The 129,487-nt window shown below is 44.2% G+C and overlaps 11 protein-coding genes and 1 long non-coding RNA gene across 20 annotated transcripts; 9 read left to right on the top strand and 3 right to left on the bottom strand.

The window, feature by feature from the left end:
• Positions 1-6,412: 6,412 nt before the first annotated feature.
• LOC119209836 (E3 ubiquitin-protein ligase COP1-like) lies at positions 6,413-17,077 on the bottom strand. The gene is made up of 20 exons (XM_037459437.2): positions 16,380-17,077; positions 16,140-16,199; positions 15,456-15,553; positions 15,093-15,157; positions 14,838-14,957; positions 14,566-14,634; positions 14,422-14,481; positions 14,233-14,312; positions 13,892-13,955; positions 13,464-13,578; positions 12,791-12,926; positions 12,540-12,683; positions 11,263-11,371; positions 10,464-10,545; positions 10,261-10,377; positions 8,894-9,011; positions 7,954-8,078; positions 7,642-7,802; positions 7,508-7,552; positions 6,413-7,301 (listed from the first exon to the last, which is right to left on the bottom strand). The coding sequence occupies exons 1-20, from the start codon at positions 16,721-16,723 to the stop codon at positions 7,284-7,286; spliced, it is 2,130 nt and encodes a 709-aa protein (XP_037315334.2). The 5' UTR covers positions 16,724-17,077; the 3' UTR covers positions 6,413-7,283.
• Positions 17,078-20,188: 3,111 nt separating this feature from the next.
• On the top strand, positions 20,189-26,788 carry LOC119209842 (hydrocephalus-inducing protein-like). The gene is made up of 7 exons (XM_062557876.1): positions 20,189-20,682; positions 21,852-22,051; positions 22,337-22,461; positions 23,887-24,088; positions 24,354-24,537; positions 25,358-25,457; positions 26,706-26,788. The coding sequence occupies exons 3-7, from the start codon at positions 22,413-22,415 to the stop codon at positions 26,786-26,788; spliced, it is 618 nt and encodes a 205-aa protein (XP_062413860.1). The 5' UTR covers positions 20,189-20,682; positions 21,852-22,051; positions 22,337-22,412.
• Positions 26,789-26,949: 161 nt separating this feature from the next.
• LOC134105290 (hydrocephalus-inducing protein-like) lies at positions 26,950-29,313 on the top strand. Its single transcript, XM_062557877.1, has 4 exons — positions 26,950-26,976; positions 27,087-27,310; positions 28,045-28,180; positions 29,101-29,313. The coding sequence occupies exons 1-4, from the start codon at positions 26,950-26,952 to the stop codon at positions 29,311-29,313; spliced, it is 600 nt and encodes a 199-aa protein (XP_062413861.1).
• A 916-nt stretch (positions 29,314-30,229) lies between these two features.
• On the top strand, positions 30,230-41,261 carry LOC119209573 (hydrocephalus-inducing protein-like). 7 transcript variants are annotated; one of them, XM_062557926.1, is made up of 18 exons: positions 30,230-30,434; positions 30,515-31,036; positions 31,253-31,345; positions 31,975-32,196; positions 34,336-34,545; positions 35,007-35,208; positions 35,301-35,475; positions 36,039-36,157; positions 37,782-37,918; positions 38,590-38,717; positions 38,811-38,924; positions 39,110-39,190; positions 39,329-39,430; positions 39,527-39,766; positions 39,969-40,098; positions 40,202-40,315; positions 40,389-40,559; positions 40,872-41,261. In XM_062557926.1, exons 8-18 carry the CDS (start codon positions 36,105-36,107, stop codon positions 41,018-41,020), a joined length of 1,419 nt encoding a protein of 472 aa, XP_062413910.1. In that variant the 5' UTR covers positions 30,230-30,434; positions 30,515-31,036; positions 31,253-31,345; positions 31,975-32,196; positions 34,336-34,545; positions 35,007-35,208; positions 35,301-35,475; positions 36,039-36,104; the 3' UTR covers positions 41,021-41,261. The 7 variants fall into 7 exon arrangements, with proteins under 7 accessions (XP_062413910.1, XP_062413911.1, XP_062413909.1 ...); XM_062557927.1 differs by having other exon boundaries at positions 30,515-30,579; positions 30,893-31,036; positions 35,007-35,475; XM_062557925.1 differs by having other exon boundaries at positions 35,007-35,475.
• LOC119209846 (hydrocephalus-inducing protein homolog) lies at positions 41,020-44,432 on the top strand. The gene is made up of 7 exons (XM_062557878.1): positions 41,020-41,062; positions 41,312-41,379; positions 41,533-41,716; positions 41,844-41,964; positions 42,367-42,502; positions 43,357-43,462; positions 43,772-44,432. Exons 1-7 carry the CDS (start codon positions 41,020-41,022, stop codon positions 43,861-43,863), a joined length of 750 nt encoding a protein of 249 aa, XP_062413862.1. The 3' UTR covers positions 43,864-44,432.
• A 2,646-nt stretch (positions 44,433-47,078) lies between these two features.
• On the top strand, positions 47,079-49,073 carry LOC134105291 (BICD family-like cargo adapter 1). Its single transcript, XM_062557879.1, has one exon. It carries the CDS (start codon positions 47,079-47,081, stop codon positions 48,411-48,413), a length of 1,335 nt encoding a protein of 444 aa, XP_062413863.1. The 3' UTR covers positions 48,414-49,073.
• A 2,625-nt stretch (positions 49,074-51,698) lies between these two features.
• On the top strand, positions 51,699-53,656 carry LOC134105292 (BICD family-like cargo adapter 1). Its single transcript, XM_062557880.1, has one exon. It carries the CDS (start codon positions 51,699-51,701, stop codon positions 53,031-53,033), a length of 1,335 nt encoding a protein of 444 aa, XP_062413864.1. The 3' UTR covers positions 53,034-53,656.
• A 97-nt stretch (positions 53,657-53,753) lies between these two features.
• On the top strand, positions 53,754-55,593 carry LOC134105294 (hydrocephalus-inducing protein homolog). The gene is made up of 5 exons (XM_062557881.1): positions 53,754-53,771; positions 53,914-54,087; positions 54,593-54,781; positions 54,927-55,133; positions 55,322-55,593. The coding sequence occupies exons 1-5, from the start codon at positions 53,754-53,756 to the stop codon at positions 55,352-55,354; spliced, it is 621 nt and encodes a 206-aa protein (XP_062413865.1). The 3' UTR covers positions 55,355-55,593.
• A 1,852-nt stretch (positions 55,594-57,445) lies between these two features.
• On the top strand, positions 57,446-60,121 carry LOC134105334 (uncharacterized). The gene is made up of 8 exons (XR_009942491.1): positions 57,446-58,025; positions 58,108-58,267; positions 58,390-58,562; positions 58,789-58,982; positions 59,142-59,235; positions 59,392-59,484; positions 59,872-59,954; positions 60,087-60,121. It is a non-coding gene; the product is annotated as an uncharacterized LOC134105334 (long non-coding RNA).
• A 1,143-nt stretch (positions 60,122-61,264) lies between these two features.
• On the top strand, positions 61,265-69,947 carry LOC119209848 (hydrocephalus-inducing protein homolog). 3 transcript variants are annotated; one of them, XM_062557931.1, is made up of 6 exons: positions 61,265-61,730; positions 61,818-61,966; positions 62,116-62,305; positions 62,441-62,549; positions 63,191-63,352; positions 63,874-69,947. In XM_062557931.1, the coding sequence occupies exon 6, from the start codon at positions 64,085-64,087 to the stop codon at positions 65,453-65,455; it is 1,371 nt and encodes a 456-aa protein (XP_062413915.1). In that variant the 5' UTR covers positions 61,265-61,730; positions 61,818-61,966; positions 62,116-62,305; positions 62,441-62,549; positions 63,191-63,352; positions 63,874-64,084; the 3' UTR covers positions 65,456-69,947. The 3 variants fall into 3 exon arrangements, 2 of the variants coding, with proteins under 2 accessions (XP_062413915.1, XP_062413916.1); XR_009942490.1 differs by lacking the exon at positions 63,874-69,947 and having other exon boundaries at positions 63,191-63,817; XM_062557932.1 differs by lacking the exon at positions 63,874-69,947 and having other exon boundaries at positions 62,487-62,549; positions 63,191-63,822.
• Positions 69,948-71,570: 1,623 nt separating this feature from the next.
• LOC119209732 (hydrocephalus-inducing protein-like) lies at positions 71,571-119,896 on the bottom strand (the record flags this gene model as incomplete). Its single annotated transcript, XM_062557882.1, is given in 61 exon segments — positions 71,571-73,211; positions 73,293-73,514; positions 73,587-73,702; positions 73,931-74,017; positions 76,922-77,083; positions 77,607-77,691; positions 77,839-78,034; positions 78,184-78,332; positions 78,420-78,597; positions 78,924-79,055; positions 79,883-80,038; positions 80,641-80,704; positions 80,707-80,733; positions 80,890-80,983; positions 81,143-81,341; positions 81,568-81,740; positions 81,863-82,022; positions 82,105-82,146; positions 82,148-82,222; positions 84,627-84,809; positions 84,904-85,121; positions 85,288-85,494; positions 85,640-85,828; positions 86,334-86,507; positions 87,000-87,073; positions 87,383-87,488; positions 88,343-88,481; positions 88,841-88,961; positions 89,089-89,272; positions 89,425-89,493; positions 89,583-89,716; positions 89,786-89,932; positions 90,245-90,415; positions 90,489-90,602; positions 90,706-90,835; positions 91,038-91,277; positions 91,374-91,475; positions 91,614-91,694; positions 91,873-91,986; positions 92,080-92,207; positions 92,879-93,015; positions 93,287-93,414; positions 94,919-95,037; positions 95,601-95,746; positions 95,840-96,072; positions 105,162-105,371; positions 106,332-106,463; positions 110,163-110,255; positions 110,472-110,615; positions 111,006-111,149; positions 111,230-111,362; positions 111,364-111,608; positions 112,435-112,649; positions 112,817-112,833; positions 112,896-113,119; positions 114,036-114,154; positions 115,403-115,502; positions 116,326-116,509; positions 116,775-116,976; positions 118,416-118,540; positions 119,871-119,896. Coding segments are annotated over 61 exon segments (8,535 nt in total), but the record flags the coding sequence as incomplete, so codon positions are not given.
• Positions 78,041-78,884, bottom strand: LOC134105332 (hydrocephalus-inducing protein-like). Its single transcript, XM_062557935.1, has 2 exons — positions 78,420-78,884; positions 78,041-78,332 (listed from the first exon to the last, which is right to left on the bottom strand). The coding sequence occupies exons 1-2, from the start codon at positions 78,636-78,638 to the stop codon at positions 78,162-78,164; spliced, it is 390 nt and encodes a 129-aa protein (XP_062413919.1). The 5' UTR covers positions 78,639-78,884; the 3' UTR covers positions 78,041-78,161.
• Positions 119,897-129,487: the final 9,591 nt, after the last annotated feature.

A 129,487-nucleotide genomic window follows, 5' to 3' on the forward strand; every position in this document is an offset into this window, starting at 1 on the left:
TGGATGATTGTGGGAGGAGAGAGTGAGAGTGTGAGAGTGAAAGAGGGGCTCGGTGTGTCCTAAGAAGTCCCCCGGCAGTCTAAGCCTAAAGCAGCTTAACTAATGGCTGGTCCAGGCTAACCTGAGCCAGCCCTAACTATAAGCAATATCAAAGAGGAACGTTTTAAGCTTTATCTTAAATGAACTGACCGAGTCTGCCCCCCGGACTGAAAGTGGAAGCTGGTTCCACAAAAGAGGAGCTTGATAACTGAAGGCTCTGGCCCCCATCCTACTTTTTAAAACTCTAGGAACCACAAGTAGCCCAGCATCTACGGAGCGTAGATGCCTTGTAGGGCTATACGGTGTAACAAGCTCTTTAAGATAGGACGGTGCCTCACCAGCAAGTGCCTTGTAGGTGAGGAGAAGTACCTTAAATTCTATTCTTGATTTAACAGGAAGCCGGTGCAGAGAAGTTAATACAGGAGTTATATGATCCCATTTCTTAGTTCTTGTTAATACACGTGCTGCAGCATTCTGAATCAGTTGGAGAGGTTTAAGCGATTTACAAGAGCAGCCTGATAACAAAGAATTACAGTAATCCAGTCTAGAAGTAACAAATGCATGAACTAGTTTTTCTGCATCACTTTGAGACAGGAAGTTCCTGATTTTCGATATATTCCGTAGATGAAAAAAGGCAGTCCTTGAAGTCTTCTTTATATGAGAGTTGAAGGACATATCCTGGTCGAAGAGAACTCCAAGATTTCTGACGGTGCTGTTGGATACCAGAGCAATTCCATCCATAGAGACTGTATCACGTGACAGCTGACTTCGAAGGCGCTCTGGGCCTATCATGATAACTTCTGTTTTTTCCGAGTTTAACATCAGGAAGTTGCAGGTCATCCAAGTTTTGATGTCTCCAAGACAATCCTGAAGTCTAACAAGCTGGTTGGTGTCTTCTGGCTTGATCGATAGATACAGTGTAGTATCGTCTGCATAACAATGGAAGTTTATGCAGTGTTTTCTGATAACGTCGCCCAAAGGAAGCATGTACAGGGTAAATAGAATCGGTCCAAGCACAGAACCTTGTGGGACTCCGTGACCAACATTGGTGGTCCTCGATGATTCACCGTTCACAAACACAAACTGGGATCAATCCGATAAATAAGATTTAAACCAGCTGAGTGCAGTTCCTTTGATGCCAATCAAGTGTTCCAGTCTCTGCAGCAGGATACGGTGATCGATGGTGTCAAATGCAGCACTGAGGTCCAGCAATACAAGAAAAGATACAAGTCCTTGGTCCGATGCAAGTAGAAGATCATTTGTAATTTTCACCAGTGCCGTTTCTGTGCTATGATGCACTCGAAATCCTGACTGGAAATCCTCGAACAAAGCATTGTTTTGTAGAAAGTCACATAATTGAGTCGTGACAGATTTCTCCAGGATCTTAGCGAGGAAGGGAAGATTAGAGATGGGTCTGTAGTTAGCCAACACTTCTGGAGCTAGAGTAGGTTTCTTCAGAAGAGGTTTAATTACAGCTACCTTGAAGGACTGTGGTACATGTCCTGTCAACAAAGACAGATTCATGATATCCAGTAGGTGTCAGGGATCGCAGCTGGAGCAGGATGCAGGGAGGACTCAAACGCAGGGTTTCCGATGACAAAGTGCTCTTTATTCCCAAATCAAGACGTGCACAAACGACGGGTGACGTTAGACAATGACGCGACAAAGGACAACTGGCACACAGGGCTTAAATACACAAGGGAGGTGCAGGTGATTAGACACAGGTGGAATCAATCAGGCAATCACAGGACAAGGCAGGAAGTGTAGTCACCCAGGAACACAAGAGACATGAAAACTACAAAATAAGACATAGAGCAGACCCAAACCGTGACAGAACCCCCCCCTCAAGGACCAAATTCCAGACGGTCCTAAAGGGGGGCAGAACCATGAAAATCAGACAAGGGGCGGGAGGGTGGGGACCCGACAGCTATGGTCCGGCGGCCTGCCGGGGCGGCGGCCGGGCGTGGGGTGCTCTGGGGGTCTGCCGGGTCGGCGGCCGGGCCTCAGGGTCTCGGGGGGTCTGCCGGGTCGGCGGCCGGGCCTCAGGGTCTCGGGGGGCGCCCTGGGCGGTGCGGCTCCGGCGTCGTCGTGGCGGGGGGCGCCGAGCTGTGCGGCTGCGGCGTTGTCGTGGCGGGGGGCGCCGAGCTGTGCGGCTGCGGCGTTGTCGTGGCGGGGGGCGCCGAGCTGTGCGGGGGGCGCCGAGCTGTGCGGCTGCGGCGTCGTCGTGGCGGGGGGCGCCGAGCAGTGCGGCTGCGGCGGCGTCGTTGTGGAACGGGCGGAGGCGAGACTCTGGGGGCCGGAACGGGCGGAGGCGAGACTCTGGGGGCCGGAACGGGCGGAGGCGAGACTCTGGGGGCCGGAACGGGCGGAGGCGAGACTTTGGGGGCCGGAACGGGCGGAGGAGAGACTCTGGGGGCCGGAACGGGCGGAGGAGAGACTCTGGGGGCCGGAACGGGCGGAGGAGAGACTCTGGGGGACCGTGTTGCCTTGCTGTAGGCAGCCTGCAGCCTGGCAGCCAAGGTCAGCACCCGGTCGACATGAGGGTCGACCCGAGGGAAGGGCCGCCAGACTAAGGGGGTTCCTGGTGCCGGAAAATGCCCGCTGGTGACCTCCCCTGAGGTCAGCGTAGGGCGGCGGGGGCGGCGAGGGCGGTGACCGGAACGCTGCCCGGCGCCTGCTGGCGAGCCGGGGTTGGCGTTGCGCCGGGCAGCCTGCTGAACGCTGCGGGGCCCACCAAAGGCCAGACGGGTTCCCAAAAACGGGTTCTTCAGCTCAAACCCTGCTGAGTCCTTAGGTGGTCGCACGCACGCACGCACGCACGCACGCACGCACACACGCGTTCAGCCGTCACACCCTCCACCCCTTGTCGTCCTCGCGTCCTCCAATAGTCGCAGGTGCGCGCCGCGCCTCCGTCGTCGCCGCCGTCGCCGCCGTCGCCGTCGTCGCCGCCGTCGCCGTCGTCGTCTCCGCGCCCGCCTCCGCGCCCGCCTCCGCGCCCCCCGCCTCCGTCGCTTGAGACACGCCGGTCGGCGCAGGCGGGGAAGAACGCGCGCGAGCAGCCCCGGCAGATGTACCTCCTGCACGCGCAGCAGACGGTGTGCGTCTTGCTGTCCTTCTTCGACGGGCAAATCTGACACCTCTTCTTCTTGCTCGCCACCCTGGACAGAGCCGAGGCAACGGCCGCCGCCCGCGTTTCCGGCTCCCGTTCCGCCTCCGGAATCCCTCTCTCTCGCTCTCTCTGTGTGTGTGTGTGCGTGTGTGTGAGGTTCGGAACACATTCACCCATTGCAATCGTGACATGCAGGAAAACGTCATCTCTCGCCGAAGCCCCCACCCCCTCGGTGGCGGAGCGAGCCGATTAGACCCGAGCGATGAGTTCTCGCGAGTTCTCGCGAGATGACGGCTCGCTACGAGCCGGGTCGTTTTGACCCGAATGACGGTGCCGAGGCGAGGGTCAGTGTGACCCGACGCCGTCGTCTGGGCTGAGGCGCTCGCCGGAGCGAGCCGATTAGACCCGAGCGATGAGTTCTCGCGAGTTCTCGCGAGATGACGGCTCGCTACGAGCCGGGTCGTTCTGACCCGAATGACGTTGCCGAGGCGAGGGTCAGTGTGACCCGACGCCGTCGTCTGGGCTGAGGCGCTCGCCGGAGCGAGCCGATTAGACCCGAGCGATGAGTTCTCGCGAGTTCTCGCGAGATGACGGCTCGCTACGAGTCGGGTCGTTCTGACCCGAATGATGGAGACGAGACGACGGTCCCGGCCCTTCTGATGGTGACGCGTAGCTAGCCGTCATCTCGCGAGACCTCGTCGGGTCGTTTTGACCCGAACAGCGCAGGCCTCTCTTGTGTGAATGTTGCCGAGTGTCAGAGAGACCCGAGGACAACGTGAGGGTTAAGTTCCGGGTTTGAGAGTTATACCAAGGGGCGGACTTCCTTCTTGTTGCCATTCTTTTGAGGGGAGCAATACCGTCCAGTGCCATTCTCAAAGAGCCTGTAGCAGTATCGACAAGATGGTCGATTTGTGATGGACTGAAGAAGATGAAGAAGTGTTGGCGAAGACTCTCCGCACGAAGACAATCAGGACAAAGACAAAGGAGTCTTTTGTGGGAGTCACCACAATCAGGACAAAGACAAAGGAGTCTTTTGTGGGAGTCACCACAATCAGGACAAAGACAAAGGAGTCTTTCGTGAGAGTCAAGACAATCAGGACAAAGACAAAGGAGTCTTCCGTGAGGGTCAAGACAATCAGGACAAAGACAAAGGAGTCTATTGTGAGAGTCAAGACAATCAGGACAAAGACAAAGGAGTCTTCCGTGAGAGTCACCACAATCGGGAGAAGACAAAGGAGTCGCTTGACTTCCTCGCCCTCACTGAGACATGGATAACACCGGACAACACATCCACCCCAGCTGCTCTCTCCTCTGCCTTCTCCTTCAGCCACACACCCAGACCCTCTGGTAGGGGTGGTGGCACAGGTTTACTCATTTCACCCAGATGGATCGTTTCTCCTTGCCCTCTTTCATCCTTCCACCCCACTGTCTTTTGAATTCCATGCTGTGACGGTTACTCACCAGGTACAATTAAACAACTCTCCCTGACTGCCAACATCACAGCGACAACACAATCCTGTAGATACACGCTCTACAACATCAGGAGAATACGACCCCTTCTCGGCGGCACTGGTACTGATCCAGATTTAGTCATCTCCTTGACTGCTGTAACTCTCTCCTGGCAGGTCTCCCTGCAACCGCCATTCCACCACTGCAGCTCATCCAGAATGCAGCAGCTCAACTGGTCTTCAACGTTCCGAAATACTCCCACACCACACCCCTTCTCCGTTCTCTTCACTGGTTACCAGTGGCTGCCCGCATCCAGTTCAAAGCATTGGTTCTCATGTACCATGCTGTGAATGGATTGGGTCCAGTTTACATCCAGGACATGTGTTAACCCTACATCCCAACCCGCACACTCCGATTTGCATCTGCCAAGCTGCTTGTTCGTCCCTCACTGAGAGCAAAACACTCAGCGAGATCGCGACTCTTTGCTGTACTGGCTCCCAGATGGTGGAATGAGCTCTCCGATGACATCAGGACTGCAGAGAGCCTCTACATCTTCCATCGAAAACTCAAGACACACATTTTTAGACTCGACCTTGACTAAAACACTAGCAAACCGTAGCACTAACAAATGGTAGCACTTAAAATGTATTTATAATGGCACTTTATCTATGACATGTTTTGAAACTGCTTATTTGATTAAAATTGTACTTTCTTGATACTCTGAGTTTGTATCTCGATGTGGAAATGCACTTATTGTAAGTCGCTTTGGATAAAAGCATCAGCTAAATGACATGTAAACAGTTCCATATCGTTAAGTTCAGTCACTATCTTCATCCATATTTCTATTGTTGGTGGTTCTCTCTTGTGCCACCTCTTTGTAATTGCTTTTTTTCTATATAGCTGCTAGCAAGATTTTCAACAGAACACATCATCCCCTGTCACATTACCAAGGTAGAGAATCATATGACTTAGGTACGTCATAGCCTCGGATTCTGACAATGGTGGTATGAACATTTTCCCAGAATTCTATAATTTCTGGACAAAGCCAAAATACAATAAATTCTTAAAAAATCAGACAATATGATCTTCTGGATTTTTTCTCCTCATTTTGTCTCTCATAGTTGAGGTTTACTTATGATGAAAATGACAGGCATCTGTCATCTTTTTAAGTGGGAGAACTTGCACAATTGGTGGCTGACTAAATACATTTTTGCCCCACTGTACATGAGCATGGTTTACATTTCACCCACAAGTCCACAAGTGGGAGCTGAACATCAGCTCCATCACCAAAAAGGCTCAGCAGAGGATGTTCTTCCTGAGGCAGCTGAAGAAATTCAACCTGCCAAAGACGATGATGGTGCACTTCTACACGGCCATCATGGAGTCCATCCTCTGCTCCTCCATCACCGTGTGGTACGCTGCAGCCACAGCCAAGGACAAGGGCAGGTTGCAGCGTGTCATCCTCTCTGCAGAGGGTGATCGGCTGCAATCGGCTGTTTCTCCAGGACTTGTTCGCTTCCAGGACTGTGAAGCGGGCCAGAAAGATTGTTCCCGACCCCTTTCACCCCCTTCCAGATGGTCCATTCCTTGTATGTCAGGAAACATTTATTGCCATAATATGTCGGATTCGTGCCCCACAATTCCTCCAACATGGTTGAGCAAGACAGACACTTGTTTTTTCAACATGACATGTGTTCCAGTAGAATGAAAACTTATAGGATTACTAATTCACATTAGCTGAACACAAACACACAACTCAGTCATTCAAATTCATTTTAAAAAAAAAATATTAAACAAAAGAACAAAACGGGAGAAAACAGTTTATAAATAATTTATTCAGTTATACAAATACAAAACACTTCCCACTCAGTTATCATAAAATAAGAGGGTCTTGGTGTTTACTAGAATCCTCTCCATGGCAATGTTGACAACATGGATCACTTGTCAAGATCTGAATGCAGACGTTTTAACAGAGTATGTGGATTGGTGAGCTTGTTATTTTTGTTTGGCGTCATTGCAGATGAATGCCTTAAGCTAAATGAGAGTTGTCCATGATCCATTGGTGGTCCCGAAGCCAGAAAAGGAAGCAACGATACACTCAACAAAATGAAATTCAAGTCTTATTTATTAAAACCGGTTTTTTCCAATCTGAAAAACACAAAGAACGACAGAAAAGCAGTTGGTTGACAAGGTGTGTAGCTGTGTATGTGGATGGGGAGAGGTGGGGGGGGGGGTTCAAATTCATGATTTCTGCGTGGGATTTTGTCCTTGTGCTTTGGCCTTTAAAAAGCAAAACAAATGCATCACACTGGTAGCATTTGGATGGACGTTTCCTTGAGAGCAACAGCTTGATTTAAAAAAAAAGAAAAAAGATCCAAGTTCAGATTTGACCTAAATTCATAAAGAGGCGTTTCTATCATAGCTGATATAATTTTACCGTAAAAACAGTCTCTTGTTCCATTGTGTGCTCAAGCTCGGTCTGGTTTATCTTGCTGTAAACCGGCGGCACATCTTCTCCTGCTGTAATGATAAACTGGTCCACAGTCTGTTCCGCTGCAGCTCATTAAAAATAAGACGGCTATCCTGGTTGAGCGGGCAGCTCGGGTTCCTCCCTTCATTGGCCTGATCCTCCATCAGACAAAGAGAAGCAGATGGTTCTAAAGCATACTGACACATGGTCGGGCCTTCAGACGAGTTCAAGAACCTGCGCAGAGAGAGGGGACTTTGAGGCGTTCTGTCACTCTGGGGATAAAGGGTTAAAACAAGACGAGTGCACTCATTGCTCCAATTGTATGAAACCTGCAGTGATTGGTTGATTGGCAGATAATTAATTAGCAACTAACTTTTCTGGGGAAATGCCAAACACTGTCGTTATTGGTATGTTTTATGTGCGACTTCCAAAATCCAAACCTTGATTGTTCCTTGACTGTTTGCAGCAATCAAGACATTTGACTCCTGAAAAACAAAGCATCATTGATCAAACACAACGAATCGGTGCTCCATCTTGTGGACCAGCATTAGCAGCATCCGTGAGCTGAACTCACTCCGTCGGGCAGCGCTCTCCAGCAGACCGCGCTGACAAACTCATTGGTGTCGTCCTCCTTCTTGTCTTTGTCCAGGACGCTCTTCACTGTGTCGAACTTGAATGTTAACAATGTCTTGGACAGCCCTTTGTAGTATAAGTACAGGGAGTTGTTTTCACTGCCTGCACAAACACACGTAAGACCAAAAAGGTGTGGGGAGAGTTGGGGGGTTAGTCTTTAATCTACTTTTGGGCCCTCCGTGCGCAAATATCAAGGAGATCCTGCTTTTCGGATTAATTCGTAACACAGCCCATTTTAAATATCAATGCTTACCACAGGCCACATAGTCTCCATTGGAGGCCAGGCCCACAAAGTTCTTCTCATTGATGTGACCCTTGAAAGAGCGCAAGCAGTGCGGTTTGTTGACATTCCAAAGCTTCAGCTGACTGTCCGTGGAACTGAAAGGGCGTAAATAGACAAAAAGGAGTCACAACATGGTTACAAGCCTTTGACCAGATGGCGGTCTCTGCTAATCATCAACCGCCAGCCAGGCCCTCAGAGTGTCTCTTTGTAAAATGAGTAAAGATTGTATACAGACAATATAATAAGTACGGATGTACCGTTTGGTTAATTAAAATTACTGTTATTGGTTCTCTTTGATTATTTTGGGGAAAAGGAAGACTACTATAAAGGAAAGTTATTGCTTTCTAATTCTTATGTGTAATTACATTTTCCTTCTTAAGCATCAACAAGTTAGAAAATCTCAAATACACTTGCAGCTGAACAATTAGCGAAGTGACTAGCTTTCTCTTATTAGAAAACAGCATATGGCATCACGGACACTGGCTGCAGGGGACGAGGACTGACAAATAATCCAAATTACTGCTTTTCTGCAGATTCATGCTTGTTGTGGTAAACTGCAGACATTTCGTCCCTTTCTCGTGATACCTTTATTGCATTCTCAAAAAAGTGAGTTCTCAGAATCTACTGGAGGGAAAACGACACGTTTTATCTTTTACTTCTCTTTGCTGCGAGTGCCGTGTGTTCACGAAAAGCAGGACTCCTCATGTAAAGACACAGACGAAGAGAGGAGGTTTGAGAAGCTCACTTTGTAATTTGTGAAGTACCAATAGCAGAACCGGGAACTCAGCACTATATCCATACTCCTGGTTGGATTTCTATGAAAAACTGGCTAAGAACCGGGTTTTGTTGCAATCTATAGAGCAGTATTGATTGCAAGAATAAAACTTTAGCACAGCTAAAAATAACTTACGCAGAAACTATCTCCTCTCCGTTGACAAACTTGGCGTAGGACACAGCCTTCCTGTGGCCTTTGAACACCATGATGGGCTGCTTAGTGTTGCGGAGATCATAGTAGTGGACACAGTGGTCTGCAAGGAGAACAAAAAGAAAGGATATGCATTCATTCACTGTCAATCTTACACCAGTCACCACTAACCCAGGCCGCCATGGAGGAATGACGGTGCAACACAGTGGCTGCTGGCTGTCACTCCAATACCCAAGCTTCACTACGGACAACAACTTCAGCAATGGAGGGGGTGCTTTTTGGCCTGTGGACACACAGCGGTCGGCCCAAACAAGCCAGTGCAGGTTCACCGCTGGATTACATCTGACATCTGACAGTCTCTGGTTTGTGCAACGTTAGTGACTTGAAGGATCGTTTCTGTGTACATGGGAGTATTTTAAATTCTCCCTTCTCCCCCAAAAGAGGTACAAAAAGGTTTCTAGCAGCTTGTCAGGACGCTGGGAGTCTAAGAAAGCACAACGGAAACATTGTTGTCTACGATGACAAGCCGCAGAAGTGTGAGGTGTGTAAGAATGCTAATACATCCCAATGAGGGGAACACCAAGTTCTTTTGCCTGAGACATTTTTGGACTTTTAACATCTGAAATAAATGAACTGGTTGTAAGGCCTCAGTCTGTGGAGACCCGTTGTTGCCAATTGGATGAAAAAAGAAGGAACACATCCTGCAAGTCTTATGAGAATCCATGGCCAAATAATGACTAATAATGATGATGAGAAACATGCATTACTTATTTTCAGCTTCTCATTATGATCAATAATGATCATTGGTTATTTTCAGCTTCTCATTGTAGATAAATCTTGATTTGTTTATAAAAGACTTTGCGAACGTATATAATTTTGGGTTAATTAATAATAAAGCAGAACGAGTGTCTAGTTATTAATAAAGTTTCCCGTTACTTAAACTTACATTGTTTTGAGGAGTTTAATTTAAGATTTAAATTAAGGTCGTTTTATTGGTGGAAATGGGCTTCCACATGTGTCCGATCATGCACGAACAAGAGAGCGACAAAGATCTTATACAGAAACACATTGCATGCAATCATCCAAAGGCTTTCCATGAACCTTTCCCCCTCTCAAAAACACAGCGGTCCATAACTGTCGGATAAGCCTGTGACGGGACGACCGAGCAGCAATCTAACATTGCATTGATGTTACTACAACCCAAAAACATACGTCCCATTGTATAAGGTGAGGACATGAAAAAAGATGATAGACATTTGGAGCTTCATTTAAGAAGCGGAAACAAAGCTTGGAATGTGTCTAATTCTGTCCTCCAGCAAAAGTAACTTTAAATGACAAAGTCCCGATCTCACCTGCACAGCCAAAGGCCAGATGGTACCTGGAGGTCGGGCTGAATTTCACACAGCAGACATTGGCTTTGGCCTCGATGCTGGCCACCGAGTTATCAAGATTAGTCGACCACAGCTTCACTGAAACACAACAAACAGACGTGAACATTCTTCTATGAACCAAAAGGATGAAACTTGTCGGACTAAAGGATTACTGGTCCAGTTACCTTTCGCATCATCAGAACCGGAGGCCAACAGCTTTGGGTCCATTAGATTGAAGTCGACACTCCAACACCTTTTTTCATGCTCCTGAAAAGGAAACCGAAGAAACCGTAACAATAAAGTGCACCATGTCCCTTGTTCACTCCACAACGTGACTGCATTGCAGTCATAATTTAGTGTCGTTGTAAGAGAGGGTTACTCGACACCCAGAAACTCCACTCATAATCACATCCTCTGTGAATGCTGACAGCAGCCAGTCCTCTAGAGGCAGGGCAGACTTTACCCACTTCCTTGTCACCTTACAGAAGGGCAATTTTTAAGAGCCTTCTCTGGACACTGCCCTCACAGCCTCAATGATCGAGACTGTCTGGTTGAGAAAAGATCGTATTTTCTTTGTGATCAGCACATCAGACACATTATGTCTACGTTGACGAATGTCCTTGAAGATTTGAAATTGGCAATATTTGGTGGAGCCAGACAAAATATCCTTTTAAAGGCTGCAGTGCCTGTCAGCAACCGTTGACATGGCAACTTAGGAGCTCCTTCGGGCCTTATGGGGGCTTTTTTTATATGAGCGTTGCATTCGAGTTCCCACTGATGTGCCCGCCAGCGCCCAGAGGGAGATGGTGTCCTCCAGCAAGAAACAAAGGAAGAAGGGGTGCTTGTTTTCTACCCGTTTCTTATTTGTGTTCAATATATATCTAAAGTCAGCCATGTGTATATAGGTTACCTGCATATTAGACTTGCAGCATTGTTATGTTGGGAAGGCATGCTGTTCTGAACATCTCACACAAAGCATCGTACCTGGTAGACTTTGGACCTCTGGCCGGTGAACCCGTCCCACAGGATGACCGTACCCTCGTAATCACTGCTGGCCAGAAGGTTCTTGTGGTAGCTGCTCCAGCTGATACAGCTACAACAAACACGGGATCACTGTAAGACTCAAGTGCACAGTTTGTTAACTTGTGAAAAACTGCTTCATTTTCCATGTCTTAAGATTTTACTGATCCGATGCATGAGTGTGATCTATGCAAGCCTGCAGTGCTAATACTCCTGCCCCATCAATGATGATGCTTGCTGTCCCATGATGGGCTGATGCGTGTACCGTATTTTCGCGACTATAAGGCGCACTTAAAATCCTTTTTTTCCTAAAAAAACGGCGCGTGCGCCTTGTAATCCGGAGCGCCGTATATATGGATCAATTGGTTGATCCATACTGGTTAACGAGGATCCATTGGAGGGAAAGTCTGGTGCCAGCAGCCGCGGTAATTCCAGCTCCAACAGCGTATTGTAACGGACTGTGTTTTCATGTTCTGGAGCGGCGTTGCACTTTACAGAGTTTTGGGATGGTCAGTGAAGGGCGCACAATGTGACGTCACTCATCTTAGTGCCACCTATGGGGACGCGGGAATTGTTGTTGTTTTGGAGAGCGATGGTGTGTTTTTGTTCGGCGTAGGCTACGGCCGACAGTAGCCTGTTTCTCGACAATAAAACCAGAAGATAAGCACATTGTCCAGAGATTCATTAGCGAGAGTCGCTACAGTATATTAAAGCTCGTAGTTGGATGTCGGGATCGCGCTGACGGTCCGCCGCGAGGCGCCACCGTCTGTTCCAGCGCTGCCTCTCGGTGAAAGATGCACCAAAGCATTATTGGTTAAGAATGTTTTCATTAACCAATAACGAAAGAGATATTGTTAATATCCACATTAACGTTTGAACAACGTTACCATGGGAGTGAAGAGTTTTCAGAACACTTAATAACGTTTGATTTAGCACAGCCCGATCTAGTGGATGCATAACGCAGCCCCAGTCAAACGTTTTACTGCAGTTACTTCTATGCGCCTTGTGATCCGGTGCGCTCTATATATGAAAACAGTTCTAAAATTGGCGATTTATTGAAGGTGCGCCTTGTAATTCAGTGCGCCGTATAGTCGCGAAAATACGGTACTTGATTTAATACATTTAAAAACCAGCATTGTAGCGTGTTAGTGGATTTCTCGAGCATCATTGTCTTTATTGAATGTGAAAAACAACATTTCTCCTATTGGGTCTTGAGTTGATCAGAACGAGTTTTCTCCTACCTGATTTTGGAATTGCATGTCATTTCATTCACGGGGTAGTGGATGTCCACCGCGTCCTGGATCACTGTGCCGTACTCAAACACCTTGATCTTCTTGGTCACACCAGCAATGGCAAAGTAGTCGCAGTCACGGTCAAACTCAATACTGGAACAGAGGGGACATTGCAGTCATTGAGTAAAGGTTACACTTTACCTATCAGGGCAACCGAAGGATTGAGACAATGATGAAAAGGGACTTCCTCCTTTCGCTACCTGGAGACGATGCTGGAGCCGTTGTAGAGGTCACTGGCGTACGAGAGGGTGGCAAGTGGCCGCACAGAGTTGTAGCGGGTAAACTTAGACAGACACTCCATGAAATCATCCAGCTGGTTCAAGTTCCTGCCTTCATCTGGACACAACAGATACACACCAAGAAACGATTGTTCGCAAGGAGAAATGGGGGCATGAAAGGCTTGCTGAGTTATTATCGTCATGAGTCATAATTGTAGATTGGTTAAATAGTTGTATTTATGCTTAAATAAACTATTTTTGGCATTACTTTCAATGTTATAAGATGCCTAGAACTAGGGATAGTTTGCTATCTAATATCTATTTTATATTGATGTCAAAAAGGTCTTCTTCAAACAACATTAATTCAAGTTTCTTGCCTAAATCAACATGTTCCAGGTTTATGTTTAGGGGATGAATCAAAGCATTGTAATTTATGTTTAACCAACACTTACTGAATAGCGCTTGAATGTAAGAGCAATTCATTATGATTACAGGTGCATGTCAGGTGCCCGTTTTTTCTCATTCTTCCCTTTTGACTTTTCCTCAGGAAGTCCTATTCAAGTCCTTCCTCCATGTGTCTGCCTACAGACGTTTTCAGACAAGCTGCTTTTGTGCTGTGAGAAAGTGATGCTCCCATTCCCTGTGGGGTTAGCACCTGTTATGCGGGACATTTTGTTGGAGAAGTAGCACTGCTCCAGATCCTCAAAATGAGCCGTGAGCCTCTTCCTCCTCGACGCCAGGGTGCTGTTGTACCAGGTCTGTCTTTTGAGCTGGAAAAACATGTGTGCAGTCAAGTCACTGCTAAACTCAGAGAACGTTTACTCTTTTAAAACTCATAGTTTTACTGAGAATGTGTTTTTTCTGTTAAAGTCCACTCTGATCACTACAGAAAACTGAACAACTTCTGTACATTTATAGTTTTATAAACTTATGGCCTGCAAACTTATTATAAAAATGTGTTGATGAGAAGTACGCAAACAAAGCAGTTTACAGATCAATTTGAATCCAAACAGATAATGAAACTAACAGACAAACATTTTGAAGACATGGCTAATCCACAGGGTGTGCGTTTCTCCGAGTTACCTGGGTTGTTCCACCAAAACCTGGAGGCTGGCTGTAGTCTGGCGTCTCCATAATACTGCTGCAGCTACACAACAAGCAAACAACACACATACAGTGAAGGAGTCAGTGGACAGAAGCAGAAACATCCTCATCATATGCTTGTGCTTTGCTATTAAAAAAGTAGTTCCTTCTGATTCTACCCAGCTGGTACTGTTCCACATAGATCTGGACCTGTTTTACGGCCATCCGACACTATCCTACTTAGATTTCCGTACTAATTATCACAAAGGCATAGACAATTGACTAGTAGATAGAACTTATATACTTTATCAAAGTATAACTATACAGGCGGTCAGCTTTACCTGGGTGCTGGTGAGGGAGCCTCAACATTAGGCACCGTACACTCAGCCTCCATCATGGAAGAGTAAAGCCCGCTCATCTCCTGTACAACGCAGAAATAAAAGGTTTCTCTCCAATTGTTCCCCATTTCATGTCGTCGTAGGAGTTTACACACAACACACTCGCAACACGCTGAGATTCTTTCGTTTTACCTCCACGCGCTTAATGTCCTCTTCAAGAAAGCTGAGCTCTTTCTGCAGTTGCTCCAGTTGCTGTAGACGGAGCCAGAGACACGGATCATTATGGGTTGCCAGGCAGCAGCACAGCCTTAACATGAATATCAAAAACACCGGTACCTCTCTCTTGTTTCTCCTGGCTTCTTTCAGGAACTCCATGAGTATCTGTCTCTGAGCTGCTTGGGACTCCTAGGGGAGACACGTTCATTTTTACTTAAGAAATTTCACTTCTTTTAGGTAAAAATATTTTTACTGGAGTAAAGGGGTTCCAGTGAGCATTCCATCCCTGATACGGAGTTCGCAATGGCTTCGCAGAAGGAAAGCAGTCTGTTTAACAGTGCAAAATGGTAGCAACGGTGGCCATCTGTGACCACCAGGAGACCCTTACTTACCGCCTCCAGCTGCTTCTTCTTCTGGACCAGCAGCTCCAGCATCAGATTGACATTAGCTAGGTCCAAGTTCTCCTGGTCGGGACTCAACACGTCCTGGAACACCTGCCACCTTGACCCATTCTGTGGGGTCAGAGGAACAGGTCGGCTACAAGCAACAGAATTTTCATAATAAAACGTATATTGACAGATTGCGAGAGTGAAAATGTGTGGGCAAGTAGAAATAGAGCAGCTCCTGGGAGCTTGTGTAGTACTTACAGGATGATCCAGTTTGAGCCTTTTCTCTTCGGACCGTTGCTTCTGTTTGAGGATCAGTTCATTTACTGTGTGAGAAAGTTGGAAATGCCACTTAAGTATACGAAAGGAACACACCTTTAACAGGAAAGTTGTGGTCCTTTGGGCAAATTGGTTCAGTTGTGGTAAAAACAACAGTTAGGAACGATCCACAATGTGTATTAGAGCTAATATTTCTCACAGACAGCCACAAAACTATAAATATGCAATGGCTTTATTCTGCTATAAATAGTAAGGGGATGTGTAAACCGTGTTTTCACTCCCAAACTTTTCTATGACGTATGAAAGGAGAAAAGGGCTTTCGACCCGCCGACGCTAGACACCCACCAAGAAAGTTGGGGTAGAGCTGATCCACGTTGTCGACAATGTAGTTACACTTCGGGCATCGGTTGCTGTCCTCCAGACTCTGGCGGATACACTTGAAACTGCGGAAGGGAGAGACAACTGAATACTGTGGAAATGCGTGAATCGTTTCACTAACATGAGCGCAATGTTACAGTGGCACTTATCAGTGCTTAGTTAATTAAGCCGTACCTCACTGTGCTAACGGGTGGACTTCCTCATTCTCACAATGCCTCTCTACATGTTTTGAGTCAACGTTTTATCCTTTTCTTGCACTATTTCTGATCAAACAAAAAAGAAAGTACCAGGACTTTGTAACTTTTCCCTGTAATGCAAAGACTGGATTAGATTGTTTTTTACCTTGTTACCTGGGGAAACTTTGTTTATAGTGTAGAATGCTTATTTAGGGGTTACAGGTGGAAGAAAGGAGCAGTAGGCATCACTAACATTGCACATTGTCTTTGGAAAAGTCTTGACCAATAAACATATTCTTATATATTATATTATGTATTCTTATCTTGACTAATAAATATATTCCTCTATTGGTACTTTGGTGATGAGCTCACTGTCTTCAATACACGTGGCTCTAATAGGAGTTTCCACAAGGTGGGACATTAATGTCCATCTACCTGCAAACCCTTTGCCTTCGCTGGCCCAGCCATCACTTACCAAAAACTGTGTCCACACTTTGTCATGTGGGCCTCTTCTATCATTTCGAAGCAAATGGGACTGGAAAAGTACACACACACACACACACACACACACACACACACACACACACACACACACACACACACACACACACACACACACAAAACATGTTAAGTGCGTGTCAACGTTTTGACACACTTGCAGTTGGAAGCCACAGTGTGCAGACATAACTGTTTCGTCACTCCGGAGAATACTAACCAGACAAAGTCGTTGCTTTTATCTTCGTAGGAGTTCAGGAGGCCGTTGTAAAGGGGTGCTTGGTGGAGGGATTTCTTCCTGCTGCCCGAGGACGCCGTGGGTCGGCTGAGAGACGCGAAGCCGCCCCGCGACGCCGGCACGGCGGCCAACGACGGCACCGACAAGCCCCCCTCGCTGGTCCCTGTCGGGGTCCGAGAGGGCACAACATTTCCAGAGTTGTTACCGTTGGTCCCGCCGCCACCGTTTGTGCTCCCGGTGCCTCCTGCGCTGCCGCTGACGTTACTTGTGCTGGGCACCGGACTCGCCCCCCCGGCGCTTTGCTGTGGCCGGTTGTTTGACATCATTCGAGGCCGACTCGAACATTCGCTGAAATCCGCTGTCTTTTTTGCTGTTCAAAGCATCCGGAGAATGCTGCTATTTGGCTGTATTAGCAGGTCTGCTAGCTAGTTGGTACTCCTGTGAGAAAGTCACCGGACATCCAGCGTATTTAAACGTGCTCGTCGGTGTCCGCCTCACTTTTGCCACACATTAGGAAATCCCCGAGGCGCGAACAGACGCGGACATTGAAACCGCCAAAGAAACAACCACAACTGCGTTGTCCAGGAGATTAGTAGCCGGCTAACTATAAGAGCCACGGGCAGGAATCTCCTGAGTGTCCTCGATTACCCAGGTGTCAGTGCGCCCCCGCTAACGCGCTACTTCCCCCTAGCGAGTAGGAGTGCAACTGCGCAGAAGGAAATACGCACCACGAGCAACAAGTTGGCTGTTATCATGCGATTCGTATGTATATCGAAACGCATCTACAATAACACTAATAACAACAAGTGATTATTTGAGACTACAAACAAAGCGAGGTCCACGTGCATGTGAAGTAACCCATCTCACTACACTGAAATTATCTTTTTAAAGGGTCAAACGGGTCTGCAACAAACACAGCAAGCGGCACTGCAGGTAAATCGGATCAAGTTTTTTTAACACTGCTTTTCTGTCCATTCTGTTGTGTACACTCAATGAGAGCATCACAACGGTTCATTAGAAATACTGGAAAGCCACTTTACAGAGACAATATGAAAATATTGTAATTGAAACAAATAACAAATAAAGGGACTGAAAATGAAAGCCTCTTTAATTTTTCAATGTTTGTTTTGAAAAAGCATATAGGCCTATCTCAGGAGACAACTCCTTTCTATAATGTGCTTGAAATATTATAAGGATTCCTGTAAACCACAGAGACACAGTGTCCACATTATTTTTTTACAGGGAGCCCACCCCTCCAAATAAATTACAGGGTGAGCCAAGAAAAACCGCTTGCAGTCCTTCAATCATCCACCTGCAGCTTTGCAAATAAAACCCGTGGAGCATTAACGTATTCACGGTCACACTTGAGCCACTACTTGCTTTTCCTTTCCTTCCTCTCCACATGGACAAACAAGGGATCCTCCGCGTAGGCACGCGCAAATATGGATTTTCCCATGTTTTTGTTTGCGGAAGAAAGTGTAGCTCTACACGTGTCAGTTGGGACCACCGAGTGCTGTACAGGGTATCTGAGTCTCCATATGCGGGTCAAACATGTGAAACAACGTGCTAATAGCAGGAATATTTAATTAAAGGAAAAATATGAAATATACACAGATAAAAGCTGTTCTTTTTGTTTTTTTTCACTATGGCTTTACATATTCTTTGGGGTCGTCTCCCTGTTGCATGGGGTCACCAGGTTGCTTGTGTGTGGAAGAGTGGGTGACACTCTTTTAATGAGGATGTGTGGAGGAATGAGTGCATGAGTGGTGGAAAAAGTGTGTATGAAAGAGAGAGAGAGGAAGAGAGAGGGGGGGGTGCAGGGCCTTCACGGTCGACGGGGTCGAAACCGACAAACTCAGACGAAGGATAATCTGTGGAGGTTCCACCCGCGGGGGGTGAGGCCCTCAGTGGAGCGCACTCATTCAGATTCTCTCTCTCTCTCTCACACACACACACACACACACACAGTATCGCTCTTTTCCTCTTCATCTTCACCATCCCTTTTTTTCTTTTCTTTTTTTTTAAGTTGCACCTCCAAAAACCCACCCCTCCTGTTTCTCTTTTTTCTTTTTCCCCAACACAGTTGCAGCTGGATTTCAAAGAGCACTTGGCCAGCAAAACAAGCTGAATGTTTAGCGGGCAGATCCCTCAGTCAGGCAGGCTGGGATTGTGGAATTCCTGCCTCCCACTCTTTAGGAACCGTTTTCTTACCCCTTCGGAGGGCCCCTGCCATAACGGCCAGCAGCCTCCCCCTCCTCCCCTTCCTCCTCTCTATCTCCATCTCCTGCCTCAGAGCCCGGGCTCTGTTTGCAAATTGAGTCTGACAAAAAATGCAAAGGGGAGAAGAAGGCAGCGTTTACAGTTTAAGGTGTGGAACGGCGACAGACACCCGTTCACACACACCCAGAGTGTGCATCGGGACTAAATACAATATTTAAAGAGCCTTGGTGTACACCTGTCTTGTGAGTTTGGAGAGTCGTGGCACAAGTCACCTAAAAGCTTCTCATTTTTAGTTTGTTTTTTCATTTGCAAAGAGTCAAAGTATAATTCCAAACATTAGCGACAGCAACACACAGTTTGCCCCTGAACAGATAAACTTGCATGAAACGAAACAACCAGAGTTGTGGCCCCCTGTCCAGGTTGTCCCACTGAGGAGACGTGGAGCATGAAGGGGCGAGATGGGTTAGATGGGGAACGGTGGGCAAGGAGTGAGAGGAAGAGAGAGACACTGTTGAAAAAGGAGGAAGGAGCGTCATTCGAACCTCACCGCTTCCCCTCAAGGAGTGTGTGTGTGCGTGCGTGTTTGTCTGTGTGCTGGTTTGTGTGTGAGGAAGAAAGACTGGAGCACCAAAGGAGAGATCTGATTAAATGTCTGCAGCCCCCCTTCTCAGCCACCTTCACCTATATTCATCTGTTACCCGGTTCATTCTTGGGGCCTCCCATCAAGAAGACAAGGACAATTGGAAGGGGGGTTGGACAGTAACTTCAAGCGCCATTCTTATGTCTGATTGTTATATCTTTCACTCGTGAGCTGTAAGACATTTAACCACCATTCGGGTGCAATGAAGCGGCAACATGACCGCTCAACACCAATATAAATAAAGTATTAAAAACAGTAACCTGCACACACCTTTTTTGTGTACTTTTGATACTCACATTATATTTGCATCATGATAGTACTCCATTAAAGTAAAAGAAAATGCTTTGATTAAGTAAAAGTATATCAATATAATAATCTGTGTTACTGATGACAAGGGCATTTCTTAAAGGTGGAGGGAGAACTAATTGTGTTGCCCGAGGACAATGAAATGGGATTATGTATATTCCACCACTGTGTTCCTTAAGGGGGGAATAGCCGCCATTTGTTTGTGTTTCGCCCATTTTCTTCAGCAAAAAGGCTCTGAACTCTTCCTTCACTGAGGATGGATAGATGAGAGGATCAGAGAAGGAAGAAAAGCTTTTTCCAGTTCGCCCCCCCTCATCCCCTCCTGCCGCCCCGCCCCCCTCCGCAGAGGAGAGGGTTTCCCTTGTAACACAACTGTGAGGTAAAGAGAGGGACGTCCAACCTCGACCCCCCACACCCCCCTTCACCATCTACACCACACTGCCCCCGGTGATGTCAGAGCAGGGGCAGGGGCTCCTGATAGATAAAAAAACCCCATTTTGACTACATAGAATGAGAGAGAGAGAGAGAGAGGGGGGGGGGGAGGGCATCACTGCTCGTGCATGGACCGGTGCAGAGAAGAGAAAGTCACTCTTTTGAGGCACGCGCACACGAACGCACACTTGACACAAAAAAGAGAAAAACCAAAAAAGGGAGCTGACGGGCAGCGGACGCAGAAAGCGGGATTTTCGTTTTTTATTGTTTATTTAACGGACTTGTACTTCTTGGTGTCCTCTCTCAGATATTATTGACCGCAGTGCTCCTCTATAGGACGTGTGGCACCTTGCGCACTCCAGTTCGATTCCGGAGTGACTTTTAATTGATTGCTTTATATATACATATACATATGCACCTGCGCGCACACTGCTCTGATGCGCCACAACTTCACAACAACCGGGAGTTTTTCGCGCGTCATTAACTTAGCAGGCTGTGATTGGAAATCGGTACTGGAGCTGTCCCGGCCGGGACAAATCAAAATTGCCCATAATTCTGGATGTCCCGGGTAATACGGGACGGTTGGCAAACCTAGCTCGCAGGCAGCAGAGGAGAAGGTGCAGCAGGTGTCAGTGTGACAGTGAAGTCCAGGAGGGGCAGAGTGAGCAGGAGAGTGTCATTGAAACGGTAAGCAAGCAGGTAGCTACATGAACAGGGAGGGAGTGTTAATCAGGGCGGGTGCATGAGGATAGTGTGTGTGGCTGGGCTGGGCCACAACGAAGATGATGACGATTTAACAGTTACCTCAATTAATGAATATTATAATAAGGCAACAAACATTATCGTTGTCGGTTGTTGCTATTATAAAGTCTGAGTGTCAGGTTGTCATTTGTCAAATTGTCACTTAAAAGTGACTGCAATGGCCACTCAGTTAGCTAAAGTCAAATAACACAGCATAAGCTATTTAGCACTGTTATTGTAGCTAGCAGAGTTGAGAGTTCACTTATTCAATTGCAACTTCGGATATTCTAATGTAACCATTTAAAAATCATAACGGTTGTCGACGGCCCTTCTTCTCTAGAAAAAAACTTAAATGATGCCATTTGATTATTTTAATTATTACTCACCAACGAGTTACACGTTAGAAGAGGTAGCTAACGTATGTTATATGGGGGTTAAAAACCCACTTTGCATTTTGAAAGCTGTATATTCAACTAACTAGATATTTTATAATGTTTCATCTGAATTTCCAATATCATCAATATGCAATATTACGGCAAGTGAATACTCTAAATTGTATATACATATTATCAGGACGTTTTGTGTGAGTAATTTGTTTGTATAGGTTTTTTATGGGATGTGTCTCAACAATTAGAGGTAAATGTTGTTTGGTGTCATATTAAAGAGGGGGAAATGAAAATTGTGTCATCATTTACTCACCCCCAAGTTGTTTCAAACCTGTATGAATTTCTTTATTCTGATAAACAAACATATATATTTTGAAGAATGTCGGTAATCAGACAGTTGATGCACCCCATTGACTTCCATAGTATTTTTTTTTCTACTATGGAAGTCAATGGGGTGCATCAACTGTCTGATTACCGACATTACTGTCCATGGCACTTACAGTAGTTCTCAACCTTGTATGGGTTTTTGGGAACGGAACAGTAGATATGCATATCTACAGGGAAAGCTAGGATAGTGTACTGGTTGGTGGTTGTGTCCGACCGATTGTGGGGGGCCGGTCTGAGCAGAAATGCCAGGGCCCTTTTTTTGTCCCAGTCCAGCCCTGTGTGCTGGTGGTTCAGCATCACCTGACCAATTTAAAATTAAATTATTCATTTCTATCCTCCTAGGACTACCAACATAGAGTGGTGTTTGTGACAGAGAGGGAGCGGTTTGAGGTCCCAGTCCGTGCCATTGGGCCACGTGCCATTCTTGATTTCCGCGACAAACTCCTCTTCCCCGTCTGTCCTGTGAAATCCTCCACAGAGAAGACTCAGCATGTCCGCAACATAGGAAATGGCAAGGCCAAGTTCAAGCTGGACACGCAGAGGTGGGAGTCAGTCCACACTCATGTGTTCCACCTGTATTTCATGTTTATACTAACCATGGATCACAACAAAACTTGAAATTCAAACATTTTGCCAACTGTTCAAGAAGTGTATTGCTGTACTTTGTGCTAGGCAAACAATTCATTAACAGTTAGTGTAATTACTGTTAATTAAAATTCAATTTGGCTTTTTTCTACTAGTTTCTAAAACAACATTGAATCCCAGCTGTTAAAAAAAGACGCCAGGCCTTAACTTCCGTTTCTAAATTCTATTCCATCTTTTTCCAGCCCGTTCTCTGTGACGCCATCCAGTGGGACTGTTGACGTCGGCGGGAGCGTCCAGGTGACTGTGGATTTCCACCCTATGACAGTAGGGGTCCACAGCCAGCCGCTGGTCCTGCACTACCACACCGGTGAGAAAACAAATGAGGCTATGACCACAGCATCTGGTAAAGCCAGTGTCAGTAGTACAGTGCATCATATCCGGATTCTCCACAGCTGTAGTGAAATATTCTGTTTTGATTAGAAGTTTATTTTTACTTACCTTGTTGCAGTGTATTTCCTACCAGCTGGGTTATTTTTCCACAGAAGCAATTTTCAGAGAGATGTCCTTTTAGTGCAATCATAGATGTGAATCTCTTTCTGGTCACATTGAGTCTGTCACTACACTTGTTAACCCAAATGGACCTCATGAGTATCTGACAATAGTACACACAACATGAACCTGCACTGTGAAACCTCAAACTAACCGCCTCAACACTCAAACCGACCGTTTACCTGAGTTCAGGGAATGCTAAACAAACATTTTGAATTACTTTGCACTCATTTGATGTTCAAAGAGGTTTCAATGCTGAACCTCAGCTTGGTGTAACTCGGCAAACCCAATTTTACTGCATAGTCCGGGAGGAAATAGGCCCATACTTTTTATTGACTTCCTGCCAAACATCGGTGGCCAAAAATTGCAAACATGACACACTAGGGACGCTTCAATCAGAACCAAATCAGCTTTACTCCTGACCCAGGCTGGACACATCAAAGTCTCCTCTAAAGCTTCTTCCAGCTGCACAGCTCCACAGAAGTGGTGTTGGTAGAATAATCCCATGGTGCTAAACAAATTGGTCTGATGGACCATGGAAAATGATGGAAATTGATCATTACATCGCTGGAGGCAAACATAAGCACGGCATGAACAGAGTGCATTTTTACTTTAGCGCTCGTCTGCAATGAGAGTCTACATGCTTCACAGTCAGTTTATTTATTCTTTTCCCTCAGTCGGCACTGGAGTCGATTCGTTGTAGATGCACGTTACTCAGAAAGGAAGATATATTCGTTTTACTTCTCTTGGTGGGTGTTTGATAGGGTGAAGGTTCTAAAATAGTATATCTTTAAAATGTGGTCGTTTTGGCCCTTAATCGTGTGTTTGAATTTTCCTTTTCTGTTGATATCCGTGATGCAAGAGTGAAAAGCAAGAGTCATTAGTTGTGTGTGCGAAGCTAGTGTGTCACTAACCCAACAGCATGTAAACAGACACACATTCATAATGAATAACTGCAAGTTTTCTTGTCATCATGTTGATGATGTAAAGGCAGTTGCAGGCAGGCAATGGGTTCGACACATTATCACATATAAAACCAAGCTCCATTTGAATGGCTGATCCATTTGATGAAAGCAGTCTCCTTACTCACCTCACTTAATCAGAAAAGTAGTTTGAACAGGATACATAACACGCTGAGTTGTAGAAATCTTCCTTGGTTGACCTTGATCTTTAAACTCCTGAGACCCAATTAGATGATCTCAATCAGAAGTATTAAAAACCCTCTTCTGTGTCTCCTAACCAGGTGAAGATGTGCACATCAGCTTGCAAGGTGTTAGTGAAGAACTGGACATCCACCTTGAGGCAGACTCTGTCCTTTTGACAAAGACCTACATGTCCTTGGCCAGCCATCGCACAGTGTCCCTCACCTACAGGAGTGAGATCCCTCTGAAGTACTTCTGGACCACGTGGCCCAGCCTGCAAGAGGAGGCCCTGAGCTTATTGAGGTACGCGTGCACACAAATGCTTCAACAAGGACAACAAAAATATGGGGTTTTGATACAATGACTTCTAGTAGAGAGGGCAGTATATTTCCCCTCCTTTTCTACATGTAGAAAGTAGAATGACCTGCTGCGTTCTTTCTTCTCCATCCTCTATTTGTTGCCAGAAATAGCTCAAGTGCCCTTTGCTTTCTTTCTGCCACTTTGTTCTTCTCCCCAACCCGACTTGTTTTCTCGATGTCACGATGTTCGCCTCCTTTTGTGTCTCCAGCGAGAGCTCGGGCCTGGCACAGGAGGAGTTTGAGAGGAAGCGGCTGCTCGCTCAATGCAAAGCACATCCCACAGTGATACATCGCCTTCCGCTGCTGTCCAGAGCCCTGCAGGAGCGCAGAAGCCAGACAGTGAGGGACCACCGGCTGGTCCTCTCACACAGCTGTATTACCATGGAACCAGCGGTGTGTTTTTGTGTGCCTCTGTTTTCTGTGTCCCTCTGTTTCCCTCTTGACTATTCTCTCTCATTAGCTACTGGTGCACGCCCTACCCATAGATGTGCACCTTAGTTTCCCTCTTCTGCAAACTGCACTGGATAATAACTTCTCATGACGTATCGGAGTGATCTAATACTATATAACTACATATCGACGCAAAGCAGGTTATTGTACTTCACTAAAGCCATATCTGAGCTTGCAGGGTTTCAGTAACTTATCCAAGAGCAGGTTGGCTGTTTGAAACAGCCTCTAATCAATTCAAAGTACACTATTAAATTCATGCCAAGAGCTCGGTTTTGCAAAGAGTTATTTTTCGGACTCGCTGCTCAAACATAAATCCAATCTCCCCAGCAGCGGGCCACTGAGCTGGGCTCTTTTTGTCAGTGTCTCCTCCACTCGTCAGCCAGGTTCCCTTGGCTGAGGGAGGGAGGACAGTGCGGGGGAAGGAGATTAAACCGTTTACAGGCCAGTCCCAACAATAACCTTGGAAGGGAATTTGAGCGTCCGCAGATTCATATACCCACCTTTTCATTTTACGCGTGAAGAATAAACAGTCAACTTCCACACTGCTTGCCACACTGGAATCAATGAAGTTGGAGTTGCATTAAAAAATATCGTACCTGCACACTACGAGGCTCTCACTAACATTAATCATGAATGGTTTCAAAACCTAAACCTAATCTATTTTCTTCCCCTCTGTGACTGTATACGCATTTACAGTGTGTGCATGCAGGCCTGCTTTATGGGTAGATTCACTCATTCTTCTTCTTGTCTTACTGTGTCTCAGGAGGGTGAGATATGGCCCAGGACTCCAGCCCAGTTTCACATTGTCTTCAAGCCTGAGGAGGCCAAACTGTACCAACAAACCATATATTGTGATATCACAGGTAAGTGGAAAACGCATATTTAGCTGACACATTCCAGAGCACAGTACTGCACGTATCTTTATGGGACAGTAACAACCAAACAGCGCCAGATTTTTAGACATGGTAGCTTCATGTTTCCAGGGCCACCAACATTTTTGCTTTATTTTGTGGAAAGTCTCAACATTATTATATTGATTAACATGACGTCTGATGCAGACATTCATGTTGGCCTCAGGACGAATTGTAAATGCATTTGGATTGCTGACTGGTTCCTCTAGCACCGTCATTGGGTCAATCTTCAAATGTATGAAGTAATTTGGTAATGATCCAAATACATAATGACCTGACAATGCAAATCAGCAAATGAGAGCATGTTTACACACTAGATATGAGCTGTGCTTAAGGTAAGTAACGTGTTCAGTGTAACTGGAGCAACCGTGTTGGAGGGTTACAGCGATGGCTCTGGAGATGAAGGGATGGTGGACGCTAAGGCTCTTCGGTTGCTTTGCCCGTCTACAGTCCATTAACCTGACTTTTTAGGTCAGCAAAGTTTCAGCAAATTCAACTGTCCTTGTGCCTTGCCCCATTAATATGAATACTAGCAATAAGAAAACTTCTATTAAAATCCCATTGACCTTTAGAAATTACGCTTATGACTAAAAATCCAGTCTTCAAACAGGATGTGAGTCTCTTGAGGAAGGGAAAAGGTCAGCCAATTTAACTACTGAATACATTACCAAACCTGGGAGATCAGAACCTGGAATTCCATTTTTGGTATCTAATGTACAGACATGCAAGTATAATCAGTGTCTCAATTTACATTGGGCGTCACTTAATCAAACCTTCCGAAGTCCCAGAGACCTTCAGAATGCATTTTGATATAAATTTGACAACATTTTGATTATCCAAGATCAAGTAGCCAATTGTAGTGCAAAATTGTGGTTTTCTCTAGTTTGTGTCCTTAAACTCGGAGTAAGAAGGCAAGTGGTAATTACAAGCAGTCATTTACGATCCATTTCATTGCAAGATGTAAAGGCATCTCACCTGGATCCAGGTACACCATCTGATAAAGTATGAATCAGAATTCATATCAGACCATGCAGTCATGAGCCCCCAATATCTCAACCCAAAGGTTGTTAAAGGTTTTGGGGAAATTTGGATGTGGCCGCTGAGTGTGTCTTCTAAGCCGCATTGATCTCCATTTTGGGGGCTTCTCTGTCTTTAACTGTGTTCTGAATCTCTCTCTGACTCTCCTCTGTCTCCACTCAGGCCGTGAAGCTCGGTTGACTCTCACAATAATGGCCGAGGGCATTGGACCCAATGTCCAGTTCAACTACGACCTGATCATTTGATAATCAGCGTCCAATAACTATGAAAAATCTAAATTATGTTCATCTGAATTAACATTAGGTGTTAACACCAGCCTCATTGGCTGTTTACTCTTTTAAATGAGCTTAACTCTCAATCCAAATTAACTGAAGGGTCAATAACACTTCCAACACAAAAACAACTCATGAACAATCTCTTCTACTGTAATCGAGTCACCAATTGTTTCCTGCTAAATGCAGCACAGGTTTATTACTTTAGTGGGGCTCCTAAGAAAAAAAAGATGATTGAGCATCTAATCAGTGGATTGTCTTTTTTGTCCAGGTGAAGGTTCGCAACAAAGGACGGATTGATGCTCCTTTCAGGCTGTCGAGCCGTGACACCACTATTGGCCGCTGTTTCTCCTTCTGTCCTGAGGAAGGCGTCCTTCCCTCGGGGGCCTGCCAGAATGTGGAAGTCATCTTCTGCAGTCACACATTGGGAACTTTCACAGAGGACCTGCTGCTAACTGTCACAGGACGGCCGCAACCACTTACAGTGACTTTCAGGTGAAGTTAGCTAGGACGGAACATTGAGACGTCTCCAAGCAATTTTCATTCTGATTCTTACACAGTGATTCTGTTCATTGTACAAAACACTAATATTGACAATTTATTTATTAATTTATTATGATTCTTTAGTTATTTTGTTGCCATAAAAGAGCAGAGGTTTACAGTGCCTTATCCAAACTCTCCTGACATCCTTTCTCTTGAAGTACAGTGCCTTCTCTCTGGCAGTAACCGCTGTGCTGTTTCTGCCTTCACATGTTGTGAGTGTGTTCTAATGAACCTCCATACAGGTGTCAACAAATCAGTGGAGGACGTGTTTAACATTCTGAACCTCATTTGCATCATAAAATATCCCAACGTCACCTCCACTATTCTGGGCAATGTTGGAGGTGTTGTTGGGATATTTTATGATGCAAATGCAATGTATGGCATTATAATATATATACATATATATACTGTACGTGCCTGTGTAGTTGACCTCCTGCTTGCAAGCAATAAATGGACTTTCTGCAACTTTGATCATTCATCAAGACTCCGTTTTATTAGACAAATCATTCTCTTCTACCGAGCTTATTGAAATATTCCACAACAATAGTGACTTTTTTTCCGTTGAGGCGACGGAATTGCTCTTCTTTCAATAATGCAAATACTGTTATGAATGAACTACAGTTATGAATAAGACACAGATTGCTCCATCTCTTACTCTCTCCCTGTGTATCTATCTTTGTTGATAGGTGTGTTGTTCCTGCTATTGTGGTGGAGACCCCGGTGTTGAACTTTCAGAGGTGTTTTCTCGATCACCGATACGAACAGAAAGTGCAACTGACTAACACCGGCCCTCTACCTGCCTGCTATGGAGTGCTTGACCAGGTTGGGTGGATCATTGCAATAAATAGTTCATTCTGCTGGAAGGGTACTCCTGTCCTGAGGACGCATGTATATTCAAGACAATGTCTCATCAAAGAAAACAAATTCTAAACAAATCACATTGAATCTTTATTGTCCTTTAAAAGCAGTAACATTCAACAGTGTCCACATGATAAAACAAGGGCAAAATCCTAAACATTGACGGTGTATTGGGAAGGGTTCTTCTTAATGGGAGTAGGAACACGAGGAATAATTATGGCAAGATAAATTACTAGTGTTCTAAAGCACATCCGGCTATTCTTGCTACAGATGCTTTCGTTCAAAATGAGATTTCTATGGATGTCCATTTTATATCCACAACAAAGGCAAAATTTGCGGCAGACATGAAGCAGTTGTTGATTACTTGGGGCCCTACCAGACAGTTGAGGAGTTTAGCCCTTCATCCCAGTATAATAGAATCAATAAATTAGTTTCAAGAGGTCCTCGAGCATACAGTCATCGAGAAAAGCAACAAGACAAAAATCCATTAATTTTTCAAAAAAAGAATGCAAAGATTTTTTTTTATGTGTTTGTATATATATATATACAAATTTCTCAACTGGGAGCAGTATACTTAGCTGTCTCCTGGCTCCAGCCTCATGTTCAACCCACTAACATGGGAGTTGTGTCGATCTTCTCCCTCAACTCTCAAGAAAGCAAGTGGACACATTTCCTTACTATTACTATTGCTTTGATAAACACAATTTAAGGTAATATTCACTGCAGATTAAGACTAAATGGAATTTAGATTGTATTTTGTCAAAATAAATGATCTGATCATGACTTAGACAACTGCAACGTGGAAAAATGTCTTTCTGCTTCCGATAAACAATGGATGTTGACGTCAGTATGCATGCATTAAAAAAGTAAATTCACCTTTTCAGGAATACGAGGAGAGTCCGTCACTGCTCATTGGCAGTTCCACTCCCACCGGAATGATTCGCCCTCACAGTTCAGAGGAGTTTCCTGTGTTCCTGCTTGCCAAGGCCGTTGGACTCTACGCATCGCTGTGTTTGGCAGCGTCCAGCCACCCCAGATCCTGGGAAGTTTGTGCGCTTTGGAGTGTGAATCACTGTTTCTGCCCTATGGGGGTGTAATTGTGAGTGTCTTTCCGTGAATTGCTCGGTTAATTCTGTTCTCTTATCCGCCTGTGTTTGGTTCTGTTCTGTTCTAGGAGGTGGTCCTGTCATGTATTGGACAGGGACCAATAGTTCATGTTCACAGCAAACAGCTGGACTTTGGCGCAGTTCCGGTTCTAACGGACATCACCAGATCCCTGCGCCTGTCAAACCAGTCTCCTAGTCCAGCTTACTTCAGTGCTTGCATGGTACAAACATCGCAGCACAGACACACCTCTGAGCATGCATACCACCACTATTAAAAATCGTTAAACACTTACGACATACATTCAAATAGATGTAATGAGACACGATTATGTAGCTATGGATTTTTACGCATCTATCTTTTCCCGTCCTTGTGTGGCACAGGCCACAGTGACATTGCCCCTCACTCTGGGAAAATATTTTCATCCCTCACATTCGCTCAGAGCAGAGGCTTCAGCTCACCGCGTACACGCCGTAAAGAAACTGTGATTGTGTCTCAGTTTCCTCAGAGCCACGGAGGGACATTTGGCCGGGTCGAGCCCAGTGAGGGGGAGGTGCCACCTGAGAGCCAGCTGGAGCTGAAAGTAGTGGCTCACCTGAAGGACACACTTCTCTTCCGGGCCAGGATGGAAGTATCTATCCAGAACAGCCACGTGCACACTGTGCTTCTGTCCGCCACCGGCACTGGCCCCAAAATTGTCAGTGACAGACCTTGATCTAGGCACATATTTAAGGTAGAATGAGCTCAATGATATTGATACGGTGAATTTACAACTGAAAATGTAGCGCTGACAGGATGCCTCACTTCTTTGCTGTCTCCTGATCGTCCCACAAGCCATGCATCATGCTAGTACCCCTTCAAGCTGACAAACCAGGGTAAGCGAACGCACCGGTTGTACTGGCGGACTGACAGCTTTCTGTCAAAATCTCCAAAAGGCAGCCGGACCGCCCTGCCCCCCATCCGTGCTCCGAGCAAGAAGAAAGGCTTTATCGGTAAGCCTTTGCCCTCCTCTGGCAAAGAGAGGCCTGTGTTCAGCCTCAGCCCTTCTCATGTGGAGCTCGCGCCAGGCGGCTCAGTCGACATGGTGCTGACAGGATCTTCAGACTCCCCCAAGGTGAGACAGTTAGCTCGCAGGCTCACAGTGTTTTTCTCTGATATTATATGTACAGTTGCTATTTTCTTGTCTTCACCAAGGTTGTTCAGGAGCGCCTGGTGTGCCATGGCTTTGTGGGTCGACAGGGCTGTAGAGAGCTCATCATGTGCGTAGATCTTACCTGTCGATGACGATGACAATAAGCTGGGGATAATCATGTGTGTGTGTGTGTGTGCTCGCCCCTATATAACAGTAAGGCAGGGGCGAGCGAGGGAGAGAGAGAGACCGACCGAGCGAGCGGCGTGTTCTTGTGAACGGAATAAATAAAATATTGAAACTCACCACCCTGGTGTCGAGTGCCTGTGTCCACAGCCGTACCAACCCACACCGTACAATAATCTCTCCAGGAAACCGTTCAAAACTATTTTATTAGTTATTTAATGTTTCTTTAATGTACCCTTTTTTTATATGTCTCACAGGTCCCAGGAGAGAGACTAATGCCGCTATACGAGAAGCTCGTCTTGGAGAATGTGTTGTCTCTGTCTCTTTCTGTTGAGCTCTCTCTGGTTGAGTCCTTCTCTTTGTGTGAGGCCTCGGGAGCCCATAGCCCGGCTACCACTAAGGTACACGTATCTTCCTTTTTGTTAACTTTTTCATTTCATGCTCCAAGAGGAGAAACCTATTGATTTTAGTGGCACACAGACTTTTGGCCTGGCACGAGCACCTCATTTGAATCTTCTGTCGACTGCCAATCGTGTGTTCTATGTGAAAATAACTAGGATATTATTAGGACTATTTTTTTACATTGTTTAACTAAGGCAAGATTTATCTTTTCCCAGTCCATGACTATAGGTGATGGGCAGCAGGCTGAGCTGTGGGTGTGCTTTGACCCAACTTACTGTCAGGATCGGGTGTCACGAGTCGTGAAAGAGGTAACAAATTCCTGTTGTATTGCTTAGTTTTTTCATCCAGGTCACATTTTGACCTTCACAGAAGAGCATATCCCAGGACAGATACCTGTTGTCTGGGAGTTTTTGGACTCAGTATTTAAGAAATAATATAAACCACTGTTTCTTTATATGGGGCTTTTCTCTTTAATAAACACAGTATTTTTACCTCCAAATCAAATAACCCGAGGTGATAGGCTTTGAAAATGGGTATAAATGCTTTATCAAAGAGGTCACAAGCCCAGTGTTGCAATGTGAGTACATTTAGTGGTTCATTTAGATTTTAGCATTTCCCTTTTAATGTATACTACAATTTCCCCAACAATATCATAAAGATGAGATTGTTGTTTTTCTGAAAAGCTGACTTTTTGCATGCAACATTAAAAACAGTTAAGTTACTGTAATGATAAGTGAAATATGACCGTCAACCACTAGGTGGAGGCACCTGTAATTGTTTGCATGAATAGAGCATCTAGGATCTGGTGAAGCTCAAACAATAATCATGCAATGTAGATTGAATGTGATCACCGCCTTTGCTTGAATGAGTATCTAAACGTATAAATAAATAAATAAATAAATATATATATATATATATATATATATATATTTCTTAGGTCCTCGAGATACACTACCGGGGGACACCCAAAGCGACACAAGGTGGAGCTGTACGCTGAGGTCCACTTCCCCAACCTTCACTTCTCCGACACCACGGTGGACTTTGGCTGCGTGCTCAACCTTACGGGGGCTCGCAGGGCGATCGCCATCACCAACTGCTCTCTGCTGCCCGTGTCCTACCACTGGGTCTTCCTGGGTGACTGGGAACACAGGGCCATCAGGTCCGTTTACACATTGAAAGTACACACACAGTTATCAGTTAACATTCATACTGGGACGTCACAGGAGGGCACACCGCTCTCGGCGGAACAGTTCAAGGAATGCTAGGACACCAGGTTTACTGAAAATAACGTTTTTGTTGCTGTTCGGGGGGTTCTAACGTTCTCAGTGTCAAACTTAGGTAGACCCTCTCCTTGAGGTAAAACTAAAACACTGGTTCCTTTCCGGCAGGAAAACACCCTTCTTCAGTCTTACTAGCTCTTGCGCGGCGTGTAGCATCGCATCCGGGCTATTTCCCCCGGGTCTTTTTGTGTTCGGGTCCTTGGTCTGGCGCCCAGTCTGCTGCTTGTTTCTGTCAGCCTCCTTCCCCTCTCCACTCCCTCTTCCTTTTCCTGTCTCTTAAAAACCCTTCAGTTCATTAGGTGTTCATCAGTCTCAGGCGTGCTGGAGGGGTGGGGTTCCCGAGTCCACCAGCAGATGGGGCCATAGCTGTCCCAGGACACAGCCATCTTCTGGGGATGTAGCGTCCCTCCAGGACCCAGCCTCTAGTGACGCCACAATACCTTGAGTCTATTTAACAGTGTGCTACATGCTAATTTCATTGGGTTGTAGAAATAAGTCAAGCACATAGTTTCAGTGACACCTTTTTTTACCGATCAAAGCAATGTTCAAAACTGTAATATACCGAAGGAACAAGTTTTAGGGTAAAGAGCAAAATCCCTTCCATATCGCAAAAATGTCTGCAAAAGACAAATCTACTGATTGTGTAGTCAACGTAACACTGTGCCTCTCGAGCTTTTGCTCCGACTCCTCTTCCTCAAAATGTGACAGTCTCTGTGTTTGTGGCCTCGAACCAACTAGATCTTTTTTTTTCTCCTTCCTAATTGATCTCCTCTCGCTCCAATGTCAAATATGACATTAAGTCATCGATCAGAGTGTGTGTGTGTGTGTGTGTGTGTGTGTGTGTGTGTGTGTGTGTGTGTGTGTGTGTGTGTGTGTGTGTGTGTGTGTGTGTGGTGGTGCTGTTATCAATGTTAGAGACCCTGTGTCAAAGCCATCAGGGCAAACTGAAGGAACATGTTCGAACGCCTGTTCTGCAACATAAACAGAATTCACTGTCCAGTGCGTTGTGTGTCTTTTAGTCATTTTAACCCTTGTTGCGCATACAATTACCAATGTCAAGTTCCTAGCATTCCAATTGTTGGTTACAGGCACCACACATAATCAAAGGCCACCTCGCTGACACCACATATAGACATCTGCATGTCCAAATTAGCTGCAGGTGGGAAGGTCAGTCTGTCTGTATGCTGTGATGCTATGGAGAAAGAAAACATGCAAATGAACTCACACGCACACATTTTTGCATGTATAAACTTCAGTTTGTTCTCAGCGTGCATAATATCTTCCTTGTTTTTGATCTATTGATGTAATTGAATGCTGAAACATTCAGAGAAGCCTTCATTGATGTTTCCTTATTCATAATGTATGCATGAGACTTGTAACACAAGTGTTTATGTCATTTGGAGCCCCAACAACTAATGATTTTCACTGTTGATGAATCTCTTGATTTGTCTTTGAACAATCAAATCCTCTTCTTGTCTACTGTGTAGACAATTTCACTAATGTAAACCTAAATATGCCAATAGTGTCCTTATTTCTCTTACGTGTTGCATGTGGATGATATTAGCTGGCAAGAAGTAAACATTGATCCAAGTGTGAGATGAAACGCAGACTTGAGACGTGATAATGTGAGAGCAAAAAACCAGATGAAGAAAAGAAAAACACCCTTAGTTAGGCCGGAAATAAAAAAATAAAAAGCGTGCGGGGAAGAACAATCTGGCAATGAGTGAACAACAAGGTGGAGAAGATGTTGGTGGGGGGCTTTGATGGGAGGTGTGTAGACCGGGAGGAGGGATGAGCCGGCTGCAGGCAGTTGTGTGAAGTGAGTGGACCAGCAGCCAGGAAGGAGGCCGAAAAGCAACAAACTCGACATGCAATGATGTAGAGACAGACAGACGGTCGAGTACTAAGACGAGAAGAGAAAACCCATTCACCAAAACATCTCTTTAATGTGAATGCACAATAACAATAACGGCAGAATCAATGAGAATTCATCTGTATTTTTCTTTCTGTGCCTCTAGGTGTTTGATATCTTGCCGATATTCGGTCATCTGCAACCTGGTGAGCAGCAACAGGTCATTTTCTGCTTCTACGGCCAAGAGAATGTCAGCAGCGAGGTGGTAGCACAGTGCCGTGTAGAAGAGGGGCCGACCTATGAGATCCGACTCCGAGGAGAGGCATCTTGAATCAGCTACAGCCTGTACTCCACGCATATCGACTTTGGTCTGCAGGTATGTAAGCACAGCTCCTTTACTCAGACTTAAATCTCCTCAGAATGTTAACCCAACAAGCCATACCAATCAAGAAGGTATGTTTCAGTCTGTGTCAAAGACATCATATGTAATGTTCAGGGTGAATGTCACCGAATAGTTTTTCACACAATGGTCTTTTGCACCCACACTCAGAACGATTCTTGAGCTTCTTGTCTGTTCAGCAATATTCTTTTTCTTATTTTTTCTTTCTCGGTGTCTCTCCCTCTGTTGCTCCCTGTGTTGCTTTGTGGAAATGGAAATGTTTTTGAATCACCCCTCATGATGGTGACCCCTCATGAAACTATTACTGTGATGTATCATCGCTACTGAACATCCACTGCACCAAAGAGAGACTGGGTGGAGACAGCCACAAAACCAATTCACTATAAAGTCACTATCCATATAAAAAGCAATATTGCCTCTTGTCTCTTTTTATCCAGCCGTTTGATCAAGAAAGTGAAGCTGAGGTGACGCTAACCAATACTGGCAAGATAGGCTTTAACTTCAGCATCACACATCTTCAAAAGAAGGATGAAGAGGCAGAAGAGGAGGCAGGGGGGTTGAGGAAGGCCCTGGAGGATGAGCAACATGTAGAAAGACATGTCATACCAGGCCGGCCCGTGGTCATCCCCGCTCCTTTAGGTCATCTTTGCACTCTTTTGGATGTGGGAGGGTAACCTATCATGCGTACGGTTGTTGTTGTTTTTTAACCTAGTTCCTTCTCTGTGTGCCAGGGTTACATTGATCCCGGTGCGGAGTGATGTCTGCGTGTGCTCTACCTCCCAGGCACCCCAGAGGTGTTTGAGAGGCAGCTTCAGCTGCAGGTGGCTTTCCTACTGCCGCAGGTCCTCACGCTGACTGGAGAGGGAGTGTTCCCAAGGATCACCCTTAACTTGCCACAAAACCTGCGTATGTTTTGACATTTTCTCCTACATAGAGACATGACCATATCCTCACTCACCAAGCTAATGAAATATGTTTTTCATCTACTATTATGTTACTATATTAGCCATAAAATTGTATACCCCCCTTGTAATTGTATGCACACCCGTAACCCAAAATGCCCAACTGCAATTATGGGGTAATGTCAATAGAAGGTAATTTTCCCCTTGCATTGGGACAGTAATTAATAATCAGCAGTAACAGAGAAGTGGTAATTATATGGTGTCATAGTTTATTGTTTCTTTTAAATAAAATATGCACCTAGTATGTAAAGCCAATAGAATGATGTGGTTAAAGGTCACTGTGGCCTCTCCAAACACATTTTTGCCCATAACTTAAGAATAGATATGAATTTCTAACTAATACTGTTGAATTGGATGAATTATGAAGTAATGACATTCTTAGACCGCGTGCCGGTAATTCTGGTTGTTCTAGCAATCTTTGAGCCTAAATCTTTTGGTCAATAGACGGTTCCATTTGGCAGCAAATACTGGCACAAATGTAACTCTTTAAATGTGATTCCCTTGCAGCAGAGGAGTCTTACAGTGATTTGGTGCTGCAGTCCAGAAGAGTTGTGGAGGGAGTGGAGCTCATGAATGGAACGGCACTTGATGAAAGACAGACAGCCGAAGCCAAACACCACCTTACAGTTTGTGACCAAGATTCTTTTTTAAACATTGATTTTATGTGTCATGTAGGTTTCTATTAAGCCGACTGTACTGTAGATGAGACTATAAGACTATACAACGCTTTGTTTAGTACAGGCAGAATAAGGGGGTCTTTAAGGATAGGACAGATAAGGACTTACCAATTGGCGACATTACCACCTCATCTACACCCTGTCCTCTACACTGCCCTCAGTGACTTTCTATTGCTCTGCCTGGCACAGCTTTTCTTTCTTGGAAATTCCTCATCCAAACACACTCAACATTGTGCTCTCTTGGATTGTGTTGAGTGTGATAATGGATAGTAAGAAACACACGATCACAAACTATCCCACTAACAACAAACGGTTCCACTGGAGTAACACTTGACAGTACAGTGTGAAGTCAATATGCAATACATACAGACAGAGACTTCTTCAATGTTAGTCAGATGGTGTGGAAATAAGATACGAGGAGGACAAATTTAATCCATTATTATATTTAGACAATGAATGCATTTCTAAGTCCGAATTTAAAGGTGGACATTAAGAATGAGAATAAATATGGATTACTATTTGTGGTGGCGGGCGTGGTTTCAGCCCGGCTGCAGGTGGGAGAGAGGGGGAGTGGCTCGGGGAACAGTGCCAGGTGAAAACAATGACAATCAGCTGGGGATAATCGTGGGTGTGTGTGCTCTCCCCTATTTGAACCGTGAGGCGGGGGCGAGCGAGCGAGCGGCGTGTTCTTGTGAGCGGAATAAATAAAATATTGAAACTCACCACCCTGGTGTTGAGTGCCTGTGTCCACAGCCGTACCACCCCACACCGTACACTATTCAATTGTGATGCGTCAAGGGAGACCAGCAATTCAAAGTACATCCAAATTAATGTGTTTTGGTTCAATAAAATACCTCAGATTAAAGAAAGCAGAAGATAAGCAAACTAGTCCTTATTCCCTGCTGCCTTGAAGAAGAGCCTTTTAAAATCTCCAGCTACCATCTCCGGCTCTAGGTATTCATGTTGAAGAGTGAAAGCGAGAAAGAGTTTCTTTTCTAAAGCGGGACGATATCCCTCCTCTTTGTGGACAACAATGAGTAGAAGTCGACCCTTCATCTCATTGAAGGTGTATTGTTGTCACGGGGTTTATGTGTAACCAGCCTTAGGGAGTATAGCGCAGTTAATTACATCTTAAACATTGCATATTGTGTAAGACTCCCACGCAGTGTTTAAGCTGAAGTAGTATTGGCACTGGAGTTACGAGAATGCCCTCGCTGTGACTGACAGTCTGCTTGAGCTCCGAGAATCGCAAAGTTCCTTCATGAAGTGGCACAAACTTAGCCAGTATGTTTGCACACACACACACACACACACACATACAGATTTTAGTTGAACAGATGGCCCACTCACTGGTCTGAAAGAAGAACTGTGTTGGGGTAATCAAAGATTTTGGGTTAATGAATAACAACGGTCTGTTTTTGTTCTGTGGTAAATCAATGTACTGGATGTCATGGCGTGAATCCACTCAATAGTCCCTTGTTTAACATGTTATCATCTTGACAACCTGAACAATTGAATCCAAAAATCACATCGCTTTAGACACATGTCTCAGTACTTCTTTCCTCTGCCCTAGGTTCCTGCTTCCAGAGTATGTTTTGGATTTTGGTTATGTCATTCCAGCCATTCCCCACAGTCACAGTGTAAACGTGACAAACACTGGTACAGTGGCTGTGTCCTTCAAAGCCAGTGTCAAACCTCTAGCTGGAACAGGTATCATCATTCACAAACTATAGACAGAAAAGCAGCACTGAATGAGCTCAAGGACACACAGAAATTACACAGGAAACTAGAGAGAAAACACGTCAATCCGCCCCGGGACTTAGGTCTACTTCAAAATGTATGTCTATTGTCTCAGCGGTCTGTAGGGAGAGAGACAGAGTCAGCCAGCTATTCTTGTTTAGATCTAACAACTAGATTTGAACTATAGTGACTCATTTAAATATTTAATCCAATTGATATTCATATTTCCTCATCTATTTATTTTTCATTCAGTTCATAGGAATAGTAGTTTAGTGTGTATATTTAATAATTAATGGCATTCCATGTTTAATTATGCTTTAGAAATACTGTTGGCGGGTTTTATTTAACACTGGATGGGTCCAAGCTAACCAGTTTACATTACACAAAATAACCCTCTCTTGTATCCAGAGAGACAAGTTTACAGATTTATTATTTTTTTTAAATCATGTAAGATGAGTGAATAATCCTAAAGTGATACAAGATGGATATGAATGAATTAATGTGAATGAAATAGAATTGCTGGGTTTGGAGGGCTGCATCATCAATGGGGCGATACTCTTTTGATATAAATTACTTTTCTTTGGGCTCTCAATATTCTACATGTTTGAAATGAATAAAACTGTTGTGTTGCATCTTCAAAGGATTCAGTACAGACTTTAAAAGAGTAAAAAACCTGCCTTGTGGAGAGACGCAGACTTTTACGGTCAAATTTGACCCACAAACTGCTGACCTGAAGATGGGGGATACAAGTGTTGTCATGCCAATACAGGTAACCATGATTCAGGGTGAAACTTAATTGGCTCGTTGTCTGCCTTGTTGAGCAGTAGCATTGTGTCCGCGTTGTCTCTACTTGGATCTACAGGTCGTAGGCGGCCCGACGGTCCAGGTGCGGCTGTGTGCTTTGGTGACTGAGCCGGCCGTCACTGTTTCAACTGATACCCTGCAGTTCGACACTGTGCAATGTGGCATGTGTCAGGTAATACAGTGTTACAAGAGATACCTTTGTGTAGCCCTGCTGAGGTTGCTTGTTATATTCTAGGATTGAATGAGAGTACAGTGTTGGAAGTTTAGATCCTTTTCTAGTCTCCGACATTGATTTGACTAATGTCTGTTGTAGCCAAATTGACACAAGAATGCCCTCATGTTGTTGTTCCCCATCAGATGAGGACAATACAGTTGTTTAATCACAAGTCTGTGCCGGGCTTCTGGAGTATAGCTGAGAAGGGAAAGCCTATCAAAAAGGTAACAGATCTGTCATTTTTTGGACATCTCATTTAACTTTTCGACCTCTTATTTTCTTAAGGCACCAACTGCTTTGGGAAAAAGTCTTTGTTTAGACATACAAACCTGACTCTATTTGGTTTTCTTGCTCTCTACCAGCATCAAAAGGACTTGCAGATACAACAACCGCCTGCTGTGGTGTTCAAGATGATTCCTGGTGAACAGGTCCATGTCCAGATAAAGTTCAACCCTGCTGAGGGGGTAAAGTGCTTCATTGATTTTAGAGATTGGCATGACATATAGCAGAGGAACTTTTGCTTTACATGGATTGATGACCTACCGCACGTGTCTCTACAGAGTTCTTACAACAGGCAGCTACATGTCTGTGTGGCTGAGAGCAGCCAGCAGCTGTTCATTACAGCCCAGGGGCGGGCGGAGGAGCCACATCTGGAGTTCTGCCCGTCTGTGCTGGAGCTCGGGCCATGCCTGCCTCTCAACACTGACGTCGAGGTCAACGTCACTGTCAGAAACCCCTGCCCTTTCCCTGTTGAGTTCTACTCCCTGGAATTAGACACACAGTATTCCGAAGAAGAAAAGGTACCCCTGCACAATGCATTACACCACAGGAAGTCACATGTTTCTTCCAGATCTTTCCAACCACTCTTTGCCCTGGAGATGTGTTTTCTTTTATCTTGTTCCTTAACTGGCCCACAACATTTCATTTTCTTCTAACTGTTCCATATTATGTTTTCTCTCTGTTACGGTTTCCTTCTCTTTCCCATTTCTTCCTCCCGTGTAGATCCTGCGTCTTGTTAAGGGTTATGGCGAGAATCGCATATTACTGCTGCCCCCCAGAGCCCCTGGAGAAAGTCTTCCCCAGGAACTGCTCGAGTACTACCAGGAGCACGGCTCCCAGCTGAAAGACGATGGTAGCTTAGGGCACACATGATCCTTAAGAACTGAAATCATGTACTCAAAGGTGTCTGCATATAATGTCGGTTCTCTGTTTTTATCCAAACTACCTGTGTACAGCAGGACTGAAACAAGGCCTGGATGAAGATGAAGCTGTGATGGTTGACACATACGAGGAAAGAGACCGCAAAGTGGAAGAAATGCATTCTTTTAGTTTGAAACCAGCTGAATTACGTAAGTACAACATTTGAACATTCACTGTTGTTTCCACAGTCCCTGCGTGTCTAAGTAACACTCGTTCTTTCAGTGGTTTCGGAGATGACCGTAGTGGGAAATTCCCAGGCACTGGGGCAGCTCGAGATGACCCCCGTCTCCAGAGTAATAGCTCGCCACATGCGTGTGGATCTGTCGCCTGAGGGTCTGGCTGCACGCAACCGCAGAGGCATTGCTATTATTGTGTATGGAGCGCCACTGACAGGTGAAGCAACTGATTGACTAATTGATCAATAAAAAGTTGGCTATGCATTTTAAATCAAGCTCAATTTTGTCATCTCATTTGGAGAGCCTCATATATCAATCTAATATATTGAATTAATTTGACCCATGTTTCATCCATCTTTTTTTCACCTGCAATACCTCTCTGGTTTATCTGTTATTAACATAAAATATGTGACTAGATCCAAAAGAGTCACCAAAAATATGTGTTCCTAACTTGCCTCCCAGTTTATATGCTGTATACCCAGAAATGTAGGATTGATAGGTGTGAATTTGTGTGTCTTCCCCACTTTAGATAATGGCAGCTGTGTGGCAGCTCTGGCCCGTCACTACGGAGGGGTAAGCCTGAGTGTTGATGCCGTGGTTACCGAGGTGCTCGTCAATGGAACTTCACCTATCAGCCAGACTGCGACACAACCCTACGACTGTGCTGCCACCCGCTAATGTTGGGAAGAAGCCTGAGGAGGCTGGTAAGAAGCAAACACGGTGCTTCAGCGGAAATGGCTCCAAGGCTCCTCGGGGGACCGAGAACACACACTTTACCCGTTGCCTGGTATATTTTCTTCTCCTCTGCTCATCTGCTGCTGCTGTCAACGCATTGAAGTCCATGTTTGTAAATTGAAAAATTCCTCTACTAATTTGAGGGTATGAACCTACTTAATATCTGTGTATAATTGAAATAATAAAATAATAGTTGACTATAATAAACCAGCTTGAGTGTGGTTTCTCCTCAAGGAGGAGATGTGGACAGTAATCTGTTGCCTGAACAGCTATTGGTTGACATCCTGGCAGAAAGATTTCAGGTAGATTACCCACAGTTTTGTCTTGTGGTTATTCAGTTCAGTCTTTGATGAATCAAACATATATATCAGATATGTATTATGTGTGACACTTTTTTACTTAAGTCTCACTTGTGTCTTCTTTTTTTTGTCGTCTTGTTGTCGTCATGGCGTTAGTTAAGCGACTGTCACCGCGGCATCGTGATTGACGGCCTGGAGTCTGTGTATGCTCAATCGGCAGCAAGCGTGCTGCAAATTATTCTCAAGGCCCTTGATAACCGCAAACGCATCTTTGTAGTCAACCTGAGTGACTCGTACGACGCCCTGAAGGCACGAGAGGAAGCACAGAGAGAAGCCAAGGGTAAGAGAAATGCACTTGATGACGCATTATTATACAAAGGTTACAAATCTTTATTTAGTGTATATGTATGTCTAATCAGTCGGGTTTATGGTTAAGAAATATGTAACTGTCTACTTGTGTACTTCAGAGGCTCTGGAGAAAGAGAAAGCTGAAATGGAGGAGCCGTGGTTGCAGGAGCTGGATGATGAGGAGTACGACGCTCTGCCCGAGGAGAAGAAGGAGCATATTGATCAGCGACTAACAGAGAAGTACAGACAGCAGAATTTATTTTTCTTAGATACGCTAGTGTCAATGTATCTTGTCAGATTATCACTCTCTCTTAACTGAACATCATCAGATTGAAAATGACTATAAATGCAACCATAATGCAGAGGGAAAAAATGAAACTGACAAATAAAGATGAGCCGGGAAACAACAGAGTACAGATATGTAGAAATAAACTATACATTAAGAGTATACAGGAGAGTACAGATATATGTCTAATGTTGAGTGCATGACTGCATTTAATTAAAATCTCCTCTAAAGATGATTTATTTTGTTTTTGTTCACAAAAGTTAACCAAATTAGTTGACTCTGCTTTCATCCAATTATTTCGAACCAAAATTACACAACCATAAAAACGTGTGAATGCATGTGCGCCTCTTTGAAAGGGAGCTCGGGCAGGAAGAAAAGAGGCTTCAGGAGGAGATGACAAGGCTGAAGGAAGAAGAATTGAACAACAAAAAGGGAGGAAAAATGACTCTTAAAGAAGTGTCAAAGGAGAAGAGCACACTGGAGAGGAAGCAGGTCTGTGTATATACTGTTATATTACTGATGTCCTACAACACATAGCATAACTTTCCAATTTACGTTACCACTGCATACCCCTACAGTAGGTACTGATGCTTGTACTGTGTTTGAAAGGCAACAAAACATGGAACGAGGGAATAACGTGGAATTATTTTGTAGGTATTTTATAATTAACTGTTGACTTTCAAATATTACATTGTGTAGGTACATTATGAACTACAGAGCATTACAACTGGAAAATAAGGGGACATACAGATTAATGAGTACTGTAGCACATCATAGACCAGCTGTGAATCCTTTTATAACCAAAACTACTTTATCTGCTGACGCTAACAAATGACAGAAGTCCAGGGAAAATAATATTTTATGCAACTTTCTCTAGAGATTTAGGCCATACTATATTGAGTACTATATTGTACTTGTAGGTGTTAAGAAGCCTCAAGTGTTACAAGTGTATGTGAAACTGTCGATCATTGTTCATAGAGTACAGTACGTTATATTATTGGATACTGTTGGACTGAGAACCAGGAGTCACAATCTAACAGCCAAGGCAGCTGTAGAAGTGTGAGTGTGATAGTGAGTCAAAACTTTAAGAAGAATCTTGCTATGGGCCCATCTACAGAAACAATTAGAGAAATTAGATCCCAGACGTTGCAATCAGAACTGACTTGATGTATAATGGGTCTCAAGACTATAGAAACTGCAGAGATGAAGAGGCTAAGAGTAGAAAAGGTGTTAAAGAAAAGGAAAGAGCTATTGGTGAAGAATCGCCTATCTGGTGCTGGGAAGGAGCACCACGTTCACACATGCATCACTGATTTCAAAATAGATTTGATTTCTTTTTTTTCCAGACAACAGCTGCAGTCAATGTTGTGCCGACGTCTGGCTCTAACAACTCCAAAAAAATACGAGTGGTTGAAAGAAAGCAGCTTCCATTAAACAAAGGTGCCAGCAGATGTAAGGAATCTCTACATGATTCAGTGCAGGATGCAGAAACCTTCAGCATATACAAAAGACCACTTGTTTTACCATGATGGTTGCGGGTTGCACTCACAATTTACTTACACAACTCATAATTTTATTATATTTTTGAAGGTTCTTAAAGTGTTAAGCATTAACAGTTTCAGGTCTTGAAGAAATATATAAATAAATGCAAACTCACACATTAGGCTAAGGAATTAATGTCATTCATAATGTAAAAATGTACTACATATAGCCAAAGATTATTGTGTATGTGCTATTATCAATCCCGCTTTGCTAATACAGCGCATCGGAGGAAAGAAGCCAAGCGATTACAAGCAGAATCTTCTGTGCCTGCAGACAAGCTTCATGTCATGTCAAATTCTTTTTTCAGATAAGGACACAAAAATTCCAGCAAAAATGGAGACAAATGCATTTTGTATTACTCAAAAAGTAGACTTCTTTCCCTTTGTATTTGCACTCTTGCAGCTCTTAAAAGCTAAAATTGTTCTTACTATCAAACGTTGCTCTGAATACTAGAAATATAAACAACCATTCAGTGTCCTATGACAACATCTCGAGTAAGATGCTTACAACCTGTAAGAGCCATTATGCTCTCTTTTTGACTGTTGTAGTTCCACTGGAGAACACTGGGTGGAGTATGGGTTTAAGGTGTATGTAGATAATCAGGGAGCAAGGGAAGCCAGGTGTTGGGTTTAAGGTGTATATAGATAATCAGAGAGCAAGGGAATGGGGGTGTTGGGGAAGCAAACAGTTTTTGACCGTGAGGATCAAGCGTGAGGATCAAGGGTGAGGAGCAAGAGTCATGGTGCATCAGAACTATGGATTGTAACATGTTTGAGCATCAGAACTGAGCAAAAAATAAAGAAGATAAAATGCAGTATTGGACTGGAACTGGAATCATTTGGAACCACGCGTCAGATAGCCCTACAAAACACCTCTACTAGTGACAAGATGGCAAATCGTCGCTACATTTTGTCAAAAACTACTTCTTTGTGGATTATCACGCATCGCTTTGGAACTTTTTTTGAACTAAGCACTGGATTCCGCTGTGGATTTGGATATAATTGGACGTATGAATCAAGGACCAGTCGCGACGAAGCGAGCGAATTAATTCATGGTATGTGTACTGCTACCTATGAATGGCTCTTGTGTGCACACCTTTAATAGCATAAATCCAATGCATTGGTTGCTTAAGTTTACAGTTACTGACAAGTTGAATGAAATCAACACTCTGTGAAAATGAGTGTGAGTAATTGTGGTGAAGACTTTATGGCTGCTGGTAAACCACCAGAGACTAATGTGCCGGTTGAGAGAGTTGAAATGGAGTCGGTGAAAGAAAAACGGGGCATCAAACTTACTCCAAGGGCATTACTGGAAAAATTGGAAACGTTGCAGAAAACAAGAAAGACTAAACTAAATAAAGCAAACAACTTGATGGTTATCATAAGAGATTTTATGTGTAACCGAGAGTATGAAAAGGAAGTGCAATGTTCTTTTGAGAAATTCATAAAGCTGTGTGATGAAGCAAAAGAAATGCACAATTCTGTGATGGTTATTTTGCCCAATGAAGAAAAGGAAAGACAACAAACATGGTTCAATGGAAAGATGTTAATTTATAATGGGTTTAAAGATGATGTTAACAAATGGTTGAGTACTGAAAGTCAAGTTTCATGTTCTGGTGTTGATGACAATGCTTGTCAAGATGACATTGAACCAAATGATAGCGTTTCAAACATTTCCTCACGAGTGTCAACTAAACCATCCAGTAGGAAAAGTTCTAGCAGTGTGCGTACTGGGAGATCTTCTGCTTCGTCAGCACGAATTATAGCAGAGGCAGAAAAGGCTGCATTAATTGCACGTGCAACTGCTTTAAAGGAGAAACATGCCTTGGAGGTACAACAGCATGCCTTGGAGGTACAACAGGAACAACTGAGGCAAAGACAAGAGCAAATGGATATTGATGCAGATATTGCTGCTGCTACTGCTAAAATTGCGGTTTTAAACAATTCTGACGGCCAGCATCGTAAAACCTTTTCTGATGGTATGAATGCATATTATGATAAAGGAACTACAATGGGTGGCAAAGAAGTTATTCTTAACCCTCATGTTGAGGAATATAGGCCAAGGAATTGTTTCCAGCAAGCAAACCAAAGGAATGTGGTTCAGCAAACTCACAGTGCACTGCAATCTGATCTTCATTCTGTGTCACAAATGCAAACATCAAATGTAATGCCGAACAGCAATGGAACATCAACTTCAAACATCTGCAGTATTATGCAAAAACAAAATGAGATTACTGCTCTTCTTGTACAACAACAACAATCCAGCACACTGCCTCAAAGAGATATTCATGTGTTTGATGGTAATCCTTTGCAATATAGAGCTTTCATCAGAGCATTTGAACATGGAATAGAGGACAAAACCAACAATTATCGAGATCGTTTGTACTTTCTGGAACAGTACACACAAGGTCAACCTAAGGAACTTGTGCGCAGTTGTCAGCACATGGATGCACAAAAAGGATATGTGCAAGCTAAAGCATTGTTAAAGGAACATTTTGGCAATGAGTTCAAAATAGCTGCTGCATATATAGAGAAAGTACTTGGATGGCCTTCAGTAAAATCCGAGGAAGTAAGTTCACTGCAGAGTTATGCTCTCTTTTTGCGTGGATGCTGTAATGCAATGGAAGAAATTGAGTACATGGAGGAGCTGGAGATGCCAAGCAATTTGAAAACAGTCATCACGAAGCTGCCTTACAAATTAAGGGAGAACTGGAGAACTGTTGCTTGTGAGCTATCGAAGGGCAAAGTTCAGAGATATCGTAACATTTGTGGAACGTCAAGTTAAAATGTCATCTGATCCACTTTTTGGTGATATCCAGAGTACTCAAATTGTACAACAGAAACCTCAACATAGGAATACAATTAGAAACAGCTTTGCAACAACGGTTGTTACTAACAGCAAGTCAATTCAGTGTTGTATGTCTGATTTCAGATCAAAATCTCAAGTTGTATGTTTGTGTTGCAAACGTGATCACTTATTGGAGCAGTGTACACAAATGCAAAACAAGATGCACAAGGAAAAACTGAACTTTCTAAAGGAGAAAGGTATCTGCTTTGGCTGTCTTTGTGTCGGACACATGAGCAGAGATTGTGAAAAGCGCTTGAATTGCACAGTATGTGGCCAAATGCATCCCAGCATTCTGCACATTCAACAGAAGGAGAGAACATACGCTCAAGAACAAAATCGTCCATCACTAAGTAGTGCGCTTGTTGCCCTTCAAGCATGTGGTCAAACGGGGGACGGTAATGGAGAATGTGCATTATCAATTGTACCAGTTCAAGTCAAATCCTGTAAAGGACAAAAGGTAATTCAAACATATGCATTCTTGGATCCTGGTAGTTCTGCCACATTTTGTTCAGAACACTTAATGCACCGTTTGAAATTAAAAGGAAAGAAAACTAATATTCTTTTGAAAACAATGGGCAATCAAAGGTCTGTTAGTAGTTCTATTCTGACTGGATTGGAAGTGTCTAGCCTTTATAATGACATCTTTTACAGTCTTCCGGAAGTTTTCACTCAGGAGAAAATGCCTGTGTCCAAAGATAACATGGTTACCGAAGAGGATTTGGATAAATGGCCATACCTGAAAGGTGTTAAGATCCCTCATATTCCTGCTGATGTGGATTTGCTAATTGGAGCAAATGCTTCCAAGGTAATGGAGCCCTGGGAAGTTAAAAACAGTGATGGAGAAGGACCTTATGCAGTTAGAACCCTACTGGGATGGGTCGTGAATGGACCATTACAAGGAAGCAAGGACAATGGGAACACAATTGAATGTCCGGATGTTACTGTTAATAGATACGCAGACAAGCTGGAGGAGCTGAAACAGGAGCTCCAACAAAAAGGAAGCCACAACAGGCTGCAGGAGGAGGAGCTTATCAGTGCGATGAGAGAGCAGGTTCTGCGTCTCACCCAGAAGGAGCAGGTGCTGGAGGAGCGTTTGGAGAGTGTGTGTCAAGAAAACACCGAGCTGAGGGCCAGTTTGGCCTCTTTGCACACACGCCTGGCTCTACAAGACCAACTCAACCAGCAGCACAGCCAGCAGCTAGCTGGGGCGCTGCAAGAGGCGGAGGCTGCACAGGGTCGCTCACGGCAGCTGCAGACCCAGGTGGAGGAGCTTCAGGAGGAGGTGTCCCTGCAGGAAGGCAGGAGCCACGGAGACGCACCCCTGCTGTCCGAGCTGGAGAGCAGCATGGAGACGACGAGCCTCGGGGTCAGCAAAGAAGAGATTACACAAGAAATGTGGTCCAGTCTTCAGTTGCTGCTCCCACTGACACCGAAACTGAACAACTCGGGGAGGTCAGAGGTCGTGGATCAAAAGGAAGACCTGCACACAATACTGCGTCAGTTGAAGGGAGTGGCCCAGATTCTGGCACTGACGTGGGGCTCTCAGGAGCTGAATCGAGCTTTTGTCGACAGGACGGGCGATCAGTGTGGGAATCCGAGTGCAGCGCATGAGCTGAGAGATCAGAACGTCCATCTGCAGCAGGAAAACGCTGAGTTGAAACGTAAGCTGCAGGACGTGGAGGAGGAGGCCGACGTCGTCCAACACACCATCAGAGATCGAGATGAAGCCATAGCCAAGAAAACCCTGATGGAGGCAGAGTTGGTGAGAAGTAAAAGTGACATGATATCTCTCAACAACCAGTTAGAAGCCATCCAACGTAAGCTGGAGTTGTCACAGGAACTGGAAGCCTGGCAGGACGATATCCAGATCGTTATCAACCAGCAGCTCAGGTCCCAGCAGACGATGGAGCATCCTCAGAAGAAGTCCACCTCCAACGGCACGTCCTTCTTCCGCAGGGGGGGCAGAGCCGCCTCCACCTCCTCCACCTGGAGTTCAGACGTGGATCCTGGTTGATGGGACGAGTCTTGGAAGTTTTTCCTGATAAAAATGGACTTGTGCGAGTACAAACTAAAACCAATATACTTGAGAGACCTGTGACAAAGCTTTGTCTATTGTATGACAACCTGGAAAATTAAAGGACTGATTGCAAAGACTTATGTTCTAAAAATGGAAGATTGTTTAAATGCAATGTTATACAGTGTCGCTTTGGACTTTAATGGCTCTTTGTATAAATATTGTATTGAATTGTAATGTCTACTTGTCATGTACAATTAGGGGCCGGAGTGTAAGAGCCATTATGCTCTCTTTTTGACTGTTGTAGTTCCACTGGAGAACACTGGGTGGAGTATGGGTTTAAGGTGTATGTAGATAATCAGGGAGCAAGGGAAGCCAGGTGTTGGGTTTAAGGTGTATATAGATAATCAGAGAGCAAGGGAATGGGGGTGTTGGGGAAGCAAACAGTTTTTGACCGTGAGGATCAAGCGTGAGGATCAAGGGTGAGGAGCAAGAGTCATGGTGCATCAGAACTATGGATTGTAACATGTTTGAGCATCAGAACTGAGCAAAAAATAAAGAAGATAAAATGCAGTATTGGACTGGAACTGGAATCATTTGGAACCACGCGTCAGATAGCCCTACAAAACACCTCTACTAGTGACAAGATGGCAAATCGTCGCTACATTTTGTCAAAAACTACTTCTTTGTGGATTATCACGCATCGCTTTGGAACTTTTTTTGAACTAAGCACTGGATTCCGCTGTGGATTTGGATATAATTGGACGTATGAATCAAGGACCAGTCGCGACGAAGCGAGCGAATTAATTCATGGTATGTGTACTGCTACCTATGAATGGCTCTTGTGTGCACACCTTTAATAGCATAAATCCAATGCATTGGTTGCTTAAGTTTACAGTTACTGACAAGTTGAATGAAATCAACACTCTGTGAAAATGAGTGTGAGTAATTGTGGTGAAGACTTTATGGCTGCTGGTAAACCACCAGAGACTAATGTGCCGGTTGAGAGAGTTGAAATGGAGTCGGTGAAAGAAAAACGGGGCATCAAACTTACTCCAAGGGCATTACTGGAAAAATTGGAAACGTTGCAGAAAACAAGAAAGACTAAACTAAATAAAGCAAACAACTTGATGGTTATCATAAGAGATTTTATGTGTAACCGAGAGTATGAAAAGGAAGTGCAATGTTCTTTTGAGAAATTCATAAAGCTGTGTGATGAAGCAAAAGAAATGCACAATTCTGTGATGGTTATTTTGCCCAATGAAGAAAAGGAAAGACAACAAACATGGTTCAATGGAAAGATGTTAATTTATAATGGGTTTAAAGATGATGTTAACAAATGGTTGAGTACTGAAAGTCAAGTTTCATGTTCTGGTGTTGATGACAATGCTTGTCAAGATGACATTGAACCAAATGATAGCGTTTCAAACATTTCCTCACGAGTGTCAACTAAACCATCCAGTAGGAAAAGTTCTAGCAGTGTGCGTACTGGGAGATCTTCTGCTTCGTCAGCACGAATTATAGCAGAGGCAGAAAAGGCTGCATTAATTGCACGTGCAACTGCTTTAAAGGAGAAACATGCCTTGGAGGTACAACAGCATGCCTTGGAGGTACAACAGGAACAACTGAGGCAAAGACAAGAGCAAATGGATATTGATGCAGATATTGCTGCTGCTACTGCTAAAATTGCGGTTTTAAACAATTCTGACGGCCAGCATCGTAAAACCTTTTCTGATGGTATGAATGCATATTATGATAAAGGAACTACAATGGGTGGCAAAGAAGTTATTCTTAACCCTCATGTTGAGGAATATAGGCCAAGGAATTGTTTCCAGCAAGCAAACCAAAGGAATGTGGTTCAGCAAACTCACAGTGCACTGCAATCTGATCTTCATTCTGTGTCACAAATGCAAACATCAAATGTAATGCCGAACAGCAATGGAACATCAACTTCAAACATCTGCAGTATTATGCAAAAACAAAATGAGATTACTGCTCTTCTTGTACAACAACAACAATCCAGCACACTGCCTCAAAGAGATATTCATGTGTTTGATGGTAATCCTTTGCAATATAGAGCTTTCATCAGAGCATTTGAACATGGAATAGAGGACAAAACCAACAATTATCGAGATCGTTTGTACTTTCTGGAACAGTACACACAAGGTCAACCTAAGGAACTTGTGCGCAGTTGTCAGCACATGGATGCACAAAAAGGATATGTGCAAGCTAAAGCATTGTTAAAGGAACATTTTGGCAATGAGTTCAAAATAGCTGCTGCATATATAGAGAAAGTACTTGGATGGCCTTCAGTAAAATCCGAGGAAGTAAGTTCACTGCAGAGTTATGCTCTCTTTTTGCGTGGATGCTGTAATGCAATGGAAGAAATTGAGTACATGGAGGAGCTGGAGATGCCAAGCAATTTGAAAACAGTCATCACGAAGCTGCCTTACAAATTAAGGGAGAACTGGAGAACTGTTGCTTGTGAGCTATCGAAGGGCAAAGTTCAGAGATATCGTAACATTTGTGGAACGTCAAGTTAAAATGTCATCTGATCCACTTTTTGGTGATATCCAGAGTACTCAAATTGTACAACAGAAACCTCAACATAGGAATACAATTAGAAACAGCTTTGCAACAACGGTTGTTACTAACAGCAAGTCAATTCAGTGTTGTATGTCTGATTTCAGATCAAAATCTCAAGTTGTATGTTTGTGTTGCAAACGTGATCACTTATTGGAGCAGTGTACACAAATGCAAAACAAGATGCACAAGGAAAAACTGAACTTTCTAAAGGAGAAAGGTATCTGCTTTGGCTGTCTTTGTGTCGGACACATGAGCAGAGATTGTGAAAAGCGCTTGAATTGCACAGTATGTGGCCAAATGCATCCCAGCATTCTGCACATTCAACAGAAGGAGAGAACATACGCTCAAGAACAAAATCGTCCATCACTAAGTAGTGCGCTTGTTGCCCTTCAAGCATGTGGTCAAACGGGGGACGGTAATGGAGAATGTGCATTATCAATTGTACCAGTTCAAGTCAAATCCTGTAAAGGACAAAAGGTAATTCAAACATATGCATTCTTGGATCCTGGTAGTTCTGCCACATTTTGTTCAGAACACTTAATGCACCGTTTGAAATTAAAAGGAAAGAAAACTAATATTCTTTTGAAAACAATGGGCAATCAAAGGTCTGTTAGTAGTTCTATTCTGACTGGATTGGAAGTGTCTAGCCTTTATAATGACATCTTTTACAGTCTTCCGGAAGTTTTCACTCAGGAGAAAATGCCTGTGTCCAAAGATAACATGGTTACCGAAGAGGATTTGGATAAATGGCCATACCTGAAAGGTGTTAAGATCCCTCATATTCCTGCTGATGTGGATTTGCTAATTGGAGCAAATGCTTCCAAGGTAATGGAGCCCTGGGAAGTTAAAAACAGTGATGGAGAAGGACCTTATGCAGTTAGAACCCTACTGGGATGGGTCGTGAATGGACCATTACAAGGAAGCAAGGACAATGGGAACACAATTGAATGTCCGGATGTTACTGTTAATAGATACGCAGACAAGCTGGAGGAGCTGAAACAGGAGCTCCAACAAAAAGGAAGCCACAACAGGCTGCAGGAGGAGGAGCTTATCAGTGCGATGAGAGAGCAGGTTCTGCGTCTCACCCAGAAGGAGCAGGTGCTGGAGGAGCGTTTGGAGAGTGTGTGTCAAGAAAACACCGAGCTGAGGGCCAGTTTGGCCTCTTTGCACACACGCCTGGCTCTACAAGACCAACTCAACCAGCAGCACAGCCAGCAGCTAGCTGGGGCGCTGCAAGAGGCGGAGGCTGCACAGGGTCGCTCACGGCAGCTGCAGACCCAGGTGGAGGAGCTTCAGGAGGAGGTGTCCCTGCAGGAAGGCAGGAGCCACGGAGACGCACCCCTGCTGTCCGAGCTGGAGAGCAGCATGGAGACGACGAGCCTCGGGGTCAGCAAAGAAGAGATTACACAAGAAATGTGGTCCAGTCTTCAGTTGCTGCTCCCACTGACACCGAAACTGAACAACTCGGGGAGGTCAGAGGTCGTGGATCAAAAGGAAGACCTGCACACAATACTGCGTCAGTTGAAGGGAGTGGCCCAGATTCTGGCACTGACGTGGGGCTCTCAGGAGCTGAATCGAGCTTTTGTCGACAGGACGGGCGATCAGTGTGGGAATCCGAGTGCAGCGCATGAGCTGAGAGATCAGAACGTCCATCTGCAGCAGGAAAACGCTGAGTTGAAACGTAAGCTGCAGGACGTGGAGGAGGAGGCCGACGTCGTCCAACACACCATCAGAGATCGAGATGAAGCCATAGCCAAGAAAACCCTGATGGAGGCAGAGTTGGTGAGAAGTAAAAGTGACATGATATCTCTCAACAACCAGTTAGAAGCCATCCAACGTAAGCTGGAGTTGTCACAGGAACTGGAAGCCTGGCAGGACGATATCCAGATCGTTATCAACCAGCAGCTCAGGTCCCAGCAGACGATGGAGCATCCTCAGAAGAAGTCCACCTCCAACGGCACGTCCTTCTTCCGCAGGGGGGGCAGAGCCGCCTCCACCTCCTCCACCTGGAGTTCAGACGTGGATCCTGGTTGATGGGACGAGTCTTGGAAGTTTTTCCTGATAAAAATGGACTTGTGCGAGTACAAACTAAAACCAATATACTTGAGAGACCTGTGACAAAGCTTTGTCTATTGTATGACAACCTGGAAAATTAAAGGACTGATTGCAAAGACTTATGTTCTAAAAATGGAAGATTGTTTAAATGCAATGTTATACAGTGTCGCTTTGGACTTTAATGGCTCTTTGTATAAATATTGTATTGAATTGTAATGTCTACTTGTCATGTACAATTAGGGGCCGGAGTGTAAGAGCCATTATGCTCTCTTTTTGACTGTTGTAGTTCCACTGGAGAACACTGGGTGGAGTATGGGTTTAAGGTGTATGTAGATAATCAGGGAGCAAGGGAAGCCAGGTGTTGGGTTTAAGGTGTATATAGATAATCAGAGAGCAAGGGAATGGGGGTGTTGGGGAAGCAAACAGTTTTTGACCGTGAGGATCAAGCGTGAGGATCAAGGGTGAGGAGCAAGAGTCATGGTGCATCAGAACTATGGATTGTAACATGTTTGAGCATCAGAACTGAGCAAAAAATAAAGAAGATAAAATGCAGTATTGGACTGGAACTGGAATCATTTGGAACCACGCGTCAGATAGCCCTACAAAACACCTCTACTAGTGACAAGATGGCAAATCGTCGCTACACAACCTATAATTGATATCATAAAATAGGAATTGCATTCACTTTCGCATGTAACAATGGAAAGACAAACTGCTGTATGCACTTACAGTTAATATTTAAGTGATAGTATTAACTAATAATAATGAAATGAGTTGCTTATCCCACACCATGAAAAAATCAATAGCTGTTCAATGCTGATGACCACTTTGTATTACCCTTGATGCTTGGACTATCCAGCCAATCCAGTCCATTGTGGATGAGCTGCAGTGTCAGTTTGCTGTGTATGAGCAGACCCAGCAACAGGTGGATCACATCTTGCAGCACTGGGACCGAGCCCGGGGCTTGTTGCTGGTCCCGTTGCCTGGTGACGAGGCGCCTCCAGTGCCTGAGGATGCCCCAACAGAGAAACAGGTTAGGTGGATGACCGTCAGTCATGCATTCTCTAAATAAAGTTTTCTCTAATTAAGTTAAGACTGCCTGGAAAATTACGACAAAGATGGTATTCTCCTTTACTCTCTCCTAAACGGCTGCCGTAACATTGGAAAACTCTTCTTTTAACCGTTCTGATCAGTTCTTGAAATCCTTGTAGCATCCGCAGGGAGCAGAACACTTATTCTTGGTAAGTCTGCAACAGCGCAGAGCCATCCCTTCACTGTGACACCAGACTCCCACAGGATAACATACAGCGGTTTACACACATTAATGGGATGGACGGAGAGATGCATTCTGACCTGTCGCATGTTCACAACATTGCAACATGGCTTTTCAGTAACGCAGCATTACTCCTGTAGAATAATCCTGTTTTAGACATTGTTATCCCTCCCCATATTTGTTCCCGGTCAAAGTAGTTAAATTGCAGTAATGCGGTACGAGAATCCAACACATCAATTGGATACATCATGGACTGTGTGCACAGACGGCTGTTGGCAAGAAGAACAAGAAACACGGCTCGTCTCCGTTGCCTAGTCAGATGTCAGTGCCAGCTGCAGCGGACGTGGTGCTTCCACAGGACATTATCCCTCACGTTGCCCTGAACGTAACAAGGAAAGACTGTCCGAGTGCTGCGGAGCTGCTAAAAGGCAGCACACTGCCTCCACTGGCCGAGGTATAGCTGGCTTTTCTCTTTTCTGTTGTAGTAATCATGAATTACTCTGTACTTCTTCCATAAATGTTGTCGATCGTTTCTTTCTTTTTGTATCAGTTTGTCACCAGGGAATAATATGTTTCCTTCTCTCCTGTGATCGGGGTAGGTGTTGGATGATTTGGGTTTGGGACCCAGCGGCCCACCCGTCCCACCACCCACAACGTTCTCTGTGGTTCCTTTTCCTGAAAACAGGGAGCAATCAAACGTTCAACTCACCTGTAGCTGTTTCACCTTCCTGGTTCCCTTTGGGCTGGACGAACAGGACGAGGAGAATAAAGATTGGGTGGAAGATATGCGCGCATCAGTTGTAAAGGTGATGGTATAGTTTAAACGTCAATATATGCTTTAACACTGCAAAATTGTGTCAGTCGTTCCAGAAAATGTGTTCGTAGTTTGGAGATTTAATAGTACTGCAAAATAACTGCAAAAACCACAATAGTGTTTTATTCTGTTCTATGTTGTTGTTGTTTGTACTAAGTTTGTGTGTGTGTTTTTGTGCAGTCTGACAACATTTCGCTGGGTTGTACCAGCTAATGGCGAGGTGGTTCTGAGGATCTGGTTCTACTCAGAATTCCCAGGGACGTTTGAGCAGACCTTCAACTTTGAGCTTTTGGGGACTCTGAGAAGCTACCAGCTCCTCTGCAGAGGAATTGGCACCTACCCCTCCATCTGCAAAGACTACATGTCAGTCAACATTGATTAACAATCAATCAATCAACTCTTTATTTCAGACTCAAGGTCCAGGTCTAGTACTTAAATAAACGTGGTGGAAAAAATTACTTATTTAGTGTGAGTGCATAAAATGCTGAGATGAAAAGAGAACAGAATTGACTTTTAAAACTTTATTCTTTGCAAATAAGGTACAACAGTTGTGCAGAGTGCAGGCAGTCTGACAACAACTGAAGCAGTTGAGTTGTCTAATTAACAGAAACACACTCCTGCTACACAGTAAGATAGCAGAGGAAGAAACGGAGACAACCTTTGAAAGGAGTCCAACTGTGAGGTGGCCTCTTGTGATCCCATTTATGGGTGAAAGCAGAGGTTGGAGTCAGGATTTTGAAACTGTGCTAGCATTACGTGTCAACCCTCAAAGAGAGCTGCAGCATCCTGCTGTAAGAATTGAGTTCCGGTATCAGACAAAGCATATAAAGTAACAAACAAAAAATATCAAATCCTAGTACTATTCATGAGACTATAAAAATGTTGATTTTTCCTGTCACACTTCTCCCTCTGATCATTAAATGATCAAACAAAATTCTGAGAAAAATGTTTTAGTTTGTTAGCTTCAAAAATTCTCAAGGATTCAAATTGAACGCATTTGACTTGAGATAATGAGAAAAGATTATAATGCTGCTTTTGTGGGGTAGGTCCTCCTATAACCAGCAAACTCACACACGTTCAAATAAATGTCATTTCTCATGATGTAAACGTTTTATTCAGCATTCTCATATACATCAAATCAGATTTTATATATATATATATATATATATATATCAGACGTATATCGTAGGGACGTGGACCCGTCCTCATTGGGAAGAAGCTGCAGGAGTGCACAGAACCTTTTAACAATTTGCGTTTACCTTTATGAAGGTTTTACTAAATGGGATTTTAGTTGAACTCTAAAGTTACTGTACCGTAAATCCTCAAATAGTGGCCAGGGCTTTTATTTACATAGGCTGCACAGCGCACCGGCCTGAATTTGGGGCAGGCTTGTATTAGGGGCAGACCTTTATTTCTTACTTACCGGTATCTTCTGTTATAGAATTGTATTATTTAAATAAAATAATGGGCAAAATTGCAGTAGGCTAATATCTGTCACAAAGCAGAAGGAGACGAACAGGTGATGTACCAGAGGTTTTATTTCAAAACAGGAAGCTCAGTGATCGAGTTGCCGGCGAGTAGTCCGTTCGGAGTCCGGTGGGTATTTATCGGCGTTACTACGACGAGACCAGACAACTGGCAGAGTGAAGGTGTGTGGTTTATGAAGGGATAGGGTGATGCGGGATGATGACGTGCAGGTGGTGAGAACAGGTGATGGTGATTAGAATTCAGGGGATTGAGAACGAGTGGGCGGAGTGATGACATCTGGTGTTGATGACGGTGTCTCAGTTACAACATCATTCATTGCATATGCGTTCAGCACTTCCTGCAACCATTTACCGATAGGCTACCGGTAGAATGAAACCGGTAGACCTATAGCTAATCAACTTTCTCACTAACCATTTAGAAATGATTCAGTAATAAACCATAGTGCATGTCAGTCTTAAGATACATCCTTAATTGCAGATATTTTCCAATCAAGCAAGTCAAAAATTTCACTCGGCCAAAAAAAAAGTTTATCTCGTATAGCGCTTTATTTGCAGTGTCAACGTAACAATAAATATCTGGTCCTGTGAAAGGACAGCAATCACAGAACGAACAGGAGACAACCAAAATTAAACCAAATGGCCTGGACCTAGACTAGGCCTGTCATATTACGCAACTACCAAATTCATCAGCAACATCGGAAATGGGCATAGCCATTAAGCTACGGTCAAATGGAGCAAACAAACTCCCAACTAAATGGACCTTGCAAAATAGGTCTACATCTAAACATAATATTTAGGTCTACATCCAAAGCTCACCAGTAATGAGGCAACATTTGTACAGCTATTCGGCGTCCCCCTCAACATCCTCTTCCTCATCCTCATCATCAAGAACAACAAGTTCATTATTAAGCAGCTCCTCCTCGTCGTTCTCCTCATCCTGGGCTACTTGCATGCGGTTCTCCTCCCCCCGCTGCCGGAGCGCCAGCGCATCCCTACCAGCGGCGCATGGCTGTCCCGCTTTGAAACAATAACAAATTCGCCTAGTAGGCCTACGTGGTAAAATGTCTTTTTTTTATTGCCAACAGTCCATGAAATTAGCCAATAACATTAAACATAAGGAGAACATGTATTTATGAAATATTACTTTGACTTTTTTTTCTTTTTTTACCCCCGGCCTTTATTTGTCCGTATCGACCACGCCCCCGGCTACTATCTGAAGACTGGCCTCTAATTGAATCCCGTTCTTTATTTGAGGATTTACGGTATATGCTTTTCCCAGGACTCTCTTTGCCTATAGTAAGAAGGTCCCACAAATGGAAGACGGGCTCCAGAATACATACGTGATCAAACCTGGATACTGAGTTTGGACCATTGCTCAGTGGCGAGACCAGAGACAGGTGAGAGGCAGAGCGATAGCTGGGAAGTGTGTAAGTATCAGTCTTTGCATTTAAATTCATACACTCGTGTTTGTTTGTGTAGATACAAAGAAAGGAGACGTCCAGTCAACACAGAGCGACTAGTGATTCATAACATTTCAGGCCTGGAGGCTGAGGTCCAGTTCTATTTCCAGCATGATAGCCAGGCCACCACGTACCTGCTGGACCCGCCGACTATGACCCTCAAACCCGACCAGAAACAGGTATCATACAGATCTAACATCATCATGGGAAATACAACATTTTGAATATATTTGTTGTCCATTATTTGGATGCTTATAATATTACAACATGCATTAGTAAATGTAAATATCTGTCCTGCTAGGAGTTGACAGTGTGGGCGTACCCAACAAAACTGGGACAAATGACGGACAGCATTGTGTGCCATGTCAAGGACAATCCAGAACTTGTCAACGTCAAACTTTCCCGCCGGGGCGTTCGGCCGGAGCTGGAGCTGGAAAGAAACCATTGTCACTTTCAAAGGACATTGCTGAATAGGTACCAAAAACATGGAATAACATTTCAGAGAAAGTAAATTCTAGAGCATTTCTTCTTCAACAGCTTGACAAGGGATTTTCCTCAAACGCTAAGTGAGCCCCCTCTGAAAAAAAGTAGTGCGGTGAAGTCATAATACTGTGGATCAATTACAGTGACAACAGCAATTACCTTTTAAATTCCATTGTATACGTGATTCGGTCTTACCTTCTTCCTTCCTCTTCTGTAGGCGGGAGAGCAGCAGAATGACGCCGCATAACAAGACTGCTCTGCCGGTGTCTTGGAGACTGCGGGGCGTGGAGGATTTAGGTGATGAGTGTGCCACAGGATCAGGGCATTGTTTTACCCAACTCCTCTTACCAACTGAGCTTACACTTCAGGGCCAAGAGGCCACTCCACGTTAAGAAGATCTTATATCTGGAGGTGAAGTAAAACTATACCAAGTACACATGCAGAAATGAATAATACATGTAGCATACAGAATCTATGCAGATGGAGTTTCAGAAATAGGTGTCAAACTGGATATTTCACATACCACTTTGTATGTACAGTATACAGCATGTACTGTGTGTTTTGGTTCAGGTATCTGATGTGGGGATGATTCTAGGCATCGTGCAAAAAGAAAAAATACAGGTCACAGCTGAAGCCTATGTCATTGATTTGGAGATCACACCAAGTAAGAACGGGTCAAATTTACAAACATGTCCTTCGTCATAAGGTTCCTAATTTATTGTGGCACATTTATTAAGACTAATATTTTAATCCAAAATCTGTGAGGTGTCAGTGTTTACTATCGGGATTCACTGATAGTTGAATGATGTTCATGTGGCAGATGGCTGTGTGAACTTTGGAACCATTAAAGTTTTGAAGAGGCCAAACTGTCTCTCAGGATGAAGAACCTAGGGAAGTATGAAATAGCCTATAAGTGAGTTTGACATTCTACTTCTTTACTTTCAATGTATTAGTTTGGGTTTCACCTTACTGCAAGTGAACTACAGAGAAAAAAACAAAGTTGTTTCACTTGCATTCATCTCTTTGCAAAAGGTTCACATTGCAGCGAACCGACCCAAGCCAGCCAAACCTGGAGGCCATTTTCACGGTGTCTCCCCAGAGTGGGACTCTAATGCCCCACGAGAAGCCCACAGCGGTGCAAATACTATGCAGACCCAACAGGGAAATCCTCATTAGAGAGCAACCTGTCCTGCGCTGCCTACAACGGCCTTAATGCTTGCAGTGGAGGTTCAGCTACGTGTTCATTATTTGTTCATTTTATGGCACACTCAAGTTAAATTGTGGGTTTCTTCTCTCGCAGGTGATTGAACCCAGCATTGGGAATGGTGGAGAACTCATAGCCACTATAGCAATTGAGGTTTCAGTCAAGTCGGTCTTCTCCAGGTAAAGACTTAAATTCATACTATCTCTTTTCTGTAATGTGCATTAGTATTTAAGGAACAGTAGTACAATCTATTCCAATTCAGATTGTGAATCTGTGTATCTTTTTTTGACAATTGATGAATTGCTGATCAGGTACAAGATCATACTTGCATGTGACCTCAACTTTGGCCCACTGGTCTATGGCTTCAAGAAAAGCCAGAGCTTCACCATCCAGAACAATGGAGACTTTGAGACACGTTTCATCATCAGCCGCATGGCCCCTAACCCTGCGCCACCGGGGAAGGCAGGGTAGGAGAACAGAACACACACATATACTTAAGCACAAGGGATGATACTCATTCATTAAAAAATTAGAAAATGCTAAAACACAAGTTTTGAAGTTGCACATGTTGAACCATCTTTGCTGCCACAAGTCACAAAATTCCATATTAAAATGTTCCTGATTCATGTGAACAAAAGTTACCGTATATAGCGTGATGGAGGTAGCTTCATAGTAAACGGTATCGGCAAAAACAATGCCCTGCAATACAAACTAATGGGATTGTGTTCAATAACATGTCTCTCATGTCAATGGACACATTGAAGATTTAAATCTGAAAATGAATAAACCTACTTGTGCATAAATCACAATCAAGGTCTCAACTGCTACTTGAAGTGATGTCAAGCTGAAGAAGTTATAACAGTGATATTTCTTCTGAAAACTCACTTTGCTTAAAGATGTTCAACCTAAATGAATATTTGTATCTCTGGGCACTGGTCTCAGGGGACCTGCTAGGAAGATGCCTCCAGAGACCCATTCAGAGAGATCTGCTGGTGCCAGTAGCAAAGTAAGACGTGAGTCCAACCTGAAGGACATGGCTATGACACAGGTGAGACTGCCAGTGCCAACGAGGCTGAGAAGCATGAGGCTGGCAAAACACAACAACACACCCTTTAATAGAAAGAAAAATAGTGGTGGTGCTACTCAACCAAATTCAAAACATAGAAACCTGCCCTTAAAATCCATATTAAAATACCAGGAGAGTTCTTTGTCCACTGTGTGTAATACCTACATTTTAATTTGCACAACGGTATGTCTAATCCCCCCCCCCCCCCTTTTCTCTCCAGAATCGCATCACGGTGGGGGTTTTCTCCGTGCAGTGGGAGCTTGCAGCCAGGCGCTCAGCAGGTGGTGACAGTGGACTGTGTGGCTGAGCAGCTGGGAGACTGGAACCAGTGTTTGCTCATTGACGTCAGTGAGCGTGATCCTTCAGACCGGCCGGACGGCATTCCGTAAAGACTGCTGGCTGAAGTCTGCAAGCCAGGTGAGAGCAGTGTGATCTTGTCCGACGTGATCAACAAACCGGACTAGTTGTGTCTGACTCCCGAACCTCTTGCTTTAATGCTTTTCACTTGGCTCCACATTTGGAACAAACATCTACTCAGACACAAGGATGAACTCAAAAGAATTTATTGTCACAAAAACATTTTTGGCCATCATTGGGGGCTTCAAAAGCCTATTACTGCAATTTCACACAAACATCTAATCAGATCAAATTATTACCTAAAGCATTAGACATGTCAACCATCTTTGAGGAACACCATTTGTGCCACGACAGCAGTCGGCTCTCCTCTGAGCAGTTTTGCAATGCTGAACGCATTTACATCCGGGACAAGAACACGTTCATTTTCAACAAAGTCCTGGTGGGGCAAACAGCCCAGGCCCGCTTCAAAATAACCAACAACAGCAAGGTGCCCTGTGTGCTCAGCTTGGCAATTAAGTACATTGGCTCTAAGGTAAGGCATGTAAAGGGTACACGGATGAATGCGTACAGGACCATTTCCTATCGTGCTACACGCAGCTGATACTGCGATTTCTTACAGACTTCTCGAATTGCGGATGTTTTTAATTTGTCTGCTGCAACGCTGAGCATCCCCAGGCAGTCACACTTATTCGCTGTGGTCACCTTCACACCCCAGACGATGTTGTGCTACAACGCTGTGTTTGAGGCCACAATGGAGGTAACCAGCAGGTACGAGTTGGTGACTGAGTAAGCACTGCTCTCTTTGACGTTGATTGGTCCCATTTATTTCTACTACCAAGTGTAGTAACAGAACAGCATCAGCACTTTATTTTCCTTGCTGACCGCTGTGCATCTCCTCTTCTCTCTGTCTCATCCAGAATGACACCCACATTCAAGAATAAGGTGCTGGAGTTCAACCTCAGGGGCGAGGGCAGTCTGCCCAGTGTATGTGTGGTGCGTCCCGCTCTGAGGAACAGCAGAGGACGCCAAATGCTTCAGTTCAGACGTGTGTTGGTAGGGCGTCGCAAAACACGGCCTCTGGTGCTGCTAAATGACGGCAATGCTCAGGTAGGAAGGGACCTATTTATCCTTGTGTTTATTATAGATCTAGAAGATGCATTTTTCACATAGTAACTCACATCCACTCTAACAAAATACCCAAAACACAATGCTACACAAAAAGGTGCTTTGTGGGTTGTTTAGGTCCAGATAGATATGTTGGATTAACATGGAGTGTTCACCCTCAAAGCGGCACCTGGCAACACAAGCAGCTTCATCCACTCCACGCAGATCGAGGCCTCCAATGACTCAGGTACAAACTGGAGCTGTAAGACTTCACTTAAACAATCAGTAGCTTGTAATTTTCCCCGTGGAATTTGTTATAGAGCCCCCACGTCTGGACAACTCACGACACAGATAAAGGGGTAAATCAATAAATTGTGTTTTTTAAAGATAGGTTAAGCTAAGTTTATTTATGACTCCTAATAGCTTTTATTGCATAAAACAAAAAAAAATCACTTTTTAATTTAAAGCATTCCATTGTGGGCTTGATCCATATACTGCATATCAAAAATGAAGAATAACTTGTTTTAGTCGTCTTTGTTTTTGTACTGTGTTAAACTGGCATCCAAACTCTTGGCAAACAACACAGGTTTTGTTGATTTGTGATAAATTCAGTTATGAGTTACGAGGCTTCTATGCTGCAAACTCCATATTTGCAGCTCCTACACACAAACATAAGAGCTTTAAAGGCTCTTTCTCCACAATTTCAATGAAAATGTATCAACAAATATTTATTCATTCATTCATTCATAAATAAAGATGTACTGTGATACTGTTGTTTTGGACTACAAGTCAATGTTGGTTTGAACTCATCGTCGGCTCTGCTCCTCTGCACAAGACAGCCCTGGCCATATTTCTTTTTGAACACACGACTCTTTCACTCTTCCACAGGGCATCAGCCGGTGCAACGAGTCATGCTGAGCCTGAATGTTCACCAGCAGGTGGAGTTTGAGGTCAGCTTCTGCTCTGACAAGCCTTTGAGTGTCAAGGCTAAGCTCTCACTGCAGGTAGAGGACAACCAGTACGGAAACACCATGGGCCAGTTGTTCAAAGGTAAACTGATCGGATTTTGGTTATCGGATTGGATCAAATCTTGAAAATGAGTTGTTCAAAAGGGAAAGAAGGAATCTGAAATCAGATTAGATCAGGGAATCCAATCCTAGTTTTAATCTGGATCAAACCTTCAGTTTGTGTTGTTCAAAACTTGTCAGTGGGATTTGGATAACTTTGATCCAAAAAAACAGGATCCCAACAAGGGTTAGGATAAATCCTGCTAAAATGGCTGAACTACGCCATCTACTGTTTTAATGTGGTACCTGAACGGACCAACGGACCAACGGGATTGTGGGAAAATCCTCCATTAAATTGAGGATTAAAAAGGAGGTAACGTCTTTTTTTGTATGTCCGTGAACAATGTTTACTTTATGTACTTTAACAATTAATTTATGGTGTAGCTTTATTATTTTGGATGTTTGTTATCTTCGTTTATATTTGCCTTGTGTTTGTTCATTAAATTGAGGATTAAAAAGGAGACACGTGATCCCAAATTCTATTTGTGTCCGCTGTTTTGTCAGGAGCTCCAGAATCGCAAGTAAAGAGATAGAGGACACCTCATAGGAATTACATTGGTGCCGTGACCCGGATGATGACTACGCCGGACCGGGCAGGTGTCTTCTCTCCGCTGCATCAACTTGGAGCTGAGGTCCTTTGGTTTTGAATGTCGGTCTCATTTAGCTAATAACTGCCATATTTCCTTAGGACTGAGTGGGTATTTTGATAGCAGGTATGAGTTTTAATGTCTTTGGTACATCTGGCATGACTCCTCTCAGTTTTGGCAGGGGGAGGGGGCTGCACATCACACCGGTTCCCTTTTCATTAGCTGACCAACAAGTCGGAGATAGGACAGCTTTTGGTGAGGATTTGGTACACAGTCCTTTCAGACGTGGGGGGGTAGTGACACCTCAGAATCAGCCTACAGTTGAGTTACCTCCACCACAGTGCGCTAGTACATCAGTTCCAGACCCTCTCTCGGATAGTGGGAGAGTAGTTGACCAGATGAGCACCATTGTGCAACAGATAGGGCAGCAGCTAGCTGAGAGCATTATGTCACATCTCGACACGTCAAGACCCGCAGCCTCTGTACATTCAAGTCATGAGGAAACGACCCAACCAAAAGACTCCAGCCGCACACTGGATCTTTCCCAAGTGCAGCTTGTAACTCAGAGAGGAGTCAAGGATCCACCTGTATTTCGAGGGGAGACTTCAGATACACTATCTGTCGACGAATGGGAGGATTCAATGAAAAATTACATCAGAAAGAGTGGCATTCGGGTTGAAAATCAGGCTGAGGAAATTCTCATGCACCTAAGAGGCAGAGCCAAGGACGTTGTGAGATTTGGAATAAGAAACGGTGAAGTTGATGTCCAACATAACCCACAGGCCATCTACGGGCTCCTTTGTAGACACTTCAGTACGAGCCATTGCTCTTCTGTGCCATTGGCTGACTTTTACTCCACCATACCGAAACAACAGGAAGATCCATATGAGTATTGGCTTAGACTGAACCGAGCCGCTGATGTTGCTGCAAGTTGTCTTGAGGAGCAGGGAAAGATGTTTGACGGCCCCAGCATTGAAGTCACACGGATGTTCATTAGACACTGCCCCAGTAAAGATCTAGCACTTACTTTTAGGTCCAAGACAATTGATAGATGGTCAGCTCGTGAGGTTCAGGAAGTGTTAGATGAATACCATCTGGAGAAGGGATTTAGGTCTTCTGCAGAGGGGGTTAGCAGAATCGACATAAATAGAGTTGAGGTTGGCAATATTGTAACTTCAGTCCCAGACATTCCTGGACAGAAGACGGCTGTGGATCAAGAGAACTCTACTCTGGAGAGGTTAGTTGGAATGCTAGAGAAGGTGTTGCTCCAGGGCCCGGGTTATACTCAGGTCAACAAAAAGCCACATTCCAGCAACAGACTCCCGAAAGTTGAGGGGTTAAATGAGATACCGTGTTCCATATGTAATGACGCTTCTCACTCTGCCCTCACCCATTGCCGAGAGAACAGGCTCTGTTTCCTGTGTCACTTACCTGGCCATCCAAGACGCACCTGCCTGGAAGGAAGACGTCATTCTGGGAATGGTCAGCAGGGAAACTAAATGATCTGTGTGCAGGGGAGGACAGCGCAGATCGAGTGAGTGAACCTCCCACCTTGGATTTGACAGACATTGATGATTACGAAACATTGTGCCACACCTACCGTAATGTAGTTGCATCTCAAAAAACACTAATTGTGCAACGCTTGCAAAGACTCTCGAAGACTGATAGTCTATTCTACACAGATGTGACAGCTGATGGTGGACATACTCTCAGAGCATTGATAGATAGTGGATCTATGGCATGCACTATAAGCGAGACAGCCGCCGCAAAACTTTCACAGTCCATCCCCGATATGGTAAAGAAGTCAGCTGAGGACTTTGTCATTGTTGGATGTGGGGGCCACCTTGTCACACCTTCTGCCATGTATGACTTTGCTGCATCAGTTTACGGCTATAAAGTAATAATTCCTGTTCTCGTTGTACCAGGACAAACTGATGAGATGATTCTAGGTAGCAATGCCATCAAGTGGCTCATACCCCGGATGGAAGAAACTGTTACTGGCCAAAACATCACATCTCCGGAGAACAATGCTCGAGATGATATGCTGCCCCATTTGACATCCCTGCTGTCTTACTCGGATGGATGGAAAGGTGAAGCTGTGCCAAACAGGATAGGCACGGCCAAACTCAAAAGATGTGTCACTCTAAAGCCGATGTCTGAACATCTTGTGTGGGCTAAACTTCCTGCATCTGACATCTCTGCGGTGGGAAGGGCGGTTGTCATAGAACCCACCCAGTCAAAAGCCAGGCCTGCACAGATTTTAGTGGGAAGAGTTGTTACCTCCTTATGGGGAGATGGCTGGGTTCCAGTCAAGATATTAAATCCCACAGAGAAGCACCTCACCATTAAAAGAAATGCAAAAGTTGCAGATGTGTCCCCCTGTCTCTCTGTACAGGACCTACCTGAACCAGATCGCGTCCAATCCAATGTGCAATGCATACAGAGCTCACCACCTGCACCAAGGTCAGAAGAGGAGATATCACGCATCCTGAGTGGCATGGGGCTGCAGGATGTGGACCTTTCGTCTTGTGAAGTTTCCCTCAAGTGGAAGGATAAGCTCCTGCAGCTCATTGAGCAGTATGAATCCAGCTTTTCAAGGCATAAGATGGACTGTAGTGAGGCGGCAGATTTTGTCCACAGAATCCGTTTGGTGGATGACAAGCCCTTCAGATTCCCATACAGGAGAGTCCCACCGTGCCATTATGACAAGCTTCGGACTGCTCTTAATGAGATGGAGGAGTTGGGGATAATACGTAAGTCTCAGAGCGAGCATTCTTCTCCTCTCGTCCTGGTTGCCAAGCCGTCTGGCGATCTCCGCATATGCAATGACTTCAGGTGGTTGAATGCAAGAACAGTGAAAGATGCACACCCATTACCTCATCAGACGGACTCCCTTGCTGCACTTGGTGGCAATGTGTTCTTCTCCACAATGGACCTCACATCAGGCTTCTACAATGTCAGGCTGCATGAGGACGACAAGAAATACACAGCGTTTTCTTCCCCATTTGGTCTCCATGAATATAACAGGATGCCCCAAGGCCTCACAAACAGTCCTGCCACCTTTATGAGAATGATGATGTCAATCTTTGGCGATGAGAACTTTACAAGCCTGTTATGCTACCTGGATGATCTTATGGTCTTTGCTCCATCTGAACAGGTTGCTCTGGAGCGCCTGCAAATGGTGTTCTCACGCCTGGCTGCAAACAACTTGAAGCTCTCGCCTAAAAAGTGCCATTTTCTTCGCCGATCTGTCAAGTTTTTGGGACACATCATAAGTGGAGATGGTGTTCGGACAGATCCCAGTAAGGTACAGGCTATAAATGATGTGCAGGAAGCTGACCTGATGGAAGCTGATGAGAAAACACCTTGTGCGAAGAAGATCCGATCTTTCTTGGGAATGGTTCTCTACTACCATCATTTTATTGAGGGATGTTCAGCTAAAGCTAAGCCGCTGTTCAACCTTGTGGCTGAACCTGCGACACCACACAAAAGAGGGAGATGTCATAAACCAAAATTCAAAAAAGGCAGAGTTAAACTGTCCCCAACGGACTGGACTGATGAGTGTAGGGAAGCATTCAGAATTCTGAAACACGAGCTTGTGCACAGTGTTGCGTTGGCCCATCCAGATTTTGGTGCACCATTCATCCTCGCTATTGACGCCTCCTTTGATGGCCTAGGAGCTGTACTCTCCCAGTTGCCTCCTGATGGAGAAGTTGCCAGACCTGTGGCGTTTGCAAGCAAGACACTGTCATATTCCCAGCTGAACTATCCAGCACATCTGCTGGAATTTCTTGCTCTTAAATGGGCAGTTTGCGACAAATTTAGCCACTGGCTGAAAGGGCGGTGTTTTACTGTCTGGACAGATAATAATCCATTAACCTACATCTTGACTAAGCCTAGGTTAGATGCATGTGAACAAAGATGGGTTTCCAAACTTGCAGCATACAATTTTGACCTGAACTATGTCCCTGGTACAAAGAATGTGGTTGCCGATGCACTGAGTAGGGAGCCCTTTGTCCGGTCATGCATAAGCCACCGTCTTGTAACCGAACCGTATGCATTGTTATTGAACCATGTGAATGGAATGTTGGATAGGACAGTACAAGATGCATTCAGATGTACTACTAACTGTCAGTTGGTTGTTGACCACTCCGAGGAGCAAGTGGCGGTCACTACACCTTCTCCGCAGGGGTCCCTTTCTTCACGTGATGTCTCAGCTGTGTTGGATGCACACGACTCTGGAGGTGTCAGTCAAATGAGAGGCACTGAACCGGCTATTCTTCAGCTTGCCGATGTTGATCAGATTGATTCTTTACCGAAGAGTGAACTGGTCAATCTGCAAGAGCAAGATGATGTCTTGAGCAGGGTTTTCTTTTACGTTCAGCGTCACAGGAGGCCCTCTAGGCGTGAACGTGCTGGTGAGTCTCGGGCGGTAATGAAACTGTTGAGACAATGGTCTAAGCTTTCCATAAAGAATGGCATGTTGTATAAGGTAAAGAAAGACAGACAAATGAACATGACAATTCACCAGATTGTTGTTCCAGACTCCCTGAAACTCCAAGTCCTCCGTGGCCTCCACGACTCATCAGGTCATCAAGGGCAGGCGCGCACGCTCTCTCTCACCAGGCAGAGGTTCTTTTGGATAGGGATGGAACGTGACATCATCAACCATGTGCGAAACTGCTTTCGCTGTATGGTTGGAAAGACCCCGGAGCCTAACATCCGTGTTCCACTTGAAAGCATTATCACCTCGGAACCAATGGAACTAGTATGTATTGACTTTTGGACAGCTGAGCAGACTGACAAAAAGAGTGTGGATGTTTTGGTTGTCACAGATCACTTCTCCAAACTGTCGCATGCATTTCCTTGCAAAAATCAATCAGCAAAGCAAGTTGCCCGTCGTCTCTGGGATGACTTTTTCTGCATCTATGGTTTCCCTAAACGCATCCATTCAGATCAAGGGGCTAATTTTGAGAGTCACCTCATCAAAGAGCTGATGGAGATGGCTGGCATTCAAAAATCACATACCACCCCGTACCATCCCATGGGGAATGGAGTTGTCGAGCGATACAACAGGACCCTTGGGAACATGATAAGAGCTCTGCCACCTCAGTCCAAAGCCAAGTGGCCTCAAATGCTTCAGATGTTGACATTCTGCTACAACTGCACCGAGCATGAGACAACGGGTTTTGCGCCTTTCTTTCTAATGTTTGGGAGAATTCCACGTCTGCCTGTCGATGTTATGTTCCAGCATGCTCTCCCTAACGGGGCTGTTGTTGGCCACAATGAGTTTGTTGCTCGCTTGAAGCGGGACCTGTCTGAAGCTGCACGCATTGCCCGGCTGAACAGTCGGACAGAACAGGCTCGTCAGGCAAAGAACTACAACCGCAAGGCAAAAGGGTCACCGCTCACTATAGGTGACAGAGTGCTGCTTGCAAATCGCGGTGAGAGAGGCAAGAAGAAAATTGCAGACAAATGGGAGTCTACAGTCTATGAAGTGACGTCTGGGAGGCCTGAAATCAATGTGTACAGCATCAGAGATCCTGTGACAGCAAAGGAAAAAGTTGTTCATAGAAACCTCCTTCTGCCTGTTAGTTTTCTCCCTGTGGGAGATGACGACGCCTTGGAGTCATGCTGCCCTTCAGTGGCTGGAGGTGGACAATGTGCCCCAGTGGTCCCTGATGATGTACAGGACAGTGTGACGAAGACAATTGACTGGCTCCAGCAAATGGATGAGGAGAGTGATGAGGACACTACAGCCAGCCAAACGGATGTTGTGAGTGCTTCACCCTCGGAGACTGGAGTGAGTATTGCCCCACGCGCTGTGTGTGAGGTTTTGGATACCTCGGATCCTCCGCTACAAGCTCTACAGTTGCCTTCCCCTGAAACTTCTAGTGGATGTGTGGTGTCTCAGGATGCCTCCTGCCAGCCCTCTGCGGTGGAAGCTCCTAATTTGGTCTCCCCTGACCGGGCGAATGAGACACTGTTAGATGCAAGCACACAAGAACAGGTGGTTTGTGCACAGCCTCCTCCCCTTTGCACCAGGGCAGGTAGACCTGTAAAACCTCCACCTCGGCTCATTTGTGAAATGAATGAACAGATTGTAGATGGCTCAGTGTCATCGGTTGATTCTTTGTTTTATTTTGTGAAGAACATGTTTTCTGGTTAGAATGCTTTGAGTTGTTTTACATTTAACTGAGGTACCTTACGGTTGTATATGTCATATAGTGTCATACAGTGTTTACAGAAAAAAGGTGTACACGGCATCTTTTGTGTCTATGTTAGTGGTGGGATTGGCCAATCCGTTGCTGACTTAATTCTACGTGAAAAGTTTTCTTAACTGACTGAACTGATTATGCTTTTATGACTAAGCACCTGGACTTTGTTAGATGGTATCTTTGTTATTGTTTTTTTATTCGGTGTGCCCCAATTTAGCAGAATTTAAGGGGGGTGTATGTAACATAGTTAATATGGGTTAGGATAAATCCTGCTAAAATGGCTGAACTACGCCATCTACTGTTTTAATGTGGTACCTGAACGGACCAACGGACCAACGGGATTGTGGGAAAATCCTCCATTAAATGGAGGATTAAAAAGGAGGTAACGTCTTTTTTTGTATTTCCGTGAACAATGTTTACTTTATGTACTTTAACAATTAATTTATGGTGTAGCTTTATTATTTTGGATGTTTGTTATCTTCGTTTATATTTGCCTTGGTCTTTTATTAATTAATGTGATGTTTCGTTCATGTTTTAGTGTTTGTAATAATGTCGGGTTAGCTAGCTAAAACCCGTTTTCTGTCGTCCTCCTAGACACGTGATCCCAAATTCTATTTGTGTCCGCTGTTTTGTCAGGTATGTTAGTTTGTTCAGATTATTATTATATACCACTATACGATCATTGCATAAGTGTTTGTTCATTAAATTGAGGATTAAAAAGGAGACACGTGATCCCAAATTCTATTTGTGTCCGCTGTTTTGTCAGGACCTCCATAATTGCAAGTAAAACGATAGAGGACACCTCATAGGAGTTACATATTCACGGAATTAAATAGTTATTTTCCTGATGACATAATGCGACTGCCTGAGATATTGTCTGCAAATTACCCATTTTAATCATTACAATGTAAATAGAACTTATTGCCTTAATTCTACGTCTACGGCATTGATTCAACAAGGTGCTGAAAATGTTGGCCCATATTGATGGGATAGCATCTTGCAGTTGATGGAGATTTGTGGGATGCACATCCAGGGCACGAAGCTCCCGTTCCACCACATACCCAAAGATGCTCTATTGGGCTGAGATCTGGTGACTGTGGGGGGCATTTTAGTGAACTCATTGGCATGTTCAAAAAAACAATTTGAAATGATTGGAGCTTTGTGACATGGTGCATTCTCCTGCTGGAAGTAGCCATCAGAGGATGGTACATGGTGGCCATAAAGGGATGGACATGGCCAGAAACAATGCTCAGGGAGTCCGTGGCATTTAAACGATGCCCAATTGGCTCTAAAGGGTCCTAAAGTGTGCCAAAAAAACATCCCCCACACCAATACACCACCACCACCAGCCTGCACAGTGCATTGTGGTGCAGGTTTTTTCACAGACAATCGTTAAATAAGAATAAAGGCTCTGGGTCAAATATTTCTTTCTCCGTTTATTTCCTTTCAAGGGAAGAAAGGTCACAGCAGCAACGTGCTCAGTAGATTGCCAAGAACCTTCCCCCTTCACATCAGGGCCAGGCGGTTCTTGTACCTCAGTTCAGTTACAGGTGGCATCAACAGAAAACTTGCTTACATTCAATCAACGTGTTGAGTCTCTGCAGCCAGGACACTGGGGACATCTTATCAGTGGGAAACACTACAAAAACAGTTCTTTTCCCATGGTTACATATATTTTTGCCATTACACCAACCACAGCCTTGCAGGCTGCGTGAGGCTTGCGAAGCTTTTGTCCCTAGTCTAGAAAAATTGACGATGCACGCAAGAAGGGGTGAAACGGCACGCATGAGTGTGCGTGTCCTTGCGTTTTTCTGAAAAGTCAGAAACTGGCCAATAGCAAAATCATTACAGCTGGGTGACCTTAACATGCCCTTGCGCGGTGCGTGTTACACATTTTAACTTCATCATAGTAGGATGTGCACCAGGGACGGACTGGGGAAAAAAAATGTGCCAGTGAGTGACTGTCAAATTCGTTCCACTCAATGCACAGCGCGTTCCCCACTCAATGCATTGCACGTATCGTTATTTTGGATGATTACAAAGAATTTACATAATTTACGCATTTCAAATAACATTTGGATGCACCAATTTGCCCTGATGGAGACATGGAATATGACGCTTTCTGGTTATGGAGCTTAAGCGGTAGTTCAAGGAAGGAAGACTCCCTTTATGCCATGCGTTATTCATGGCATTATGCTATCAGCTGAGATTTCCAGCATCTAGGTGTAGATAACCAACCAGAGGCGGTGCTGTGTCTCTAAACCAATCATATTGTTGCTGTCAAACCTTTAAAGGGCTTCTCTCCGTTGTTGCTGTCAGGTGTCATTTTAGTGCAAAACCAGATGCGACCCTCCTCCCCCCAAGGCACTTCCAGCCAGCTATCATGCATTCTTCACTCATCCTTGGTTTTCATTTTCATCAACTCCCTTCTTCACCACCACCACCAATGTCTGGACTACAGGAGGGGGGGGCACAATCTCCAACGATAAATAATAAAGACAGTGAAATCAGAGGGGAGAATTAGTATGAACATACAGTATATTGTGGAAAGGAACATCAGTTGTATTAGTGGTGTTGCATGTTGCTTGTGTGATTGTGTGCAGGGGCGGTTCTGCATTGAATGGCACCCATGGCGAGACCCCCTTTGAGCGCCACCCACCCTCCAAAAAAAATTCTGCAGTTATATTTTTATTTTTTATTTTAACATGAGTGAGAAAATTACATTAGAAAAACACACTTAACAGAATCTAGTTACTGTTGCAATTAGAACAGGAAACACACATTTTACACATTTGCACAAAATATGTCGTCTAGGCACACACACACACACACACACACACACACACACACAGAAACAAACATGAGGTCTACCTCGTTGCCCTGATTCCTTTCATGAAAAAGCCTATGCAGGGTGGTAGACTTACTGGTGGAGCCTGGTTTGGTAAAGCATGCTGTCTTTGAAGTGGATGGTGTCGTTGCTGCAGCTGAACTTCACATAGTCAACAGAGCAGCAGGGTTCAGGATCCGTCTTCATCACCTGCGTGCAAACGTGTGCTCAACAAAAATCCTGACCTTGTGATTCTCTGTTTAACATCGCTTTCACTGTCGTCATGTTTACCTTCTTCTTGTGCTGCTGTGGTGCTCCTGAGGCCTGTTTGGGAGAACTCTGCCACTGCAATGTCCTCCTCCGGTCGTCCCAGTCGGCCACCTGCTCGAGTGGCTGCTGGAAATTCACCTGACTAAGTTTGCATCTGATCGGCTGGCTGGTAAGAGTCACTGGCTGATTGGAGGCAAAGGTCACAGTCACTTCCTTGGAACAACCGGCATGAAGGTGCCCAACCTGGAAGAAAAGAGAGGTTATTTGGGATTTTTTTAAACTCCCACACCTGTATTCCTTCCTCAAATATTTTACCTGTGGTGAAAAGGAGACATGGGATCCAACAGGAGGCCACTCAAACCTCACTACCTGGCTGCTGCTGTGGTTTGTCATTGTGAAATTCTCTTGATAGGAACAATTTACATGGCAGTCTCCAAAAATTTAGCACCTCGTAATAACCTGTGAGACAGAAATAGACTTGAGTAAAATTCCTGAGTAAGAAACCAGTTGACATATTAATAAATCCCAAAGCTTACAGCATTTGCCTGTTCAGAATCAATAAACAACTGCTACACTGGTTGATTATTGAACCTGCTTCACACATGGCTCTTTCCAGTCTAATCACATGATGGGCTTTCTGCCGCCCTGTATTCTCTTACCTCCATCTCCATTTTCCTGATTTTCTTGATCTATTTCCTGTAATGACCGCCTGATGTTGTCAAGAGAGACAATTTCCCGGTGAGCTTCTCCGGTCCCATGTAATGTGGGGCCAGTTGTTCAAAACATTTAATCTGGATCAAAATTATCCGCATTTGGAAATCCCCTTTTTTCCTATCCAGGATCAGGTAATCCATCTTACTTTTATGCCGGTTTTTCAAAGCAACATTGGACTGGATCACTCTGATCCAGATACACAGTTTTCAAGATTACCAAATCCGGATTACAGTGCTCTAAATGGGACAACATATCACAATGTGGGCTATGTAAAGAACAGGTAGAAGTAAGAGCCAACATAGGGTCACTGTAAGTGTTTATTTTGAGCCAAAACACAAAAATAACATAAACATCCACTTCCATTCATAATTTAACTTTAATTACATTTTTAAATATTAAATAATAATTATATAAAATAATTACTTTTATGACCCCTCATCTGCACCACAAAAAAATAAAAAACAAATATACATTAACAAATACATAGTGGATATTTTGAAAACATCTTTAAAAAATAAAATGGCTAAATATCCAATTGTTAACGAAATAAAGAATGTTCAGGGTTCTTCTTCATCTGAGGAGGAGAGACCAGCATTTCCAAGCCCTGCTTTTAGGAGGCGGATCTGAAGTTTCGCTTTGGTTTGGTCAGCTTGATTTGTTCCTCTGCCAGGAGTATCTGTGCTTCTGCTCTTTCAGTTTCTCGTTTAAGAAGTGATTCATAGGCATCATCATTATTATTCGGCAAAGGATGCTTCAAGCCTCTTTTCTGAGCTCCTGTGACTGCTGGCTCTACCAGTGAGGATCCAGGTTGTTCTTCAACAATAGGGCTGAGATCCAGAATGAATGTTTCCTCTGCATTAGGAAGAACTGGCTCACTTTCCTCTACAATTGTAGGCTCACCATCCCCTACAACACCATGAACCCCATGCAGAGCTTTAGAGTTCTCACCTCCAATAATGTCCAGAACCACATCTGTGTATTCACCTTTCTTAAAGGGTTTGTTGCCTGTTCGGGTGTTTTTTGCCTCAGCAAGGTCCTTCGTTGCTCTGGCCCTCAGATTCTTCCATCTAAATTTCACTTGCTCCAAGGTCCTCTTCTGGCCAGACCCCATTGCATTTACATTCTGGGTGATTTCAACCCAAATGTCTTTCTTCCTTTTGTTAGTCACCATTCCACCTGCAACAGAGCTTCCTACTATTGAGGCATAATGGCACTTAACACCCTCCAGCAGTGCATGGGTTTCTGCAACAGTGAAATTAGGTCCTTTTGAGTCCATGGTTTCACCGCTTCTGTTGTAGTGAACATAGTATTTGTAGGCCTTGGGCATGATTGATTTAATTGAACACAAGCCACAGCACGTCAGCCAATCGGTGTGTGGGTATTTGACAGCCATCTTATATTCAGCCTTTCTCAGAGGACTTAGAGAGAGACACTGACATGGCAGGTATTGTCCATCGCTACCACCGTGTTGGTGGAAGAGGATACCGTCAAAGGGTGTATGTTGAGCGTGCACAACCACTGGAGCAATACACCACTGAAGAAGTGTATGCTCGCTTTCGCTTTGGGAATGCTGATATTAAGTACATTGCAGACCTTGTCAGGCCAAAACTTCAACGGAGAACCCGAAGGAGCCACAGTCTGTCTGTGGAAGAACAGGTCCTCATTGCTCTGCGCTTCTATGCATCTGGGACTTTCTACCAAGTGGTTGGTGACAATATAGGAGTGGACAAATCAACTGGTCAATCAGTTTGTTTCACTTCCAAAGGATGTCCAGATTGCCCAGACCAAGCACAAGTTTTTTCTTTTGGGGAATATGCCCAATACTATTGGGGTTATTGACTGCACTCATGTGCATATCCAAGCACCTCATGAGAGGGATTGGGAGTACATCAACCGAAAGGGGAGGCGCAGCATCAACATCCAACTTGTGGGCGATGCTGACCTCATCATCACAAACTGTGTCGTGAAGTGGCCTGGGTCTGTTCATGATGCACGCATCCTGAGAGAGAGTGCTTTATACAGAGAGCTCCAAACCAACCGACCGGATGGCATAATATTAGGAGACAGTGCCTATCCACTCCTACCATGGCTGATGACTCCTTTTCTTGCAGCAACCACACCTGCGCAGGCACGCTTCAACACTGCTCATTGCAAAACAAGATGTGCAATTGAGCGTTTAAATGGAGTTCTGAAGAGACGCTTTGCATGCCTTAACTACTTGCGAGTGGAACCACAGGGAGCATGCAACATAATACTTGCGTGTATCGTCCTGCACAACATCGCTACCAGGCGCAATGTCCCTCTCTGTGATGATGTTTGTGATGCACCTGAGCCTGTTGAAGAACCAGACCAACCTCTGGTGGTCTGTCAGAATCAGGGACTGACTGGACGTATAGCAAGGGATGCAATTGTTAGACATTATATTTGACAGGCTCATCTCTGATGATTGTTTCTTTGAAATTAATATACGGTGATGAATGACCGAAAAATGAATATATTATTTTTGTTTATTGAAATCTGTTTGGGGGATTATTTCATGGGGACACGATAATTTTTATTTTATTTTTACTTTACTATACTGAATAGCTTAATTGTTAGCCTATGTCTACTTTATCACTGTTACAACGGTTACACAAGTCAAGTGCAAAATATAAATAAAAGTATATACACTAAATGATACAAATGTAAGTTTTACTACATTTTCTTCCTGAAATCCACCTTGAAATCCTACCCCCTGTTGGGATCCTGTTTTTTTGGATCAAAGTTATCCAAATCCCACTGACAAGTTTTGAACAACACAAACTGAAGGTTTGATCCAGATTAAAACTAGGATTGGATTCCCTGATCTAATCTGATTTCAGATTCCTTCTTTCTCTTTTGAACAACTAATTTTCAAGATTTGATCCAATCCGATAACCAAAATCCGATCAGTTTACCTTTGAACAACTGGCCCATGGTGTTTCCGTACTGGTTGTCCTCTACCTGCAGTGAGAGCTTAGCCTTGACACTCAAAGGCTTGTCAGAGCAGAAGCTGACCTCAAACTCCACCTGCTGGTGAACATTCAGGCTCAGCATGACTCGTTGCACCGGCTGATGCCCTGTGGAAGAGTGAAAGAGTCGTGTGTTCAAAAAGAAATATGGCCAAAGCTGTCTTGTGCAGAGGAGCAGAGCCGACGATGAGTTCAAACCAACATTGACTTGTAGTCCAAAACAACAGTATCACAGTACATCTTTATTTATGAATGAATGAATGAATGAATATTTGTTGATACATTTTCATTGAAATTGTGGAGAAAGAGCCTTTAAAGCTCTTATGTTTGTGTGCAGGAGCTGCAAATATGGAGTTTGCAGCATAGAAGCCTCGTAACTCATAACTGAATTAATCAAGCCCACAATGGAATGCTTTAAATTAAAAAGTGATTTTTTTTGTTTTATGCAATAAAAGCTATTAGGAGTCATAAATAAACTTAGCTTAACCTATCTTTAAAAAACACAATTTATTGATTTACCCCTTTATCTGTGTCGTGAGTTGTCCAGACGTGGGGGCTCCATAACAAATTCCACGGGGAAAATTACAAGCTACTGATTGTTTAAGTGAAGTCTTACAGCTCCAGTTTGTACCTGAGTCATTGGAGGCCTCGATCTGCGTGGAGTGGATGGAGCTGCTTGTGTTGCCAGGTGCCGCTTTGAGGGTGAACACTCCATGTTAATCCAACATATCAACAACCCACAAAGCACCTTTTTGTGCAGCATTGTGTTTTGGGTATTTTGTTAGAGTGGATGTGAGTTACTATGTGAAAAATGCATCTTCTAGATCTATAATAAACACAAGGATAAATAGGTCCCTTCCTACCTTAGCAGGAACATTGCCGTCATTTAGCAGCACCAGAGGCCGTGTTTTGCGACGCCCTACCAACACACGTCTGAACTGAAGCATTTGGCGTCCTCTGCTGTTCCTCAGAGCGGGACGCATCACACATACACTGGGCAGACTGCCCTCGCCCCTGAGGTTGAACTCCAGCACCTTATTCTTGAATGTGGGTGTCATTCTGGATGAGACAGAGAGAAGAGGAGATGCACAGCGGTCAGCAAGGAAAATAAAGTGCTGATGCTGTTCTGTTACTACACTTGGTAGTAGAAATAAATGGGACCAATCAACGTCAAAGAGAGCAGTGCTTACTCAGTCACCAACTCGTACCTGCTGGTTACCTCCATTGTGGCCTCAAACACAGCGTTGTAGCACAACATCGTCTGGGGTGTGAAGGTGACCACAGCGAATAAGTGTGACTGCCTGGGGATGCTCAGCGTTGCAGCAGACAAATTAAAAACATCCGCAATTCGAGAAGTCTGTAAGAAATCGCAGGATCAGCTGCGTGTAGCACGATAGGAAATGGTCCTGTACGCATTCATCCGTGTACCCTTTACATGCCTTACCTTAGAGCCAATGTACTTAATTGCCAAGCTGAGCACACAGGGCACCTTGCTGTTGTTGGTTATTTTGAAGGGGGCCTGGGCTGTTTGCCCCACCAGGACTTTGTTGAAAATGAACGTGTTCTCGTCCCGGATGTAAATGCGTTCAGCATTGCAAAACTGCTCAGAGGAGAGCTGACTGCTGTCGTGGCACAAATGGTGTTCCTCAAAGATGGTTGACATGTCTAATGCTTTAGGTAATAATTTGATCTGATTAGATGTTTGTGTGAAATTGCAGTAATAGGCTTTTGAAGCCCCCAATGATGGCCAAAAATGTTTTTGTGACAATAAATTCTTTTGAGTTCATTCTTGTGTCTGAGTAGATGTTTGTTCCAAATGTGGAGCCAAGTGAAAAGCATTAAAGCAAGAGGTTCGGGAGTCAGACACAACTAGTCCGGTTTGTTGATCACGTCGGACAAGATCACAATGCTCTCACCTGGCTTGCAGACTTCAGCCAGCAGTCTTTACGGAATGCCGTCCGGCCGGTCTGAAGGATCACGCTCACTGACGTCAATGAGCAAACACTGGTTCCAGTCTCCCAGCTGCTCAGCCACACAGTCCACTGTCACCACCTGCTGAGCGCCTGGCTGCAAGCTCCCACTGCACGGAGAAAACCCCCACCGTGATGCAATTCTGGAGAGAAAAGGGGGGGGGGGATTAGACGAGAATACCGTTGTGCAAATTAAAATGTAGGTATTACACACCGTGGACAAAGAACTCTCCTGGTATTTTAATATGGATTTTAAGGGCAGGTTTCTATGTTTTGAATTTGGTTATTTTTCTTTCTATTAAAGGGTGTGTTGTTGTGTTTTGCCAGCCTCATGCTTCTCAGCCTCGTTGGCACTGGCAGTCTCACCTGTGTCATACCCATGTCCTTCAGGTTGGACTCACGTCTTACTTTGCTACTGGCACCAGCAGATCTCTCTGAATGGGTCTCTGGAGGCATCTTCCTAGCAGGTCCCCTGAGACCAGTGCCCAGAGATACAAATATTCATTTAGGTTGAACATCTTTAAGCAAAGTGAGTTTTCAGAAGAAATATCACTGTTATAACTTCTTCAGCTTGACATCACTTCAAGTAGCAGTTGAGACCTTGATTGTGAAGTAGGTTTATTCATTTTCAGATTTAGATCTTCAATGTGTCCATTGACATGAGAGACATGTTATTGAACACAATCCCATTAGTTTGTATTGCAGGGCATTGTTTTTGCCGATACCGTTTACTATGAAGCTACCTCCATCACGCTATATACGGTAACTGTTGTTCACATGAATCAGGAACATTTTAATATGGAATTTTGTGACTTGTGGCAGCAAAGATGGTTCAACATGTGCAACTTCAAAACTTGTGTTTTAGCATTTTCTAATTTTTTAATGAATGAGTATCATCCCTTGTGCTTAAGTATATGTGTGTGTTCTGTTCTCCTACCCTGCCTTCCCCGGTGGCGCAGGGTTAGGGGCCATGCGGCTGATGATGAAACGTGTCTCAAAGTCTCCATTGTTCTGGATGGTGAAGCTCTGGCTTTTCTTGAAGCCATAGACCAGTGGGCCAAAGTTGAGGTCACATGCAAGTATGATCTTGTACCTGATCAGCAATTCATCAATGGTCAAAAAAAGATACACAGATTCACAATCTGAATTGGAATAGATTGCACTACTGTTCCTTAAATACTAATGCACATTACAGAAAAGAGATAGTATGAATTTAAGTCTTTACCTGGAGAAGACCGACTTGACTGAAACCTCAATTGCTATAGTGGCTATGAGTTCTCCACCATTCCCAATGCTGGGTTCAATCACCTGCGAGAGAAGAAACCCACATTTTAACTTGAGTGTGCCATAAAATGAACAAATAATGAACACGTAGCTGAACCTCCACTGCAAGCATTAAGGCCGTTGTAGGCAGCGCAGGACAGGTTGCTCTCTAATGAGGATTTCTCTGTTGGGTCTGCATAGTATTTGCACCGCTGTGGGCTTCTCGTGGGGCATTAGAGTCCCACTCTGGGGAGACACCGTGAAAATGGCCTCCAGGTTTGGCAGGCTTGCAAAAGGTTCACATTGCAGCGAACCGACCCAAAGAGAAGAATGCAAGTGAAACAACTTTGTTTTTTTCTCTGTAGTTCACTTGCAGTAAGGTGAAACCCAAACTAATACATTGAAAGTAAATAAGTAGAATGTCAAACTCACTTATAGGCTATTTCATATTTCCCTAGGTTCTTCATCCTGAGAGACAGTTTGGCCTCTTCAAAACTTTAATGGTTCCAAAGTTCACACAGCCATCTGCCACATGAACATCATTCAACTATCAGTGAATCCCGATAGTAACACTGACACCTCACAGATTTTGGATTAAAATATTAGTCTGAAATAAATGTGCCACAATAAATTAGGAACCTTATGACGAAGGACATGTTTGTAAATTTGACCAGTTCTTACTTGGTGTGATCTCCAAATCAATGACATAGGCTTCAGCTGTGACCTGTATTTTTTCTTTTTGCACGATGCCTAGAATCATCCCCACATCAGATACCTGAACCAGAACACACAGTACATGCTGTATACTGTACATACAAAGTGGTATGTGAAATATCCAGTTTGACACCTATTTCTGAAACTCCATCTGCATAGATTCTGTATGCTACATGTATTATTCATTTCTGCATGTGTACTTGGTATAGTTTTACTTCACCTCCAGATATAAGATCTTCTTAACGTGGAGTGGCCTCTTGGCCCTGAAGTGTAAGCTCAGTTGGTAAGAGGAGTTGGGTAAAACAATGCCCTGATCCTGTGGCACACTGAACTCATCACCTAAAGCCTCCACGCCCCGCAGTCTCCAAGACACCGGCAGAGCAGTCTTGTTATGCAGCGTCACTCTGCTGCTCTCCCGCCTACAGAAGAGGAAGGAAGAAGGTAAGACCGAATCACGTATACAATGGAATTTAAAAGGTAATTGCTGTTGTCACTGTAATTGATCCACAGTATTAAGACTTCACCGCACTACTTTTTTTCGGAGGGGGCTCACTTTGCGTTTGAGGAAAATCACTTGTCAAGCTATTGAAGAAGAAATGCTCTAGAATTTATTTTCTCTGAAATGTTATTCCATGTTTTTGGTACCTATTCAGCAATGTCCTTTGAAAGTGACAATGGTTTCTTTCCAGCTCCAGCTCCGGCCGAACGCCCCGGCGGGAAAGTTTGACGTTGACAAGTTCTGGATTGTCCTTGACATGGCACACAATGCTGTCCGTCATTTGTCCCAGTTTTGTTGGGTACGCCCACACTGTCAACTCCTAGCAGGACAGATATTTACATTTACTAATGCATGTTGTAATATTATAAGCATCCAAATAATGGACAACAAATATATTCAAAATGTTGTATTTCCCATGATGATGTTAGATCTGTATGATACCTGTTTCTGGTCAGGTTTGAGGGTCATAGTCTGCGGGTCCAGCAGGTACGTGGTGGCCTGGCTATCATGCTGGAAATAGAACTGGACCTCAGCCTCCAGGCCTGAAATGTTATGAATCACTAGTCGCTCTGTGTTGACTGGACGTCTCCTTTCTTTGTATCTACACAAACAAACACGAGTGTATGAATTTAAATGCAAAGACTGATACTTACACACTTCCCAGCTATCGCTCTGCCTCTCACCTGTCTCTGGTCTCGCCACTGAGCAATGGTCCAAACTCAGTATCCAGGTTTGATCACGTATGTATTCTGGAGCCCGTCTTCCATTTGTGGGACCTTCTTACTATAGGCAAAGAGAGTCCTGGGAAAAGCATATACCGTAAATCCTCAAATAAAGAACGGGATTCAATTAGAGGCCAGTCTTCAGATAGTAGCCGGGGGCGTGGTCGATACGGACAAATAAAGGCCGGGGGTAAAAAAAGAAAAAAAAGTCAAAGTAATATTTCATAAATACATGTTCTCCTTATGTTTAATGTTATTGGCTAATTTCATGGACTGTTGGCAATAAAAAAAAGACATTTTACCACGTAGGCCTACTAGGCGAATTTGTTATTGTTTCAAAGCGGGACAGCCATGCGCCGCTGGTAGGGATGCGCTGGCGCTCCGGCAGCGGGGGGAGGAGAACCGCATGCAAGTAGCCCAGGATGAGGAGAACGACGAGGAGGAGCTGCTTAATAATGAACTTGTTGTTCTTGATGATGAGGATGAGGAAGAGGATGTTGAGGGGGACGCCGAATAGCTGTACAAATGTTGCCTCATTACTGGTGAGCTTCGGATGTAGACCTAAATATTATGTTTAGATGTAGACCTATTTTGCAAGGTCCATTTAGTTGGGAGTTTGTTTGCTCCATTTGACCGTAGCTTAATGGCTATGCCCATTTCCGATGTTGCTGATGAATTTGGTAGTTGCGTAATATGACAGGCCTAGTCTAGGTCCAGGCCATTTGGTTTAATTTTGGTTGTCTCCTGTTCGTTCTGTGATTGCTGTCCTTTCACAGGACCAGATATTTATTGTTACGTTGACACTGCAAATAAAGCGCTATACGCGATAAACTTTTTTTTTGGCCGAGTGAAATTTTTGACTTGCTTGATTGGAAAATATCTGCAATTAAGGATGTATCTTAAGACTGACATGCACTATGGTTTATTACTGAATCATTTCTAAATGGTTAGTGAGAAAGTTGATTAGCTATAGGTCTACCGGTTTCATTCTACCGGTAGCCTATCGGTAAATGGTTGCAGGAAGTGCTGAACGCATATGCAATGAATGATATTGTAACTGAGACACCGTCATCAACACCAGATGTCATCACTCCGCCCACTCGTTCTCAATCCCCTGAATTCTAATCACCATCACCTGTTCTCACCACCTGCACGTCATCATCCCGCATCACCCTATCCCTTCATAAACCACACACCTTCACTCTGCCAGTTGTCTGGTCTCGTCGTAGTAACGCCGATAAATACCCACCGGACTCCGAACGGACTACTCGCCGGCAACTCGATCACTGAGCTTCCTGTTTTGAAATAAAACCTCTGGTACATCACCTGTTCGTCTCCTTCTGCTTTGTGACAGATATTAGCCTACTGCAATTTTGCCCATTATTTTATTTAAATAATACAATTCTATAACAGAAGATACCGGTAAGTAAGAAATAAAGGTCTGCCCCTAATACAAGCCTGCCCCAAATTCAGGCCGGTGCGCTGTGCAGCCTATGTAAATAAAAGCCCTGGCCACTATTTGAGGATTTACGGTACAGTAACTTTAGAGTTCAACTAAAATCCCATTTAGTAAAACCTTCATAAAGGTAAACGCAAATTGTTAAAAGGTTCTGTGCACTCCTGCAGCTTCTTCCCAATGAGGACGGGTCCACGTCCCTACGATATACGTCTGATATATATATATATATATATATATATAAAATCTGATTTGATGTATATGAGAATGCTGAATAAAACGTTTACATCATGAGAAATGACATTTATTTGAACGTGTGTGAGTTTGCTGGTTATAGGAGGACCTACCCCACAAAAGCAGCATTATAATCTTTTCTCATTATCTCAAGTCAAATGCGTTCAATTTGAATCCTTGAGAATTTTTGAAGCTAACAAACTAAAACATTTTTCTCAGAATTTTGTTTGATCATTTAATGATCAGAGGGAGAAGTGTGACAGGAAAAATCAACATTTTTATAGTCTCATGAATAGTACTAGGATTTGATATTTTTTTGTTTGTTACTTTATATGCTTTGTCTGATACCGGAACTCAATTCTTACAGCAGGATGCTGCAGCTCTCTTTGAGGGTTGACACGTATTGCTAGCACAGTTTCAAAATCCTGACTCCAACCTCTGCTTTCACCCATAAATGGGATCACAAGAGGCCACCTCACAGTTGGACTCCTTTCAAAGGTTGTCTCCGTTTCTTCCTCTGCTATCTTACTGTGTAGCAGGAGTGTGTTTCTGTTAATTAGACAACTCAACTGCTTCAGTTGTTGTCAGACTGCCTGCACTCTGCACAACTGTTGTACCTTATTTGCAAAGAATAAAGTTTTAAAAGTCAATTCTGTTCTCTTTTCATCTCAGCATTTTATGCACTCACACTAAATAGGTAATTTTTTCCACCACGTTTATTTAAGTACTAGACCTGGACCTTGAGTCTGAAATAAAGAGTTGATTGATTGATTGTTAATCAATGTTGACTGACATGTAGTCTTTGCAGATGGAGGGGTAGGTGCCAATTCCTCTGCAGAGGAGCTGGTAGCTTCTCAGAGTCCCCAAAAGCTCAAAGTTGAAGGTCTGCTCAAACGTCCCTGGGAATTCTGAGTAGAACCAGATCCTCAGAACCACCTCGCCATTAGCTGGTACAACCCAGCGAAATGTTGTCAGACTGCACAAAAACACACACACAAACTTAGTACAAACAACAACAACATAGAACAGAATAAAACACTATTGTGTTGTCTGTGTGGGTTTTTCCTTGCCTCTGGCTACGTTTCAGCTTTACGTTGTCTTTGTGTTGGTCCTGTTCAGCGCAGTCAGGTGTGGAGGAGAGGGGTAACCGAGGGGAGGAAGACCGGTCAGAGCCCTTTGCCTTTGTCTTGTCTGAAGTTTGTCTCTTGCTCTTCTGACTCTCTCTGGTCTTTTTATCCTTGTTTTTTGTCAAGCTGGCCTTGATGCGACCTTCAAAGCCTGCCCCTTCCTTTAGTGTGCACACAAACACCAGTTTCAATCTTAAATGCTGACCTAGGTTTTTGCAGTTATTTTGCAGTACTATAAAATCTCCAAACTACGAACACATTTTCTGGAACGACTGACACAATTTTGCAGTGTTAAAGCATATATTGACGTTTAAACTATACCATCACCTTTACAACTGATGCGCGCATATCTTCCACCCAATCTTTATTCTCCTCGTCCTGTTCGTCCAGCCCAAAGGGAACCAGGAAGGTGAAACAGCTACAGGTGAGTTGAACGTTTGATTGCTCCCTGTTTTCAGGAAAAGGAACCACAGAGAACGTTGTGGGTGGTGGGACGGGTGGGCCGCTGGGTCCCAAACCCAAATCATCCAACACCTACCCCGATCACAGGAGAGAAGGAAACATATTATTCCCTGGTGACAAACTGATACAAAAAGAAAGAAACGATCGACAACATTTATGGAAGAAGTACAGAGTAATTCATGATTACTACAACAGAAAAGAGAAAAGCCAGCTATACCTCGGCCAGTGGAGGCAGTGTGCTGCCTTTTAGCAGCTCCGCAGCACTCGGACAGTCTTTCCCTGTTATGTTCAGGGCAACGTGAGGGATAATGTCCTGTGGAAGCACCACGTCCGCTGCAGCTGGCACTGACATCTGACTAGGCAACGGAGACGAGCCGTGTTTCTTGTTCTTCTTGCCAACAGCCGTCTGTGCACACAGGCCATGATGTATCCAATTGATGTGTTGGATTCTCGTACCGCATTACTGCAATTTAACTACTTTGACCGGGAACAAATATGGGGAGGGATAACAATGTCTAAAACAGGATTATTCTACAGGAGTAACGCTGCGTTACTGAAAAGCCATGTTGCAATGTTGTGAACATGCGATAGGTCAGAATGCATCTCTCCGTCCATCCCATTAATGTGTGTAAACCGCTGTATGTTATCCTGTGGGAGTCTGGTGTCACAGTGAAGGGATGGCTCTGCGCTGTTGCAGACTTACCAAGAATAAGTGTTCTGCTCCCTGCGGATGCTACAAGGATTTCAAGAACTGATCAGAACGGTTAAAAGAAGAGTTTTCCAATGTTACGGCAGCCGTTTAGGAGAGAGTAAAGGAGAATACCATCTTTGTCGTAATTTTCCAGGCAGTCTTAACTTAATTAGAGAAAACTTCATTTAGAGAATGCATGACTGACGGTCATCCACCTAACCTGTTTCTCTGTTGGGGCATCCTCAGGCACTGGAGGTGCCTCGTCACCAGGCAACGGGACCAGCAACAAGCCCCGGGCTCGGTCCCAGTGCTGCAAGATGTGATCCACCTGTTGCTGGGTCTGCTCATACACAGCGAACTGACACTGCAGCTCATCCACAATGGACTGGATTGGCTGGATAGTCCAAACATCAAGGGTAATACAAAGTGGTCATCAGCATTGAACAGCTATTGATTTTTTCCTGGTGTGGGATAAGCAACTCATTTCATTATTATTAGTTAATACTATCACTTAAATATTAACTGTAAGTGCATACAGCAGTTTGTCTTTCCATTGTTACATGCGAAAGTGAATGCAATTCCTATTTTATGATATCAATTATAGGTTGTAAGCATCTTACTCGAGATGTTGTCATAGGACACTGAATGGTTGTTTATATTTCTAGTATTCAGAGCAACGTTTGATAGTAAGAACAATTTTAGCTTTTAAGAGCTGCAAGAGTGCAAATACAAAGGGAAAGAAGTCTACTTTTTGAGTAATACAAAATGCATTTGTCTCCATTTTTGCTGGAATTTTTGTGTCCTTATCTGAAAAAAGAATTTGACATGACGATGGAGCGACTTGCTGTGCGGGGGTGTCATGACCTTCGCTTCTTAATGAACTCACCATCTCTCCCTCCAGCTTGTCTGCAGGCACAGAAGATTCTGCTTGTAATCGCTTGGCTTCTTTCCTCCGATGCGCTGTATTAGCAAAGCGGGATTGATAATAGCACATACACAATAATCTTTGGCTATATGTAGTACATTTTTACATTATGAATGACATTAATTCCTTAGCCTAATGTGTGAGTTTGCATTTATTTATATATTTCTTCAAGACCTGAAACTGTTAATGCTTAACACTTTAAGAACCTTCAAAAATATAATAAAATTATGAGTTGTGTAAGTAAATTGTGAGTGCAACCCTCAACCATCATGGTAAAACAAGTGGTCTTTTGTATATGCTGAAGGTTTCTGCATCCTGCACTGAATCATGTAGAGATTCCTTACATCTGCTGGCACCTTTGTTTAATGGAAGCTGCTCTCTTTCAACCACTCGTATTTGTTTGGAGTTGTTAGAGCCAGACGTCGGCACAACATTGACTGCAGCTGTTGTCTGGAAAAAAAAGAAATCAAATCTATTTTGAAATCAGTGATGCATGTGTGAACGTGGTGCTCCTTCCCAGCACCAGATAGGCGATTCTTCACCAATAGCTCTTTCCTTTTCTTTAACACCTTTTCTACTCTTAGCCTCTTCATCTCTGCAGTTTCTATAGTCTTGAGACCCATTATACATCAAGTCAGTTCTGATTGCAACGTCTGGGATCTAATTTCTCTAATTGTTTCTGTAGATGGGCCCATAGCAAGATTCTTCTTAAAGTTTTGACTCACTATCACACTCACACTTCTACAGCTGCCTTGGCTGTTAGATTGTGACTCCTGGTTCTCAGTCCAACAGTATCCAATAATATAACGTACTGTACTCTATGAACAATGATCGACAGTTTCACATACACTTGTAACACTTGAGGCTTCTTAACTCCTACAAGTACAATATAGTACTCAATATAGTATGGCCTAAATCTCTAGAGAAAGTTGCATAAAATATTATTTTCCCTGGACTTCTGTCATTTGTTAGCGTCAGCAGATAAAGTAGTTTTGGTTATAAAAGGATTCACAGCTGGTCTATGATGTGCTACAGTACTCATTAATCTGTATGTCCCCTTATTTTCCAGTTGTGATGCTCTGTAGTTCATAATGTACCTACACAATGTAATATTTGAAAGTCAACAGTTAATTATAAAATACCTACAAAATAATTCCACGTTATTCCCTCGTTCCATGTTTTGCTGCCTCTCAAACACAGTACAAGCATCAGTACCTACTGTAGGGGTATGCAGTGGTAACGTAAATTGGAAAGTTATGCTATGTGTTGTAGGACATCAGTAATATAACAGTATATCCACAGACCTGCTTCCTCTCCAGTGTGCTCTTCTCCTTTGACACTTCTTTAAGAGTCATTTTTCCTCCCTTTTTGTTGTTCTTCAAATCTTCTTCCTTCAGCCTTGTCGTCTCCTCCTGAAGCCTCTTTTCTTCCTGCCCGAGCTCCCTTTCAAAGAGGCGCACATGCATTCACACGTTTTTATGGTTGTGTAATTTTGGTTCGAAATATTAACAATAATTGGATGCATCTTTAGAGGAGATTTTAATTAAATGCAGTCATGCACTCAACATTAGACATATATCTGTACTCTCCTGTATACTCTTAATGTATAGTTTATTTCTACATATCTGTAGTGTGTTGTTTCCCGGCTCATCTTTATTTGTCAGTTTCATTTTTTTCCCTCTGCATTATGGTTGCATTTATAGTCATTTTCAATCTGATGATGTTCAGTTAAGAGAGTGATGAATCTGACAAGATACATTGACACTAGCGTATCTAAGAAAAATAAATTCTGCTGTCTGTACTTCTCTGTTAGTCGCTGATCAATATGCTCCTTCTTCTCCTCGGGCAGAGCGTCGTACTCCTCATCATCCAGCTCCTGCAACCACGGCTCCTCCATTTCAGCTTTCTCTTTCTCCAGAGCCTCTGAAGTACACAAGCAGACAGTTACATATTTCTTAACCATAAACCCGACTGATTAGACATACATATACACTAAATAAAGATTTGTAACCTTTGTATAATAATGCGTCATCAAGTGCATTTCTCTTACCCTTGGCTTCTCTCTGTGCTTCCTCTCGTGCCTTCAGGGCGTCGTACGAGTCACTCAGGTTGACTACAAAGATGCGTTTGCGGTTATCAAGGGCCTTGAGAATAATTTGCAGCACGCTTGCTGCCGATTGAGCATACACAGACTCCAGGCCGTCAATCACGATGCCGCGGTGACAGTCGCTTAACTAACGCCATGACGACAACAAGACGACAAAAAAAAGAAGACACAAGTGAGACTTAAGTAAAAAGTGTCACACATAATACATATCTGATATATATGTTTGATTCATCAAAGACTGAACTGAATAACCACAAGACAAAACTGTGGGTAATCTACCTGAAATCTTTCTGCCAGGATGTCAACCAATAGCTGTTCAGGCAACAGATTACTGTCCACATCTCCTCCCTGAGGAGAAACCACACTCAAGCTGGTTTATTATAGTCAACTATTATTTTATTATTTCAATTATACACAGATATTAAGTAGGTTCATACCCTCAAATTAGTAGAGGAATTTTTCAATTTACAAACATGGACTTCAATGCGTTGACAGCAGCAGCAGATGAGCAGAGGAGAAGAAAATATACCAGGCAACGGGTAAAGTGTGTGTTCTCGGTCCCCCGAGGAGCCTTGGAGCCATTTCCGCTGAAGCACCGTGTTTGCTTCTTACCAGCCTCCTCAGGCTTCTTCCCAGCATTAGCGGGTGGCAGCACAGTCGTAGGGTTGTGTCGCAGTCTGGCTGATAGGTGAAGTTCCATTGACGAGCACCTCGGTAACCACGGCATCAACACTCAGGCTTGCCCCTCCGTAGTGACGGGCCAGAGCTGCCACACAGCTGCCATTATCTAAAGTGGGGAAGACACACAAATTCACACCTATCAATCCTACATTTCTGGGTATACAGCATATAAACTGGGAGGCAAGTTAGGAACACATATTTTTGGTGACTCTTTTGGATCTAGTCACATATTTTATGTTAATAACAGATAAACCAGAGAGGTATTGCAGGTGAAAAAAAGATGGATGAAACATGGGTCAAATTAATTCAATATATTAGATTGATATATGAGGCTCTCCAAATGAGATGACAAAATTGAGCTTGATTTAAAATGCATAGCCAACTTTTTATTGATCAATTAGTCAATCAGTTGCTTCACCTGTCAGTGGCGCTCCATACACAATAATAGCAATGCCTCTGCGGTTGCGTGCAGCCAGACCCTCAGGCGACAGATCCACACGCATGTGGCGAGCTATTACTCTGGAGACGGGGGTCATCTCGAGCTGCCCCAGTGCCTGGGAATTTCCCACTACGGTCATCTCCGAAACCACTGAAAGAACGAGTGTTACTTAGACACGCAGGGACTGTGGAAACAACAGTGAATGTTCAGATGTTGTACTTACGTAATTCAGCTGGTTTCAAACTTAACGAATGCATTTCTTCCACTTTGCTGTCTCTTTCCTCGTATGTGTCAACCATCACAGCTTCATCTTCATCCAGGCCTTGTTTCAGTCCTGCTGTACACAGGTAGTTTGGATAAAAACAGAGAACCGACATTATATGCAGACACCTTTGAGTACATGATTTCAGTTCTTAAGGATCATGTGTGCCCTAAGCTACCATCGTCTTTCAGCTGGGAGCCGTGCTCCTGGTAGTACTCGAGCAGTTCCTGGGGAAGACTTTCTCCAGGGGCTCTGGGGGGCAGCAGTAATATGCGGTTCTCGCCATAACCCTTAACAAGACGCAGGATCTACACGGGAGGAAGAAATGGGAAAGAGAAGGCAACCGGAGCAGAGAGAAAACATAATATGGAACAGTTAGAAGAAAATGAAATGTTGTGGGCCAGTTAAGGAACAAGATAAAAGAAAACACATCTCCAGGGCAAAGAGTGGTTGGAAAGATCTGGAAGAAACATGTGACTTCCTGTGGTGTAATGCATTGTGCAGGGGTACCTTTTCTTCTTCGGAATACTGTGTGTCTAATTCCAGGGAGTAGAACTCAACAGGGAAAGGGCAGGGGTTTCTGACAGTGACGTTGACCTCGACGTCAGTGTTGAGAGGCAGGCATGGCCCGAGCTCCAGCACAGACGGGCAGAACTCCAGATGTGGCTCCTCCGCCCGCCCCTGGGCTGTAATGAACAGCTGCTGGCTGCTCTCAGCCACACAGACATGTAGCTGCCTGTTGTAAGAACTCTGTAGAGACACGTGCGGTAGGTCATCAATCCATGTAAAGCAAAAGTTCCTCTGCTATATGTCATGCCAATCTCTAAAATCAATGAAGCACTTTACCCCCTCAGCAGGGTTGAACTTTATCTGGACATGGACCTGTTCACCAGGAATCATTTTGAACACCACAGCAGGCGGTTGTTGTATCTGCAAGTCCTTTTGATGCTGGTAGAGAGCAAGAAAACCAAATAGAGTCAGGTTTGTATGTCTAAACAAAGACTTTTTCCCAAAGCAGTTGGTGCCTTAAGAAAATAAGAGGTCGAAAAGTTAAATGAGATGTCCAAAAAATGACAGATCTGTTACCTTTTTGATAGGCTTTCCCTTCTCAGCTATATTCCAGAAGCACGGCACAGACTTGTGATTAAACAACTGTATTGTCCTCATCTGATGGGGAACAACAACATGAGGGCATTCTTGTGTCAATTTGGCTACAACAGACATTAGTCAAATCAATGTCGGAGACTAGAAAAGGATCTAAACTTCCAACACTGTACTCTCATTCAATCCTAGAATATAACAAGCAACCTCAGCAGGGCTACACAAAGGTATCTCTTGTTATTACCTGACACATGCCACATTGCACAGTGTCGAACTGCAGGGTATCAGTTGAAACAGGGACGGCCGGCTCAGTCACCAAAGCACACAGCCGCACCTGGACCGTCGGGCCGCCTACGACCTGTAGATCCAAGTAGAGACAACGCGGACACAATGCTACTGCTCAACAAGGCAGACAACCAGCCAATTAAGTTTCACCCTGAATCATGGTTACCTGTATTGGCATGACAACACTTGTATCCCCCATCTTCAGGTCAGCTGTTTGTGGGTCAAATTTGACCGTAAAAGTCTGCGTCTCTCCACAAGGCAGGTTTTTTACTCTTTTAAAGTCTGTACTGAATCCTTTGAAGATGCAACACAACAGTTTTATTCATTCCAAACATGTAGAATATTGAGAGCCCATAGAAAAGTGATTTATATCAAAAGAGTATCGCCCCATTGATGATGCAGCCCTCCAAACCCAGCAATTCTATTTCATTCACATTAATTCATTCATATCCATCTTGTATCACTTTAGGATTATTCACTCATCTTACATGATTTAAAAAAAATAATAAATCTGTAAACTTGTCTCTCTGGATACAAGAGAGGGTTATTTTGTGTAATGTAAACTGGTTAGCTTGGACCCATCCGGTGTTAAATAAAACCCGCCAACAGTATTTCTAAAGCATTATTAAACATGGAATGCCATTAATTATTAAATATACACACTAAACTACTATTCCTATGAACTGAATGAAAAATAAATAGATGAGGAAATATGAATATCAATTGGATTAAATATTTAAATGAGTCACTATAGTTCAAATCTAGTTGTTAGATCTAAACAAGAATAGCTGGCTGACTCTGTCTCTCTCCCTACAGACCGCTGAGACAATGGACATACATTTTGAAGTAGACCTAAGTCCCGGGGCGGATTGACGTGTTTTCTCTCTAGTTTCCTGTGTAATTTCTGTGTGTCCTTGAGCTCATTCAGTGCTGCTTTTCTGTCTATAGTTTGTGAATGATGATACCTGTTCCAGCTAGAGGTTTGACACTGGCTTTGAAGGACACAGCCACTGTACCAGTGTTTGTCACGTTTACACTGTGACTGTGGGGAATGGCTGGAATGACATAACCAAAATCCAAAACATACTCTGGAAGCAGGAACCTAGGGCAGAGGAAAGAAGTACTGAGACATGTGTCTAAAGCGATGTGATTTTTGGATTCAATTGTTCAGGTTGTCAAGATGATAACATAACGGGACTATTGAGTGGATTCACGCCATGACATCCAGTACATTGATTTACCACAGAACAAAAACAGACGGTTGTTATTCATTACCCCAAAATCTTTGATTACCCCAACACAGTTCTTCTTTCAGACCAGTGAGTGGGCCATCTGTTCAACTAAAGTCTGTATGTGTGTGTGTGCAAACATACTGGCTAAGTTTGTGCCACTTCATGAAGGAACTTTGCGATTCTCGGAGCTCAAGCAGACTGTCAGTCACAGCGAGGGCATTCTGTTTGACCATCATCCTCTCAATCTCCATGTGAAGCAGCTTTTTATACTAGAGGCAGCAGGCATAAGAGAGAAGGAAGAGGGATAGCCGTTAAACACATGAAAGTGACAAAAAAGTACGGAAGGGTCACATAAGCGCCAAACAGCACAGTCTCACAATAATTCAAGGTATCTCCAAGTCAATCACATGCCCCATGTTTAGATCTCTTAATACAAGCAAATGCTATGATGGCAATAAAAAGTGTCTCATTATTTGTCAAGATTCACTTGAAGGAAGATATCATTACTTTTTTACTCGTAACTCCAGTGCCAATACTACTTCAGCTTAAACACTGCGTGGGAGTCTTACACAATATGCAATGTTTAAGATGTAATTAACTGCGCTATACTCCCTAAGGCTGGTTACACATAAACCCCGTGACGACAATACACCTTCAATGAGATGAAGGGTCGACTTCTACTCATTGTTGTCCACAAAGAGGAGGGATATCGTCCCGCTTTAGAAAAGAAACTCTTTCTCGCTTTCACTCTTCAACATGAATACCTAGAGCCGGAGATGGTAGCTGGAGATTTTAAAAGGCTCTTCTTCAAGGCAGCAGGGAATAAGGACTAGTTTGCTTATCTTCTGCTTTCCTTAATCTGAGGTATTTTATTGAACCAAAACACATTAATTTGGATGTACTTTGAATCGCTGGTCTCCCTTGACGCATCACAATTGAATAGTGTACGGTGTGGGGTGGTACGGCTGTGGACACAGGCACTCGACACCAGGGTGGTGAGTTTCAATATTTTATTTATTCCGCTCACAAGAACACGCCGCTCGCTCGCTCGCTCGCCCCCGCCTCACGGTTCAAATAGGGGAGAGCACACACACCCACGATTATCCCCAGCTGATTGTCATTGTTTTCACCTGGCACTGTTCCCCGAGCCACTCCCCCTCTCTCCCACCTGCAGCCGGGCTGAAACCACGCCCGCCACCACAAATAGTAATCCATATTTATTATCAGTCTTAATGTCCACCTTTAAATTCGGACTTAGAAATGCATTCATTGTCTAAATATAATAATGGATTAAATTTGTCCTCCTCGTATCTTATTTCCACACCATCTGACTAACATTGAAGAAGTCTCTGTCTGTATGTATTGCATATTGACTTCACACTGTACTGTCAAGTGTTACTCCAGTGGAACCGTTTGTTGTTAGTGGGATAGTTTGTGATCGTGTGTTTCTTACTATCCATTATCACACTCAACACAATCCAAGAGAGCACAATGTTGAGTGTGTTTGGATGAGGAATTTCCAAGAAAGAAAAGCTGTGCCAGGCAGAGCAATAGAAAGTCACTGAGGGCAGTGTAGAGGACAGGGTGTAGATGAGGTGGTAATGTCGCCAATTGGTAAGTCCTTATCTGTCCTATCCTTAAAGACCCCCTTATTCTGCCTGTACTAAACAAAGCGTTGTATAGTCTTATAGTCTCATCTACAGTACAGTCGGCTTAATAGAAACCTACATGACACATAAAATCAATGTTTAAAAAAGAATCTTGGTCACAAACTGTGAGGTGGTGTTTGGCTTCGGCTGTCTGTCGTTCATCAGGTGCCGTTCCATTCATGAGCTCCACTCCCTCCACAGCTCTTCTGGCCTGCAGCACCAAATCACTGTAAGACTCCTCTGCTGCAAGGGAATCACATTTAAAGAGTTACATTTGTGCCAGTATTTGCTGCCAAATGGAACCGTCTATTGACCAAAAGATTTAGGCTCAAAGATTGCTAGAACAACCAGAATTACCGGCACGCGGTCTAAGAATGTCATTACTTCATAATTCATCCAATTCAACAGTATTAGTTAGAAATTCATATCTATTCTTAAGTTATGGGCAAAAATGTGTTTTGTGAGGCCACAGTGACCTTTAACCACATCATTCTATTGGCTTTACATACTAGGTGCTTATTTTATTTAAAAGAAACAATAAACTATGACACCATATAATTACCACTTCTCCGTTACTGCTGATTATTGATTACTGTCCCAATGCAAGGGGAACATTACCTTCTATTGACATTACCCCATAATTGCAGTTGGGCATTTTGGGTAACGGGTGTGCATACAATTACAAGGGGGGTATACGATTTTATGGCTAATATAGTAACATAATAGTAGATGAAAAACATATTTCATTAGCTTGGTGAGTGAGGATATGGTCATGTCTCTATGTAGGAGAAAATGTCAAAACATACGCAGGTTTTGTGGCAAGTTAAGGGTGATCCTTGGGAACACTCCCTCTCCAGTCAGCGTGAGGACCTGCGGCAGTAGGAAAGCCACCTGCAGCTGAAGCTGCCTCTCAAACACCTCTGGGGTGCCTGGGAGGTAGAGCACACGCAGACATCACTCCGCACCGGGATCATTGTAACCCTGGCACACAGAGAAGGAACTAGGTTAAAAAACAACAACAACAACCGTACGCATGATAGATTACCCTCCCACATCCAAAAGAGTGCAAAGATGACCTAAAGGAGCGGGGATGACCACGGGCCGGCCTGGTATGACATGTCTTTCTACATGTTGCTCATCCTCCAGGGCCTTCCTCAACCCCCCTGCCTCCTCTTCTGCCTCTTCATCCTTCTTTTGAAGATGTGTGATGCTGAAGTTAAAGCCTATCTTGCCAGTATTGGTTAGCGTCACCTCAGCTTCACTTTCTTGATCAAACGGCTGGATAAAAAGAGACAAGAGGCAATATTGCTTTTTATATGGATAGTGACTTTATAGTGAATTGGTTTTGTGGCTGTCTCCACCCAGTCTCTCTTTGGTGCAGTGGATGTTCAGTAGCGATGTGTTGTGGAATATTTCAATAAGCTCGGTAGAAGAGAATGATTTGTCTAATAAAACGGAGTCTTGATGAATGATCAAAGTTGCAGAAAGTCCATTTATTGCTTGCAAGCAGGAGGTCAACTACACAGGCACGTATCTTGGTGCTCTGTGGAGATGGCGTCTCCGAGCAGTGAAAATGCTGAGTTCTTATACACACACATGAAGGTCATTTCTAGTGGTATGCAGACACGAGAGCTACTGAAGCCTGAAACTCTAAACCACCTGTGAGATAACACAAATGAAAAGTTATAAATCAAGCAGGAAACGAATCAAGGCAAAGATGGGAGTAACAGGGTTCCTTTGTTCGAGCATTCGGGTGAAGGCCAGTTTGACTATCCTCCTTCACATAGCTGCAAAAGACAACTTTTGGGTCTCCCTTTTCTTCTCACATTGCTTCATTACAGACAATAATCAATCTTTTGGCATAAGATTATGTTATAACATATTTTACCATTACATTCCACTCTTTTGATTATTCTTTAATCACACATAATATTGCAAAAATATGTTTTTGTGAGACCAAGTCTCAGGTCGTTTAGCAAGCAAATATGAAACAAAAGGAATGAACACAGAAACATGAGAATATAAAAATGTCACTATGCGTATGTATCGAGGTCGTAAGTGTTGAGGTCGTCCAGGGAGTCAGAGTCACTGTTGGGGTCATTGTCAGAGTCATGTCCAGAATATGGAATTAACACAAACAAAGTGACACTTGCAAATAAACACATGGTTACACGAGTTCCCCCCAGTCGTCTAAGGGGGCTCCATGGCCGTTGCCGTTCCATGATAAGGGAGAACCACTCTTTAGATAGCTGATTACAAATCACAAAAAGATGCTAAGATACAATGAAACTGAAGCAAGCAATAATATGAATGAAACCGTAATGACACAAACGACTACTGTGTCTATGTGGAGGGGTCCTGGTCGTGTTCTTCTTCTTGTGTTGGTCCGTAGGTACACGTTGGGATGTGGAGTCTGCCAACCTTCTTTCTTGTGAGGCATCCGCGTTGTAGACAGTCAACACAGATCACAATGCACTGTGTGTCTGTCGGTCAACTGCCCGTTGTGAACCCGTCCGTGGTCACTGCAACGGTGGTGTCGGTTGATTGACACTTGTTGTGGGGGTAGGGTCGCTTGAGCCCACTGCTGGTACTGGATCTGGAACCTTCTTGCAATGGGATGCGTGGATCCAAGTTGCCCTTTCAGCTACTTTGACAGCTGTTTGGGTGACAAGGAGAATCTGGAACGGCCCCTGCCAGCGTCGTGCTTTCCAGTTCTTTCTTCTGAAGTCTTTCACCACCACAAAGTCACCAGGTTTCAGTTTGTGGAGTGGTCCTTCAGCTGGTTTCGGGAGGGCGGCTGCAACCTGTTGTCGTATGTTAGACAGAGCAGAAGAGAGTTGTGCACAATATGTTAACATTTCATGTTCACATAACGCGGTTGAAGGGAGTGGTGCCGTCGGTGCCTCGGTTCCTACGTGAGGAGGAAAACCAAACAATATCTCGAAGGGACTCAGGTTGCCTCGTGTTCGTTTTCTCATACGCATGTACATCAACACTAGAGGCAGGGCTTTTGTCCAGGGCAGACCTGTGTCTGCACAGCACTTTGCCAATTTGGTTTTGAGTGTGCCATTTTCTCGTTCCACAGCCCCTCCACTGGCTGGATGGTATGCGCAGTGTGTTTTTAAATCAATACCTAGGTATGCACTTAATTCTGTAATGGCCTCGTTGACAAAATGAGAACCATTGTCGCTTGATATTTTAGCCGGAATGCCCCATCGAGGAATGATTTCAGAAATCAGGGCCTTGGCCACTGTTGCAGCGGTTTGTTTGCTTGATGGAAAAACCTCAACCTACTTGGAAAACATGTCTACCATCACCAGACAGTGTTTCTTACCTTCAGATGGAGATAACTCCACAAAATCCATCATAATGTGCTCAAAAGGGCGGGTTGGTGGTGGGTGTGCAGCCTGGCTGGACACGCCCACGGGCCTGCCTACATTGTGAGTAGAACAGGTGACACATGCAGAACAAAATTTTTGTGCATATGCTGTGAACCCTTTTGTAAACCACGTCTCATTAAGTGCACGTAACATTCCACCTTTTGACACATGGTCTAACCCATGAGTCAACTTAGCATAATGGGCAAAATAATGTTTAGGTAAACACGGCTTGCCCTCGGGTCCAGTCCAGAGGCCGTTGGTGTAAATACAGCCAGATATGGACCAAAGCCGTCTTTCATCAGGGGTGGAGAGGGACTGCATCGCTGTAAGAGAGGAGGGAACTGACACCTGAGAGCACATGAAAACAGAGGAAGCTGGGAGCGAGCGCAGAGCAGCAGCTTTTGCAGCCGAGTCTGCTCGAGCATTTCCCCGTGATACATCATCTGTATTAGACGTGTGGGCTGCACATTTACAGACAGCAATTGCTGTGGGTAGCAAGATGGATTCCAACAGTTCAGCAATGAGAGTGTGATGTAGGATGGGCTTACCGTCCGATTTAAGGAAATTCCTGTGTCTCCACAGTGCCCCAAAATCATGTACTACACCAAACGCATAGCGAGAGTCAGTGTGAACTGTGACTGTTTTACCCTTAGCCAGTTTACAGGCTTCGGTCAGAGCGATGAGCTCAGCTGCCTGGGCTGAGAGGTGACATGGCAGAGGACCTGAACACAGCACACCAGAGTCAGAAACAACAGCAAAACCAACACAATTTTCACCAGACTGAGGATCGCGAGAGGCGGATCCATCCACATACATTACCATGTCGCTGTTAGTTAGTGGAGTGTCCACTAGGTCAGGACGAGGAGTGCACTGAGCTTGGAGCTCAGCCAAACAGTTGTGGTCCTCCCCATCCCCAGGAATAGGAAGTAAGGATGCAGGGTTAAGGTTAGTACAACGTTTTATTGTGACATTCGGCATGTCGAGGAGACATGTGTGGTACCGTAAATAGCGAGCCGCAGAAAGGTGAGAAGATTTCTGTTCGAGGAGAATCAAAGAAACCGCGTGCGGAACGAGCAGAGTGAGTGGTGCGTAACCCACTATGTCACGTGAGGCAGTGAGCGCTTTTTCAGCCGCGGCCACAGCGCGCAAACATTGTGGCAGTCCTGCAGCGACAGGGTCGAGTTTTGCGGAGAAATACGCAACCGGGCGGAGTTTATCACCATGTGGTTGTAGCAGCACAGAAGTCATGCAGCCCTGTCTTTCATCTACTGTCTGAGTAAATGGCTTATTCGGGTTCGGCAGTCCAAGAGTCGGAGGAGTTTGCAAAGCACATTTCATTTGTGTGAAGGCCGCATGACCCTCTTCAGTCCAGATTATTTTGTCGTGTGCTGTAAGATTTTTTCCATGGATTAGGTTTGATAACGGTTGTTCCATTTGTGAGTAGTTTGGAATAAATGATCGACAGTATGAGCACATGCCCAAAAAGGACATCATTTGTTTTTTGGTGTTGGGTTTCGGTATCGATACGATCGCGGCAATTCTTTTTGGGGAGAGGGTTTTTCCTTCTCCAGATATGTCATGACCTAGGAAATGCACATTTTGAGACACAAATTGTAATTTAGAAAGGCTGGCCTTGTGGCCTTCCTTTGCTAAATGTTTGAGTAGTTTAAGCGTGTCTGTCTGACACTGCGTCTGAGTAGGAGCTGCAATTAAACAGTCGTCAACATACTGCAGAAGTGCAGAGCCGGGAGAGAGCGTTAAGCTCTCCAAGCTTTCTCTGAGCGCATCATTGTAGATTGTGGGTGATTCGGTATAGCCTTGACACAAACGAGTGAAGGTGTATGGCTTACCGTTGAAGTTGAATGCAAACCAAAATTGACTGTCTTTGTCGACTGGCACGCTGAAAAAGGCATTTGACCGGTCAACAACAGAACACCATTTAGCTTCAGGAGGAATCTGAGCTAGGATTGTGTAAGGATTAGGAACATTTGGTGCCCGTGCATGAACAGCCGCATTTACTGCTTTTAGGTCCTGCACGAAACGCCATTCTGTAGGCTTGCCAGCATCTCTGATTTTTTTTTTACTGGAAATATTGGCGTCCTGACCGGTGAGTCTGGACATGGAACTATCACTCCTGCCTCCAGGAGCGAATTGAATACAGGTGTGATACCGTCAATGGCCTCTTGTCGCAGGGGGTACTGGTGTTTGTGGGGGCGGAAGTCAGAACGTGGAGTGATGACGACCGGTTGGCAGTTGTTGATCAAGCCTACGTCATATTTGTGTGCCGCCCAGAGTGTCTGTGGAACAGAAGCAAGAGCGGGAGAAATCGATGTGGGATTTGTTAAAAATGTTTCAACTTTGTCGTTGTGCTCATAAAACACATAGACAGATCGACAAGCTGGTGTGAGAAGTACACAGTGAGTTCTGTGAAACCCTGTAGATGCGGAGCGCAGAACAAGCGGATCGATTGTCTCCTCCCAGTCAGTGAGAGATTCACACTGAGCCACAAATGGTCCCAAATCCCTCCATTGGTCAAGGCGTCCTTTAGACAGTGAGACATGGGGATAGGAGCCGGGAACTTGAAACAGCTCTTTCTGCGTGGAAGACAGAGAAATAGACACAGCAGATTTACAAGTTGACCAGTACAAAGTAGAACAGGCAATTGCATCATTGAGGGCCTCAAAAAATGTCTCTTCAAAAAAGTCGTCTGGACCCTCTGACACATATGTCGTGCAATGCAGGTGTTCAGGGTTCATACGGTCTGCATGAGGAGAAACCCGTGCTTCACCAGCCTGGCTTAGCCTCCGAGCGTCATCGATCGGGATCCACCACTGATACACAAAAAGAGGATTAGAGGAAGCCTTTTGCATCATTTGGAGTGCGGCTCTACGCCTAACCACTTTAAGGCCGTCTGGAGATGACGTCAAACAAATACCATAGGTACACATCAAGTCTCTGCCCATCAGATTTATGGGACAGAGTGAAGAGAGTAAAAAAGAATGTTTTACTTTTATGTCAGGGTTTAGGTCAGTCTCGTCAGAGTGTACACTCGTCATAGGTGTAGTAAATTTTTCTGTCACAGTCAAACCTGAAGCCCCTTGAGAATTTACATACCGCCCACTCATTTTTTGATTTGGAAAATGTTTTTTTTGAATTACTGAATGAGTAGCCCCGGAGTCTACTAAAAACGTCAATTCTTTCCCTTCCACAATTACTTTTGTAGTTGGCATATCTTTGTATGCATCTGATGAAAACATAGCATACGTGAGTGGTGGTGGTGTGGATGTATTCCGTTGCTGTAAGTGAGAAATGATGCTGAGCAAAACAGCATGTTGTTCTGCAGTGTGCGTGCGAGGAAGCAGATCTTCATTGCAGCATTGTGTGTGTGTGTATATGTGGGTGTGCGTGCGAGGAAGCAGATCTTCATTGCAGCATTGTGTTTGTGTGTGTTGTCTTCTACTTTCCTGTTTTGGAGAGGCAGCAGTAGTCATCCCTTCACACGTGCAATCTCCCTCACACACACACCGTCAGTCTGAAGTGCCGAATTGTTGACCACCTCTGTCAGTCCCGGGGTGGCGCTGTCGCCCACGTGGCTGACGTGCCTGGTTAGAACGGTAGGGGCAGTCTTTGTACCAATGGTCTGTTTGTCCACAGAGGAAGCATTCGTCAGGCTGCATATCTCGTGGTGCTCCTCCTTGGAAACGCCCTCTTCTTCCACAGTCCATTCCCCAGCCTCGTCCTCTCTGTTGGCCCCTCCCATAAGAATTTCCGGGTTTGGGTGGGTGTCTCGTTCTCCTTCTGCACCCAGTGTCATCTGTTTTACGGCTTGGAGCATCGCGAGTTGGGCTCTCTCCCCAGTCTGCTTGCTGCGTTTGTCTTGACACATTTGATTTTCCACATGCATTTTATAATTGTGTCGTGCGTGTTTTACCACTTCTGTGAGCCTTGCATCTTCCAGACCCACGACAGAGTGTTCTGTGGCAGTTTTGACGTCAGGCAGAAGCCCGTTCATGAAGGCGTTCTGAGATGTGTTTCCCACACGGTCATGTTGGTTAGGTCCGTGGGCTCCTCGAGGCCGCTGTGAATCTGAAAAGCAGCCACAAGACGCTGATAGTAAAATGTCACATCTTCGGCTTTACCTTGTTTTGTGCTGTTGATGAGTGCCATGTTGACAGCCGCTGGGAAGGCCGCAACCACAGCATCACAGATCGCTGTTATGAATGTTCTGTAGTTGAGGTTTGCCTCATTGCTCCAGTCGCGGTGCACTTGGTGGGAGTCGCAGCCGGCACCAGTGACCACTGCTCTGATTTTGCTGAAGTCACTTGGGCCCACATGTTTGACCAGCAGGCGGTGGACCTCAGCTCCGGTGGGCATGAATTCTTTGCAAAACGTCAGGAACTCTTTTCCAAAAGCCACGCCATTTTTTATGTTGGGCAGATGGGAGGCAGCTTGTTGAATGTCCGCGGAGGTCCAGGGCCTGAATACGAGCCCAGGTAGTCCATCCTGTGGCCGTAGAACTTGAATCATGGGGGCTTGAATATAAGACCCATCCAGTTTACTGTCCATGGTGGTGTTAGGACTAAGAAAATCCACAATTCTTCCGGCTGTGCCCCTCCAGGAGGATGGGTCAGGGATTGACCATGCAGAGTCCGGGGTGGACTGGGCTGTGGGCTCAGCTTTGAATGGGTTGAGGGGTGAGCATGATTTGACGTCTGCACCTCCCTGGTCTCCCAGCCGGGTTTGACTGCGTGTTACAGGTCTGCCAACCGTTGGATTGGGGTTGTACGGTGGTGGTGATGATTGTTGTTGGACTGGAGGTGGTGCAGGAATTTGATAACACGTGTTCAGGAGAGGACCGCCTGCCCCTGTCAGGGATGGATACAATGGAGAAGACACACATGGATTATTCTGTGTTTCTATCTCAGGTTTTTCAGTTTTTAAACATGTCATTTTCTTCATCATTTGTTTTCTCTCCCTACATTCACATTCCATTTCCCATTGTGCCAGACATGTCTGGTTTTTCTCTATTATTTCTAAGTCTTTCACTTTGATTTTTTTTACCACTTTTCAATTCTTTCAACCTTGCTTCCAAATCCCCTCTTAACATTTTGAGTTTAGCGGCACTCAACGAGCCGTTTTCTGGAAACCCAAACTCTTTTGTCCAGTATGGGAGACACTCTGTACATGTTTTCCCGTATTTCTGCTGCATCATTGCCACAATCGGACCCCACGGTTCCGTGTGTTTTGCGGACTGGCCACCCATCTTTTACTGGTGTGGACCCTACCGGTTTACTTATTACAATACAGTCGTCACCGTAAGGCTTAGTTTCTTTATACAAGGAAAAACTTTTGCAAAAACCCCAGTCAAAACTCACGCTACGATATTGCCACGATCTTGTTCTAAAGGTAATTCAGTAGAACTCACGTTTGGTTGTCAATACCAGTGATATCGTTCTGCCTGTTTCCAGCGTAAAACTCACGCTACGATATTGCCACGGTCTTGTTCTAAAGGTAATTCAGTAGAACTCACGTATGGTTGTCAATACCAGTGATATCGTTTTACCTGCTTCAGCATAAAACTCACGTGTGCTACAGCCACGGTCTTATTCTACAGGTAGAATTCACGTTTGGTTGTCTATAACAACGGTCTTGTTTTACCCGGGTAGTCAATAGCGAGTGTTACGATCTCGGAGAATTTGTTCCGAGTGAAATCGCCATCGTACACAGTCCTATCTACCTTCGCATAAAATAATGCATCAGAAATATCCCGGAATCATGTACTCAAAATGAAATAAAAACAAAAATAATAAAAACAAAAACACCCAAATGTTAAAAAATAAATGTAGGCCTATATTCCCCAGACTACAACAACCACTTGATCAGTCATCCTTTTCCGCTATGTTCAACTCTTACTGTTACTTTATAATTGGAATTTCAACTTCTTACCCGAGTCTGTAGAAATTAATTATTTTTCGCAGGATACACGTGACGTCAATCAGGACTCCTTTGGTTTCCGCCCGTCCTTTCTCTCTTGTCTAAGGAGGTATGAGGCAGGATCATCAGCTGGTGATCCTGGAAAAGGCCTTTTTCTCCGGACGGTCCCCCGGAGCCTGACGGACAGTCAGTGCATCCTGTTCGTGACGCCAAATTGTTGTGGAATATTTCAATAAGCTCGGTAGAAGAGAATGATTTGTCTAATAAAACGGAGTCTTGATGAATGATCAAAGTTGCAGAAAGTCCATTTATTGCTTGCAAGCAGGAGGTCAACTACACAGGCACGTATCACGGTGCTCTGTGGAGATGGCGTCTCCGAGCAGTGAAAATGCTGAGTTCTTATACACACACATGAAGGTCATTTCTAGTGGTATGCAGACACGAGAGCTACTGAAGCCTGAAACTCTAAACCACCTGTGAGATAACACAGATGAAAAGTTATAAATCAAGCAGGAAACGAATCAAGGCAAAGATGGGAGTAACAGGGTTCCTTTGTTCGAGCATTCGGGTGAAGGCCAGTTTGACTATCCTCCTTCACATAGCTGCAAAAGACAACTTTTGGGTCTCCCTTTTCTTCTCACATTGCTTCATTACAGACAATAATCAATCTTTTGGCATAAGATTATGTTATAACATATTTTACCATTACAGAAGATACATCACAGTAATAGTTTCATGAGGGGTCACCATCATGAGGGGTGATTCAAAAACATTTCCATTTCCACAAAGCAACACAGGGAGCAACAGAGGGAGAGACACCGAGAAAGAAAAAATAAGAAAAAGAATATTGCTGAACAGACAAGAAGCTCAAGAATCGTTCTGAGTGTGGGTGCAAAAGACCATTGTGTGAAAAACTATACGGTGACATTCACCCTGAACATTACATATGATGTCTTTGACACAGACTGAAACTTACCTTCTTGATTGGTATGGCTTGTTGGGTTAACATTCTGAGGAGATTTAAGTCTGAGTAAAGGAGCTGTGCTTACATACCTGCAGACCAAAGTCGATATGCGTGGAGTACAGGCTGTAGCTGATTAAAGATGTCTCTCCTCGGAGTCGGATCTCATAGGTCGGCCCCTCTTCTAGACGGCACTGTGCTACCACCTCGCTGCTGACATTCTCGTGGCCGTAGAAGCAGAAAATGACCTGTTGCTGCTCACCAGGTTGCAGATGACCGAATATCGGCAAGATATCAAACACCTAGAGGCACAGAAAAAAAAATACAGATGAATTCTCATTGATTCTGCTGTTATTGTTATTGTGCGTTCACATTAAAGAGATGTTTTGGTGAATGGGTTTTCTCTTCTCGTCTCTTAGTACTCGACCGTCTGTCTGTCTCTACATCATTGCATGTCGAGTTTGTTGCTTTTCGGCCTCCTTCCTGGCTGCTGGTCCACTCACTTCACACAACTGCCTGCAGCCGGCTCATCCCTCCTCCCGGTCTACACACCTCCCATCAAAGCCCCCCACCAACATCTTCTCCACCTTGTTGTTCACTCATTGCCAGATTGTTCTTCCCCGCACGCTTTTTATTTTTTTATTTCCGGCCTAACTAAGGGTGTTTTTCTTTTCTTCATCTGGTTTTTTGCTCTCACATTATCACGTCTCAAGTCTGCGTTTCATCTCACACTTGGATCAATGTTTACTTCTTGCCAGCTAATATCATCCACATGCAACACGTAAGAGAAATAAGGACACTATTGGCATATTTAGGTTTACATTAGTGAAATTGTCTACACAGTAGACAAGAAGAGGATTTGATTGTTCAAAGACAAATCAAGAGATTCATCAACAGTGAAAATCATTAGTTGTTGTGGCTCCAAATGACATAAACACTAGTGTTACAAGTCTCATGCATACATTATGAATAAGGAAACATCAATGAAGGCTTCTCTGAATGTTTCAGCATTCAATTACATCAATAGATCAAAAACAAGGAAGATATTATGCACGCTGAGAACAAACTGAACTTTATAGTGCAAAAATGTGTGCGTGTGAGTTTATTTGCATGTTTTCTTTCTCCATAGCATCACAGCATACAGACAGACTGACCTTCCCACCTGCAGCAGGCACTCTCCATACAATAACAAATTGTTGTTCACAAGCGAGCATTTGCTTACCTCTTGGGCACCCAGAGGGTCCCGTGAGCTGCTCCGTTCATCTGCACCAGGCCCTAGTGGATCCGAAAAGGCCAGAGAAGGCATTCTGGGCCAACTCCATCCTCCTTCTTCTTCTTCGGTCCCATCTTTTGGATTTGTCTGCTCCCCCTCTACCTCCACTATCTCTGTCTCTCTATGATGAGAAAAATTCAGAACAGTTCCACTCATCTCCGGTGCAAATGAGCTATTTCAATACGTTTGCCATTTAGTTTGTGCAAGAAGTGTTTCTGGACTTATTCCCAGTAGTTCAGAGTGATTATGTACATTTATCCTTGAGATCCATTTCATCCATTCATCCGTTTGTTTATTTTCTACATATTAGTTACAGGTATGTTTCAGTTTTTGTATAATACTTACATTCCGATTAAAAAACGGGAAATTCAAGGTAGTTTTTGACTGTAGAGAAATAGACAAATTGTTTTGTGAATATGATTTGAAGATCCCGAAGGAGATTTTAAAGGGCTTTCATTTTGAACCCTACTTCATGATGTCCCGATTCTCTCTCAAAGAGGTGGTGTGCAAGGGAGAAAGAGAGACTTTTGGGAGCGATTGTTGCAGAGTGATTAGCGAGCCGACCAATGAGACGGATTGTTAAGAGAGGTCATAATCCAAGACGGAGAGGGTGAAGCAAAGAGAAGGGTGATACGAAGGCATCTGGCCCAGTCAACATATCCAGGTGCGCCGGCGGGGCCTGCCCATCAGAGCTGGCTGACGTGCTAGCTGACATTTACAACCTGTTACTGGCACTGGCTCATGTGCCCACCTGCTTCGATTCCACCACCAACGTGACCCTCCCAAAGAAAAACACTGACCTGCCTGAATGACTATCGTCCCGTTGCACTCACCCCACGTGTGATGTGATTGTGAGGGTATAGTCAGGACCCACATCAAAAAGATGATCCCAGGAACCGCAGACCTGCTGCAGGTCCAATGACAATGCAGCGAACAACGTCATCCACACAACCCTCCCAGGGCAAGGACTCCTGTACAAGATTTCTCTTCATAGACCTCACCTCAGCTTTCAATACGGTCGTTCCACCAAAACTCCTCACTTTGCATCTGACACCTGCAACTGGGTGCTGAACTTCCTATAAAGGAGAGAAGAAAGAGCCCCCCCCCCCCCCCCTCCACAGGGATGTGTACTGAGTCCCCTGCTGTACACACCAGTATCATCAAGTTTACAGATGATACTACGGCCATTGGAATGATTACTGGTGGGGCAGAGACAGCGTACAGAAGACAGGTGGAGGAACCTGTGGCCGGCTGTCACAATAATAATCTCTCCCTAAAATCAAACAAGACCAAGGAGATGATTATCGACCCAAGGAGGGAGAAGGTGCAGCACACACCACTGTACATTGGTGAGGTGGTAAGGGTGAAAACCTTTGAATTACTTGGAACATCAGCCAGGACCTCACCTGGTCTCACAACACACTCCAGATCGCTAAGAAGGCCCAGCAGAGCCTGTACTCCCTACGAAGGCGGAGGAAATTTGGCATGCCAACAGAAATTCTCGGCAAATTTTACGGTCAAGAGCGTCCTTACCACATCAATCACAGTGTGGTAAGGACACTGCACTGAACAAGACAGGAAAGCACTCCAGCGTGTGATAGAAACAGCACAGTTCATCTCAGGAGCAGCCTTCCCCTCTCTACAGAACATTTACTCTACGAGGGTCACCAGGAGAGCTGAAAACATCATCAAGGACAGAACACCCCCCAGCACAGTCCTCAGTCCTGTCATCAGACAGACGCTACAGAACAAAGAGACTAAAAGTTTTTAGCCTCAGACCACCACACCGTTAATAATGTAGTTTTTGTTGCTTTTGTTTATCTTGAGGGAAACGTCAGGTAATTTGGACATGCAGGTGTCTATATGTGGTGTCAGCGAGGTGGCCTTTGATTATGTGTGGTGCCTGTAACCAACAATTGGAATGCTAGGAACTTGACATTGGTAATTGTATGCGCAACAAGGGTTAAAATGACTAAAAGACACACAGCGCACTGGACAGTGAATTCTGTTTATGTTGCAGAACAGGCGTTCGAACATGTTCCTTCAGTTTGCCCTGACACAGGGTCTCTAACATTGATAACAGCACCACACACACACACACACACACACACACACACACACACACACACACACACACACACACACACACACACACACACACACACACACACACACACACACACACACACACACACACACACACACACACACACACACACACACACACACACACACACACACACACACACACACACACACACACACACACACACACACACACACACACACACACACACACACACACACACACACACACACACACACACACACACACACACACACACACACACACACACACACACACACACACACACACACACACACACACACACACACACACACACACACACACACACACACACACACACACTCTGATCGATGACTGACTGCTGCTGTGACTTAATGTCATATTTGCAACAAAGCATGGTACAGTTAGCTGTACACATGACAATGCATATTTTGAAACTTGAATAGAGATTTTGTAGCGATCAGAAGCACAGGCAGAGGAGACATTTGAGCGAGAGGAGATCAATTAGGAAGAAGAAAAAAAGATCTAGTTGGTTCGAGGCCACGAACACAGAGACTGTCACATTTTGAGGAAGAGGAGTCGGAGCAAAAGCTCGAGAGGCACAGTGTTACGTTGACTACACAATCAGTAGATTTGTCTTTTGCAGACATTTTTGCAATATGGAAGGGATTTTGCTCTTTACCCTAAAACTTGTTCCTTCGGTATATTACAGTTTTGAACATTGCTTTGATCGGTAAAAAAAAGGTGTCACTGAAACTATGTGCTTGACTTATTTCTACAACCCAATGAAATTAGCACGTAGCACACTGTTAAATAGACTCAAGGTATTGTGGCGTCACGAGAGGCTGGGTCCTGGAGGGACGCTACATCCCCAGAAGATGGCTGTGTCCTGGGACAGCTATGGCCCCATCTGCTGGTGGACTCGGGAACCCCACCCCTCCAGCACGCCTGAGACTGATGAACACCTAATGAACTGAAGGGTTTTTAAGAGACGGGAAGAGGTAGAGGGAGTGGAGAGGGGAAGGAGGCTGACAGAAACAAGCAGCAGACTGGGCGCCGGACCAAGGACCCGAACACAAAAATACAGCTCCACCTTGTGTCGCTTTGGGTGTCCCTGGTAGTGTATCTCGAGGACCTAAGAAATATATATTTATTTATACGTTTAGATACTCATTCAAGCAAAGGCGGTGATCACATTCAATCTACATTGCATGATTATTGTTTGAGCTTCTCCAGATCCTAGATGCTCTATTCATGCAAACAACTACAGGTGCCTCCACCTAGTGGTTGATGGTCATATTTCACTTATCATTACAGTGACTTAACTGTTTTTAATGTTGCATGCAAAAAGTCAGCTTTTCAGAAAAACAACGATCTCATCTTTATGATATTGTTGGGTAAATTGTAGTATACATTAAAAGGGAAATGCTAAAAACTAAATGAACCACTAAATGTACTCACATTGCAACACTGGGCTTGTGACCTCTTTGATAAAGCATTTATACCCATTATCAAAGCCTATCACCTCGGGTTATTTGATTTGGAGGTAAAAATACTGTGTTTATTAAAGAGAAAAGCCCCATATAAAGAAACAGTGGTTAATATTATTTCTTAAATACTGAGTCCAAAAAACTCCCAGACAACAGGTATCTGTCCTGGGATATGCTCTTCTGTGAAGGTCAAAATGTGACCTGGATGAAAAAACTAAGCAATACAACAGGAATTTGTTACCTCTTTCACGACTCGTGACACCCGATCCTGACAGTAAGTTGGGTCAAAGCACACCCACAGCTCAGCCTGCTGCCCATCACCTATAGTCATGGACTGGGAAAAGATAAATCTTGTCTTAGTTAAACAATGTAAAAAAATAGTCCTAATAATATCCTAGTTATTTTCACATAGAACACACGATTGGCAGTCGACAGAAGATTCAAATGAGGTGCTCGTGCCAGGCCAAAAGTCTGTGTGCCACTAAAATCAATAGGTTTCTCCTCTTGGAGCATGAAATGAAAAAGTTAACAAAAAGGAAGATACGTGTACCTTAGTGGTAGCCGGGCTGTGGGCTCCTGAGGCCTCACACAAAGAGAAGGGCTCAACCAGAGAGAGCTCAACAGAAAGAGACAGAGACAACACATTCTCCAAGACGAGCTTCTCGTATAACGGCATTAGCCTCTCTCCTGGGACCTGTGAGACGTATTAAAAAAGGGTACATTAAAGAAACATTAAATAACTAATAAAATAGTTTTGAACGGTTTCCTGGAGAGATTATTGTACGGTGTGGGTTGGTACGGCTGTGGACACAGGCACTCGAGACCAGGGGGGTGAGTTTCAATATTTTATTTATTCCGCTCACAAGAACACGGCGCTCGCTCGGTCTGTCTCTCTCTCTCTCTCTCTCCCTCTCCCTCGCTCGCCCCTGCCTTACTGTTATATAGGGGAGAGCACACACACACGATTATCCCCAGCTGATTGTCATCGTTTTCACCTGGCACTGTTCCCCGAGCCACTCCTCCTCTCTCCCACCTGCCGCCGGGCTGAAACCACGCCCGCCACCACAATTATCTTTTGACCAACCTTCTCCAGGTGGAATTTCAGCTGCCTGGAGGAAATTCTGAGCATGGGAGCCACAAAGCGACAGGTAAGATCTACGCACATGATGAGCTCTCTACAGCCCTGTCGACCCACAAAGCCATGGCACACCAGGCGCTCCTGAACAACCTTGGTGAAGACAAGAAAATAGCAACTGTACATATAATATCAGAGATAAACACTGTGAGCCTGCGAGCCAACTGTCTCACCTTGGGGGAGTCTGAAGATCCTGTCAGCACCATGTCGACTGAGCCGCCTGGAGCGAGCTCCACACGAGAAGGGCTGAGGCTGAACACAGGCCTCTCTTTGCCAGAGGAGGGCAAAGGCTTACTCATTCTACCTTAAAAATGTACCTAGATCAAGGTTGGGCGCGAAAGGTCTGTCACTGACAATTGTGGTGCCAGTGCCGGTGGCGGACAGAAGCACAGTGTGCACGTGGCTGTTCTGGATAGATACTTCCATCCTGGCCCGGAAGAGAAGTGTGTCCTTCAGGTGAGCCACTACTTTCAGCTCCAGCTGGCTCTCGGGTGGCACTTCCCCCTCACTGGGCTCGACCCGGCCAAACGTCCCTCTGTGGCTCTGAGGAAACTGAGACACAATCACAGTTTCTTTACGGCGTGTACGCGGTGAGCTGAAGCCTCTGCTCTGAGCGAATGTGAGGGATGAAAATATCTTCCCAGAGTGAGGGGCAATGTCACTGTGGCCTGTGCCACACAAGGACGGGAAAAGATAGATGTGTAAAAATCCATAGCTACATAATCGTGTCTCATTACATCTATTTGAATGTATGTCCTAAGTGCTTTCTAACTATTTACAAAAACAATGAGTTCGCTGTACTCAAATGGCCTCCACAATCACCAGATCTCAATCCAATAGAGCATCTTTGGGATGTGGTGGAACGAGAGATTCGCATCATGGATGTGCAGCCGACAAATCTGCGGCAACTGTGTGATGCCATCATGTCAATATGGACCAAACTCCCTGAGGAATGCTTCCAGCACCTTGTTGAATCTATGCCACGAAGAATTGAGGCAGTTCTGAAGGCAAAAGGGGGTCCAACCCGTTACTAGCATGGGGTACCTAATAGAGTGGCCGGTGAGTGTGTGTATATATATATATATATATATATATATATATATATATATATATATATATATATATGTGTATATGTGTGTGTGTGACATATATAAGTATTACCTCCTTGATGTTCTTTATCCTACATGTATGATACATCAATTTGGGGAATGCATTGCTTATCTCATTTGCTACTAAACTTCAGGATTTAGGGCTGAAAACATTGGCCTATTTTGATGTTTCGTCATACATTCAAATACCTTTAATTTCTGAATACTGTGAAGATGAAACAATGACTTTAAATCCCCCCCCCCCCTTCCAATTGGTCATTTACTCTTACCTTAATGGTGACATCTGACATGTCACGAACACACCCAGCAGCAGGTGTGACGTTGAACTCCACAGGACTGGCATGAAGGTCTCCGGCAGCACTGCCTCCCCAATCCTTCAAGGACACTTTGGACTCTTGTTTGGCACTAGTTATACTGGGAGACCCCGACCCGTCCCCCAGGACACGAAGGGCAAAGGTCATTGGCACAACGGAGGTGTTTCCCACTTATACATCAATGTAAGTGGGAAACCTGCCCATAGAGACAGACAACACAAATGGAAACATAAAGTAGAGGCTAAAGTGGAGGACTTTTTTCGAGAAAATGTTGTGATTTGCTGGATTATAATATATGTATATATAATAAAGAATTGAATAACTTTCCAAAGCCTACATCTCCAAAAATGAGTTCTGACAAATTGAAGTGGCATGTGGGAGCAATGACACAACCACTGAAAACTAACTAACTTCACCTGAAAGTCACTGTAAGTGGTTGCGGCCGTCCTGTGACAGTTAGCAGCAGGTCCTCTGTGAAAGTTCCCAATGTGTGACTGCAGAAGGTGACTTCCACATTCTGGCAGGCCCCCGAGGGAAGGACGCCTTCCTCAGGACAGAAGGAGAAACAGCGGCCAAAAGTGGTGTCACGGCTCAACAGCCTGAAAGGAGCATCAATCCGTCCTCTGTTGCGAACCTTCACCTGGACAAAAAAGACAATCCACTGATTAGATGCTCAATCGTGTTTTTTTTCTTAGGAGCCCCACTAAAGTAATAAACCTGTGCTGCATTTAGCAGGAAACAATTGGTGACTCTATTACAGTAGAAGAGATTGTTCATGAGTTGTTTTTGTGTTGGAAGTGTTATTGACCCTTCAGTTAATTTGGATTGAGAGTTAAGCTTATTTAAAAGAGTAAACAGCCAATGAGGATGGTGTTAACACCTAATGTTAATTCAGATGAACATAATTTAGATTTTTCATAGTTATTGGACGCTGATTATCAAATGATTGGCAAAGACTGTATAACATACTTCAGTTCTGTCAAATAGTATTGTTCAGGTTTGTTGTTATTTGGCGCAATAGATGTGACATAATGTTACAAAATAACATGAACGCGTTACAATAAGACAACAACATAGAATCCTACTAAGACTTCATTTTAAGCTTCACACAGGGACTGTGGCTCTATCATTGCCTTGTAGGATTTTTGGCTTCTGTATAGTTGATGGGGCTTGTTAAGTTGGGTTAAAATGTGTAGAAATTGTTTTTGTCTGCTGCTTTGTCAGCAAGAACGAAATGAACAGAATCACTGTGTTAGAATCAGAATGAAAATTTGCTTAGTTTGCCACATATTCATATATAGAATTTGACATTTTTTTCCACTCTGTTCTCCCCATACATAGAAAAAAGAAGAAAATGAAAAACAAAGAACGGATGTAATATTTAGCAAATAGAATATATATAGATATTCTAAAAGTACATACATATCTCTATGTATTTACTTTTAGAATACAAATATACATATATATATATATATATATAAAACTGAACAACAAAGAGGGATGATGGGTAAAGTGCAAATGGTGCAAAAAGTTCAATTTGGCATTGTCTTTCTTACTTCATAATAGTCTGTGTCTCCAATGACTACGTTCTGCATGTCCATCAGGTCGTAGTTGAACTGGACATTAGGTCCAATGCCCTCCGCCATTATTGTGAGAGTCAACCGAGCTTCACGGCCTGAGTGGAGACAGAGGAGAGCCAGGGAGAGATTCAGAACACAGTTAAAGACAGAGAAACCCCCAAAATGGAGATCAATGCGGCTTAGAAGACACACTCAGCGGCCACATGCAAATTTCCCCAAAACCTTTAACAACCTTTGGGTTGAGATATTGGGGGCTCATGACTGCATGGTCTGATATGAATTCTGATTCATACTTTATCAGATAGTGTACCTGGATCCAGGTGAGATGCCTTTACATCTTGCAATGAAATGGATTTTAAATGACTGCTTGTAATTACCACTTGCCTTCTTACTCCTAGTTTAAGGACACAAACTAGAGAAAACCACAATTTTGCACTACAATTGGCTACTTGATCTTGGATAATCAAAATGTTGTCAAATTTATATCAAAATGCATTCTGAAGGTCTCTGGGACTTCGGAGGGTTTGATTAAGTGACGCCCAATGTAAATTGAGACACTGATTATACTTGCATGTCTGTACATTAGATACCAAAAATGGAATTCCAGGTTCTGATCTCCCAGGTTTGGTAATGTATTCAGTAGTTAAATTGGCTGACCTTTTCCCTTCCTCAAGAGACTCACATCCTGTTTGATGACTGGATTTTTAGTTATAAGCGTAATTTCTAAAGGTCAATGGGATTTTTATAGAAGTTTTCTTATTGCTAGTATTCATATTAATGGGGCAAGGCACAAGGACAGTTGAATTTGCTGAAACTTTGCTGACCTAAAAAGTCAGGTCAATGGACTGTAGACGGGCAAAGCAACCGAAGAGCCTTAGCGTCCACCATCCCTTCATCTCCGGAGCCATCGCTGTAACCCTCCAACACGGTTGCTCCAGTTACACTGAACACGTTACTTACCTTAAGCACAGCTCATATCTAGTGTGTTAACATGCTCTCATTTGCTGATTTGCATTGTCAGGTCATTATGTATTTGGATCATTACCAAATGACTTCATACATTTGAAGATTGACCCAATGACGGTGCTAGAGGAACCAGTCAGCAATCCAAATGCATTTACAATTCGTCCTGAGGCCAACATGAATGTCTGCACCAGACGTCATGTTAATCAATATAATAATGTTGAGACTTTCCACAAAATAAAGCAAAAATGTTGGTGGCCCTGGAAACATGAAGCTACCATGTCTAAAATTCTGGCGCTGTTTGGTTGTTACTGTCCCATAAAGATACGTGCAGTACTGTGCTCTGGAATGTGTCAGCTAAATATGTGTTTTCCACTTACCTGTGATATCACAATATATGGTTTGTTGGTACAGTTTGGCCTCCTCAGGCTTGAAGACAATGTGAAACTGGGCTGGAGTCCTGGGCCATATCTCACCCTCCTGAGACACAGTAAGACAAGAAGAAGAATGAGTGAATCTACCCATAAAGCAGGCCTGCATGCACACACTGTAAATGCGTATACAGTCACAGAGGGGAAGAAAATAGATTAGGTTTAGGTTTTAAAACAATTCATGATTAATGTTAGTGAGAGCCTCGTAGTGTGCAGGTAAGATATTTTTTAATGCAACTCCAACTTCATTGATTCCAGTGTGGCAAGCAGTGTGGAAGTTGACTGTTTATTCTTCACGCGTAAAATGAAAAGGTGGGTATATGAATCTGCGGACGCTCAAATTCCCTTCCAAGGTTATTGTTGGGACTGGCCTGTAAACGGTTTAATCTCCTTCCCCCGCACTGTCCTCCCTCCCTCAGCCAAGGGAACCTGGCTGACGAGTGGAGGAGACACTGACAAAAAGAGCCCAGCTCAGTGGCCCGCTGCTGGGGAGATTGGATTTATGTTTGAGCAGCGAGTCCGAAAAATAACTCTTTGCAAAACCGAGCTCTTGGCATGAATTTAATAGTGTACTTTGAATTGATTAGAGGCTGTTTCAAACAGCCAACCTGCTGATAACTGATAAGTTACTGAAACCCTGCAAGCTCAGATATGGCTTTAGTGAAGGACAATAACCTGCTTTGCGTCAATATGTAGTTATATATTATTAGATCACTCCGATACGTCATGAGAAGTTATTATCCAGTGCAGTTTGCAGAAGAGGGAAACTAAGGTGCACATCTATGGGTAGGGCGTGCACCAGTAGCTAATGAGAGATAATAGTCAAGAGGGAAACAGAGGGCCACAGAAAACAGAGGCACACACAAACACACCGCTGGTTCCATGGTAATACAGCTGTGTGAGAGGACCAGCCGGTGGTCCCTCACTGTCTGGCTTCTGCGCTCCTGCAGGGCTCTGGACAGCAGCGGAAGGCGATGTATCACTGTGGGATGTGCTTTGCATTGAGCGAGCAGCCGCTTCCTCTCAAACTCCTCCTGTGCCAGCCCCGAGCTCTCGCTGGAGACACAAAAGGAGACGAACATCGTGACATCGAGAAAACAAGTCGGGTTGGGGAGAAGAACAAAGTGGCAGAAAGAAAGCAAAGGGCACTTGAGCTATTTCTGTCAACAAATAGAGGATGGAGAAAAAAGAACGCAGCAGGTCATTCTACTTTCTACATGTAGGAAAAGGGGGAAAATATACTGCCCTCTCTACTAGAAGTCATTGTATCAAAACCCCATCCTTTTGTTGTCTGTGTTGAAGCATTTGTGTGCACGCGTACCTCAATAAGCTCAGGGCCTCCTCTTGCAGGCTGGGCCACGTGGTCCAGAAGTACTTCAGAGGGATCTCACTCCTGTAGGTGAGGGACACTGTGCGATGGCTGGCCAAGGACATGTAGGTCTTTGTCAAAAGGACAGAGTCTGCCTCAAGGCGGATGTCCAGTTCTTCACAAACACCTTGCAAGCTGATGTGCACATCTTCACCTGGTTAGGAGACACAGAAGAGGGTTTTTAATACTTCTGATTGAGATCATCTAATTGGGTCTCAGGAGTTTAAAGATCAAGGTCAACCAAGGAAGATTTCTACAACTCAGCATGTTCTGTATCCTGTTCAAACTACTTTTCTGATTAAGTGAGGTGATTAAGGAGACTGCTTTCATCAAATGGATCAGCCATTCAAATGGAGCTTGGTTTTATATGTGATAATGTGTCAAACCCATTGCCTGCCTGCAACTGCCTTTACATCATCAACATGATGACAAGAAAACTTGCAGTTATTCATTATGAATGTGTGTCTGTTTACATGCTGTTGGGTTAGTGACACACTAGCTTCGCACACACAACTAATGACTCTTGCTTTTCACTCTTGCATCACGGATATCAACAGAAAAGGGAAATTCAAACACATGATTATTAAGGGCCAAAACGACCACATTTTAAAGATATACTTCTTTAGAACCTTCACCCTATCCAACACCCACCAAGAGAAGTAAAACGAATATATCTTCCTTTCTGAGTAACGTGCATCTACAACGAATCGACTCCAGTGCCGACTGAGGGAAAAGAATAAATAAACTGACTGTGTAGCATGTAGACTCTCATTGCAGACGAGCGCTAAAGTAAAAATGCACTTTGTTCATGCCGTGCTCATGTTTGCCTCCAGCGATGTAATGATCAATTTCCATCATTTTCCATGGTCCATCAGACCAATTTGTTTAGCACCATGGGATTATTCTACCAACACCACTTCTGTGGAGCTCTGCAGCTGGAAGAAGCTTTAGAGGAGACTTTTAATGTGTCCAGCCTGGGTCAGGAGTAAAGCTGATTTGGTTCTGATTGAAGCGTCCCTAGTGTGTCATGTTTGCAATTTTTGGCCACCGATGTTTGGCAGGAAGTCAATAAAAAGCATGAGCCTATTTCCTCCCGGACTATGCAGTAAAATTGGGTTTGCCGAGTTACACCAAGCTGAGGTTCAGCATTGAAACCTCTTTGAACATTAAATGAGTGCAAAGTAATTCAAAATGTTTGTTTAGCATTCCCTGAACTCAGGTAAACGGTCGGTTTGAGTGTTGAGGCGGTTAGTTTGAGGTTTCACAGTGCAGGTTCATGTTGTGTGTACTATTGTCAGATACTCATGAGGTCCATTTGGGTTAACAAGTGTAGTGACAGACTCAATGTGACCAGAAAGAGATTCACATCTATGATTGCACTAAAAGGACATCTCTCTGAAAATTGCTTCTGTGGAAAAATAACCCAGCTGGTAGGAAATACACTGCAACAAGGTAAGTAAAAATAAAAAATAAACTTCTGCTAATCAAAACAGAATATTTCACTACAGCTGTGGAGAATCCGGATATGATGCACTGTACTACTGACACTGGCTTTATCAGATGCTGTGGTCATAGCCTCATTTGTTTTCTCACCGGTGTGGTAGTGCAGGACCAGCGGCTGGCTGTGGACCCCTACTGTCATAGGGTGGAAATCCACAGTCACCTGGACGCTCCCGCCGACGTCAACAGTCCCACTGGATGGCGTCACAGAGAACGGGCTGGAAAAAGATGGAATAGAATTTAGAAACGGAAGTTAAGGCCTGGCGTCTTTTTTTAACAGCTGGGATTCAATGTTGTTTTAGAAACTAGTAGAAAAAAGCCAAATTGACAAATAGCCATTTCCTATGTTGCGGACATGCTGAGTCTTCTCTGTGGAGGATTTCACAGGACAGACGGGGAAGAGGAGTTTGTCGCGGAAATCAAGAATGGCACGTGGCCCAATGGCACGGACTGGGACCTCAAACCGCTCCCTCTCTGTCACAAACACCACTCTATGTTGGTAGTCCTAGGAGGATAGAAATGAATAATTTAATTTTAAATTGGTCAGGTGATGCTGAACCACCAGCACACAGGGCTGGACTGGGACAAAAAAAGGGCCCTGGCATTTCTGCTCAGACCGGCCCCCCACAATCGGTCGGACACAACCACCAACCAGTACACTATCCTAGCTTTCCCTGTAGATATGCATATCTACTGTTCCGTTCCCAAAAACCCATACAAGGTTGAGAACTACTGTAAGTGCCATGGACAGTAATGTCGGTAATCAGACAGTTGATGCACCCCATTGACTTCCATAGTAGAAAAAAAAATACTATGGAAGTCAATGGGGTGCATCAACTGTCTGATTACCGACATTCTTCAAAATATATATGTGTTCATGTAGCTACCTGCTTGCTTACCGTTTCAATGACACTCTCCTGCTCACTCTGCCCCTCCTGGACTTCACTGTCACACTGACACCTGCTGCACCTTCTCCTCTGCTGCCTGCGAGCTAGGTTTGCCAACCGTCCCGTATTACCCGGGACATCCAGAATGATGGGTAATTTTGATTTGTCCCAGCCGGGACAGCTCCAGTACCGATTTCCAATCACAGCCTGCTAAGTTAATGACGCGCGAAAAACTCCCGGTTGTTGTGAAGTTGTGGCGCATCAGAGCAGTGTGCGCGCGGGTGCCGGGTGGCCAGAGCGGAGCATGTGAGGTTTTGCAAGCCCGGCCGCCGACTGCTAGCACCCCCCCGTCAGCCCGCGAAAGTGTCCCTGATTTGGGGTTGGGAGAGTTGGCAACCCTACTGCGAGCCGCAAGCACCGCTATCGCTATGGCTAGTCACCTCTCCTCCTCCATGTGCTGACACACGGAGAGGGAGGGGTGGAGCCTGCAAAGAGATGATTGGGCCAGCCCAGTGTCAGTATGGAAAATGAACCAATGGGCCGCTGTCCCTGCTTTATGGGCCGGTCGAAAGCAAATTTTTTTTTTTAAATAAAATGTTTTTATAGGCCTATCGACCGGCCCCCAAGTGCGTCGGCCCATTTTCCCGGTATGCCCGATTACCAGTCCAGCCCTGGGTCCAGCGCTGTGTGCGACAGGAGAAGGCAGAGCCATCATCCGAGAGGAGAGCGAGCCAGCTGTGTGAGGAGAGGAGATGAGGAAGGAAGGAGCGGCCGGGCCGGAGCGCTGCGCACTGGAGAAGAGAATCCCCATCGGTGTCAGCATCGACATCTACCGGGAACAAGAGGTACTACTGTATGGGGGGTGATTCATGCCATGGGGAGGCGCTGGAAAGTGGGAAGCAACAAAATCCCAATCGTTTTTTAAATGTTTTATTTGTGACATTTCTAAGACAACTGTTGTCCTGTTGTAGCTGCAGTAGAATATACAACCATCAATTAGTTACATTTTTTTCATGCAGCATGTCGTTTTAAAGTTACATGTTTATGTTGATAAGAAGGATTTTTAACAAAAAGTATATGTTAACAATTGACCTTCAGCCTTTAAACCTGGTCCAGCGTTTGATTGACGGCCAAGAAGGGAGTGGAGCATTACAACAAACGTTGTGACCTGTCAGATACACTCCGTGATCCAATTAGAGATTTCCACTATGTGTTGTGATGTTGAATGTTTTCCATACGGGCAGGGGCAGGCTGGTGGAAAACAATGGCCCCCGAGTTATTGTCAGACCAATGCATTCAATGCATCCCACGTATCGACATGGCAGTGTGCTATTTGAAAAATACCCATACACTTAACATCACGTTGGATGATTACAAAGAAATTGCATCTTGTGTTTCACCAACTTGCCTGTATGGACACATGGAATGAAACATAGTTGCTGTCAAACCTTTTAAGGGGTTCTCTCTGTGCTGCTGTCAGGTGTCATTTCAGCGCGAAACCGGATGCGACCCTCCACCACCCCAGGCACCTCCAGCAGCTCGTTCTGGGTTTTCATCAACTCCCTTCTTCACTACCACCACCACCAGTGTCAAGTGTAACTCCAACTTCGCTGTGCTTAACCCGCACTTGATCGGACGGTAACCATTCCTGAATGTTAAAACTGGGTTCCACTCAATAACCAGGCCACTTTAATCTTTATCCTCCTTTCTTTTTTATTTAGTCTTTTCTCTTGGCAGCCCAGATATTTGCAGCTTACAGCAGCTCACAGCAGCTTACAGCAGCTCACAGCAGCTTACAGCAGCTCACAGCAGCTCACAGGTGAAAAACCTTAAAACCAGAAACTTCAACCGTTTTACCAATTTGCATCTTCCTTTAACCAAACAGATTTCCACATGAATTAAAATGGTACCCAAACACAATGAATAACCAACCATTTTGACAAACAGTGAGATTAGCACCATGGATAAATAACCATTTAAATAACCAAGTAGTGACTTTAGCAAAATGAATAAACAAACCTTTAAATAACCAAGCAGTTGAACGCAATGAATAAACAAACATTTAAATAGCCACGCAGTGAGTTTAGCACATTTAATAAATAAACATTTAAATAGCCACGCAGTGAGTTTAATGCAATGAATAAATAAACATTTAAATAGTTCAATGCAATGAATAAATAACCATGTTCTATCAGAATGCATACCAGAACCACACTGCATCAAGCAAACCACAACACAGGTGTTAGCTCACAAACACAGGTGCATTATCTCATCTGCACCGCGACGCCAATGGCGTGCAAAAGTCAACAAAAGTCCGATGAACGGTTCTCTTACCGGCTGTTCTATTCAGTCTTTGAATGGTCCTAAATCCTGCACAGTTCCAGGAATGCTTCCTGAGAAACAAATCCTCACGTCCCGCTAGCGATTTTCTGGTTCAAACAATTAGTCTCTCCTGCCCTTAAGTTGGAGCCGCACGCACCCTTAATCTGCTCGGGTGCGCGCAGGTGAGCGATAGTTGGCTCCGCCTATTTCCTGATGAGAGAGGGCGTTCGCCGTGACAACCAGTGTCTGGACTGCAGGAGGGGATTGGGCCAAGCAGAACTCTGCATCACGGCCCCTTGATTATCCCGGTTTAGGATGGAGTCCAATCGCAAAAGATTCGGCACGATTGCAATATTATACCGTGTAATAAATGTTTGTCAATTCAGGCCGAGTCTGTCCTGATTGAACAGGCTATTGTAACGCTGTAAGGTCGGTATAGTTGAATAGATGAATAGGCTTACACACGCACTCTGTTCACTGGCCAAAGCCTCCTCACCTGTGTGTGTGCACGCATGTGTCTGCATGTGCCCAACGAGGAGTGAACAATGGCAAATGTAAAAAAAAAAACATGCAGACTTTCTTGAGGGGTAAATGCATATCGCAGAAGGTATGGTGATGGAGGTTGTCTGGTATTGGACCAGCCCAACCCCACCGGACCACAAGAAATCCCCCCGGTATCCCCTATGGCCAGACTGCCCCTGAATCTGGGGCCGCTCAGGTACAGGATGGATGGATACGGCAAAGCAGCCACCATTGGATGGCTGTGAATAGACTACACCACAAAACAAATAATGAAAAGATTCTTTTAATCTGTGAAAATATTTTTTTTATTTGAACGGTGTGTTTTTAAGAATAAAAAAGCCCTTATGAATTACTACATCCAGGTAAAAGGATAATATGTAAAAATAACTATGGTTTATGCTTCAGTGCTGTTAAAATTATTTTTCAGGCAAAGACAAAAGCATTCAATGACACTGTTCTATGGTCTGGTAGAGCTCAGTCTGCCAATGTGGATTATCAATAATCTGCAATTAGTATCTGTATCCAAACACCATGTTTGCTCCCTTTTCTGTCTTTGATGAGAACAGTAAGTTTTATAATCTTCTGCACCACTAGTTGTCAAAACAGTATTTTATTACGTTTTTTTGGCCTGACAGCTGGATTTCGTAATCAGGTCACAAAATGTAATGTAACATGTGGTCAGGGACATCAATCCAAAGAAATGTGCTTGCTTTACCTGTGGTGCTGCACTGAGGAGTACGTGCCACTATGTACCATCCAAACTGACCAGCCTTTGCTAGGACATTTTAATGCATGCACAGGAGAGAACTAGAACCAGGACTCATTTTTTTGATCAGCACAACTTGAAAGGCATGACAAGTCTTTCTTTAGACTGTGTTTGTTGCAGACCCCTTTTTGCTATTAAAAAACGATCCTTTTAAGCCTGCTCCAATTTCAAGGTAAGTGTGATAACACAAGCTCGGTGAATCAGTCTGGATAACATTTCCTTTGGGCCCTTCAGTTAATTGTTTCTGTTTAACACACAATAGTTTCCAGTGTTAAACATGTAGTATAAACTTAATTCTGCTTCTTTAACATATTCCACTCCATTCTGTGTCCCCTCAACTCTGCAAACCATCCGTGTTGTTAATCAGCTAGAATAGAGCTTATTATTTAAGCACAGACATATGCAAGATCAGGACAAAGCCTTTACAAGGGAACTGGAACACAAATGGAGGCCAAAAAAGAAAAAGAAAAACCAGTTGAATCGAGTCCTGTCTATCCTCCCATTCTCTTGTATCTATGCTGACTGGACATTTCTTCTTTGTCCAATCAGCTGTTAAGCCATTTTGCAAATGCCACATCAAATGGCACCAACAGCAGTCTAAATCTTGCACACATTGTTGTTGTTGTTGTTTTATTTAATGAGATGCATTGTTTCATTATGCCAGAAAAGGGTTGGGATGATCAGATGTACAGTGAAGCACAAAAGTCATACTTTTAACAGCAGAAGAATCAGCGATTTGTTGAGACAAACCTTTACTACTTAGTGATAGTTATGGAGTGCAGATTTGTGTAAATCTCATTTAATTCATGGATCATCCCCAGTTTGAGCTCTCCTCACATAGCTTCATGTAATATTCCCCATTTGAATTATCTGTATTCAAATAATCTTATGTGTAGCCTCTCCTCAGCTGCTGAGCTGACATCTCCACGGGGATCATTAAAGTTTCATCCGACCTGATCCAAAAGTGCCTTTAAGCAAGGCACCAGTAGAGATGCTCAATGTCCATCACTTGGAGAATTTGAAGGGTATGAAGATGCTGCTTGCAGTTGCAGCCACAGCCAAGGACAAGGGAAGGCTGCAGCGTGTCATCCACTCTGCAGAGAGGGTGATCGGCTGCAATCTTCCGTCTCTCCAGGACTTGTTCGCTTCCAGGACTTTGAAGCGGGCCGGAAAGATTGTAGCCGACCCCTCCCACCCTGAACATGAACTGTTTGTGCCCCTCCCATCCGGCAGGAGGCTGAGGTCCATCAGGACTAAGACCTCCATCCACACCAACAGTTTCTTCCCTCATCAACAGAGCCCGCCCCCCCCCCCCCCCCCCTTTCGGTTGACTGCTGCACTTCATTTTTATTTTTTATTTTTAACTTAACTAACCCATAGCATTGTATTTGATTTTATTGTTATCTTATTCCTGCACTATGTTGTCTTGTTGTCCATAGTCAAACTGTCTGCTGTCATGCACTAACCCCTAAGTCAAATTCATTGTATGTCTGACACACTTTGGTAATACTTCCAGATTCCTGGTATACAAAGGCACAAAAGTGTAATGATTCCTCTTATTGATCTGAAAGGTTCTTAGCCTACATTTAAACCTGATATCAAAACCATTCTTTTTCTGTATTATTGACTAATGGTGTTTTCTGAAATTGGTCCAGTATTGAGTCTCAAATTGCTCTTGTGAGCTGTGCCTGCCAATAAGTGTAAATGTAAGATGGACATGAAGGGCAGGTGAAACCTTTTGTGGTACCCCATGCCATAAGTGAACTAGAAAATGCATTTCCTGCAGAAAATGCGTTGGAATGCAGAAAGCTGAAATTAATTTCAAAAAGTTGCTTAAAGTACAGAAATGAAACAAGCTGAAATTATTCTAAACATTGCTGAACGAATAGAAAAAGCTAAAATACATTTGAAAATTGCTGAAAATACAGAAATGAGAAAAGCTGAAATCAACTTGAAACAATTGCAAAAAAACTGAAATGGGAGAATTTTCTATGAATTTGAAATCACAGAAATAATAAAAGCTGAAATTCTTTCTCAACATTGCTGAAAGAATAGAAAAAGCTGAAAATCATTTAAAAATTGCTGTGTTGTTCTATGTTAACTTTTTGTAAAATGGATGTATAATCAGTTTAATCAATTCAATCAGTTATGACAAATCCATGTAATCGTGCAGTCTGTGTTCAATGTCCAATCAATACATGTTTTGATCCCTGATTACTGATTCAATTTTCAATCAATAAATGTTTGTCACATATCTCGACTTTTCTTTTAAAGTCTTCAAAATCCCCGTGTAGCCACGGATAGTGCTATTATTTGATTACTGTGTGGATGTTAAAAAGCCTTTAATTTTTGCCCACAAATGATAATTTACTCCTCGCGTGTTTCAGCATTAACTCTGATTATTTGTAGCCGGCAACGTGTGACGTCTGCTTTTGTTAGAGCGCTCTGTTTAGGACAGTTCTAATCAGTCTGTCGCTTCCACTCTGCTGCAACTCTCCCCATAGCAACCAGAGCCCCGCACACACAAGCAGCCGCTACGTCACACATAAACAAATGACTCTGTATCTAGTCAGCTGACGCTACCGGCAGCTAGCTTTCGTCGGCTAGCGCTACTATCGCGCTAGCTTTGCGGTGGCTGACAAGTTATGTCAGCAAGCGCAAACAAGTTGTACGAAGCTACTGCTGCTCTTGTATTTAGCCAGCTAGCCTACGTGGATAACCGTCACTCTGTCTGTCTGTCTGTCTGTCTCTCACTATTAGCTACGGAAATGGACGAGGGTCTCTGTCAGCTGTCCCCTTCCCGAGTACTGAAAGCAGCGCTTTACGCAGTGGCTGTTTAGCACAACAATGTCAAATATATACCCGTGTATGAACATCTATCTATCTATCTATCTATATAGATATAGATAGAGAGATATAGATATAGATAAATGCACACGTGTTATCTATCTATCGATTATTATCTATCTGATGGATACAACTCTGTGTATCCGGAACATATACATATATGGTCTGTATATGCACATATAAGCACCACAATTTAGCCTTTATGTGGCATATATGCAACATATATATTGTCATATATTGTCATATATGTGGCATATATGCGCATATATGCCACATATAGGTCGCCTATATGTAGCATATATACGCATATATGCAGTATATATGTACATATATGCAGTATATATGTATATATATGTACATATATACTGCATATAGGTTTCATATATGTGCATATATCCACATATAGGTTCTTTCCATGTGGGTTCTCCGTGCACTTCATTGGTTACCAGTGGCTGCCTGCATCCAGTTCAAAACATTGGTACTGACATACCATGCTGGGAATGGATCGGGACCAGTCTACATCCGGGACATGGTGAAACCCTACATCCCAACCCGAACACTCCGATCTGCATCTGCCAAGCGGCTTGTTCCTCCCTCACTGAGAGAAAAGCACTCAACGAGATCTCGACTCTTTGCTGTCCTGGCTCCCACATGGTGGAATGAGCTCTCCGATGAGATCAGGACTGCAGAGAGCCTCTACATCCTCCGTCGAAAACTCAAGACACACCTTTTTAGACTCTACCTTGACTAAAACACTAGCAAACCGTAGCACTAACAAATGATAGCACTTAAATTGTACTTATAATGGCACTTTTCTATAACATGTTTTGTAACTGCTTATTTGATGAAACATGTACTTTCTTGTTACTTGTTCTTCTGAGTTTGTATCTATGTGGAAATGCACTTATTGTACGTCGCTTTGGATAAAGCGTCAGCTAAATGACATGTAATGTAATGTAACGTGCGGGTGGCCTGGGTCAGGGTGACGCTGGGGCTTGGCATGTGGCTGGTGGTGGCCTGGGTCAGGGTGACGATGGGGCTCGGCATGTGGCTGGTGGTGGCCTGGGTCGGGATGACGCTGGGGCTTGGCATGTGGCTGGTGGTGGTCTGGGTCGGGGTGACGTTGGGGCTTGGCATGTGGCTGGCGGTGGCCTGGGTCGGGGTGACGCTGAGGCTGGTGGTGGCCTGGGTCGGGGTGTGCATCGCGTGGCTTTGGAGAAGAGTGGAACGGGGAGGTTCTTCAGATCCTTTTCACATCCATGCTTAGACTTTGCATTGAGTGGGAAGCGAGTTTGCCTTGACACAGGCCTGCAAGCAACCTTGGAATGGTTCTTAATGTGTGGCTGCGGCATTGTGGAAATTGGGGAGAAGGCCTCTGCTTGTTGTTGTGAGCCACAGTTTGCCTATTATTGACACTGTGTGTCTTAAGGCCTTTCAATGAAACCGGAGTACCCGGAGAAAATCATAACGCACCAGCCATGCACAAGAACATGCAAAGCCACTCAATGAGGCTCATGAATGTGAACCCAGAACCCAACTGAGCCACTGTACAGTTTCTTGGGAATGGCAAATTTAATGGTGTGGGGGTTTTGTGTGGGATGGCCTTAATTTATCTACACGTCACCGGACTTTGTAGATGGGATAATGGGGTTGATGTCAGCTCCTTCTCATACCAACCATCTGACTTTACAGTGGGTGGAAAGTAATTGTGCTTTGACAGTCCTGCACACAACCTTGGAATGGTCCTTAGTGTTTGGCTGCGGCATTGTGGAAATTGGGAAGAAGGCCTCTGCTTGTTCTTGTGAGCCACAGTTTGCCTATTATTGACACTGTGTGTCTTAAGGCTTTTCAAAGAAACCGGAGCACCCGGAGAAAATCCTAACGGCCATGCCGTGCGGAGAACATGCAGAGCCACTCAATGAGGCTCATGTATGTGAACCCAGAACCCAACCCGAGCCACCTTGCTCTTCCTTGGGAATGGCTAATTTAAGACCGTGCGGGTGGCCTGGGTCGGGGTGACGATGGGACTTGCCATGTGGCTGTTGGTGGCCTGGGTCGGGGTGACGCTGGGGCTGGTGGTGGCCTGGGTCGGCGTGACGCTGGGGCTTGGCATGTGGCTGGTGGTGGCCTGGGTCGGGGTGATGCTGGGGCTGGTGGTGGCCTGAGTCGGGGTGATGCTGGGGCTTGGCATGTGGCTGTTGGTGGCCTGGGTCGGGGTGACGCTGGGGCTTGGCATGTGGCTGGTGGTGGCCTGGGTCGGGGTGATGCTGGGACTTGGCATGTGGCTGGTGGTGGCCCGGGTCGGGGTGACGCTGGGGCTGGTGGTGGCCCGGGTCGGGGTGTGCATTGCGTGGCTTTGGAGATGACTGGAACGAGGAGGTTCTTCAGATCCTTTTCACATCCATGCTTAGACTTTGTATTGAGTGGGAAGCGAGTTTGCCTTGACACAGGTCTGCAAGCAACCTTGGATTGGTCTTCAGTTGGGGACAAATGTGCAAGTTTGGGGGTTCTAGTCACTTGGTCCTGAGTGGATGACTGGGCCATTTTGGAATTGGGTGGCAAACACTTGATGGGTTTGGGGCCATACTGCTTCCTGCGCTCGTCCTTGGATTCGTCTTCAGTGCGGCGCTGATTGCTTGTGGAAATTGGAGGCAAGTGAAGAGGCTTTTCTCCCAATTCACACTTGATCTTCCTCAGGACCATTTTCAGCTCCTCGTTCACATTGCTCACTGTCTTGTATTGAGACTCGAGCGCCAGGATTTGTCCCTGTGTTCCCTGCAACTGTTTTTTTAGTTGTCTGTTGTCCTCCTGGAACTTCAGTATGGCGTCATCAACTTTTAGTTGTTCTTTTTCATTTTCTAAGTGCAAAATCTTTTTTTCTAACATTGCGATTTTAGCCGGGACCTCGTTCAGTTTGGCTACTGCCAGCAAGTGGACCTGGGATACGTCCTCATACATTTTCTTTGCTTCTGCAAGCTGCAAGGTTTTTTTTTCCAGCATTTCTCTTAAGTCATTGCAAGCCAGGTTAGCCTTGGTAAGCTCTTTATTCCTATTTTCAGCCTCAAAATTCAAGGTTATGACCTTCTCCTGCAGACTTTCTTCTCTCTGCAGATATTCTTTGCGGTTTTGAACGAGTTCCTCCTCAGCCTTGAACAAGTTTTGCTGGCCAATATTTCTCTCTCTCTCTTTTATTATGGACTCATTATGGACCGTTTCCAGTTCATGCCTTTTCTCCAAATCAGCAAGCAAACACGTGAGATTCCCATACTCCTGTTCTTTGGTTTTCTTGTCCTCGGTGAGCATTTTCAGCTTAGTTTTTAACATCTGGTCAATGTGGTCTGCCGGCTTCGTCGCCTCGTTTTCATGATTTTCTAATTCCGTTGTCTGCTTTGCCAGATTTTCTTGCAGTTCTTGCTGAAGCTTCTTAATCAACGTTAAATAGTTGGCATTTTGACATTTCATGCCATTGTACTTTTCAGTCAGTTCATTTATTCGTCTCTCATCAGCTTCCCCTTTTGTGGATCTGTTTAAGAGTTCCTTTGTTATTGTTTCACATTTAGTTTTTTCTACACGCAATTGGTTCTTTACAGAGGTCAGCTCATTATCCACCTTTTCATTTTTAGCAAGTTGTTTTTTCGCACTGCTCAATGCATCATTTAATTGAGTGGCGTCTATTTGCATTCTATTGATCTTCCGGCTCTGTTGTTCCAATTTTTTGACAGCAAAAGATTTATCTTTTTCCAACTTGTCTAACTGTGCTCTAAATTCTTCCAAGTCATTGTTGGCCTTCTTCGCAATTGTGTCCTTGAGCGCCTTCAATT

Source organism: Pungitius pungitius, chromosome 15 (assembly GCF_949316345.1).
Source record: "Pungitius pungitius chromosome 15, fPunPun2.1, whole genome shotgun sequence".
Classification (NCBI taxonomy): Eukaryota; Metazoa; Chordata; class Actinopteri; order Perciformes; family Gasterosteidae; genus Pungitius; species Pungitius pungitius.

Excerpts from the sequence above, each read along its gene's own strand:
- LOC119209573 (XM_062557925.1), top strand. The coding sequence starts at position 36,105 with ATGGAACGGCACTTGATGAAAGACAGACAGCCGAAGCCAAACACCACC. Across the intron at positions 36,158-37,781 it reads AAGCCAAACACCACCTTACA|GTTCCTGCTTCCAGAGTATG; the intron begins GTTTGTGACCAA and ends CCTCTGCCCTAG. Across the intron at positions 40,560-40,871 it reads GTATGGAGCGCCACTGACAG|ATAATGGCAGCTGTGTGGCA; the intron begins GTGAAGCAACTG and ends TCCCCACTTTAG.
- LOC119209846 (XM_062557878.1), top strand. The coding sequence starts at position 41,020 with ATGTTGGGAAGAAGCCTGAGGAGGCTGGTAAGAAGCAAACACG. Across the intron at positions 41,717-41,843 it reads AGCACAGAGAGAAGCCAAGG|AGGCTCTGGAGAAAGAGAAA; the intron begins GTAAGAGAAATG and ends TGTGTACTTCAG. Across the intron at positions 41,965-42,366 it reads GATCAGCGACTAACAGAGAA|GGAGCTCGGGCAGGAAGAAA; the intron begins GTACAGACAGCA and ends CCTCTTTGAAAG.
- LOC119209848 (XM_062557931.1), top strand. The coding sequence starts at position 64,085 with ATGAGTTTTAATGTCTTTGGTACATCTGGCATGACTCCTCTCAGTTTT.
- LOC134105294 (XM_062557881.1), top strand. Across the intron at positions 54,088-54,592 it reads ATGCCCCAACAGAGAAACAG|ACGGCTGTTGGCAAGAAGAA; the intron begins GTTAGGTGGATG and ends CTGTGTGCACAG. Across the intron at positions 55,134-55,321 it reads TGCGCGCATCAGTTGTAAAG|TCTGACAACATTTCGCTGGG; the intron begins GTGATGGTATAG and ends GTTTTTGTGCAG.
- LOC134105332 (XM_062557935.1), bottom strand. The coding sequence starts at position 78,638 with ATGTCAACCATCTTTGAGGAACACCATTTGTGCCACGACAGCAGTCAG. Across the intron at positions 78,333-78,419 it reads TTAAGTACATTGGCTCTAAG|ACTTCTCGAATTGCGGATGT; the intron begins GTAAGGCATGTA and ends GATTTCTTACAG.
- LOC134105292 (XM_062557880.1), top strand. The coding sequence starts at position 51,699 with ATGCCTGTGTCCAAAGATAACATGGTTACCGAAGAGGATTTGGATAAA.
- LOC119209836 (XM_037459437.2), bottom strand. The coding sequence starts at position 16,723 with ATGATGTCAAACAACCGGCCACAGCAAAGCGCCGGGGGGGCGAGTCCG. Across the intron at positions 14,958-15,092 it reads GGCTCAAACTGGATCATCCT|AATGGGTCAAGGTGGCAGGT; the intron begins GTAAGTACTACA and ends CTGACCCCACAG. Across the intron at positions 14,635-14,837 it reads AGAAGAAGCAGCTGGAGGCG|GAGTCCCAAGCAGCTCAGAG; the intron begins GTAAGTAAGGGT and ends TGTCTCCCCTAG.
- LOC134105290 (XM_062557877.1), top strand. The coding sequence starts at position 26,950 with ATGAACAATCTCTTCTACTGTAATCGA. Across the intron at positions 27,311-28,044 it reads CCACTTACAGTGACTTTCAG|GTGTGTTGTTCCTGCTATTG; the intron begins GTGAAGTTAGCT and ends CTTTGTTGATAG. Across the intron at positions 28,181-29,100 it reads GCTATGGAGTGCTTGACCAG|GAATACGAGGAGAGTCCGTC; the intron begins GTTGGGTGGATC and ends TCACCTTTTCAG.
- LOC134105291 (XM_062557879.1), top strand. The coding sequence starts at position 47,079 with ATGCCTGTGTCCAAAGATAACATGGTTACCGAAGAGGATTTGGATAAA.
- LOC119209842 (XM_062557876.1), top strand. The coding sequence starts at position 22,413 with ATGACAGTAGGGGTCCACAGCCAGCCGCTGGTCCTGCACTACCACACC. Across the intron at positions 22,462-23,886 it reads GGTCCTGCACTACCACACCG|GTGAAGATGTGCACATCAGC; the intron begins GTGAGAAAACAA and ends TCTCCTAACCAG. Across the intron at positions 24,089-24,353 it reads GAGGCCCTGAGCTTATTGAG|CGAGAGCTCGGGCCTGGCAC; the intron begins GTACGCGTGCAC and ends TTGTGTCTCCAG.